The following is a 134,454-nucleotide window of genomic DNA, read 5'->3' as shown; positions in this document are numbered from 1 at the left end:
TTCTAAGAAACCATTCTTGATTGTTTCTCTTTTATAAAGACACCCTTGAATATTTTATGTTTCACTTTCGATGTAGGACAAAATATGTTGAAGTATTTTTTTTATAACTATATATTTAGATCATCCATTAATCTTTTTCCAATGTAGAAGACAAAACTTTCTTTATTTTTTACATTTTTTTATTTACTATTTATATATATATTTTTATTATAATTCCTTTTCTAAGATAAATTTATAGTTAATAATAGCATCAACTAGAATAGTTTAGTTATAATAGTTTAATTAAATTTGAACGTGGCATGTTGCTCATAATTTGTATATTTATAGAATGTGGACATATTCAAATAATTGTATTTAAATGTAGGTATGTTATTCATTTTTCTCAATGTATTGATTAAAATGTGCAAAAAAGCAACAATTAATATAATTTGTATAAGAATGATAAAAATAGACGATTAAAAAAGCAACCAATATTTAAATTTATTGTTTAAGACTTCAGTCTTTAGTGATTTGTAATTGTTGTAACTTGTAGCCTCGTTTAAATTTATATCAATAAAGCAATTTTCTCCGTGGTTTTTTGAATTTTATTTACGCACATTCCATAGATAAATAAAGAAGAAAATGCAAAAAAAAAAATAACCGCCGAACCGGCCCGGAACCCGGCGGTTTTTTGAACCGGAACCTCCTAAACCCTTGGCGGGCCGGTTCAAGTTCATGATTTTTTTGAACCGTGAACCGCCGGTTCCGAGTCGGTTCGGAACCGGCAGTTTTTGAACCGTGTGCATGCCTAAATAAGTGTAAACAGAGTCGAATTCAATTGCAAATTGTTATTTCCCATATAAAATCTGACCAAATTAGTTGTCCAAAAATGTTAAATTTGCCTCTTTCACGTCACTATTTTTAGCCGCTGGTCAGATCGAGTTGGCGAGACGTCTATTGTAAGGTCATCCGCAATGCTGTCTCTTATCCGTCTCTTAACCGTCTCATCTCTTAACTATTCATGGGCCCACTGTACTTTTCACTTCATCTCTTAACTAATAGACATAACCTGCAACCCTTCATCTCTTATCTGTCTCTTAATCATCTCATCCCTTAACTATTCATTCAATTTCATTTTTTATTTTTATTTCCAAAAAATTCAATTAATAAAAATACTCTTCATTAAATAAAATAAAAATTACAACTTAAAATCCTAAAAAAATACATAATTAAATTCGTGACAAAATAAATAAAAAAAGACATAATTTAAAATACAATTTTATAGAAATGTAAAATACAAACGGTAATATTACCGTTTGATTTTTTATTTTTATTAAATTCGATTTTTTTTAAAAAATAATTTATTGCGTCAGCGTGACGAAACCCACTCGCGGGCCGGTGAGTAGGCCTCACGCGTGGCGCCAGCGCGCGTCACGTCGCGCGGGCGCGTGGCTAGACGGCTCGCCATCCGTCTCGGTGGGACGGGCGTATCGGCGGGTTGGTGACGAGACGGGACGCTGCAACGCGTCCCGCGTCCGTCTCGTCTCGGAGGGACGAGATAAGAGACACCCGCGAGATGCATTGCGGGTGCTCTAAGTAAACTAAGCATCATTATGATGCCATCATATATACATGTTCCAACAAATAAGAGTACACTATAAAGTAAACTAAGCATCATTATGATGCCATCATATATACATGTTCCAACAAATAACAGTACACTATAACAAACCGTTCCGGTAATTAAACTAATCAAAAGATGAATCGATACATATGTTAGGCAGAAAATTACTAATATCATAATTTTTGTTATTAATCTTATAATTTTTTAAAATAGCTAATTAAAATTACTATAAATTTTATACATTCCTAAAGTATTTTACGCTTTATTTGTTCCTTAAAAATAGATCATATCAACTATGCTAACAAATAGGAGTAATGTTCACATCAAATAAAGAGTATTTCATCCGTCCCACAATAGGAGTCACACTTGGTGTGGACACGAATTTTAAAAAACGTAAAGAATAGTAGGTTGAAAAAGCTAGTGTAATATGAGATCCATATTTTATATTAGTTTTGTAATGAAATGTGAGTGAATTGAGTTAGTGGAATATGACACACCTTTATAGTAAAAATGAAGTGTGATTCTTATTGTGGAACAGACTGAAATGACGAAGTGTGACTCTTATAATTGTGGGACGGAAGGAGTAACATTTACTTTCCGTCCACTAATAGTATCTTATTTTCACAAGCTCGAATTTTAAAAAATTACTAGTATTTAATTTTGTAAAAGAAAGTAGTAGAAAAAGTTAGTGGTTGAGTCTAATTTTTTTATATTAATTTTATAAAATAATATGAGTACAGTGAGTTAGTAAATGTGATAATATAGTAAAAACGAAACAAGATGACTATTTATTGACAGACACGATGAAAATTTAAAAATGATACATTTAATGATGAACGAAGTGTATATAGTAAAGTTATCAGCCCTTTAGGGAAACAAAATGCAAAACAACAATCCTAAATTTGCAGCCATATTCATAAAACAGAGACCCTAGAATCCCATAACTAAGCAAGCAAAAGGGAAAACTAAAAGACAGGGCAACTATCAACCACGACACCCTTAGCCGTGGGACAAGCAGCCAAGCCGCAATGCTCCCCTTCATTCCCCCACCACTCCACGTTCTTCCCTTCTATCCCCGTCGTGAAGTAGAGCACCACCGCCATGAACGCCACCCCAGCATCCAGCGCCGCCGACAGAATATAGTTATACCTCTGCCACCACTTCTTCCTATACCTATACACAAAGAAGTTGAACACCGTACCAACAAATATCCAAGCGTTGTAGTTCAGAGCTGACGCCGGCGGCAGATTCGCCGTCGCTCCCAGCAGCACGGGCAGGTTGATCAGCGGGATCCACGACTTCTCCGGGAACGCCCTGTGGAATCCCCACACCACCACCGGCCCGGCCAGCCCGAGTAGGAAGAAATAGTTGAGGGCAGGGTAGTTGCCCTGGGTGCCGAAGATGCGGATGGGGCTCACCAGCCCCCAAATCACCGACGCGTCGAAGAAGACATGGTCGTTGGGGCACGTCCACGGGCTGCTCGAGTCTGGGTCTTGGTGGCAGATGCCTTCGATCGAGTGGAGGAGCCACCACGCCACGCTCATGTTCACCGTGCCTGCCACCATTGTTCCGATAAACTGACCACATCCAAATCCACATTTTGTTAGATACAGAGAAAACGGGGATATTGGTCTTAAAAATCATAAACTACGACAATTTCCGATATTTTCAACTAACTTTGAAATTGGTCTTAAATATTACCCAAATAGATTTTTTTTGGCAGATTGATCTTGTGGCTAGCCGTGAAATCTATGTGGCCTAATCTGAATTATGCATGAAACCCATTATTTCACCACCCTAAATCTTGAATTTGATGTTAGATAACATGTGCCACATAGATCTTTCAGGTTTTAAGAATGACCATGAAAATTGGTACCGATCTTAAAGTTGGTGACTCAAAGATTATGGTTTTTAAGACCAATATCCCTGAAAAATGCTTGGTCCTTTCAATATTCATGATGTGTTTTTATTTTGAGGTGGTCTCATAAAAAGTGTAGTACCTGGACAAGAAACATTGATCTAGGAGGAATTTTCATGTAGTGTCCCAGCTTGAAATCACTGAGAAAGGCTATTGCTTGACTCATGCTCATGTAGCCATACACCTTAAAGCACACATTAGCTATTGGCCTTCCAGGATATACAATCCCCATTAGGTACTCTGTTATTATATTTAACCCCGGAGTCTGTTCATCAAATATAATCATCTAGTTAGTTTCCATAACTTAATTATGTATATTTTGTATGGATTTTCCAAGATATATATATATATATATATACCTGATTAGTAGTAGCTGTGATAATGCTGATAGGAAGAGTGAAAATGAAAGCAAGAAGCGCGGAAGCCAGAAGCGCCCAAACCGGCATCTGCACCTCGTCTTTCAGGAAGATGCAAAGCATCAGTGCCACAAAGAGTGTCATTGAAAGAAGAATGTAGAACCACCATGAAGGTATGTCTTGGTAGTTCTTCATCAGCTTAGTGTGAATGTCCATCTTCTCCCTTTTAGAAGCCTTGAAACGCTCATATATCTCCCTGCAAATTAATATCCAAAACATTACTCCATCTGTCCACGATCAATTGTCTTACTTTGACTCCGCACGAGTTTTAAGAATGTAAAAGAAAGGGAGTGCGAAAATTAGTTGTACTAAAAGTTAGTGGAACGCGGGCTCATTTACCAAAATTAGTAAAAAAAAACAAAGAGACAGTGTTATAGACCAAACAAGAGAACACATCCCAAAAGACTAGTCTGCTAGGAGAGAAAACACATTTAGTCTATAAATCCCACACCAGTTGCTTTTACGACGGATGTGGGATATTGAGTATGTAACAGACAGTTATTTGCAAATAGATGAAAAAGGAATGATTATATTCCCTAGCTATGGTTTAATAGTTTAATATCCATGCAATCAACTTTTAATCCAAAATTTGGAAAATAAATGTATAATAGCATGATAACTCAAATCCAAATCCATGGGAAGAAAATGATAAAAAAAAAACTAATAAAAAAGTTACCTTCCATAGAATAATGCAACATGGGAAAGAGTAGCTGCAATGGTAGCAAATCCAAATCCATAAGCAAGAGCAAACATGATGCTCAAGTTAATCCGTCCCTGCTTTGCATACTGCGCCTCGTCCAGCTTGAAATGACTGTTGACAATGGCTTTGATGTCGTAATTTGCCCCGTCGGCCTTGAATAGGTCGACGGAATAGAGAGGGAACGTCTTTGCGTTGTAGACGTTGAGCCCCCAGTAGGAGATGGGCACGACGACGTAGACGATGAAGAAGTATCCGATGAAGATGTTGGCGATGGCGAAGAAGGGGGACACGAGCGGGCTGAAGAGGAAGGAGGCCACCACGGACCAGTCGAGGGTGAAGGCTCCTAGGGCGAGGCCGTTGAAGCCGGACCCCAGCTGCTGGGCCGTGACGGAGTGCGGGAAGGCCCAGCACACCCATGAGATGCTCTGTAGGGTTTTGAATAGGTAGCCGGGGAAGATGTACCATAGGAAGCTGCAGGTTAGGGCGATCAAGAAGAACTTTGGCCGGGATGTTTGCTTCTTGCTGTCTGGATCCGCTGAGATTTCGTCCTTTTCGTGGAGTGTTCTGCAAACGAGAGATCATTGAATCAACAGGATTGGAAAAGAAAAGAAAAGAAAAAAAAGTGATGGAAGTACGTTTTATTGCTTCAACTTCAATTATCGAAATTATTTTAAATAGCTTGAATTTTGCTACGATGTTCAATTATCAAGATTTCTTTTTTCACATCACTACTATAAACAACTCCATTAAGTACTTTTTAATTAATTGATATATGAGATATTTTGTTATAAAAATCTACACTTGGAACCAATGTTTTAAAAATCGGACCGGCAAGCGAACCGGCGGCGTTACTGGTTCACGGTTCAACCGGTCGAACCACCGGTCTAACCATTTTACTGTTGCAAATATATATAAAAATATATTAAATTTAGTAAATGATTTACAATTAATAATATATCACAAAACATTAAACCTTATAGATAATTAGTGATGTATAAATATAAATAATATTAAAATTTAGTAAATATATTCAGATATATATATTTAATATTAGTTAGTCTAGATAAAAACTTTAATATTTCATGTATTAAAATAGATCATGTTTATATTAATTTAAGAAAATTTAATTCGTAAAATAATATATAATTAAATACGAATTAAGTACTTATTAATTAATTTAGATAAGATTATTCATTAATGTCAATAGCTAGGGTATATAAATTAAGTATGTAATATAAAAAATTTATTTATAGTAAATAATGAATCTTATATGGTACTAATAATAATATAGGTGGTAAGTAGAGCATCATTAAAATATAAAGGATGATAATTATATATATTATAATTAACAATTATATTAAAGAATAATAAAATTAAAATGAATTATTGGTTTTTGTAGATAAAATTAATGGTTAATGTATAAAAATATTTAATGTTCAAATTGTTCAATGAGTCCATGTGGTGGAGTGGTAGATGTTTTCTTAACTAGAAGAGAGGTCATGAGTTCAAGCTCTACCAACAACAAATTTTAAAAAAAATTTGAAAAAAAAATTGAAAACCGGTTTCCGGTTCACGGTTTAACCGGTCCGACCGGCCGGTTCCACCGGTTCAAGGCGGTTCAATGCAGTGGTGGTTTCAAGGGGTGAACCGAATCGGACTACCTACCGGTTCGCGGTCCGGCCGGTCCGGTCCGGTCCGGTCCGGTTTTTAAAACATTGCTTGGAACAAATCGAAAGCTATGTGACAGTCTCATTATTGAGATATAAATAAAATTAGTTGTGGTAGACTGGTAGGTGAAATAAGACATAAAAGGGTGGGGCAAAGAACACGAAATACAAAGGAGGTTGTGAAGAAAATTTCATTATTTGTGGCGATGCATGATATAGTAATTAATTAATATTAAAACATCAACATTTTATCATAGCACATCATTAATAAGCTTCCATTTTAAGGAAAGAAACAAGAAGGTCCAAATCAACCATGCATGAAGCAGAAAATTTACTTTAGCCGTGAGTCCGTCCGTGATTATAGTGACCGGGTATTTATTAGCTTCTTATTCATAAATTAGTGAAGTACTTATTATTTTCATTAAAATATACTGTAGATGAGAGAATTGGAGATAATATTAAGAAATAGTACTACTATAAGAGTTGTACCTGAATAGTGAAATTTGGACAAGAGTGCTGGGCCACCACATGTGTGCTGGATCCACTACGTATTTCCTTAACAGCCCAGCCCATCCATATCCAAGAACCTATCATCATAGCCATAGCACTTTGTTTTATTCACATTTGAATCAATTTTAAGACCTTGATTATGTCTCAATTATATATAGTGAAACTAGAGATTCATCAGTGTTATTTCAAATACATTTGTAAATACTGATGAAGACGTTTTGAAAGCGACAATTACAATACCACAATTTGTATCGAAATAAGTGCAGTCTATGAAGCACATATTTCAAGAGTTATGGGCAGTTCATGAAAATTGAAAAATCATTTTTTAGATATGTTGCTAAAATTAGATAGAATTGTGAACTGGATAACTCTTTTTGATGGTGAATGGATGAAGTATTGATTATGTATAGTACACTTTACTAGGAATTAGTTATTATTCAAAAATCGAAAAATAAATAAATTATTATTATTAGATCACATTAAATTAGTGATCCCCCCAATTAATTACACTCCTCTTAGAATTATTTTTGAATAAAAACTAGTACTACAATAAATTGAGACTAATTGAAACACGGAATAAGACACCAATGAGAATACATACATAAAACAGAATGAAGTTTGGATATATATTGATGAAATTCAAAATTTAAAAGGTTATATTTATATGAATAATTTATTTTAAAAAAAAATAAGTACCTGAGTGGTGATAATGAGGAGCCATCCAGCAAGAAAAGAAATTTTCCTGCCATAAAAGGCAATAATAATATCGACAATCATAACCGCATAGGCCGACCCATTTCCGAAAGCGCTACCCGCATTTGCGAATATGGATATGAGCACATGCTCCTTGATGTTAAACGGGCCCGGGTTGAGCGAGAATTCCCGGGCCTTCAACCCGGGAACCGACACCGTCCACTTCCTCGACGGCAGCACGGCCGCCATGAAGCGGCCGATGGGCAGCGTCGCCACCACCACCGTGATCTGTGTGATCACCAGCGGCGACCGCCGGTACGAGAAGAACTGGTTGAGGAAGGAGAGGAGGATGCACGACAGGAGCCCCAGGACCCACATCCGGAACGTCCATACGGGTAGGGTCGGGTCGTCCGTCACCGGCACGGTCAGGCGGACTTGCTCGATGGGCGAGACCTCGTCTTCGTCGTCGAGCTTTGGCGGTGGTGGTTGGGAGAGGGGAGGGGTGGCTTCTTCCAATTCTCCCATGGTTTGGAGAGTTGAGAGGCTATGGTGATAAAGGTAGTGTAGAATGATGACATATTATGGTAGTATAATATAGGAGTAATTAGGTTAATGACATAGTGGAAAGGTAAAATGGCTGGATTTTGGACCATTAGTTTGGTTGTTAATTATTAGGTTAATGCTGGAATGATAGGACTCTATTTTGATCAATTTTATCTTTTCTTTTGAAATTAGTCGATTTTATCTTAGCCTTTAGCCATTACTACTAGGAGGTGTTCGGTTTGCAAGATTATATCTCAGATTAAATTTGTAGTTTGTTTGGTTCATGAGATTCAATTACACAATTCAATCTTAGATGGATAATCATGAGATAATTAGTCATAGCTAATCCTCTATAACTAAAATAATCTAACAATTCAATCATAGATTATATCTTGGTATTATTTTATCTAGGAAACCGAACACCACCCTAGTATATTGTTTTATTCTAGCCTCTTTCTAATTTTATCGATCAACTTTTTGATAATTATTTTAAATGATTAAAAGTTAAAATCATTGGCTATATAATTTCTCTTAGCTCTACAATAAGAAATTAAGAATGTGTTCAGATTTCAGATATTCAAATTTAAAAAAAAAACCTTTTTACTGTAAAAATTATTTTCATTTCAGCTATATATTAGATATTGATGATTTGCCGTGGACGCAATTTTTTGCTGGATAAATGCAGATATCTATTCAAATTGAGGAGGCGGCAGATTCTTTATATAATTTTATTAGAGTGCATTGAATATATTTTGCTGTCACAAAAGTTATTAATTAATACTACTGTATATGCAAGATTAATTGTTTTATTAAGTAAGGGATGTGACTATGTAGTAGTAGTTGATATGATTGAGGAACTAAGCGTATTTTGTCGCCACTTCTTGTTAACTTCTACTGAATATTTATCGTCGTTTCTTATGAAAAAGTGTGAAAAAAATATATTACAGTAGTATATATTTAATTTTCAAAATTTTTTTCTTCTAATTATCATTTAATTGGTTTTCTTTCACATATCGCTACAAAATTGATCCATCCTAACTTATAGAAGGACGTTAAAAAGCTGTTTCCAGACAATCAGCCTTTAACTTCGATTGATCAAATTTCCAACATGTCATTGTTTTTTTCACCCTTTTCTAGTCATTCGATATTTATTGGTGAAGAAATTGAGGACAAGAAAATCTTCATAGGCATATAATGTTGAAATCAAAATTAATGATTCACATGCATTACATGATTAATCCGATTAATAAACATAAAGTGAAAGCGCACTTAGATTCTTGACGTTGTTTGATGTGTCAATGATGTTGAGAATTTTTGTTTTTCATTTGTGTGTCATTCATAGAAATGTGATTTTATCAATGTATTTATATGTTGCATTTAAGGACAATAATATAACTTCAATTTCCACCATAATTACAAGTTATAGAAAATAGTAGGGGTGGGAAACGGTTCTCGGTTAACTAAGAACTGAACCTTATTTTTTTAGTTATCGGTTAACCGAGAACCGAAAAATAAGGTTAAGGTTCGGTCCCGGTTAGTGGATTTAGGCGGTTCTCGGTTCTAACCGAGAACCGAAAGGTTAGAACCGAAGAACCGATTAGTGAGTATAATTTTAATTTTTTATAGATTAATTTTAATTTCATTAACCCTACACCTTTCAAGTTTCAAAAAACAATGCTTTGATAGAAACCAAACTCTATATCCCTATAATTTGTCTACATTTCAAACAAGTGAAAACACAAATCATTCAATAACCAATCTCATGAAGCTACTTTGTTTATTAAATTTGTAACTTCAACGTATTAGGTAAATATGGATCATTAGCAAATAACTTAAAATTCTCATACTGATATAGGTACATTGACTTATCTTCCATGAAAAAATTACCTAATGTTTGCAATGAAGTCAATTCAAATATCTCGTGAGCTCTCTCATCTAAATTCTCGTAGCACACCGACACCGTTGCTCTCTCCCACGCCACCGCCGACGAGGCTGCTGCTTTCTCCTCGCTGCGCTGCTCTCTTCGACAAGGCTGCTGTCCAACTCTCCACGCCGATGCTCTCTCCTTCGGTTCCTTCAGTGGAACCGAAGAACCGATCGGTTCGGTTACGGTTCTCGTATTTGGAAAAAAGGGACTCGGTTAATCGACTAATCAATTCGGTTAGAACCAAACCGGCCGTTTCCCCACCCCTAAAAAATAGTATGCATAATAGTCCTCGTAATTTTTTTTTTAATTGTTTAGCCATGAAAGTTATACTACCATTTGCTTAATAGATCACTTAATCAGATCGTTCGATTAATAGTTATATTATATTCGTACATATATAAAGAGGAGGAAGGAGCACATACAAAAACACATCCATCTGTACCAGTCATACACCAAAACTCATTTTTGGCGTAAAAAACTTTTTCAACAATACGCTAAATTCAAACTCATCTTTAGACTTTTCTATGCATTAGCACCAAATATGGTGCTGTTGTTGCAAAAATTTATAAGATGTTGCAAATCTGCCCATTATTATTTGATTAATACTATGAATTAAAACAAGAACTAATCAATAACAAAATGAAAATGAATTTAAAAATCGAGTAAATCATAACACGGTCCTTCAATATTGTCAAATTACTAAGAATATATTCTATTAGCATCGTCATTTGCTTGTTCTTGCTGTTGAGCTCTTTTTAAAGATGTGGTGGTCTCCAATCACGTTTCACAATTATAGCAGGATCAATGTGTTACTAGGATAAAGAATTATTAGAATTATTGTGTGACATAATGATTATATGTATAATTTTACATAACATGATAGTTGAAGATGAGCGTGACTTAGTTCTTCGACTGAAGTTGCTAGACAAGCGCCATAAGAGCATCTCCAGTGGGCGGATGTCCCACTCGGACATCCACTAGGACTTCCCAAAAACACCTTCTGCCACGTCACTAGGACTTCTCATCCCACTGCCACGTCACTAGGACATCCCATTCACAATCCGCCCTTTCCATCGCCCTTCCCACTAGGACTTCCCGCAATAAAAAAATCACAAATTCACAAATAAAGCAATTTACGTTTACGGAAATAAAATTTCAACACGAATACGAACGGGAAAAATTAACAACTTCATTTAAAAAAACATACATGATTTGAAAAAAAAAGTACTAACATCAACGTCAACCCTTCCGCGCCCAAACCTCTTCGATAATATCGTTCCGAAGTCGAACATGGGCATCTGTTTGCCGCATGTCGGCAAATGCACGCATCCGCTCGACCTCTCCATGAGGTACCCCCATATTCACATTCGCGGTGGCCACGCCGTGACTTGGACCTGCACCCGTATCATCTTCATCGGTCCACTGAGTCAGTTCCGCATCTTCATTTTCGACAATCATGTTGTGCATTATGATACATGCGTACATGACATCGCCGATGTTGGGAATATACCACTGCCGTGCAGGACCCTTGACTACCACCCATCGACTCTGGAGCACACCAAATGCCCGCTCCACATCCTTGCGCGCTGCTTCCTGGCAGCTCGCAAAGTATGACTTCTTTTGTCCGAGCGGATGCTTGATTGTCTTCACAAAGACGGGCCAGTTTGGGTATATCTCATCCGCCAAATAGTATCTCATATTGTGCTGGTTGCCGTTGGCGACGAAACTGATTGCGGGACCAACGCCATTGCACTGAGCATTGAACAGGGGCGACGACTGGAGAACGTTGATGTCGTTGTTCGACCCGGCGACTCCAAAATAAGCATGCCATATCCACAGCCGGTAGTCAGCTACAGCTTCAAGGATCATCGTGGGATGCTTGGCTTTGAAGCCAGTAGTGTACATCCCCTTCCAGGCGGCGGGGCAGTTCTTCCACTCCCAATGCATACAATCTATGCTGCCCAACATCCCAGGGAACCCGTGCACCGACCCATGCATATCTATCAGACTCTGGCAGTCTTCGGGGCTCGGACTCCGAAGATACCGCTCACCGAATATCGCTCTCACGCCCGCGCAAAAATTCTGCAGACACTCGACGGCTGTCGACTCGCCAATGTGGAGGTACTCGTCGAACATGTCGGCCGCGCCTCCGTACGCCAGTTGTCTGATTGCGACAGTGCACTTCTGTAAGGGCGTGAGTCCGGATTTGCCAGCTGCATCCTCCTTGATCATAAAATACAGGTATCTTCTCTCTAAAGCACCCACGATATGCATAAACAGCGGACGATGCAGCCTAAAACGTCGCCGGAATAAGACATCCCCAAAACGCGGCTGCGGAGCGAAGTAGTTGAAGATGAGCGTGACCTAGTTCTTCGACTGAAGTTGCTAGACAAGCGCCATAACCGAAAGTTGAGATGACGACAAATGAAGATAGGCGATTTCAAGAGTATTTGACCCGATATGATGCAATAAAAAATAAAAAATAAAAATGTCCAATCTAGAGCGTGCGCTAATTGATCATTTGTAATGACAATCACCATAAAAAATTACAAAGATCTCAATTGTATATATACTAAAGAAGAAAAATCTGAATATTAGATCTGTCCTACGTCCGATACCATATAAACACCAAACCAAATATCATGAAGATAAAATGTGGCAGCTTAATACCAAAAAAAAAACATATCCCGAGTGTATATACACGAGGAATAGATAACGGTCTGTCTATCTCACTTTTATACTACACCTTCATATCATATACGACCAAATCATAACTCTGGAACAATATATTCAGATATATATACTATACATTGTAACCTACCAAATTAGAATAGTTGCACACTTTGATCACAGTGTTACAAACAGCACAGGCGATCGCGAGCCTCTTACCTCTTGCAGCCCTCCCTTTGCTCGAATCCTTCAACAACCATTCCCGGTTATTTAATAACAAGACAATTATTATGAACAGGCCTTGTCAGCGAGTAGAATCTCATTTACAGATCTGCATTTATCGACAAGTACCCCCATAAAGAAAAAAAAATGGAGTTTCAACATTGAAGCTTAATCTAAGCATCTTCATATGGTAAAGGCACAGTCTTCCAAATATATTACTATGATCTTTGATATAAAAAGAGTACAAAGAATGTAGCTTTTACCCAGTTTGAGAAACCGCCTTTCAGAATAGCTGGTGAGCCTGTGGATGCCTAGCCAAGTAAGACGAACTGGAGCTAATGCTGTTATCTTCACCTCGGAACGGATCAGAGTATGTGGAATTCGAGGGGGACCAAACTGGGACAATCCCGCTGTCTCTCTCTCTTCTAGTGGTACTGGATGACTCTGCTGTTGAATCTTCAGAATTTCTACGACCTCTTGCGAAATTGGATTGTAGGAAACCATCATTCGTTCTACCTGTCTGGATAATAGCTTGGCCGCGTCGTTCTCTTCTCGGCTCCTCTGCAGGGTTTACATTTGAAGGGACCTCAGCTCTATTATCATCGCCTGTGCTTCTGAGATCAACTGACGTCTCTTCATCTGCAACACGGATGAAAGAAGAGGTCATGCTTGGTACCATTTGATCCCCATAGCGGCGAATGACTGCATTAGGAGGATTGTTTCTGATAGGTTCATTGTCCATCTCCATGTCTGTGTCCGGAGGGAATGCAATAGGAGTGGATTCAGATGAGTCTCCAAGGCCCTCTTCCATTCCATTCTCGATTGCAGTTTGTGAAGCCCCTTCCTGCTGCCACATTTGTGCAAGTGCTTCTTCCAACCTAGCTTTTGCAGCATCTATTTTGACTATAGGAAGAGGGTAATTCGAACCAAGTTCGATTCCAGCAGCTTGTAGCATACTTTCTGGCGCATTCCATGGATGATGTATCCACTCTGTCGGCAATCTAGAAAGTTCAGGGAGCCATCTTCGAACATATTCTCCATTTGGATCAAACTTGTAACCCTCAATCTATCAAAACATAATAGAAACCTAGTTCTCAACTTTGTTGAAATCATCAAATTGGAAATTCTCCAAGTAATTGGAGGAAAGCAAAGAACCAACAAAAATGTGCGAGACACTGAGACCCTTAAAGCAACTTAACCCGGTAGAAGCATGGAGCTAAATAATACAAGTTCAGGGACGCACTGCATGTCCCTTATCATGGCATCTTTAAGAAAATTCAATATATTTGGAAATTCAAGTACAAAGTAAAAGCATAGATAGTCAAGGTACCAGTAAAACACCCGTCATGGGTATGTCAAATTCTTCGAACATTTATCACACAGTGACAAGGTTTTTAACCAGATGTCAAAAATTCAAAGAAATGCAATCGATATACACATTCATATACATATAAGGAAAATCACTTGCCCAAAATAGAAAGGTTTTTTCCATGCGAACAATTATTTATCTATTTTTGCAATGATATGGGTATTAAAAAAAGAGAGGTTTTTTATAATTTTTACTATAATATGAGAGACAGAAACAGCAATCCATTGATTAATGTCAACTGTCAATGCATCCAAAAGCATCAAGAAAAGTTGCGAGTACGGACCTGTAGGTTATCAAGGCGGTCAAATGCTCGACCATCTGGAATTGTTCCAGTAATATATTGCCAACCAAGGGCATCGCTCTCAAGATCTGCATCCAGCAGGGTATCCCAGAAGTACTTCATTCCCCATCTCCAAGGCAGCTGCAGAACCTTGACAAAGAAACTCGAGACTACAACACGTATCCGATCATGTAGCCATCCAGTGGCCCATAGCTCCCTCATACCAGCATCCACCAGAGGATATCCAGTCCGGCCTTGTCTCCATGCCTTGAAGTAGCCTTCGTCCACAACCCAAGGGAAATACTTGAAGTAGCCAAGTAACGGCCTTTCATGGCTGTAAGGATGATTGAAACTCATGTATCTGGAATACTCCCTCAGCCCTATACTTTTCAGGAACAAATTAACACTCTCTTCACCTGCTTTGTTACCTTCATTGGCCCAAAGAACTTGCTTAATGCGAACAAGATGGAAAACCTTACGAACACTGACTTCCCCAAAATGCAAATGGGGGGATAGAAAAGAGGTCGTGGCACTATCAGCCTTTCGACGATTCTTGGAGTACTCTATGAGAGGTCCATTTAAGAAGGTTGTTAGGGCTTTATCGGCATTGCTCCAGCCAGGGGACCATGCCCGAGCAAGAAGGGCATTGCTTCCTTTCTCTGACTCATCTTCAAATACTAAAGTGTCAGGATTGCATCTCGACACATCACCTGGATGAGAGCAAGCAGCAGTTAGAATGATATCATATTAGACTGAAACTTGTAAAAGACAATTGCTTTAATGAAGAATAACATTTAGTTTGTTAGTCCACTATGAATTAGCAATAATATATTACTTAGACTTTAGCCAAAGGCAATTGGAAAGGATATGTTAACATTGATATTGATAGAAACACATTAATGAGGACGTGCAATTCTCTGCATGGACGTTGATCGAGAAGAGATGCGATGGTGACTGGAAACAGATAGGAACAGGAAATACGGATCAGATAACAATTCAAGGAAAAAATCATCTGGGGTGCTGCTCCTATGAAAAGGGACACAGCAGCGACGTGCTGAAAAAGATATGATATTTTCTTGACAAATAAAACATAGGAACATAAGCCGTATTTACAAACAAATATGTAACTAATAAACATAATAAGTATTAACTAAGGAAAGATAATGGAAGGTATTGCAAGGGGGAACATGGGGAACGTCCTCTATCAACACTCCACTTGTTGAAACAGCCTTCCCTCAAGGCTGAGGTACTGTGCTGAACCGCATTGGACAGAAAACGGTGCAAAGCAGCCATGTGTGCCGGCAATCTGCAGCGCATTCAAGGTCATCCAACGGAAGCAATGGCACACCAACAAAGACATGGTGTACAGCAGAGGCGAGAAAGAACACATGCTCACAGGAGCAGACGACACATACAGTGGAGGTGGGAAGCAAGAAACGTTGACAGCGGCTGGTGTTGAAAGTGACACAACAATCAGGAACAATGAGGTTTTAAGGGCAGGGCAAGGAACTGGCAGCGTTCCGGTAATAGTAGAAAGGGGCGGCGGCAGCAGAATCGTTGCCATAACAGGAGATGGGAGAATTTTCCCGATGTTGTTGGAGACGGAGGGCATGTTTGATGTTTCTAGCCGAAAATCCACTTGGCCCGGCAAATTGGTAATGGAAAGGTGACTGGAAGGAAGCGGGGTAGGAAATGAAGGTTTCTGGGGCTGCCACACTTGGACGCATTACGGCTGCGGAACTGGCAAAGGCATAGCCAGCAGCCCAGGTTGTTTCAGGAAATTTTCGAGCATCATCTTCAGGAAGGGGTGTTGGCTGCCGGTGCATCGAAGCCATCGCTTAGTGCATCGATATTCGACTCGATCACTGATGTGCGAGGTTCTTGATCCTCTGTCGCCTTCTCTAAAGCCTCTAAACGTGAGTCTGCTTTTGTGTGTGCACAATCATTCGTTGCACCAATTGATAGAGAAGATATATGATGGTGACTGGGGACGGGAACAGGATAGGAATATGAAACAGGGAACATAGAACAATTAAAAGATAAAACTGTGATACGAAGTGGAGATTGTACAAGCACACAAATAGAGAAGTGGTTTGGCCAAGTATGAGTCAGCAGAATATTCCCTCAAATGATGGCTGACTTGGTCACCTATGTAAGCTAACCGATGGAGAGATATGGGGGAGACAAATCAGTAGATTGTTAGGTTGTTATTTCAGCTTCTTTATTCCTATTTTGTTGTATTAGTTTTCTTATAAATAGAGAGGACCCCAGACGTTGAAAAGCATCTTATAAATAGGGACGGCAGTAGCCGTAGGCCTCTGCGGAGGATTATCGTGGCCTCCTACGTGAGGATTGTTCTTCTATTTTGCTTCTTTCTTTCTGTCCTTTTATCAATAAATTGAGTTCTTATTTCATTAATCATAGTGTTCTATTGGTTGAGTTGGAATCCGGCCTTTACTCCTATCAAACTGTCTCGGGAGGCTGCTCCACTGAAAATGGCCACAGCAGCAACACGCTGAAAAAATACTATATTTCTTGACAATTAAAACAGGAATAACAAAGTACTAAAGACTCATAACTTGGCTTTAACTATAAAATATAAAAACTCTCTCTAATAAACTATACTAATTAGACTCCATAAATTGCACAGGGAACATGGGGAACAACTTCTATCAGAGGTGGACAGAGTTGAGCAGATTAACACAAGAGATCGATGTTATCATGCAACTGAAAGAAATGACTAGGTATTACTACAAACACAAAACTCACACAGCAGGACATGTGGAAATGGGGTTTCACTTTTTATGGAATCAAGCACAAAAGAAGCACCACTTTCCTTCTTTTGTGATCAATCATTCCAGAGCAATTATATTCTTAAAATAAAGATTGGTCAGTGTGGATTTGAAACCACTGGCCATAGGAAGCCTTACATCTGACAGTTAATTGATTTTATAAGATTTATCACCCAAATATCAGTTTTATGCTTCGGGTTGTAATAGTTAGGATTGCGAAAATTTCCCCTCAGTCACCACCAATGAGTTTTAAATGCAGGTCTTGATGCTATAAACCCATCACTACTTTTTAATATTTCAAAAAATTGCTTCAATTACACAGGCTTTTTTTGACCAAGTATCTGGTCTATCAATTTCAATCAACATTTCATGTATATTGGCAGTTCTCACTCGAGGTTATTTTTTAACTATTCCAAACTTGAATTCACTGTATCCCCCAACCCACTAAGATGAAAAATATAGACGAAACACTCAGCACAAACTATTGTCACTCGAGGGGAACGAGTAATCTTCATGTTCACTTCAACGGTATCTATCACCTTGTGAAGGTCAACCAGCACCAGAAAGGATAAAAATTTGTTATGTATGTACCTATCAAAACTGATACTTTCAAACCCCTGCGAAAGAAGTATAACAATGGAAAAATTGGAAGAGCACATTGACAAATCAACATGTTCAATACCAGCGCCTCAACCATTGTCAATGTCTTGTCTGCAAACCTCAGAAAGATTTATAACTAGAAATAGATAAGGATGCTACTACAAACTAGAGATAGATGCAGTGCTTCCACTAATGAACCTATAGAAGTTCACTACAAAGGAAAAAAGTATGCAAGCCTCAAATCAGCTCTGACCGACTAAGAAGATGATATTGAAGAATATAATGATAGGGTAATAAGTAGTACCAGGAAAAATCCTTTTAGGCGGGAGGAGAGGAGCTTCAGGATCATACGGCATACTGAGGCATCTGTCCCAGAATCCTGAGAAAGTATTGAATGGTCGACCGTCCTGGTCAAGAACTTCCCATGGTTCATAGAGCAAGTCTGCATTGAAGGAACTGACAGTAACGCCTTCAGCAGTCAAGACTTCCTTTACCCGGTGATCCCTTACAAGTGATATAGGATCTAACAGTACAACACAAACAACAAAGGTGTCATAATTCTGCCCATAAACATGCTGAAAACAATGTTTGCCCTCACAAGAGGGATAAACTAAGCATTGATAAATCCAAAATCCGGATTCATTCATATAAGTAGCATGTTGATTAGGACACACTAGCAGCAAAAATAAAGAAACACGGTCACTTTTAAAGTGATATAGCATCCACCAGTACCAGTAGAAGTGTAGAACACACAACAACAAAGGTCTCATAACTCTCCCCATAAACATGCTCAAAACAATGGTTTCCTCTCACAAGAGGGGATCTAAAAGTATGAAGTAAACATCACTAAACCAAGATCAAAGAAAGATTTATTAACACAATCACTTTTCTAGGTTAGATAATGATTAGCAACAATCCGAACATAAATATGATTCCTTGAAACAGATAGACTAACCATATAAATGGTTGAAAAACAGCTGACCAGCACCAGTTAATTTGACAACTTCAAGAAGAGAAGAAACACTATCAGTGGATCTCTTAGTGAGGAGGGGAGTGCCAAGGCTCCTCAAAGAGCTATCAAGGTGTGACAAACTATTCTTCAACCACCATCTAGAGACTCTACCAGGGAAGTAGTGCCCCTCCTCCTCCGGCGCCCAAACAAACACAGGCACCACCGCCCCGGCCCTCATCCCCGCTGCCAGCGCCGGATTATCTTCCACCCGGAGATCTCTCCTGAACCAAACTATACCACATCCACCTCCGGGAATTCCCATCTTTCTCAACAAAATCCAATCAATAAAATCCCCCAAATTCACTCACACACAAGGAACCATAATTCAATTGGCGCGTGATTGCAGAATTCTCAACAAGCAACTACAGCTTAAAAATCTTCCCTTTTCACATCGGAATCCGACAAACGCCTAATTACAAACGTGTGCTGAAGAATTAAATACCGAATGAATGTTGATTCGCCTGGAGTTAATAATGGGAGTATCAAAGCAGGGGAAGACGCAGTAGTAAAAGGCAAAAGGCAGACCATTTGGTTGAGAGAGAGAAAGAGGGGAGTGAATGCGATTGGTGAAGAGAGTGGGGCTACGAAGGATTTGCAGCCACAACTTTTTAGGAGGATTTTATCAATATTTCTAACAAGTATCTTCATCTCTTATCTATGATCCTGTTTGATCTGCTACAAAACAAAACTCCGCTCTCTGATCTAGTGCCTTCCTTAATCCCTCCACAATTGACAGGGTGGAAATGAAACCTCCAGTTTTTCCTTTTTTGTGAATTATTGCCTAGTTGAACGAAAGAAGCAATTAATAGTTTAAGAGCATAAGAGCATCTCCACTGGACGGACATCCCACTAGGACATCCCAAAAACACCTCCTGCCACGTCACTAGGACTTCCCATCCCACTGCCACGTCACTAGGACATCCCGCAATAAAAAAAAATCACAATAATTTAATTACGTAAAAACGGAAATATAATTTTGACACGGAATACGGGAAAACAAAATACGGGCAAAAATACATATTCATAAAACATAAAAAAAAACATAGTTAGAAAAAAGCAAAATACATAGTCATTCGAAAAAAGAAAAATACATAATCTGTTGGATATTTTAGTGTAATTGGATTAACTTGATTGATCAATATAATTATAACGAGACATCAAATAAGTTGGAAGTGCGGAGTGCACACTTATTTGAATTCGTTATGATTAGACGGGGGTTCGGGGGCAGCGCCCCCGAGAGCGGGGTCCAAGGGGCGGCAGCCCCTGGCTGGGGTCGAACTGTGCAGAAATCTTCATCCGGAAATGAAATTTTCGATAATTGAAGGACCAAATTGCAATTTTATAACCCGCCAACAATCAGTTATTTTCGGTTGTGAAATGAAGGGATGCAACGTTTCATCCTAAACCTCTACATAATCCAACATCCCCGGCTCACTCCGCGTTGAAATGAAGTTCAAAGAGCCGTATATATAGAGTTTTTAAAAAAAAAAAAAATTCCGGACGTCCGACCCTTGCCACAGTGGCGGACGTCCGCCCGCCCGTCGCCGGGACGTCCGAGGACACCCGACGTCCTCACGGGACGTCCGTATCCGACCTAAACGCCACAATGGCGGACGTCCCGGTCGCCCGTCGCGATGTCCGACCGGATGTCCGACCGGACGTCCGCCATTGGAGATGCTCTAAGAGCATCCACAATCGTGCTCTTGCCAGCGGCACGGTTGTGGGCCCGATCCCACTTGCTCTTGCCAGCGGCACGGTTGTGGGCCCGACCCCACTTTTTCTGTCTGCTCTCTGACAAGAGCACAACACCCACAGTTGTGCTCTTCCGCAAGGACGAGCATAATTAATTTAAAATTTAATTACACAAAAACATTTCCATAATACTAAAATTCATTAAAAAACCACAATAAATATTACAAATTACAAATAAAATAAAAAAGACATAATTAAAATCCTAAAAATTAAAAATTACATAATTAAAATACTAAAAATTAAAAATTACATAATTAAAATCCTAAAAATTAAAAATTACACAATTATTGGCTACTATTACCCGAGGAAGACTACGCATCCGGCGGCACCAACCCCAATTGTTTTTGGAGACCCAATATCATGGTCTCGTGCGTTTGAAGTTGCGTGGGGGTCATAGATGACCTATCGGCCATATTGAGTTGCGCCGCAGTGATGATGTCGACCTCGCTCCGGCTGCTCCCGGCATTCCGCGACTCCTGGAGGAAATAGCCATTGAACTTGCCAATTTCATCGTTGGCTCGGCCGATGCAGTTGCGCACCATACTCTCGTTGCGCTCGATCGTTCCCGGCGGCCGGTTTGCATTGTACTGCCGAGAGACGCGCCACCAAAAGTGATCGCCGGATTTGTTCGTGCCAACCACCGCTTCTTCGGATATTTCCAAGTACGCCTTGAACAATCTATCCATCTCCGCCGGTGAGTACGGTGTGCGGACACCGGCGCAAGATGGAGGAGTCGGAGTTTGGGAAGGGACGGGAGGCCTAGGCTCCGGTGTCCACCCGTATCGCCCATCGGAGCCACCTTAGTCGTCAACCGGGTATGGCCGGTAGCCACCCGGAACGCCCGAATCTTGGGTGAGAGAAGGGGCCGAAAAGTCCGTTTCCGGACTAGGAAACGGTTGTGAACCGAACCATTCGGGGTTCCAACCGTGGGAGCCGCTTGGGTTATCGTCGTGACCGGACATAGTGGTGTTGTAGGGTGTGAGAGAATGAAGATGAAAATGGATATGATAGATTGAAGATGAGAATGGAGATGAGAGAATGATGATGAGAATTGTGTAGTTTGATGTGAATTTTTGGGAGTGAAATTGGGGGTATTTATAGATGAAAGTGTGTATTTTTGGGGTAAAAAAATTAAAAAGTGGGAAAAAAACGGTTATAAACGGATATAATTTTTTTGGGAAGTGAATTTTTTTTAATTTTTTATCGGTTTTTTAATTAAAAATCGATTTTTTTTTAAAAAAAAAATTTAAACACAACGGATATGCCGTTGACGAATGAGGGCGCGCCACGTCAGCTGCTCGCTGGCACGGCGCTGCTCGATGCATCGAGCAGATCCTTGCCAGCGGCGCGAGCGCAGCGGCGGCGGGTGGCGTCCGTGCCAGCGGCGCGGACCGCCATGGCGATGGACGCCACCGTTGTGGATGCTCTAAGCAATTGCGCCCAGTTTAAGAGCATAAGCAATTGCGCCCGTCCCGCCGGAATTCCGACCGGCATGCCGGAATTCCGCGGCTAACGTCCGTCATTGTGCATGGTATGCACGGATACGGAATTCCGCCGAGGACACCGCAGTTCCGCGTCGTTATGCGGAATTCCGTCGCGACGGGCGTGCGGACGTTCGCCATTGAGTTGGCTCCCACGGACGTCCGCGCGGAATTTCCGTTTATTACATTAAATTTTTTTAATTGTGGGAAGTCCTTCGGGATGTCCGCCACTGTGCAGTGGGAAATCTGTATGACGTGGGAGGAGGTGTTTTTGAGAATTCCACCCGGAATTACGCGCCACTGCTGATGCTCTGATACTCCATTTTTCTATCATAAAAATAGAAACTTTTCAAACTACAACAATTTTAATACCAATTAATAAAGTCAAGACAGATAAAAAAAATATATTAGTAAAAATAGATCTTATTAGAAAAAAAGAAATTTCTTGAATTAAAAAAAAGTTACTAATATTTTTTAAAAATGAAGGACATATAATACTGTAAGATAGAAATACAAGTTTAGTCCATGCTCACCTTTCTTGTAGTCTCCTTTACAATTTCTTTAAACTTTAAAAAATATAATAATCCTTACATTGTAAGATTAAGCATTTTTATTGAATATAAAATTTAAGAAATTGCTTACTCCGTCTATAATAAGAGTTACTATATTTTATCATTTCTATTCGTTCCACAATAAGAGTTTTATCACACTTTTATCACAAATAATAAATAGGTCATACATTCCACCAACTTATTCCATTCACATTTTATTATAAGTGAGACTCTTATTTTATTAACTTATTCAATCCATTTTGACTTACTTTTCTTAAAACAATTGCTCATGTCAAATAGGACTCCTATTGTGGGACGAGAGAGTAATATTTAAAAATTAAGTAACAAAAAGTAAAGGAGGAATTATAATAAAGAAAATTGACATATAAAGAATAAAATAAAAGAGTCAATAACATTTTTTAGTGAAAGAAAAGACTGAATTATTTTGGAACGATAAAAAAAACGACTCAACTATTGTGAGACGAATGAAACATATATTAATACTCTCTTCGTCTTATAGAAATATGTCATATTTTTTTAGTTTATCTCATATAAATAGTCCATATCTATTTAAAGAAAGTTTTCTTATCCTCTCTTACTTTGCTCCACCATCCACTAATACTATCAACTACATTTTATATTTTTTTTTCTTACTTTTATCATTTATATGTCTCATCATCTACTAACATTATTTCAGCTATATTTTACTTCTCTCACTTTACCATTTATGCATTAAAACTCGTATCATTTCCAAACATCATATTTCTATGGGATGGCGAGAATAGCTATTTTACCATTTTAGGTCGTTCACCAAAAATCAATTTTTAAATATGAAAGTTTTAAATAATTAAATTTTATTAATAATGCCAACTGCACATTCCACCAACACTACTTCCACCATCTTTTTTCCTTTTTCTTATTTTACTAATTGTACATTAAAACTCGTGTTATTTATAATTTAATCTATTATTTTAGACGAATGAAATATAATCACGAAAACACTAAGAGCATCCGCAGTAGTGTTGACTAACCAAATATACCTTATGTCACGTCACTAGGTGTCACGACCGCCCTTCTAGGGTATAATAAATGCGGCGATCGCGACTTAACAGGACTTAAATGTAATCAAAGAAAAGGGCTAGGGTTTTATAAAAAAGGGTTTGACCAAGGAAATAAATGAACAAAAATCAAAGAGAAAAGGTCAGAGTGACGCTTTGACAGAAAGACCAAAGAGAAAACAATTATCATCATTGATATTCAAGATAACAAGGGTTCAGCGTACTCCAAAACATAATATGTCTTTAGATTCTAAACGGAACTCAAAATAGTGTCAAGATCAAACAATAAGTAAAACAGGTTTCAGCGGAAGCATCCAAGAGAAGAGTGAAGTTATGTATGAAGACACAACGACACTCACATATCAAAGATAAACAATTCATTCTTCAATTAACTTGCTCAACACCACCATATACTCTCGTCGCCGCTCAACCTGCACGTATGGAAAACATATGTAGGGCTGAGTACTATAAAATACTCAATGGACTCATGCCGAAAACAGTTTATCAAAATATTATTTATCATGCCTTTTTTCAAGTATCCATCGGGGTTTTTATTTTTAGAAAGGCCCGAGGTACCAAAATATTTCATCGTTCAAAAGTCAACTGATCAGTCATTTTCCCATAGACGTTTACCATATCTGCCAATACATGACTTGGAATGTGGCCACAAACCAAGTCACTAGACCGGCCAGCTCGTACGCTAGCACACGATCTACTATAGGTGTACACTAGTCCAAGTAGGGTTTGCTGCCCTACGAGGACCCGAATTCGATTTAAATAATAATGGCATAAAGCCATATCAGATAGGCACGTTAAAATCAAACAAGGCATGATAAACACAGTTTCATTCCCATCGATAAAACATTTAGGACATCGTCCTTATTTAAAAGAAAGCCCACCTCGCTTGTTTAGATAACACAATACACAACTCAAAGCAACCCTCGTTCTTTGTACTCACGTACGCACGACAACCCTTGTCAACACCACAATACAATCAGCCTTTCATCACAAAAAATTATCATGCATGCCCTAACATTCCTTCCATCGTCTCTTTAATTTACCCATCCCAAACGTTCATCAACACAAGGAAACACACCATAGCTTACATCAACGAACAACACATCACTTCACCATAGAATGGGTTCCTTAACACATATGCATCATGTATATCATTCAAAACTTAACAACATAGATTATTTTTGTATGATAGAAATCTGGCAGAATAGCGCAGTCATTTTGTAAAAATCATTAAAAATTCATCCGACCTCCGTTGGGGCTGAAATTTTACCACAATACAGTAGACACATCAAAGATCATCCAGTAAAATTTCACATCAAAATCACATCTTTAGGTCGGTCAAATCAAAAACGAAACTCACTAGACGAGAATACAAATTCTGGCAGAACTGCGCAGTCGACTTCAAAAATTCATTAAATAATCATCTTTCGTCCAAAAAGGCTGAAATTTACACACAACATAGAAGACACCTTGAAGTTTATTCAGTTAAAATTCCGCACCAAAATAAGATCGTTTGGTCAGTCAAACACACGTCGGAATCTACTGACCGAACACCACAGTTGTCATGCTTCCAAATTTTGAATTAGGGTTTATCAAATATGTCACAACCGCCCTTTAGGGTTAGTGAAAGCGGGCGATCGTGATTAAGGGACTTAATGAACAGACATAGAAAACTAGGGTTTCAGTAACGGTTTGACCAAGAATTTAAGTTAAATAAATAAACGACCAAGGGTATTTATGTTTAATAAAGGAAAAGACTTAAAGGTTTGACATTATTCAAAAGATAACGAGTTTTCAACATCCAATTAAACAGTTTTAAAGTTTAACGCAAGTAAGTAAAGAAAACATCACAGCGGAAGCATCCAAGAGAAGAGTGAAGTCATGTGTGAGGACACGACACTCGGAGTTTCAAAACAACCATAGTAATTCATTTATTTCTGCACAACACCACCAACCCCTCGTCGCCGCTCAACATGCACATAGGGAAAACACATGCAGGGCTGAGTACTATGAAAATACTCAGTGGCTCATGCCGGAAACATTTTTAAATAAGAGGATATGTTATCATGCCATATGTAAGTAACCATCGGGGTTTTAACTTTTAGAAAGGCCCGAGGCACCAAAATATTTTCCATTGTTCAAAATCTCGACTGCGCAGTCATTTTCCCATAGACGTCAACCATATCTGCTCATACATGACAAGGAATGCGGCCGCAAACCAGGTCACTAGACCGGCCAGCCCGTATGCTAGCACACGGTCTACCATAGGTGTACACTAATCCAAGTAGAGTTTACGGCTCTACAAGGATCCGAATTCGATTTATATAAAAATGGCAAAAGCCATTTTAGATAGGCACGTAAAAATCAAAGCACGCATGATAAACATAATGTTATTTCCATTAATAAAATATTTAGGACGATGTCCTTATTTAAAAGAGAGCCCACCTCGACTGTTTAGATTTCAAGTACTGCTTTCCCTTTGTTATCACGCTTCGCGCACGAGTTATCACCTTTAGATAGTATGTATTACCAATCAGTCACAAACATTGACTCATAATTATGCATGTCCCCACGTTTTTCCCTTTTCCCCCATCGATAAAAGGAAACACACCATAGCATACATCCTTGAATAACACATCACTTCATCATAGAGTGGCTCTTTAACACATATATAAATCATGTATATCATTTCACATAACAACATAGTTGTTTTTTCGTAAAGACAGAAATCTGGCAGCACTGCGATATCATTTTGTAAAAATCATTAAAAATTCGCCCGACTTCCGTTGGGGCTAATATTTTACCACAATGCAGCAGACTCATCAAATAACTTTCAGTTAAAAATTCACGTCAAAATAACCTTTTTAGGTCGGTCCAATCGAAAACGTAACCTACTGGTCGAGAAAACATTTTCGGGCAGAACTGCGCAGTTAACTTCAAAAATTTACCAAAAATTCATCCTTTGTCCAAATGGGTTGAAATTCACTCAAAACACATAAGACACCATGAGGTTTACTCAGAAAAAGGAATCGAACAAAAAGGAGTTCATTTGATCGGTCAAATACGCATCAGAGTCTACTGTCCGAACTCACCGTTTTTTTTCATGTTTCAAAATTCGAATTAGGGTTTTATCCTCATTCATTCAAACACAACCTTTTCATGCTTTTTTTAATAAAACCACCCTTTGTGGGCGGGGGGTTTAGGCAGACCCACAACCTTTTCATGCTTCTAACACACAAACATGCTTAAAAGAGTCCTCCCACTCATGTTTCCATATAATCACACATCATTCACCAATGATTTATTTAGACTTCACGCAATTGTATTCAAAACGCATACACACATACAAACACAAATGCCCCACCGATTAGATTCTTAGATTTGAAATCCCTACACTCACTATATGCATGAGGGAGTCAAAAGAATGCTTGAATGGAGAGGATGAAGAATGTAGGTTTGATTGTACCTTTCTTGATTAAAACGATCGGTAGAACAAATATAAATCTCGATTCTTCAACAACTCTTGGCAATGGAAGAGTGGAGTAGAAGAACAAGTGGAGAGGATTGGAGAGGGGAGGGGCGTATGTGAGGGAGAGAGAGGCGTGAGATTTGGGGTTAGGGTTCTTCTTCACCTCTTATTTATAGGATTAGAATAGGCTCTCAATTAATTAGGAAGATTTGGAGAATTAATTGCATGAATATTTGAAGGAGATTTGGGGAGATTTGAGGGAGGGAAATCAACGTGAATTTGGGGAGAAATAAGGAGAGATTTTTGAAAATCATAGCTAATTAATTAGCCTATCATTTTATTTGGTACTTCATGGAATAGAATAAAATAATACGGAGCAGAAAAATAATAAAATCCTCCCAAATTAATAGGAAGTAGGCGTGTGATTTTTGGTTCCTCCCACAAGGAAAATTTCCAAATCTTTAATAGAATAAAGTAAGGCAAGACTTGCTAGGATATTCCAATTCATTCATGGAAAGAAATAAATAAGGAATCAATCATAGAATAATTAATTTCTCCTCTCCCAAAATGAGGAGATTTCGAAAATCTCCATGAACAAGTCATAGGGGTCGAAATTTCCATGGAGGAAATAAAGAATAATTGGCTTAGGATTTAATTTGGATAATTATCCCAAGCAAATAATTAACTCCAAGAAAATAGAATTCCTCTCCATCAATTAACAGTGGTCGAAAATTTCTCAACAAAAGGGCAAGGTAATTATTGATGATCCTATTTAAATCTCACTCCCCCAAAAAATATAATTTACTGCAATATATATATCATTTCGCATCAATTAATTAAAGCCACGTCACAAATCGACGAATTTGACTCTGTCAAATCAGAATTAGGTCACCAAAGCAAATACATAACAATTCATCATTTAATTGCGGCAATCAAAGAAATAAGAGCAATCGTCTTAGGGTTCGAAAATTATGGTTCGAAAAGTGGGGCGTTACAAAATATTCATCAAAACACAGATATTCATGCTTCCAACACATAATCATGCTTCAAAAAGATCTCACCATCATGTTCTCATATATTCACATAACATTCACCACAAATCATCCATAAGTTCATTCATAAACAACCATAAACAACCATAAACGCATATACATATCTTTTTCTCATGCAACTATCAATCCCACCCGATTAAATCTTAGATCTACGATCTCTACACTCATTATATGCATGAAGGAATCAAAATCAAGGTTTCAATGGAGAGGATGAGGAAAAGAAATTCAATTATACCTTTCTTGATCGAAACGATCGGTAGAAACAAAGTAAAATCTTGATTCTTCAACAATTCTTGAGGCTTCAACTTAAATTCTTCTAAAAAAGGTGAAGAATTCTAGGAGAAAGATAGAAGAAAAATTGAGAGAGAGTGGGAGAGTGGAGAGTGGCGTGTAGTTAGTGGCTAGGGTTAGGGTTTTCCTCCCTAGAGATAATTTTCAAAATTTGATTCTCCATAATTAATTAAATGAATAATGTGGAGTTAGAGAAAGAGAGGAAGAATGGCGTGAATTATGGGAGAAGAATAAGGAGGAATTCAAAATCAAGGCTATTTAATTAGCCTATGATTTAATTTGGTACTTCACGGAGTAGAATAAAATAATACGGAGCAGAATAAAATAATAATTTCCACCATTAAAATAGGGAAGTAGGTGATTTTTATTCCTCTCCCACAAGGAATTAAATTCAAATCCTAATTTAAATAGGATATGACAAGATCTCCTTAGATATGTTAAGATTGCTATGATATTTGTATTTATTCATGGAATGGAATAAATAAGGGATCAAATAATATAATAAAATAATTTCCTTCTCCCATAAATAGGAGATTTTTTAAATCTCCCTTGGAACAAGCATAGGGGTCGAATTCTCATGGAGAAAAATAAGGAATAATCGGGTTTTGGATTTAATTTGGATAAATATCCCAAGCAATTAATTAAATCCAAGGAAAAATAGGATTTCTTCTCCAATAATAACAGGGGTCGAAAATGCCAAATGAATACTGATGCTCCTATTTAATCTCACTCATCCCTTAAGAAATAATTCGCCACAATATATTTCACCGCGCATAGATTATTCACACAGCCACGTCACAATTTCAACCATTTTCACTTCCACCACATATTCTCAACACTTTGACCTTTCAATGGCCACGTCATATGTTCCACATCTTTGACTATTCAACAGCCACGTCATATGCTCAACGGATTTGACTAATCAAATCAAATCTAAATTCCAAAACGCAATTAGGTAACACAGAAAACATGCAATTAATTCACTCATCATTTAATTCACATACTTCACGGCATTAAAAGCATTAAGTGCAAAAAATTTTATGCTTCGCAAATTAGGGGTTCCGAAAGTGGAGCGTTACATCCTACCACTCTTAAAAGAAATTTCGTCCCGAAATTTGGTACCTTCATGAGAAGTGTTCCGGGTACAATTCCATCATCTTGTCCCCAAGTTCCCACGTGGCTTCTTCGTACCCGTGGTTTCTCCACAACACTTTTACGCTAGCTATCGATTTATTTCTCAAATTCTGAACCTTTCTGTCCAGGACCATTTAGGGTCTCTCCTCGTAGCTCAAGTCGGAATTCAACGCAACTTCTTCGTAGCGGATCACATGCTTTGGGTCGAACACGTATTTCCGTAACTGCGACACATGAAATCTGTTGTGCACATTTCTGAGGCTTGGGGGTAGCGCCAAACGGTATGCAACAGGATCCACTCCTTCAAGGATTTCATAAGGCCCAATAAATCGCGATTTTAATTTTTCCTTGACAACAAAATGCGTTATCCCTTTCGACGGGGATACTTTGAGGAAAACTTTGTCGCCGGTTTGAAATTGTAAGTCGGTTCGCCGGGCATCCGCGTATGACTTCTGTCTGTCTTGAGCTTCTTTGATTTTTTTTTCACGAATCTGTCGAACAAATTGTAATCATTTCTTTAACTGCATCAGGTCCAAGTACTCTTCGTTCGCCAACTTCGTCCCAATAGAGCGGCGATATACACTTTCTTTCATACAAGGCTTCGTACGGCGCCATGTTTATCATTGCTTGGAGACTGTTGTTGTAAGCGAATTCGATCAGCGGTAGCACTGATTCCCAACTTCCTCCGCGGTCGAGCACCACGGTTCTTAACATGTCCTCAAGAGTTTGGATCGCCCTCTCGGATTGTCCATCGGTCTGTGGGTGAAGCGCCGTGCTAAAATTTAATCGAGTTCCAAGCTCGCGTTGCAGACTCATCCAAAATCTTGAAGTGAATTTCGGGTCACGGTCTGACGTGATTGTCACTGGGACTCCATGCAGTCGTACTATTTCCTTTATGTAGATCTGAGCTAGCTTGCTCGATCCATGCGTTACGGGAATCGGTATGAAATGCACACACTTGGTGAGTCGGTCTATAATTACCCATATGGCAGTATTCCCTTTTTACGTCTTTGGCAATGCCGTCACAAAATCCATGGCGATGTGCTCCCATTTCCACTCGGGAATTTCTAGTGGTTGCAACTTTCCGTACGGTCGTTGATGTAGAGACTTCACTTGCTTGCAGGCTTAGCAGCGCTCTACAAATGTCGCTATGTCTCTCTTCATGCCATTCCACCAAAAGGACCTTTTCAAGTCTTGATACATCTTCGTGCTTCCCGGGTGAGCGGTGTATGGAGTCTCATGAGCTTCACTCATGATCTCGTTCTTGAGTTCCACGTCGTTTGGTACGCTCAGTCTCCCTTCAAAAGTGAGGGCGTTGTTGGACTCCTCACTAAAACTTCCAGATTTGCCAATTCTCACTTTAATTCGAACTTCTTCAAGTCGTATCCATCCGTTGTGCTGCAACGATTCTCGTTCTTAGATTAGGTTTAACCACTAAGGTGGCAATTCGGCCTTCCACTGTTACATGTGTCCTTACCACTTCCAATTGCATTTTACTAAACTCTCGTATTAGACTTTCCTCTTCCCTCAGAAAAGCAGCTAGTTGCGAATGGTTCCTTCGGCTCAAAGCATCTGTCACTACATTTGCTTTGCCAGGGTGGTAGTTGATGCCACAATCGTAGTCCTTTACTAATTCGAGTCATCTTCGTTGTCGCATGTTCAAATCTTTCTGCTCGAAGAAATATTTCAGGCTCTTGTGGTCCGTAAAGATTTCACATCGAACTCCGTAGAGATGGTGCCTCCAAATCTTTAGGGCATGCACTACTGCTGCTAGCTCCAAGTCGTGGGTTGGGTAGTTCAACTAGTGCGGTCTCAATTGTCGTGACGCTTAGGCGATCACTTTGTTGTTCTGCATCAACACGCTTCCTGGTCCCACCTTCGAATCGTCGGTGCAGACTACGTAGTTCACTCCAGGCTCCGGCACAGCTAACACTGGCGCGGTGGTCAATTTCTCCTTCAAGAGTTGAGAACGTGCCTCAACTTTGGCGGGATCCACTTGAGTTCCTTCTACCGATACAATGTGTCCAATACAGTTTACTTCTTTCAGCCAAAATTCACACTTGCTAAATTTGGCGTATAGCTTCTCGGTCCTCAACGTCTCCAAAGCGATTCGTAGATGCTCCTCGTGCTCCTTCCCGTTCTTCGACTAGACCAGAACGTCATCTATGGAGACCAAAACGAATTTATCCAAGTACGGATGGAATACCCGGTTCATCAAGTCCATGAATACCGCAGGTGCATTCGTTAGACCGAACGGCATCACAACGAACTCATAGTGACCCTATCTTGTACGAAATGCGGTCTTCGGTATGTCCTCCCTTCGAACTCTTAGTTGGTGATATCCGGACCTTAAGTCCATCTTTGAAAACAAGCCGGTTCCTCGGAGTTGGTCAAACAGGTCATCTATCCTCAGCAGTGGATACTCGTTCTTGAGAGTCAATTTGTTCAACTCTCTATAGTCGATACACATTCTCATCGACCTGTCTTTTTTCTTGATGAAAAGCACCGGTGTGGCCCACGGTGAGACACTAGGCCTAACGAATCCTAGGTCCATGAGCTCTTGAAGTTGTATCTTGAGTTTCTCCAACTCTTTAGGCGCCATTCGATACGGTTCCTTAGACACAGGTGCGGCTCCTGGTTCGAGGTCGATTATAAACTCCACTTGTCGATCTGGCGGCGGTCCATGTAACGCTTCAGGAAAAACGTCTGAAAATTCTCACACAACAGCGACGTCTTCCACGTTCCTTTCCTCCATCTCCTCTCCGCGGAGATAAACGAGATATGCAGGACGCCCTTTCTTCATCATTGTGGTAGCTTAAAGTGCAGAGATTATAGCGGTTCGCCGGTTCATCGAGATTCCATGGTACACGATGGGTTCCTTTCCCCGGAGATTGTAGAGATATTTGTCTCTCCTTACAATGAATCGTCGCAAAATTCGCGGTCAACCAATTCATCCCTAAAATTACGTCGATATCTCCCATCGCCATAACTTGCGGATCGTGAGCGACTAACTTAAGGTTTCCCATAACGATTTCTATGTTCGAGCAGGTTCGAGAGATTTCTATTGTCCCACCCACTGGTGAAGACACTACCATCTTATGTTCATATTTGCTACAGGCAAGCTCAATGTATTCACACACAAATCAGATACGAATGAATGCGATGCGCCCGTATCAAACAACACAACGAGAGGAGTGTCGAGAATTTTGCCCATACCTGTCAGGTTTCCTTTTTCGCGATCACCTCGCTCCATCTTCGGCTGTTTTTGTTGCATCGCGTACGCTCTAGCTTGAGTTGGAAGTATTGGGCGGTGGGGTTGTTGTTGTCGTGACGGCTGGTCGCGATTTCCCCTTGATTCACTCTGCGGTGCCCTTGATTGCTAACGGGATCCTTGATCGTTCTGCCTCAATCCCGATTCTCCATTCTTGCTCGGACACTCCCTAGAGAAGTGACCATTCCCTCTGCATTTGTAACACTTGGTAACGTTTTGATGCCGACATTCTCCGAAGTGATACTTAGAGCACACGTTGCACTGTGGTGCCCTGGATCGGTAGTCTCCTCTCTGACTAGAAGTATGTTGTCCTCCTCCGTGTTGAGATCGATGCTGACTCGACTGGTACCTTTTTCCATCGTATGGAGTCCGAGAATCATCCCACCTCCTTTTATCAAATATTCATCCAAACACATATATTCATGCTTCCAACACATAATCATGCTTCAAAAAGATCTCACCATCATGTTCTCATATATTCACATAGCATTCACCACAAATCATCCATAAGTTCATTCATAAACAACCATAAACACATATACATATCTTTTTCTCATGCAACCATCAATCCCACCCGATTAAATCTTAGATCTACGATCTCTACACTCATTATATGCATGAAGGAATCAAAATCAAGGTTTCAATGGAGAGGATGAGGAAAATAAATTCAATTATACCTTTCTTGATCGAAACGATCGGTAGAAACAAAGTAAAATCTTGATTCTTCAACAATTCTTGAGGCTTCAACTTAAATTCTTCTCAAAAAGGTGAAGAATTCTTGGAGAAAGATAGAAGAAAAATTGAGAGAGAGTGGAGAGTGGCGTGTAGTTAGTGGCTAGGGTTAGGGTTTTCCTCCCTTATTTATAGAGATAATTTCCAAGATTTGATTCTCCATAATTAATTAAATGATTAATGTGGAGTTAGAGAAAGAGATGGAGAATGTCGTGAATTATGGGAGAAGAATAAGGAGGAATTCAAAATCAAGGCTATTTAATTAGCATATGATTTAATTTGGTATTTCACGGAGTAGAATAAAATAATACGGAGCAGAATAAAATAATAATTTCCACCATTAAAATAGGGAAGTATGCGATTTTTATTCCTCTCCCACAAGGAATTAAATTCAAACCCTAATTTAAATAGGATATGACAAGATCTCCTTAGATATGGTAAGATTGCTAGGATATTTGTATTTATTCATGGAAGGGAATAAATAAGGGATCAAATAATATAATAAAATAATTTCCTTCTCCCATAAATAGGAGATTTTTTAAATATCCCTTGGAACAAGCATAGGGGTCGAATTCTCACGGAGAAAAATAAGGAACAATCGGGTTTTGGATTTAATTTGGATAAATATCCCAAGCAATTAATTAAATCCAAGGAAAAATAGGATTTCTTCTCCAATAATAACAGGGGTCAAAAATGCCAAATGAATACTGATGCTCCTATTTAATCTCACTCATCCCTTAAGAAATAATTCACACAGCCACGTCACAATTTCAACCATTTTCACTTCCACCACATATTCTCAACACTTTGACCTTTCAATGGCCACGTCATATGTTCCACATCTTTGACTATTCAACAGCCACGTCATATGTTCCACATCTTTGACTATTCAACAGCCACGTCATATGCTCAACGGATTTGACTAATCAAATCAAATCTAAATTCCAAAACGCAATTAGGTCACACAGAAAACATACAATTACTTCACTCATCATTTAATTCACATACTTCACGGCATTAAAAGCATTAAGTGCAAAAAATTTTATGCTTCGCAAATTAGGGTTCCGAAAGTGGGGCGTTACACTAGGACTAACCACTACACTGTCACATCACTAGGACTAACCACTGCACAGTAAGAGGTGGGTTGGCCTAAGCTGGTCGCTCGACCGTCCGTTCGTCCGCTATTGTGGTGATGCGACGGACGCGGACGGACGAACGCATTTTTCAAAAAAATTCAAAACTCTATATATACGGCTCGTTGTACTTCATTTCATTTGCACCACTTGTATTAACGAGTTTCCCTCTCTCTACTCTCATTTCTTATTGAAGATAAATAGAGCACGACAGTGATTCTCCCGCCACGAGCGAGTCACAAATGCCGACGTTCCCCGTTGAAGGTGGGGGAAAGCCGGTGGAACTGCAGGGATGGCCTGGATGATGCCCGCGTATTATAATATGTACCCTTGGATGGCAGGGATGGGTGGGATGATGCCCTAAATGCCCGAGATGAGTGCCGCGATGACGGGGATGGCGGCCGAGATGATGGGCGGGGATGATGCCGGGATGGGAAGAATGATGCCGGGGATGGCAGGGATGAACGGGATGATGATGCCCGTGATGGGGAGTGGGATGATGCAGGGCATGCCTGCCATTACGAGGGGTAGCAGAGTGGGGGTCCCCCAATCGCCTGGGGATAATGTCTATCGGCCCTCTATTGATTTTTTGACCGTCGGTTCCCAGGCATTTACTCCACTGGAGACTCAGTTCAGCGGCGTTGAGACTTTCTCACTGGAGAAGTTGGGTCTATCTCCGAAAAATAAAGTCCACCGGCAATATGCGTCGGGGTCCTTCGGCAGGGAAGTCGAAGAAGAAGAAGATCAAGGGCAAGGGCAAGGGGGTGGTTGGTCAGCCCACGCGTGCGGGGGAAGAGGGGGAGGAGGCCGGTGAGGGACGGAGGACCGTCTGGTTCACGGAGGAGTGCGTCGCTCTAGCCAAGGGCTGGATCAATGCCTGTGATTATCCTATTCTGTCTAGATCAGACTATCGACTCGCATTAGCGAGGCCTATGAAATATTTAAGCCGTGGAATGAGAGGTATCACACCGGTGAGGAGTGCCGGAAACAGTGGTATCGAGTGAGATCTGCCATCACCCGATTTGTCGGCATCTATGAAAACAACACCCGCACGATAACCAGCGGCCAGACTATGGATGATCTGAAGAGGTTGTCGTTCCATCAGTTCCCCTTGGCTAAGAAGTTCGGTCAGTTTAAATATTGGGAAGCCTATGTGGTGCTAATGGAATCAGCCAAGTTTCGTGCAAGTGTTGACGCTGGTTGGCCGAAGCGGACGAAGCTCAACATCGCCGGCTAGTACAGCAGCAGTGCCGGTTCCCACGACCTCCCCGACGATGCTGAAGAGACCCCTCCACCAGTTCCCCATCGCTGTCGCCCGGTTGGGCAAAAGACGGCAATGCAGATGTCTAGGAGAGCCTCCAGTGGGTCCCCGGAGGTCCAATCAGCAACTCCCAGTGTCGAGCCCAGTCCCGCTCTCGCCAACCTCGCGCGCATGCAACAGGAGAGGAACTTGTTCGAGGTCATACATGAGTGGAAAGTGGCAAGGGACACCTTACACAAGGAGATGCTGGAGAGCCTCATCTACGATATGAGGCGCGCTTTGAGGATCCCACCCCCGTCGGGGGTGCCTCTGGGGATTCCGATGCCGCCGGGACTGGCCAAGGGGACTCCGAGGAGTGAGACAGGGGTCGCGTGTGTCAAAGCTTTAGGATTTTTTTGTTGTTGTTGAACTATGTATTTTTTTAAATTTAAATATGTATGTTTTTTTTTTAATAAAATGGTTGTACTTTTTCCGTATCCGCGTCGAATTTTTAATTCCGTATTGGTGAATTTGTTTTATTGGCTAGGTCGTTGGTTAGTCCTAGTGTTAGGCTATTATTATGCAGTGGTTAATCCTAGTTACGTGACAGGAGATGTTTTTGGTTAGTTCTAATACTAGGCTGTTGGTTAGTCCGTCTTATCGTGGATGCTCTTATAGCCTTAAACAGAGCAACACGTAAATTATGGAACATAAAATGCGCACTTTTGATTATAACGGATAAATTTAGGGTTGATACTTAATGATGGAAGCATAGGGTTGATACTTAATGATGGAAGCATTTGGCAAAATCTAGGTGTTTTTTGGTCGTCTAAACCCATATTTTCCACTAATAATTAACCCTCTTTATCGTTGGCGTGTAATCCGTTAAATTCAATTGGAGTGACCTAGAAATATTATTTTGTCATACAAAGACTTCTTTCTATTTTGAAAATAAGTTAATGATAGTTTTGTTTCCAACCATAAAATTTGTCAAATATCTTTTATATTTAATGATTCTATTAATTATATATTAATTATACTAATAAAATTTGTACCGTTGTACATATATAAGAAAGAGGAAGGAGCACATACAAAATCACATTCATTAGACTATACCAGTCATACACCAAAACTCATTTTTGGTGTAAAAAACTTTTTTAACCATACATCAAATCCAAATTTGGTTTAAAAAAATTTTCAACCATACACTAAATTCAAATTCATTTTTAGACTTTTCTATGCATTATCACCAAATATAGTGCTACTGCTGCAAAAATTTATGAGATGTTACAAATATGTCCATTATTATTTAATTAATAGGAGTATGAATTAAAACACGAAGAACTAATCAATAACAAAATGAAAACGAAATTTAAAAATCGAGTAAATCATAACCTGGTCCTCCAATATTGTCGAATTGCAAAGAATATATTCTATTAGCATCGTCATTTGGTTGTCCTACTCTTGAGCTCTTTTTGTAAAAAGATGTGGTGTTCTCCAATCACGTTTCGCAATTATAGCAGGATCAGTGTGTTACAACTTAACAGGGATAAAGAATTACTGTCTGACATAATGATTACATGTACTCCCTCCATCCGCAATTAGGAGTCTCATTTATAGACGACACGGGTTTTAAGAAATGTAAAGAAAAGTGGGTGAAAAAAAGTTAGTGGAATAGGGGTCTCACTTGTATATATTAGTTTTAAATGAAATGTGAGTTGAATGAATTAGTGGAAGGTATGACCCTATTACCATTTATGATAAAAGTGAATCGAGACTCATATTCGCGGACGGACTAAAATGAAAAAACATGACTCCTATTCGCAGACATAAGGAGTATAATTTCACATAACATGATAGTTGAAGATGAGCGTGACCTAGTTCTTCGATTGAAGTTGCTAGACAAGCGCCATAACCGGAAGTTGAGATGACGACAAATGAAGATAGGCGATTTCAATAGTATTTGACCCGATATGACGTAATAAAAAATAAAAAATGTCCAATCTAGAGCTTCAAAGTGCGCTAATTGATCATTTGTAATGACAATCATCATAAAAAATTGTCAATGCGTACAATTGTTATTAACATTAATATTTCAGCTTTTGAGACAAAGATCTCAATTGTATATATACTAAAGAAGAAAAATCTGAATATTAGATCTGTCCTACGTCCGATACCATATAAACACCAAACCAAATATCATGAAGATAAAATGTGGCAGCTTAATACCAAAAAAAAAACATATCCCGAGTGTATATACACGAGGAATAGATAACGGTCTGTCTATCTCACTTTTATACTACACCTTCATATCATATACGACCAAATCATAACTCTGGAACAATATATTCAGATATATATATACTATACATTGTAACCTACCAAATTAGAATAGTTGCACACTTTGATCACAGTGTTACAAACAGCACAGGCGATCGCGAGCCTCTTACCTCTTGCAGCCCTCCCTTTGCTCGAATCCTTCAACAACCATTCCCGGTTATTTAATAACAAGACAATTATTATGAACAGGCCTTGTCAGCGAGTAGAATCTCATTTACAGATCTGCATTTATCGACAAGTACCCCCATAAAGAAAAAAAAATGGAGTTTCAACATTGAAGCTTAATCTAAGCATCTTCATATGGTAAAGGCACAGTCTTCCAAATATATTACTATGATCTTTGATATAAAAAGAGTACAAAGAATGTAGCTTTTACCCAGTTTGAGAAACCGCCTTTCAGAATAGCTGGTGAGCCTGTGGATGCCTAGCCAAGTAAGACGAACTGGAGCTAATGCTGTTATCTTCACCTCGGAACGGATCAGAGTATGTGGAATTCGAGGGGGACCAAACTGGGACAATCCCGCTGTCTCTCTCTCTTCTAGTGGTACTGGATGACTCTGCTGTTGAATCTTCAGAATTTCTACGACCTCTTGCGAAATTGGATTGTAGGAAACCATCATTCGTTCTACCTGTCTGGATAATAGCTTGGCCGCGTCGTTCTCTTCTCGGCTCCTCTGCAGGGTTTACATTTGAAGGGACCTCAGCTCTATTATCATCGCCTGTGCTTCTGAGATCAACTGACGTCTCTTCATCTGCAACACGGATGAAAGAAGAGGTCATGCTTGGTACCATTTGATCCCCATAGCGGCGAATGACTGCATTAGGAGGATTGTTTCTGATAGGTTCATTGTCCATCTCCATGTCTGTGTCCGGAGGGAATGCAATAGGAGTGGATTCAGATGAGTCTCCAAGGCCCTCTTCCATTCCATTCTCGATTGCAGTTTGTGAAGCCCCTTCCTGCTGCCACATTTGTGCAAGTGCTTCTTCCAACCTAGCTTTTGCAGCATCTATTTTGACTATAGGAAGAGGGTAATTCGAACCAAGTTCGATTCCAGCAGCTTGTAGCATACTTTCTGGCGCATTCCATGGATGATGTATCCACTCTGTCGGCAATCTAGAAAGTTCAGGGAGCCATCTTCGAACATATTCTCCATTTGGATCAAACTTGTAACCCTCAATCTATCAAAACATAATAGAAACCTAGTTCTCAACTTTGTTGAAATCATCAAATTGGAAATTCTCCAAGTAATTGGAGGAAAGCAAAGAACCAACAAAAATGTGCGAGACACTGAGACCCTTAAAGCAACTTAACCCGGTAGAAGCATGGAGCTAAATAATACAAGTTCAGGGACGCACTGCATGTCCCTTATCATGGCATCTTTAAGAAAATTCAATATATTTGGAAATTCAAGTACAAAGTAAAAGCATAGATAGTCAAGGTACCAGTAAAACACCCGTCATGGGTATGTCAAATTCTTCGAACATTTATCACACAGTGACAAGGTTTTTAACCAGATGTCAAAAATTCAAAGAAATGCAATCGATATACACATTCATATACATATAAGGAAAATCACTTGCCCAAAATAGAAAGGTTTTTTCCATGCGAACAATTATTTATCTATTTTTGCAATGATATGGGTATTAAAAAAAGAGAGGTTTTTTATAATTTTTACTATAATATGAGAGACAGAAACAGCAATCCATTGATTAATGTCAACTGTCAATGCATCCAAAAGCATCAAGAAAAGTTGCGAGTACGGACCTGTAGGTTATCAAGGCGGTCAAATGCTCGACCATCTGGAATTGTTCCAGTAATATATTGCCAACCAAGGGCATCGCTCTCAAGATCTGCATCCAGCAGGGTATCCCAGAAGTACTTCATTCCCCATCTCCAAGGCAGCTGCAGAACCTTGACAAAGAAACTCGAGACTACAACACGTATCCGATCATGTAGCCATCCAGTGGCCCATAGCTCCCTCATACCAGCATCCACCAGAGGATATCCAGTCCGGCCTTGTCTCCATGCCTTGAAGTAGCCTTCGTCCACAACCCAAGGGAAATACTTGAAGTAGCCAAGTAACGGCCTTTCATGGCTGTAAGGATGATTGAAACTCATGTATCTGGAATACTCCCTCAGCCCTATACTTTTCAGGAACAAATTAACACTCTCTTCACCTGCTTTGTTACCTTCATTGGCCCAAAGAACTTGCTTAATGCGAACAAGATGGAAAACCTTACGAACACTGACTTCCCCAAAATGCAAATGGGGGGATAGAAAAGAGGTCGTGGCACTATCAGCCTTTCGACGATTCTTAGAGTACTCTATGAGAGGTCCATTTAAGAAGGTTGTTAGGGCTTTATCGGCATTGCTCCAGCCAGGGGACCATGCCCGAGCAAGAAGGGCATTGCTTCCTTTCTCTGACTCATCTTCAAATACTAAAATGTCAGGATTGCATCTCGACACATCACCTGGATGAGAGCAAGCAGCAGTTTGAATAATATCATATTAGACTAAAACTTGTAAAAGACAATTGCTTTAGCAAAGAATAACATTTAGTTTGTTAGTTCACTAAGAATTAGCAATAATATATTACTTAGGTTTTAGCCAAAGGCAATTGGAAAGGATATATTAACATTGACATTTATAGAAATACATTAATGAGGACGTGCAGTTCTCTGCATGGACGCTGATCGAGAAGAGATGTGATGGTGACTGGAAATGGATAGGAACAGGAAAAACGGATCAGATAACAATTTAAAGATAAAATCATCTTGGGAGGCTGCTCCTATGAAAAGGGCCACAGCAGCGACATGCTGAAAAAGATACTATGATACTTTAAAACCCCTGTGAAAAAAGTATAACAATGGAAACAATTGGAAGAGCACATTGACAAATCAACATGTTCAATACCAGCGCCTCAACCATTGTCAACGTCTTGTCTGCAAACCTCAGAAAGATTTATAACTAGATATAGATAAGGACGCTACTATAAACTAGAGGACAGATGCAGTGCTTCCACAAATGCAAACCTCAAATCAGCTCTGACCAACTAATAAGATGATATTGACGAACATATGATAGGGTAATAAGTTTGCAAATGAGTAGTACCAGGAAAAATCCTTTTAGGCGGGAGGAGAGGAGCTTCAGGATCATGCGGCATACTGAGGCATCTGTCCCAGAATCCTGAGAAAGTATTGAATGGTAGACCGTCCTGGTCAAGAACTTCCCATGGTTCATAGAGCAAGTCTGCATTGAAGGAACGGACAGTAACACCTTCAGCAGTCAAGACTTCCTTTACCCGGTGATCCCTTACAAGTGATATAGGATCTAACAGTACAACACAAACAACAAAGGTGTCATAATTCTGCCCATAAACATGCTGAAAACAATGTTTGCCCTCACAAGAGGGATAAACTAAGCATTGATAAATCCAAAATCCGGATTCATTCATATAAGTAGCATGTTGATTAGGACACACTAGCAGCAAAAATAAAGAAACACGGTCACTTTTAAAGTGATATAGCATCCACCAGTACCAGTAGAAGTGTAGAACACACAACAACAAAGGTCTCATAACTCTCCCCATAAACATGCTCAAAACAATGGTTTCCTCTCACAAGAGGGGATCTAAAAGTATGAAGTAAACATCACTAAACCAAGATCAAAAAAAGATTTATTAACACAATCACTTTTCTAGGTTAGATAATGATTAGCAACAATCCGAACATAAATCTGATTCCTTGAAACAGATAGACTAACCATATAAATGGTTGAAAAACAGCTGACCAGCACCAGTTAATTTGACAACTTCAAGAAGAGAAGAAACACTATCAGTGGATCTCTTAGTGAGGAGGGGAGTGCCAAGGCTCCTCAAAGAGCTATCAAGGTGTGACAAACTATTCTTCAACCACCATCTAGAGACTCTACCAGGGAAGTAGTGCCCCTCCTCCTCCGGCGCCCAAACAAACACAGGCACCACCGCCCCGGCCCTCATCCCCGCTGCCAGCGCCGGATTATCTTCCACCCGGAGATCTCTCCTGAACCAAACTATACCACATCCACCTCCGGGAATTCCCATCTTTCTCAACAAAATCCAATCAATAAAATCCCCCAAATTCACTCACACACAAGGAACCATAATTCAATTGGCGCGTGATTGCAGAATTCTCAACAAGCAACTACAGCTTAAAAATCTTCCCTTTTCACATCGGAATCCGACAAACGCCTAATTACAAACGTGTGCTGAAGAATTAAATACCGAATGAATGTTGATTCGCCTGGAGTTAATAATGGGAGTATCAAAGCAGGGGAAGACGCAGTAGTAAAAGGTAAAAGGCAGACCATTTGGTTGAGAGAGAGAAAGAGGGGAGTGAATGCGATTGGTGAAGAGAGTGGGGCTACGAAGGATTTGCAGCCACAACTTTTTAGGAGGATTTTATCAATATTTCTAACAAGTATCTTCATCTCTTATCTATGATCCTGTTTGATCTGCTACAAAACAAAACTCCGCTCTCTGATCTAGTGCCTTCCTTAATCCTTCCACAATTGATAGGGTGGAAATCAAATCTCCAGTTTTTCCTTTTTTTGTTAATTTTTTGCATAGTTGAACGAAAGAAGCAATTAATAGTTTAAGAGCATAAGCAATTATGCTCAGTTTAAGAGCATAAGCAATTGCGCCCGTCCCAGCGGAATTCCGACCGGCTTGCTGGAATTCCGCGGCTGACGTCCGTCATTGTGCATGGTATGCACGGATACGGAATTCCGCCGAGGACACCGTAGTTCCGCGGCGTTATGCGGAATTCCAACGCGACGGGCGTGCGGACGTTCGCCATTGCGTTGACTCCCATAGACGTCCGCGCGGAATTCCCGTTTATTGCATTAAATTTTTTTAATTGTAGGAAGTCCTTCGGGATGTCCCCCACTGTGCAGTGGGAAATCTGTATGACGTGGCAGAAGGTGTTTTTGGGAATTCGGTCGGGAATTACGCGCCACTGCTGATGCTCTGATACTCCATTTTTCTATCGTAAAAATAGAAACTTTTCAAACTACAACAATTTTATTACCAATTAATAAAGTAAAGACAGATAAAAAAATATATTAGTAAAAATAGATCTTATTAGAAAAAAAAAAGAAATTTCTTGAATTAAAAAAAAGTTGCTAATATTTTTAAAAAATGAAGGACATATAATACTGTAAGATAGAAATACAAGTTTAGTCCATGCTCACCTTTCTTGTAGTCTCCTTTACAATTTCTTTAAACTTTAAAAAATATAATAATCCTTACATTGTAAGATTAAGGCATTTTTATTGAATATAAAATTTAAGAAATTGCTTACTCTGTCTATAATAAGAGTTACTATATTTTATTATTTCTATTCGTTCCACAATAAGAGTTTTATCACACTTTTATCATAAATAATAAGCATGCCATACATTCCACCAACTTATTCCATTCACATTTTATTATAAGTGAGACTCTTATTTTATTAACTTATTCAATCCATTATGACTTACTTTTCTTAAAACAATTGCTCATGTCAAATAGGACTCCTATTGTGGGACGATAGAGTAATATTTAAAAATTAAGTAATAAAAAATAAAGGAGGAATTATAATAAAGTAAAATAGACATATAAAGAATAAAATAAAAGAGTCAATAACATTTTTTAGTGAAAGAAAAGACTGAATTATTTTGGCACGATAAAAAAACGACTCAACTATTGTGAGACGAATGAAACATATATTAATACTCTCTTCGTCTTATAGAAATATGTCATATTTTTTTAGTTTATCTCGTATAAATAGTCCATATCTATTTAAAGAAAGTTTTCTTATCCTCTCTTACTTTGCTCCACCATCCACTAATACTATCAACTACATTTTATATTTTTTTTTCTTACTTTTATCATTTATAGGTTTCATCATCTACTAACATTATTTATGCTATATTTTACTTCTCTTACTTTACCATTTATGCTTTAAAACTCGTATCATTTCCAAACATCATATTTCTATGGGATGGGGAGAATAACTATTTTACCATTTTAGGTCGTTCACCAAAAATCAATTTTTAAATATGAAAGTTTTAAATAATTAAATTTTATTAATAATGCCAATCGCACATTCCACCAACACTACTTCCACCATCTTTTTTCCTTTTTCTTATTTTACTAATTGTACATTAAAACTCGTGTTATTTATAATTTAATCTATTATTTTAGACGAATGAAATATAATCACGAAAACACTAAGAGCATCCGTAGTAGTGTGGACTAACAAAAAATACCTTATGTCACGTCACTAGGTGTCACGACCGCCCTTCTAGGGTATAATAAATGCGGCGATCGCGACTTAGCAGGACTTAAATGTAATCAAAGAAAAGGGCTAGGGTTTTATAAAAAGGGGTTTGACCAAGGAAATAAATGAACAAAAATCAAAGAGAGAAGGTCAGAGTGACGCTTTGACAGACAGACCAAAGAGAAAACAATTATCATCATTGATATTCAAGATAACAAGGGTTCAGCGTACTCCAAAACATAACATGTCTTTAGATTATAAACGGAACTCAAAATAGTGTCAAGATCAAACAATAAGTAAAACAGGTTTCAGCGGAAGCATCCAAGAGAAGAGTGAAGTTATGTATGAAGACACAACGACACTCACAGATCAAAGATAAACAATTCATTCTTCAATTAACTTGCTCAACACCACCATACTCTCGTCGCCGCTCAACCTGCACGTAGGGAAAACATATGCAGGGCTGAGTACTATAAAATACTCAGTGGACTCATGCCGAAAACAGTTTATCAAAATATTATTTATCATGCCTTTTTTCAAGTATCCATCGGGGTTTTTATTTTTAGAAAGGCCCGAGGTACCAAAATATTTCATCGTTCAAAAGTCGACTGATCAGTCATTTTCCCATAGACGTTTACCATATCTGCCAATACATGACTTGGAATTTGGCCACAAACCAAGTCACTAGACCGGCCAGCCCGTACGCTAGCACACGATCTACCATAGGTGTACTCTAGTCCAAGTAGGGTTTGCGGCCCTACGAGGACCCGAATTTGATTTAAATAATAATGGCATAAAGCCATATCAGATAGGCACGTTAAAATCAAACAAGACATGATAAACACAGTTTCATTCCCATTGATAAAACATTTAGGACATCGTCCTTATTTAAAAGAAAGCTCACCTCACTTATTTAGATAACACAATACACAACTCAAAGCAACCCTCGTTCCTTGTGCTCACGTACGCACGACAACCCTTGTCAACACCACAATACAATCAGCCTTTCATCACAAAAAATTATCATGCATGCCCTAACGTTCCTTCCATCGTCTCTTTAATTTACCCATCCCAAACGTTCATCAACACAAGGAAACACACCATAGCTTACATCAACGAACAACACATCACTTCATCATAGAATGGGTTCCTTAACACATATGCATCATGTATATCATTCAAAACTTAACAACATAGATTATTTTTGTATGATAGAAATCTGGCATAATAGCGCAGTCATTTTGTAAAAATCATTAAAAATTCATCCGACCTCCGTTGGGGCTGAAATTTTACCACAATATAGTAGACACATCAAAGATCATCCAGTAAAATTTCACATCAAAATCACATCTTTAGGTCGGTCAAATCAAAAACGAAACTCACTAGAGGGGAATATAAATTCAGGCAGAACTGCGCAGTCGACTTCAAAAATTCATTAAATAATCATCTTTCGTCCAAAAAGGCTGAAATTTACACACAACACAGAAGACACCTTGAAGTTTACTCAGTTAAAATCCGCACCAAAATAAGATCGTTTGATCAGTCAAACACACGTCGGAATCTACTGTCCGAACACCACAGTTGTCATGCTTCCAAATTTCGAGTTAGGGTTTATCAAATATTCATCCAAACACATATATCCATGCTTCCAACACATAATCATGCTTCAAAAAGATCTCACCATCATGTTCTCATATATTCACATAGCATTCACCACAAATCATCCATAAGTTCATTCATAAACAACCATAAACGCATATACATATCTTTTTCTCATGCAACCATCAATCTCACCCGATTAAATCTTAGATCTAAGATCTCTACACTCATTATATGCATGAAGGAATCAAAATCAAGGTTTCAATGGAGAGGATGGGGAAAAGAAATTCAATTATACCTTTCTTGATCGAAACGATCGGTAGAAACAAAGTAAAATCTTGATTCTTCAACAATTTTTGATGCTTCAACTTAAATTCTTCTCAAAAAGGTGAAGAATTCTTGGAGAAAGATAGAAGAAAAATTGAGAGAGAGTGGGAGAGTGGAGAGTGACGTGTAGTTAGTGGCTAGGGTTAGGGTTTTCCTCCCTTATTTATAGAGATAATTTCCAAGATTTGATTCTCCATAATTAATTAAATGAATAATGTGGAGTTAGAGAAGAGAGGGAGAATGGCGTGAATTATGGGAGAAGAATACGGAGGAATTCAAAATCAAGGCTATTTAATTAGCCTATGATTTAATTTGGTATTTCACGGAGTAGAATAAAATAATACGGAGCAGAATAAAATAATAATATCCACCATTAAAATAGGGAAGTATGCGATTTTTATTCCTCTCCCACAAAGAATTAAATTCAAATCCTAATTTAAATAGGATATGGCAAGATCTCCTTATATATGGTAAGATTGCTAGGATATTTATATTTATTCAGGGAAGGGAATAAATAAGGGTTCAAATAATATAATAAAATAATTTCCTTCTCCCATAAATAGGAGATTTTTGATCTCCCTTGGAACAAGCATAGGGGTCGAATTCTCATGGAGAAAAATAAGAAATAATCGGGTTTTGGATTTAATTTGGATAAATATCCCAAGCAATTAATTAAATCTAAGGAAAAATAGGATTTCTTCTCCAATAATAGCAGGGGTCGAAAATGCCAAATGAATACTGATGCTAATATTTAATCTCACTAATCCCTTAAGAAATAATTCGCCACAATATATTTCACCGCGCATAGATTATTCACGCAACCACGTCACAATTTCAACCATTTTCACTTCCACCACATATTCTCAACACTTTGACCTTTCAATGGCCACGTCATATGTTCCACATCTTTGACTATTCAACAGCCACGTCATATGCTCAACGGATTTGACTAATCAAATCAAATCAAATCTAAATTCCAAACCGCAATTAGGTCACACAGAAAACATGCAATTACTTCACTCATCATTTAATTCACATACTTCACGACATTAAAAGCATTAAGTGCAAAAAATTTTATGCTTCGCAAATTAGGGTTCCGAAAGTGGGGCGTTACACTAGGACTAACCACTGCACTGTCACATCACTAAGACTAACCACTGCACAGTAAGGTGGGTTGGCCTAAGCCGGTAGCTCGACCGTCCGTTCGTCCGCTATTGTGGTGATGCGACGGACGTAAACGGACGAACGCATTTTTAAAAAAAAAATTCAAAACTCTATATATACGGCTTGTTGCACTTCATTTCGTTTGCACCACTTGTATTAACTAGTTTCCCTCTCTCTACTCTCAATTCTTATTGAAGATAAATGGAGCACGACAGTGATTCTCCCGCCACGAGCGAGTCACAAACGCCGACGTTCCCCGTTGAAGGTGGGGGAAAGCCGGTGGAACTGCTGGGATGGCCGGGATGATGCCCGCGTACTATAATATTTACCCTTGGATGGCAGGGATGGGTGGGATGGTGCCCTAAATGCCCGAGATGAGTGCCGCGATGACGGGGATGGCGGCCGAGACGATGGGCGGGGATGATGCCGGGATGGGAAGAATGATGTCGGGGATGGCAGGGATGAACGGGATGATGATGCCCGTGATGGGGAGTGGGATGATGCAGGGCATGCCTGCCATTAAGAGGGGTAGTAGAGTGGGGGTCCCCCAATCGCCTGGGGACAATGTCTATCAGCCCTCTATTGATTTTTTGACCGTCGGTTCCCAGGCATTTACTCCACTGGAGACTAAGTTCAGCGGCGTTGAGACTTTATCACTGGAGAAGTTGGGTCTATCTCCGAAAAATAGAGTCCACCGACAATATTCGTCGGGGTCCTTCGGCAGGGAAGTCGAAGAAGAGCAAGGGCAAGGGCAAGGGGGTGGTTGGCCAGCCCACGCGTGCGGAGGACGAGGGGGAGGAGGCCGGTGAGGGACGGAGGACCGTTTGGTTCACGGAGGAGTGCTCGCTCTAGCCAAGGCCTGGATCAATGCCTGTGATTATCCTATTCTGTCTAGATCAGACTATCGACAGGATGTGGGCTCGCATTAGCGAGGCCTACGAAATATTTAAGCCGCAGAATGGGATGTATCACACCGGTGAGGAGTGTCGGAAACAGTGGTATTGAGTGAGGTCTGCCATCACCCGATTTGCCGACATCTACGAAAACAACACCCGCACGATAACCAGCGGCCAGAATATGGATGATCTGAAGAGGTTGTCGTTCCATCAGTTCCCCTTGGCCAGGAAGTTCGGCCAGTTTAAATATTGGGAAGCCTATGTGGTGCTAATGGATTCCGCCAAGTTTCGTGCAGGTGTTGACGTTGGTTGGCCGATGCGGACGAAGCTCAACATCGCCGGCTAGTACAGCAGCAGTGCCAGTTCCCAGGACCTCCCCGACGATGCTGAAGAGACCCATCCACCGGTTTCCCATCAGCAGCACTAAATTCCTCCAGCCACATCAGATGGACAAGCAACTGGACAAGCAATAGCCCAACCACAGCCATGCCACATCATCAGCACTAAAAACAAATAATTAACAATAGCCCAGCCACAGCCATGCCACATCATCAGCACTAAATCCTTTTGGAGTCGAATATGAGCATCCACTTGGCACATGTCGGCATGTGCCTGGAGGCGGCCGGCTTCATCGTGAGGTACCCCTCTTCGTACGTTGGGGGCGACCGCGCCGTGGCTTGGACCAGCTTCATTATCGTCATTGGCCCAACTAGTCAGTTGTACACCTTCATCTTCGACAATCATGTTGTGCATGATAATACAGACGTACATTATATCAGCAACGCAGTCGACATGCCACAAACGCGTTGGACCCCTAACTACCGCCCATCGAGACTGGAGCACACCAAATGCGCGCTCCACGTCCTTGCGCGCCGACTCCTGTCGTGCCGCAAAGTAGGCCTTCCTCTCATATGATGCGCATCGAAAATTTAAAAAAATAAAATAAATTTGGCTCGCCGGTTCCTCGCCGATCGGGAGGCTGCAATCTCGGCGTTCCCTCGCCGAGATTCTCGCCGATTTGGCGCTCGCCGGCTGCAATAGTTCGGCAAGCCACTCGCTAGCCGACCACTGGAGATGCTCTAAGAGCATCTCCAATGGCGGCGTCGTCACCGGCACGCCGATTTTTTGCGGACGCCGAACCATTGCGAGCGGCGTCGGCGAAATCGGCGTCAAAATCGGCGTGCCCACGCCGATTCGTGTGGTGACGTCGGTTCTAATGCCGATCCTCACGGCGCAATTGTAGGCCCCGGATCGGCGTCAGAATTTAAATTTTTTTTTTCGAAAACACTATATATACGCTATTTGGACGTCATTTTCATGGGGAGCAGCATGGGTTCCCGGGAATGTTAGGCAGCATAGATTGTATGCATTGGTAGTGGAAGAACTGTCCCGCTGCCTGGAAGGGGTTCTACACGACCGGCTACAAGGGAAAGAATCCCACGATGATCCTCGAGGCCGTAGCTGATTACAGGCTGTGGATTTGGCATGCGTATTTTGGGATAGCCGGTTCGAACAACGACCTAAACGTCCTCAACTCGTCGCCCCTTTTCAACGAGCAGTGCCAGGGCGTCGGTCCGGCCATCAGTTTTGTCGCCGACGGCAACCAGCATGATATGGACTACTACTTGGCGGATGGGATATACCCTAGGTGGCCCGTCTTTGTGAAGACGATCCGGTGCGCATCAGATGCGAAGAAGGCCTACTTTGCGACGCGGCAGGAGTCGGCACGAAAGGACGTTGCGCGCATTTGGTGTGCTTCAGGCGCGATGGGCTGCAGTTAAGGGACCAACGCGTTTGTGGCATGTCAACTGCATTGCTGATATAATGTACGCATGTATTATCATGCACATTATGATTGTCGAAGATGAAGGTGTACAACTGACTGATTGGGCCAATGACGATGATGAAGCCGGTCCAAGCCACGGCGTCGCCGCCGCCAACGTACGAGGTGGGGTACCTCACGATGAAGAAGCCCTCCTCCAAGCACATGCCGATATGCGTCAGACGAAGGCTCATATTCGACTCCAAAATGATTTAATTGAAGAGTTGTGGGCGCGGAGGATTGGAAGGCATTAGTTTTTATTTAAATTTATGTAATTTTTTTAAATGTATTTTTTTAAAATTATTGTATTTTTTGAAATTTTAATAGTATTATTCAATTTTCCTGTATTTATCTCGTAAATTAAATTTTTTATGTTGCTACAATTGTAAATTAAATTTATATAATTGTTATTAGTGATGTTGATAGGCTATGTGAGGGCTATTTGATGGCCAGTTGCATGTCCAGATGATGTGGCAGGAGGATTTTAGTGCTAGATAATGTGGCAGTGAGAAGACTATGTGAGGGCTATGAGAGGTCCTAGACCATTGTGGATGCTCTTAATCCCTCCACAATTGACAGGGTGGAAATGAAACCTCCAGTTTTTTCTTTTTTTGTTAATTATTGCCTAGTTGAAACCATGGAACATCATCCAAGCCCCTTGGCCTAGCGGTAAAGGGTGCTGGATACCGCGTCTATCCTGGAGGTCTCGAGTTCGAACCCTGGGTGGCGTAATTTGTCTTTCCTCCTTGTTATAGGAGTTGATTTGTAATTTCCTCCTTCATATATATGATATAAATATATGAAGTTAATTTAAAAAAAAAAAAAAAAAAAAAAGAAACCATATAACATCTTTACGATCGCACTGTCCTTATTCAAGAATATTGCGTGCAGCCTTTGGTGAAATGATAATATATCGGCTAATAAAGTCACTATAGTGAACGAAAGATGCAATTAATATTCCGATCTTTCATTCGTAAAAAAATAGAAACTTTTGAAATTAGCCAATTAATAAAGTAAAGAGAGTTTAAAAAAATATGTTAGTGAAAATAGACCTTATTTAAAAAAAGAAATTTCTTAAATTTTAAAAAAAAGTTAATAAGTACTTTTAAAAAAGACTAAAGTCCGAAAATGGTCCTTAACATATTGCGTTTTTTTATTTTGGTCCAAAACATTATCTTTTGAATTATTCGGTCCCTCACATTTGAAATCGGATCACATTTGGTCCATTTTGGACGGTTCCGTCAAATTTTTGATGATTTTAATTATCGGGTCACAAATTCGTCACAAATTCGTCACTAATTGGGAGAAACTGATCCGTCACAAATCCGTCACTAATACATCACAAATCCGTCACAAAATCCGACACTACGCCACCCTCAACGCCTCCTCCACCGACCGTATGTCCGCCGACGAGCTGAACACCGTCGCTGCCATGCTCCGCCGCTGCGCCGCCTCCTGCAACCTCCTCGTCTTCGGGCTTAGCCACGAAACCCTACTGTGGAATTCCCTCAACCACAACGGCCGCACCGTGTTCTCGCGTGTATTAGTGACGGATTAGTGACAGCTTTTGTGACGAATTATTGATGGATCAGTGACGGATCAGTTTCTCCCAACTAGTGACGGATTAGTGACCCGATAGTTAAAACCGTCAAAAATTTGACGGAACCGTCCAAAATGGACCAAATGTGATCCAATTTCAAATGTGAGGAACCGAATAATTCAAAAGATAATGTTTTTGACCAAAATCAATAAAACGCAATATGTTAAGAACCATTTTGGGACTTTAGTCTTTAAAAAATGAAGGACATATAAGATAGAGGTACAAGTTTATTCCATGCTCACCTTTCTTGTAGTCTCATTTACATTGTCTTTAAACTTTAAAAAATACAATAATCTTTGCATTCTAAGATTAAGGCATTTCTATGGAATATAAAATCAAGAAATTACTTTCTCTGTCTCACGCTAAAAGTCATATTTTGTCATTTACATCCGCCCCACAATACGTATTTATATAGATATATACCATATAAGTGAGAATCACATTTAATTAACTTATTCACCTCACTTTTCTTTACATTTTTTTTAAAACATGTGCTCATATCAAATAAGACTTCTATTATGGGACGGAGAGAATAATATTTAAAGATTAAGTAATAAAAAATAAAGTAGGAATTATAATAAAGTAAAAATGACGTGTAAAGAATAAAATAAAAGAGTCAATAACATTTTTAGTAAAAAGAAATGACTCAATTATTTCGGAACGATAAAAAAAATGACTCAACTATTGTGGGACGAATGAAACATATATTAATATTTTCTTCGTTCCATAGAAATATGTTATATTTTCTTTTTAGTCTATCTCATACTATAAATAGTCCATATCTATTTAAAGAAAATGTTCATTTTCTCTCTTACTTTGCCCATCATCCACTAATGTACATTTTCTACTTTCTTCAAACTGTTATCATTTATAGGTCTCATCATCTAATAACATTATTTTAGCTATATTTTATACTTCTCTCTTAATTTACCATTTATACATTAAAACTCGTATTATTTTTATGGGGCGGCGAGAATAGCTATTTTACTATTTTAGGTCGGCCACAAAAAATATACTAGTAGTTTTACCATTTAGACCGTCCAACAAAATTAGATCAATTTTAAAATATGAAAGTTTTAAATAATTAAATTTTAATGTGGACCGCACAATCTACCAACGCTACTTCCATCATCTTTTTTTCTTTTTTCTTAGTCTACTAATTGTCCATTAAAACTCGTGTTATTTATAACTTAATTTTTTTAGACGAACGGAATATAAAAATAATTTTATCACGAAAACACTAATAATGGAGTATTAAATATACAATTGTTTATTCATAGAGTACAAACGGCTATATTTTGAGATACGAATCCCTCCCATTTCAAATTTTCTGCAATCCTGTTACGTCTCCTTATCGTAGTCGAAGATCCAATTTCGAAATCCCTTTCACATGGAAATCCCCCAAGAAACTGATGATTACATAAGAGAATCAATCGATCACAGCGTCGGTCTGACGGTCTCTACCGACGCACTTCTTTTTAAACTTCGAGCGGTCGAAGTGTCGCGGACTCACCTCCGTCGCCAGTATCTCTCTCTGCAATCCAAGCTAAAAGAGAAAGATGAAACCATTGAACGATCTAGGGTTTGTATTTGCTGCTTCTCCTCGAATTTCACTTTCGGAATTTTCGATTTTTGAAGAAGGAATTGTTTCCTGCTTCTGTTCTTCAGGCTGAGGCGAGCATGAATGCTGTGGCTTTGAAGAAATTTGTGGAGGAAAACCAGAAATTGGCGACGGAATGCTCTAATCTGTTGGCTCCCTGCAATAAGTGGGAGAGAGAGTGCTCGCTCTATGACCACGATCGTGAAGCTTTGATGGATTTTGCGAACGAGGCGGACGAGAGAGCCAAGGAAGCTGAGGTATGGAATCGTGATTTAATTAGAGGAGGAGAAAAAGATATTGGAGGAAGAGTTGCATTTCTACAAGTGTCAATCCCCGCAGTTGGTAATTTTAATTTCTTGATTTTCGTTGATTTAATTCTTCTTTTTCATTTTTTTTATTTGTGGATTCGTTCTAGGTTTATTTATTTTTTATTTGCTAAACAATACTCCATGGTAGCGAATCACTTGATACATTTATGCCCTCTTCAAATTCTCATTTTTTTGGTTCCCAGTTCTTCTAGGCTTGAAAAATGTTCAGCTGAATTCCTTCAAAAGCTTGTTGAGACTCAGAGTTACTAAAGATACATGAACAATGCGTAGTTTCATATCTACATTACTCTGTGTTTTATGTTAGATTTTCCATATCATTATCCTTGTTCACAATCTTATTGAGTTACTGGTCGATTGAGGTGAACTATAAGTATTGTCCCTTTTTGTTAGTACTTTTCAAGTCTAATCTCTCCTCTTTGTTAGTCTGGGCAGGTCTCGCATGTATTACCTGCCACCTCCTATACACCTTTTCCTTGTTATACCCACCCCCTATGTTTTCTCATTTTAGGTATTGGCTTCTTGCCTACTTCACTTAGTGGATCCTTACCAGAAATTGCTTGAGCCTTTAATGGTTTTAGTGAACAACCAAGAAGAAGCCTGTTTTTGTTAATTGCGTACCTCTTTATATTAGTTGAAATGGTGCACATGGAGGTGCATTTTATAATGTAATGATGTTTCGCTGGACTTTTCATTGCTTTATCTGCTCATATATACTAAACACATATTGACAAATTCTTAAAACATAACTTTGACATATCATGACCAGAACCTATTAGTTGTTATCGAAATGAGATAAAAGTCTTGCCGGACGAAAATTACAATGAAAATAAACAAAGGAAAATTACACGGAAAAAACTGAAACAATTACACGGGAAAAAATCTGTGGAAAGCGTTAAGCCGAGTCGAGGAGTCCTCTTTCTGCAAGACGAGATACTCCCCGGTAGTGCTCTCGGTTTGGCGTGTCGTCCCCAAAGATAAAACGGCTTCGTCTCTGAAGTAGCAGCACCGCTAGCAACAGAGCTCCGGCGAACGGGAGTAAGGCGGGGGCAGAGCTTCGACGGGAAGATATGCAGAGAGGGAGAGAGCGTGTATGCAGGAATGCTTGTGTATTCTATGTGTAGAATGCAATGGATGCATGCTTATTTATAGGCCAAGTCCACCTGCAGGGCATTGATGGAGTCAACAGCCATTATGTGTGCCATGATGGCTTGACCGTAACCGCCGGGGGTTATTGACTGGTGCACTAGCCAGTGGGAGCTGAAGAGACACGACGCACCTGGACATGCTACACGACGGGATACACCATGGACCGTCGGGGTCCATCGGGGACCTTTTGTCTCCCGTTATGCATCGGGGTCCAGCGGGGACATTTTGACTCCCGTTGTGAGTCGGGGTCCAGCGGGGACCTTTTGTCTCCCGTCATGCGTCGGGGTCCAGCGGGAACCTTTTGTCTCCCGTCATGTATAGGGGTCCAGCGTGACCATGACGTGGACCAGACCCGTCGGGGATAGCGTGGAGTTTGGGGTGGTCTAAAAAGAACAAGCGGGGCTCGAACCACGCTCAACGACCATGACCATGACCATGACGTGGACCAGACCCGTCGGGGATAGCGTGGAGTTTGGTGTGGTCTAAAAATAACAAGCGGGGCTCGAACCACGCTCAACGACCAGCTCCAAAGAACAGCCCAAAGACCACCCAAAGACCAATTGCCAAGATCCAAGGCACCCGACACCTGGTGCACGGGTCACGGTGCGCGGTGCGCGGCTCGGGTGGCGGGCGGCGGCGCGCGCGTGTGAGCGCGTGTGGGCTCTGTCACCCGTCTTATTCCACGATAATTATTACACATAATAATTCATCTGATTAAATACTTCATCAAAGAAGTCTATCATCCCCGATGTGGGATAATTAACACTTAGTTAATTAATCCCTTAGTCTTTTCACATAGCTCATTTCTAGCTTTATTGTGACCAACTTTAATATATTATTTCTCACTCACCGGGAATCGGATTTGAGAAAATGAATATACTACGGTCATCTACTCGGAACGTAGATCGACGTTATTGCATTTAATTTCACAAAATTAAATGTCTTGTAATATTTATTATTAGTCAAAAATCATTTGACCAAGCACGATTCCAACATTAGTAAATTACTTGGAGTCCCTTAAAAGTCCTTTAGTTGTTCTCTCCAATTCGACTTCAGACAATGGTATATGTTTCCTTTCTTTCTTAGGCACAGTTCAATTGCATTGAAGATTTTCCAAACTCTATGACTCCCTCAAAATTGAGATTTCAAGTATTTAGGAAGCAGCCATGTTAATACAGAATTACTAAGTAGTACTTTTTGTTCTGAAAGCGTGTCCATAGTTGCATCAAGCTTCTAGTCCAGATAAGGTTTGTTAGAGAGCCTCCTTTTTTACTTAAAAGATCTTTAATATTTTGTTGCCGGCAAGGGACTTGTTTTGGTTTGGATTTCTTTGCAAAATGCACTGTATATGAGAGAAACTAATGCTGTACAATTTAGCTGGATATGGAACTCATGACTTTCAAGATTCTGGATACCCTTTTAATAACTGAAAAACCTTTTGAGTGACCAACAGAGTTTTTAATTCTTTTACTGGGCATTTTGAGCTGCATAATTGCTTCCTTTCTTTGATAGTGTATTGCTTTAAGTGCCTTCTATTAATAAGTACTATTCCTTTTCAGCTGGTTTATGGGCTGCTTCCCAATCTATTAGTTATGGAATACCATTAACTCTTGTGTTACAAATATCTTATATCTCTATATGTGATTGGGTGACATAAAATTATGCTATGCAGCTCTTTGAGGGAGTTTCCTACTATTTCGCTATTATCTTGGAAATTTCCTTCTGGAACTGACACACACTGTCTAATTTGATGGCTAAAGGATGGTAAGTCCACCAATACAGAAGAGGAACATCGTTTAGTCAATTCACTGTTCACTGCTATGTTTGGCAAGGACGAAATTGTGTCAACTGCACATAGCTTCCTAGAGGCACATACGGGAATTGAAGTTTGCAACAAGTTAGTGACATTGTGGTCAAGGTGGGATATATTCTGCAAATCAACATTGTTAAGTATATGTGATTTCAGCTATAATATTATTGTTGTTCCAAACTCTGACTGAACTTCTAATTTCATCCAGCTTGAGTCCTTTAACCCAGAAAGCTGTAGCATTAGCAGCAAAGGTGAAAAGTCTAGAGGAAGACAAGGACCATTTAACGATTAACCTTCATAGAGCTGAAGAGGAGGTACGTAAATCAGTGCAACTTACATGCCCGCATGTAGTCGTATAAGTAAGTTCACCTGCAAGAATCAGACATATGTGTACTTTCAGGTGAATGTCCTGTTTGAAGAAAACAATGTCCTGAACGAGGAGAATAAACGGTTGATGAGGCAATGCTATAGGGAAAAGCACAATAATGGTTCGAGTGGAGGGACTGCTTCTGGAAAGGTATAGGTATATGTTATGTTTAGGGGGGATTTAATTGATTGAATACACATTTATGTTCATATATTAATAATGTCGTTTGAATTTCTTGTGGTTTGAAGGGGAAAAGAAAATGCAGCCCCAAGATGAGTAGCCCAGTGGAGAAGAAGATTGATTCAAGTGATGTGAATATGCTGAGACAGCCACTCTCACCACTCCAATTTAACTCCCCTGAATCGAGAATGCACAAGCAGTAAATCAAGAGATTTGGTCTTTAATTTTTTTCACCCCCCTTGTTATTTGTCTAATTCCTAAATTTTTGGGGAGGAAATAATGATGATTGATCATTGTGTTGGAGGTGATAAGTTGATAGCTACTTGTGAAAAGTAGAATCCAAATTGATCACTAAAAGATCAACTTGGATAGCAACTTGGAGGAGAAGAACTCCAAGATGACTACTACATGTTGGAAGAAAAAATAAAAATGATCTCCTTGTAGAGATATGCCACTTGGTGGAAGCTTCCTATCACACATGATGGTAGAGAAATCTAAAATGATCTCTAGAAGATCAAGTTAGAAGCTTCTTATAGATCAAGTTGGGACAACTTGCTAAGAAGCCAAAATCGAGATGATCTTCTCTTGTTGGAAGAAAAATTCAACATGATCACTACTTTATCCCCCAAGTCTATAAACATGTGAGGAGGTTGAAAGGAGAATTATTCATAAACACATCAACATTACAAGCTCTCCTTTCACTCTCTAAACCAATTCTCTTATTCGCATATAGCCACTTTAGGAGCATCGTCTCCTCATTTTCTCGAAACTCTGAAAGTTCGTCGGTGCCTAGTGAGTTTGAGGTGCTTCTACTCACTAGGACGAAGTCGTTTTATCTTTGGGGGACACTACGCCAATCCGTGAGCACTAGCCGGAGCGTAATTTGTCTTGCGGAAAGAGGGCTTTCCTCGACTCGACTTATAGTTAGTACGGTTATTTTCTATTTTTGTTGTAATATCCATTTCACTTGTATCTGTATTGCTCTTCGGTTGTAATAGTTAGAGTACTGTCTGTAAACGGCTCGGGAATTTTCCCAATTTTATCCAACACATTGTAGTTGTGATAATAGATGCAACGAAAAGAGACGCTTTGATACTTGTGATTGCATTCGCCCAAGAAATGGCCTGAGTTTTGCACGGGCACTTGGCAGAGTTTAAGACTGAATGGCCGCACCTCTGGCTCGAGTCTCAGGTTTGTTATCCTGCACAGGCAGCATGCCACGAATTATGGCGGGTGACTCGTTGCTGCTCTTAAAAAATATGAAATTATTATTATTATTATTATTATTATTATTATTATTATTATTATTATTATTATTACTATTAACGAGTTATCATAGCTCCACTTTTGCACATCCTTCTAAACCTGCCCCAGTGCTTCCGAAGCATTTTGTACTCACGCTCGGTCATGCCATTTGGCTGTTGAGCGTTGTACTTTCTGGTGACTCGATCCTAAAACACTCAACACTTTTGGGAGTTGCCGATGATATGGTCCTTGAAGAAACAGATGAAGACCTTCGCCAAGAACAATGTCTCATTGGGCCTACTATACTTCTGAGGCCTGGTGGTATCTTCTTGCCCTTACCCTTTTTACGTGTGATCTTGGTCTCCATATCATGATATCATAATCATTAGTATTCACCAACAACAAATCGGTTGTCTAACTGGCAATTGCCGGTAGTGGAGCCCGTAGCCGGACTAGGCGCAATTGCATAGGCCGATGCTTGCCAATTTTGGCTTCTAATGAACTCATCCATCTCCTCCCGTTGATCATAGTCGATGAAATCCATTAAGAAGGAATTTATATAGATTTTGGAATTCAAAAGAAGGTTGGTATTTATACAAATTTTGGAATAACAAACAAAAAAAATTGCTTTAGTTGCGTCGCCATGAGCCTCCCACCCATAACTCACTGCGGCTTGCGTCGTGACTCCCTCGCGGGACCACAACCCCCCTTTGGGGTTGTGGATGCTCTTAGAGCATTCACAGTGGGCCACCCTAAGGCCCGCCTTATGCACCGCCACGCCAGCATTTTATCCTCATGCCCTTCCACCTGCGCCCTAAACATTTTCTTCTATTTGAATACTTAAATAACTACAAAAATTGGGGAAAACCTTCATTTCATTTATAAAATTAATACATTACAATGCGAATTAAAAAAAATGCAAACTCATCGACGTTGATTACGGGCCCACACTTCTTCAACCATGTCGTTCATGAGCTGCGCATGGTCGTGTTGGTTGCTCATTGAGGCCTGTCTAGATAGAACCTCATTGAAGCCCATCGGTAATCCTCGAGCGGGGGGCTCGGTCGCCATGCTGGAGGAGCTAGATGGACTTTCGTCATCGGTCCAATCGGTGATGCTCCCACCTTCATGTTCGACTATCATGTTGTGCAAGATTATGCACGCATACATGACATCGGCGAGAACTTCCTTGAACTAGAGACGGCCCGGCTCTTTCACTATTGCCCATCGTGCTTGGAGCACACCAAATGCCCGCTCCACATCCTTCCGCGCCGCCTCCTGCTTTTGCGCAAATAAAACTCTCTTCTTACCAATTGGGTAGCTGACCGTCTTCAGAAAAACAGGCCACCTTGGGTAGATGCCATCGGCCAAGGAGTACCCCATGTGGTATTGGAACCTGTTGGCAGTGAACTCGATGGCCGGGCTGTTGTCGTTGCATTGCTCGGTGAAGAGGGTGGATGAGTTGAGGACGTTGATGTCTTTGTTCGACCCGGCTACACCGAAGTAAGCATGCCAGATCCAGAGCCGATGGCCAGCGACGACTTCGAGGAACATCGTCGGGTGGCTGCCCTCGTATCCACTAGTGAATTGGCCTCTCCACGCCGTCGGACAATTTTTCCACGCCCAGTGCATACAGTCGATGCTCCCTAGCATCCCAGGAAAGCCGTGCGTCGTCTCGTGCATTCTCATTAGGCCCTGGCAATCTACAGCTGTCGGCTTTCGCAAATATGTGTTGCTGTAGGCCTCCGCAACTCCCCTACAAAATCTCTTCAGGCACTCGCGGCCTGTTGTATCCCCGACATGGAGGTACTCGTCGAACATGTCAGCGCTGGTGCCGTAGGCCAACTGACGGAGTGCAACTGTGCACTTCTGCAATGGCGTAAGTCCGAGTCTGCCGATGCCATCTTCCCGATACTGGAAGTATTCATCACGTGACTCCAACGTCTGGACTATGCTGAGAAAAAAGTAACGAGGCATTCTAAACCGGCGGGGAAAAACCGTCGGGCCCCACCGTGGTTGCTTGGGAAAATAGTCTGCATATAGACGTTCGTGAGCTACGTCGTGTTCGCGTGGGACAAACGTCCGAAGTCGAATAGGCCTGCGGATCTGCTCCGCCTCCGCCTCCGCCTCCTCGCGTTGCATTATGGCTAAGCATTCCGCAATTTCATCGTGCACGGCTGCATTTAAGGCTCGAGTGAAGGTCGGACTACCGTCCTCCGAGGAACTCCGGTCGTCGTCATGGTTCATTTTGGTTTGTGAGAGATGGAGAAACGTGAGAGATGAGAGAAATGAGAGATGCGAGAAATGTTCGTATGAAAAATAGAATGACACTCGAGGTTTAAATAGACAAATTTCAAATTAAAAAAAAAAAACAAAAGCGTGTTGCATCGTCTGCGGCACCCACAGTGTGCGGACGATGGCGCGGACGATGTCCTATCGTCCGCGCTTCGTCTGCGGACTAAGCGTAGGGCGCGGACGACGCATAGTCCGTCGTCTGCGGAGTGCGCTATCGTCCGCCCCAGTGTGGATGCTCTTAATTCTTATGGTATATGAAGATATCACATTCTATTTAAAAGTAATCAATAATGGTTCATCACTTTTCCTTTTGTTATCAATTAAACTGCAATCTTAGACTTATTAATTGAAGTAAAAATTTCTTATCAATTAAACTGCATTTCATCATTTAGAGCATCCACAATGGAGGCTAGCGGATAGGCTAGCCGATCGCCGGCGCTAGCTGACCCGCTAGCCTCCATTGCGACAATTTAGGCTAGCCAATCAGCGAGCTCTAGCCGATTCGCGGGCGCTAGGCGATCCGCTAGCCGCTCGGAATCGGCTAGCCATTTTTTTTAATTATGTATTTTTTTTATAATTTACTTTTTTTTAATTTAAATAAAATTATTGCATTTTCCCGTATCTGTGTCGTAAATTTAATTCAGTATTTGTGTGATTGTAATTTTTAATTATGTAATTCCGTAATTCGTGTGTGGAAGAGGAGTTTTTTTTTAAATTAATGTAATTTTTTTAATTAATGTACTTTTTTAATTTTAATATTATTATTGAATTTTCCCGTATTTGTGTCGTAAATTTAATTCCGTATTTTGCGTGATTGTAATTTTTAATTATGTAATTCCGTAATTCGTGTGTGGAAGAGGAGTTTTTTTTAAATTAATGTAATTTTTTTAATTAATGTACTTTTTAAAATTTTAATATTATTATTGAATTTTTCCGTATCTGTGTCGTAAATTTAATTCCGTATTTTGTGTGATTGTCAATTATTTGTTTTATATAATTAGGAGTGATGTGGCTGGGCTATTGCTGGGCTATTTGCTTGTCCTGATGATGTGGCAGGAGGATTTTTAGTGCTGATAATGTAGCAGGAGGAGTTTGTGGCTGAGCTATGGCTGGGTTATTGCTAGGCGAAAGCCATCGTGGATGCTCTTATGCGTCCTTATCTCTTTCACTCTATGCAATTTTGTTGAGTAACCACTAACCAGCAACGAACTAAATTCCAAGAGAAGGCTCGTTAGCCCCACGAGCCCAATTTATAGAGCCCAATTTATAGAGCCCATCACATAATGATCATAATTTGTTAGAAAATTAAAAAGAAAAAGAAAGTGTATTTTTTTATGTTCGGAAAAAGGCCAACGTAATCTCTATTCGGAAATCAAAATCAACCACATAAAGCAGAAACCAACCAATCCATGAATACATGCTCCAATATAAACAGAAAACTGCTGTCTTTGAATTGATACAACCATTTTCTTCGCCACCTGAATATCGTTCCAATCTCAATTCCACTGTAAGTTTTCTCCAATGCTTGCTTGTTTTCATCTCCATTAAATTTTTGAAGAAATATCAAATTGCTAATTTTGGATGTATGCAACGATATGTTAGGTTTGATTGGGGTTATTTCAGAAAAGACAATATTTGTTTAACGCATAAATTTTAACGATAAAATAAATTGCAAAATTATTTAATGCAATAAATCGGTTTTCAACCAAGTCTAGTTAAGCAACTGTAATGTTGGTTGAGATTTTGGTTTCCATGATTTTTGCTAAGAACTATTGTGCAATGAATCTAGTCCAATCCAATTCAATTTCTCATATGTTTTTGCTGTGGAAATGTATGTTGAGCTAATGAGCTCAGAAAGGTAAACGTGAACTGTCCGTGTTTAAATGTTTTACTTCAACATGAATATGGTGAATGAATGTTATAGATACACCTATTGATTCAACTATAAGGTTACAACTATGAATGATTATATAGTTACGCTATTAAAATGTTCTATGAAATGAATGAACTATGATGAGTTTTCGAACTATTTAACAAATGCATTGCTTAATGAGGAGTAAGTACTTAATATCTAGGCCATTTTTTCACATGTTTAACAGGTTGAGCAGTTGGTGGTGTTGTGAGATTGAGGAGAGGTTGTTGCTATAGTTCCAAAGAATGTCATGTTTTACTTCCGCTGCCATATTTTCACCTGGTAAAGATACTCTCACAACTACGTTTATGTTTCTTAAATTGGATAACATAAATTCGTTTTCCCTGTCATTTGCATATACCATATGCTTAATTTGAAATGCTGTTTTGGGTTGCAGACTTCAAAACTTCATCCCTCCATGGATGATGTTTATGCCAATTGTTCGTATTGTTTTCTTTTCATCCATGATGTATCTCATTTATTGGGAGATGCTGCCCAACTCTATTTTTATTCAAATTTATATGCCAAATAACCCCTCTCTTCCCCATATCTGTATCTCTTGGGTATTTGTAGTGCTGAATACTTTTGTATATTAAGTGCATACAATACTTATTGCATATATATATGATGGTGTGTGCACTGACAGGCAACAGCTGCAGCATCTCTACATCAGCATGTCTACTATTCAATAAATCCCAGCCAAAAAAGAGGCAGAATTTGCAATATGGTTTAAGAATCAGGGCTTCTTCTGCAGATGATGCCGATGACTGCAATGAAGAAGAATGTGCCCCTGATAAAGAGGTTATATCCTTAAATCTCCTACATTCCATAAATGAATAGAAATTGTTGCATTTCAATCCTGAGTTGGGTGAATTGTATTGGTTTTCAGAAATATTGTTAGTTTTGACATTGGTTTTTTCAGAGTTGTCTGAGTACAAATGCTGTTACTATGGGAAATCTTTTAAGGTCTTACGCAAGTGTGTGACGTTTGTGATAGATTCAATGATTAGATTATTATTATAATTGCCTATTGGCGGTAAAATCAGCTGAGTTAATTTGAATTATGTGGATGCATTGTGACCTGAAATTCAAGAGTTTGCTGCTTTCATGGTCAAAGGGATCTGATATATTAGTGACAATGAAACAGGTTGGGAAAGTGAGCATGGAATGGGTAGCTCGTGAGGAAACTAGAGTGATTGGTACCTTTCCACCGCGAAAAAAGGGATGGACTGGATATGTAGAGAAGGACACAGCTGGCCAGACCAACATATATTCTGTTGAGGTAAGAAAATCCGACATCTCTATCATAAAAAATTTGGAAAATCACTTTCCAAGTATGCAAAAACTCTAGAATAGATTACTTGGTGTTGTCTTAATCCTCTTTTCTAATTACATCCACTACATACCCCAGATGCAAATGCAGGTGTTCCATTTGCCTGAACCTTTTATCGATAGTGTCTTTGTTTTTATTGAGCTGCAATTTTCATTGTCATTCTTGCATTCTGCTATTCTAGTGTCCTAGCTGTTCTCGGTGTGTCCTCGAGGGAACTTTTGTAGTGTCTGCTTCTAAGGAGCCTTAGATGCGTAGATAATTATAGCCTGAATTTGCTTCCATGGTTAACGTTTAGCCCGAACTTAAGAATACTACTAGCATAAAAACAACTTATCACCATTGTTGAGCTGAAAGAAATTACCTGACCTGCACAGCCTGCAGTTTACATAGCAGAAAGTGCAATCAGTTCCGGAACTGCAGGTTCATCGTCGGAGGGAGCGGAGAATACGGTAGCCATTGTTGCAGGCATTGGCCTAATCTCAGTCGCTGCTGCTTCAGTAGTTCTTCTCCAAGTAGGCAAGAAGCCAGCAGTGGTGCAGACTGTTGAATACTCAGGCCCGTCTCTCAGCTACTACATCAACAAGTTTACTCCTCCTGTGGTGCAGCAGACCGTTGAAGTCTCTGCGCCCCCTGTGGCTGAAGAAGCCTCAACACCTGCGCAAACGGAAACCTCCATTGCAGAGGTCTCTCAGTCTCAACCTGAGGTTCAGGCCGACGACTCACTGCCGCCTCCACCAGGTCCGGACGCGTCTTAGCCCGTTGATCGTGCTACTTTTGTCCGACCTCTAGTCCCACTGTTCGCGTATACGGCTTTGCTGAGACGCATTGTATATTGTAACACTAGACATCATACTCATTGCTGTATATGTAACTATATTCGTCTGCGGAGTTGCAAAATGACAGTGGTTCAGATGAGTTCAAATATTTATGGTTTAAAATAGAAATCACTCGATTATAAAAATTTAAGGTGGATTCATCATTTTGAGAATGAATTCATGGTTCAAAACTCTAATTGTATAGTGTTAGGCGTTTTTGAGTCGATAAAACACTTAAACTATTCATGAAGTGATCATGGTAGCGGTTGGCGGTTGACGGCGGTTACAACCGATTGATGAAGAGTAGTTATCAAGAAGCGGTTATTGAAACTGATCGAGAAGCATTGAGTTCGATCTTACTCTTCTTATAAGTAGTGCTACAAGCATCAGAGATAAGCAAGAGAGAGCATCTCCAGATCAGAGAGAATACGGAGTGAACCTAGGGTGTGTTTCAAGTTAGATTGAGGGAGAAAATGAGTGTTCATAATTCCTGTTTGTATTCGATCTGAGAGTGTTCTTCGTTGTAATTATTAGCTGATCATCAATATATCCTTCTCATTCTGTCAGTGGACGTAGGCTTATGCCGAACCACTTATATCTCTGTGTTGTTGAATGATCTTGCCCCAATCGGATTTCACATATAGATCTCAAAATATACTAGTAGTATTTTTTTTGGATTAAAAAAATGTTCATAGTGAATTCGTAATGTTTATTCGGAACGTAATTTGCACGATAAATCATATTCATGCAATAACTCCAAACCTTTATTAATCTTTTAAGGAAAAAAAATTAATCAAGGAAATAACGAAGACGAATGGAAATAACGAAGACAAGCTTAAACAGATCAACACGTAAATTATGGGACATAAAATGTGCAATCTTTCGATTGTAACGGGAAAATTTAGGGTAAATTAGTAATATAGAATAGAAATGATACAAATTTTCAATTAATGAAGGAAGCAATTAGCAAAATCTAGATGTTTACGATTTCGCTAAGCCCTTTTTTTCCACTCATAATTGACGCTCTTTATCTTTTGCGTGTAATCCGTTTTCAAATGAAGTGAACTCGTATCTTGTTTTGTCATACAAAGACTTCTTTCTAATGCAAACTAAGTTAATGATATAGCCTTAATAGTTTTGTACACGTTTTATTCCAACCATAAAATTTATGAAATACGAGTATATCTTTAATATTTAATGTTTTTATTAATATATATCAATTTTTGCATCTCAATATTCAAGGTATATCAATTTCTATTATCAAAAGTTGTCTCTAACGAAAAATGGCATGTCAGGAAAGGCTTACTTATTTTTCTTCATATATTGATAATAATTGAAAAAGATTGTAATAAAATGGATAAATAATGATTAAATGTTAGAAGGACATTATTACAAAGTTTATACATTCGAATAAAATTTAGAGTAAAATCCACGCGGCATGATTTGATTGATTACATTCATTGACTTATTGTAATCAAATTACAATTCTCCCTAAAAATGGGGTTGCTTGACCAGAGTAGACTTGAAGAATATTTAGTCTTAAAAATCATCTTCACCGTTTAAACTTTAATCCCTTTCCTTTCCATCTCTATCTCTCTCCATGTGATCTGATACTGCACCAATTACTGCAGTCGTTGCCCACGTTTCCCACTCTCTGTAATCGTAAATGCCATCCAATTTTCTAATTCAGAGACGCGCATTCATCACACCTCCACAACAAGGGTTTCTCAGTGATGCCGCTGCTCTCTAAACGGAGGTGGCGCACTCTTCTCTTCCTCAGGCGCCTGCTAACATGCGCCATAGGCGCTATCACCGTTATGGCGCTCCTTTCTTCCGTAAACGTCAATGAAGTTGCCAACTTACCTTCCGATGCATCCTACAAGCTTCCTGCGGTCTCCTCTCATTTGACTTTATTTTTTTTTCTATTTATTTGTCTTAGTTATACTGTAGCTTGAATTGTTTTGCCCTAATTATTAGCTAGATCCTGTGCTTCCTTATTGCGATTTAGTCTGTAACTGTTGTAACTGTTCCTTGGCATTCTAGTGTATTTATGGATTTGTTTGAACTAGCTGATGATTATTGAGAGTTTAATCTATAAGTTGTTGTTTCTAGTTCTTAAATGAAATCTAGATCTTGATTCGGATGGTGAAAATTGAAAATTCGTTTGAATTGATGTAGCAACACGAAACCGGGCACCAAAAGCTGAGCCGAGAGCGAAGCTGGATGAAGGAATTTGCTCGGCCGCAGTTGTTGAAGTCTCCTGTCACTGCTCACAAGGTTGATTTCTCCAGTCCAGTATTGTGGATTAGCTCCCTCTCTCGCTATGTGCTTGCTGTTGTCAAGTGTTGGTGGGGTAGATAGTGGCAGTTATTGATGACATGTAGTCATGCCTCTTTCATGTTTTCACTCGTTTAGATTTGACAGTTGGGTGGCGGCGCGAATACAAGTTTGAATTTGGACAAGTTGTGGAAGCAACCACCTAATAGAGACTATGTACCTTGCATTAAACCAAGTTCATCTTATAAAAGTAATGTAATACTACATTAGTTTCTTGCTGTTTGTGCTTTCTCTCATTGCACCTTGTCTTGTTTATTTATTTAGTATCTTTTGCCGTTTCAGCTCCTCCAGAATCTCGTGGTTACCTACTTGTACATGCAAATGGTGGTCTTAATCAAATGAGAGCAGGGGTTTGTCTCTCTCTCCCTCCCTCTCTCTCTCTCTCATATATGTATACTGATTAAGTTGTATATGATGTACTTGGTGAGTAGTTTGATAAGGAATATCCTCACATAGCATGTTCCTGCTTGCAGATATGTGATATGGTTGCTATTGCACGCCTGATAAATGCTACACTTGTGATTCCTGAGCTAGACAAACGCTCATTTTGGCAAGATTCTAGGTACATTATTCACTTTTCTTGTTCAGAGTAAAATGTGAATGTTTGTAATAAGTAGTTTTGTTTAATCTTGTTTGTTAAAATTGCAGCAACTTCTCTGATGTCTTTGATGAATCCCATTTTATCAATTCTTTAGCTGGTGATGTAAAAATTATAAAAAAGCTTCCCAAGGAATTGGCAAATGCCACTAGGGCAGTAAAGCATTTCAGAAGTTGGTCTGGTGTAGATTATTACGAGCAAGAGATAGCAAGCATGTGGGAAGATTATAAGGTACTTTTGTGATAGAAATCTGATCCACTTGTGTGTATGTCTTTCTTATTGTAAATTTATATGGAAAATTCTAGGTGATCCGGGCAGCAAAATCTGATTCTCGGTTGGCAAACAATAACCTGCCTCCTGACATTCAGAAACTACGATGCCGTGCATGCTACGAAGCCCTTCGCTTTGCTCCTCAAATTGAAAGTATGGGGAAGGTAATTGCAGAGATATTCTTGATGATCATCTTAACATGTTTCTTTATTTTCTTAAATGCATGTCCTGTAATTCATTATTGTATTAAATTCTTCTGTTTGTAGTTGTTGGTAGAGCGAATGAGGTCATATGGTCATTACATTGCTTTGCATTTACGGTTTGAAAAGGACATGCTTGCTTTCAGTGGCTGTACCCATGATCTATCCCCAGAAGAGGCTGAGGAGCTAAAGACTATTAGGTGAACTACATTATTGATTTTTATGTGGTGCTCAATATCTGACAGTGACAGGGAATAATCTGTAGCTCTTATTTTGATCTTCAGAGAGAATATGACCTGGTGGAAAATAAAAGATATTGATCCGGTGGAACAGAGAACCAAAGGGTATTGTCCTCTAACTCCAAAAGAGGTCGGATTATTTCTTAGTACTCTTGGTTTCCCATCAAGTACCCCGTTATATGTTGCGGCGGGAGAAATATATGGAGGTGAATCCAGTATGGCTGATCTGAAGATTCGATATCCTATAATAATGAACAAGGTAAGCACAAAAATTGCACCCATATCAATTTGCTTTTTGTTCTCACAAGCAATTTATATCAGTTATTAGGGGACTAGAAAAGTAATGTTCATTATCTAATGTGACACCAATTTCTACATGAAAATGAAACCTTATATGTGAACCAACCATGGCCAACTTCTATAGTCGAATAGATGCTTTGGCTCTCCGGGATAAGGGAAAGGGCATGGGGAAAATGTCATTGGTTAATGGTGTTCTTTTTCTCAAGTTTCGTTGGTATTTTGATATTTTCACCTGTATCAGACATTTAGAATTGTATTACGTTATGTGGGCAAAGTCAAATACTACTAGATTGTTTTGCCTTTTAACTTTGATAGTTGTCCATTTATAACTAGTTTTGAAGTCATTACAGTTTGTGGACCCTCTTATAAAATACTCCCTCCGTCCCAAGGTAGTTGAACTATATTCCTTTTTGGGTTTTCCCAGATTTCCTTTTTTGGCAAAAACTTAATTCTCTCTCTTACTTTACTCTCTCTTCATTTCTCTTACTTTACTCTCTCTTCATTTCTCTTACTTTACTTTCTCCACTTTAACCTTTAACACATCAATTTCTTAAATCTCGTGCCCAAAAGAAATGCTCCAATTACCATGGGACAGAGGGAGTATAACCATGTTGACAATATGTTTGAGGTATCAACGTTTTACAAATATATACTCCCTCTGTCTCATTAGAAATGAAACGTTTTCCTTTTTGGATTGTCCCAATAAAAATGAAACGTTTCCTAAAATGAAGCATCTCTATCTCTACTTTTTCATCTCTCTTACTTTACTCTCACTTCATTAACTCACAAAACAACTCTACATAAAAACCCGTGCCGATTCTCAAATGTTGCATATTTAATGGGACGGAGGGAGTATACAATATACAATAATAATAAAATAATAGTTGTACGTACCGTATTATGATAAAAAAAGCATACATGAATAAGAACGCAAAACTATCATTTGTTTTATCATTGTTAGATAACACAAAGGTCATATTTAGCTCGTGTTTAGGTCATTTATAATAACCGAATTTGGAAATTAGAGGTCATTTTAGGCCATTATTTCTAAAATGACCTAAAAACTCACTATATGTAAAAATGTTTTGGTTGTGTTTTGGTTCTGTGTTATGCTATAAGATTGAGTTTTGTATATATTACAACCCTAAACTTACATATGCATGAATGATATGTAGTAGTACATCATAATTGGTAATTTAGTTTTAAGTATTTAATTTTAAACGGCATATCAAAGTCCATCAGAAATCTATAAATAACATAAAGAAAAATAAAATAAATTCTACAATGTTATAATACTGATAATTAATACGTAGTAGTAATACTTTAAATATATATTATATCTGAAATTTTATATAAAAAAATATTTATATGCGTATGCACAATATTTGATAAGGTGTTAAAATATAGTGTAATTAATTTCCTAATACTATAATATATTTTTCTTTGATATCTTTTAGTTTTAGTGAAAAAGATGCCAAAAATAGTTTAAATTTTTTTTCAATATTTTAATTTTAAATTAGGAATGAATGTAACAGGTACGTGTAAAGTTATTCTCTCAATTTATACATTTTATATTTAAATGTTTATGTGTTTTAAAAGTTACAAGTACAACAAATTATGATAATTTATCAGTTCTTTAAATGAGGAATAACTGAGCAACTGTTCATCTTTTGTATGGTTGAAATTTGATAATAATAGGTGAATCTTGTATTTACTTCTCATTTTATATCAGACATGGTGATATAAAGTTGACTAACTAGACAGGGCTGTTGACCTTGTGGTCTCTGTTGTGATAGGGATTTAGTTTCTTGTTGATGGTTCAAGTCTACATGTTTTGATGTTCATTTTTAGTTCTCACCCAGTGTGATTTGCCAGGAAAAGTTAGCATCAGTGGAGGAATTAGAGCCGTTCAACAACCATGCATCACAGATGGCTGCACTTGACTATATCGTCTCAGTTGAAAGTGATATTTTCATCCCGACGTATTCTGGCAATATGGCAAAGGCAGTTGAGGGCCATCGTCGATTTCTAGGTCACAGAAAAACAATTTCTCCAGACAGGCATGTTTCTATAACGTTTTTTTCCCTATAACTCTCCATTTCAGTTCAATTGATTTAACTTTTTGAAGCATGGTTGTTATTCAGGAAAGCACTTGTTCGACTGTTCGACAAAATTAATGGGGGAACGATGAAAGAAGGCAAAAATTTGTCAAATAGAGTTGTTGATATTCACAGGGGGAGGTATGCAATCTGGGAAGCTCGTCCTTTTCCTCACAGAATGTCATATTGCTAAGCTGCTTCATTTTTATGCCACCATGTACACAATTGGTTGCATATTTCATTTCTTCCCCTGTCATTCAATATTTATTTTCTTTCTGTTTTTCATTTTTTTCTGTAACCAACCCGTCTCTGGAGGTGTGGTTTTGAGTGATGCTTTGTGTCGATTACATATGCGCAACTAATAATCTAGTTTCTTTTAGTTTGTGGTGACCCATTTTCTTGTCTGCTTTCTTGATTCCCAGGCAAGGATCTCCAAGGAAGAGAAAGGGCCCACTAACCGGAACAAAGGGAACGGATAGGTTTCGTTCTGAGGAGGCATTCTATGTGAACCCTCTACCAGATTGTTTATGTCAGATGGAACCTGCTGCACATGAGAATACTACTTTTATTATCAAATAGATGGTTGCTTGAAATATTTCTAAATTTTATAATCTATACAAAATGGGTTCACAGGTTTCTCTCCTCATTTAACCAAAGCACGCTGTTCGTGCATATTCCGGTATGTGGCTGGGAAAAGGTGTCGATGGTGCTTCTTTACAGTTGAGAAATCAAGTTTTTTGTAGATATTGAGGTAGATTAGTAGTTATTCGTATTGATGCTAGGGATATTTTGTTTGAACTTTAGAATTTTATTTTTCAAAGTTCAGAATGAGTATTTAAACTTTTGCCTCAACACTTTGTTTAAGAAATCAAAAGGGGGAGAATAAAACGATAAAAAAAAGTTCACTGTTATCTGAGTCATGTTTTACGGTGTAGGAACAAATTTCTTACTCTTCGATACTCAAATTTTGAAAAAATATTCCTATAGTTCAATCACTATCTTTTATAATAAAATTAATACATTTAATCTCTCTTATTTATTGAGAGCTTCTTTCTTATACTGCTTGGATCAACTGCCTCGAACGCCAGCCCAATATATGCGGAGAAATATGGGTAAGATGAAGTTTAGGGTGATAGTTTTCCCAACATATGTTAGTAAAAGTGATTTATGAAAAGGCAACATTTAGTACCGGACCAATAATTTGGATAATACGCCCAATGTTTTTATTTCAAGCCTGGGAAACCCATAATTGCGATTATTATGAATTTGTGGTTATTACTATGCAAGTGAATATATAAAATAAGTGAATAAGGAAGTCCAAGAAATACTAAACATGAGATCACCCAAAAACCAATTTAGCTTATTAATGCAGAGATTATGGCTTACATCTTCACATTCAACTAACAATGCTTGAAGTTATTGATTGACAAAAGAATGACAGTATCTATCAAAGTTGGGAGTGTGTATTGTAATATTTGCCTCAAAAGGTTAATTTGCTCGAGCGGATTAACCTTCCAAATAGATAACACAAACCAAGCAACTCATTCAAGTATACCGAAAACACAAAAGCTAGGGTTAAATGAAACACCATTATTGATGCTCTAAAAAAAGCAGTAGAAAGCCAAAAATGGCCACACCAGAGCTAGGTATCCCAACACCTGACCAATGCAAACATCAGATCCAACAAGACCCAATACCTTAAATACAAGGTAAAAACATTTGAACCAACCTCTTTTCACCAGTACAGGCTCACCCCCATTGGGCTCTCCTGTCCACCTAGCACCAGTGATGAATGCAAAAAAACTTGAAGGGGGGCTATACCGCTATAGTTTGAAATTTCATATATGGAATTGATGTATAAAAAATGCTACCCAAATTCGTTGGTTTCATAGTGATTACGGCAATTTCTTAATTAACCTCTCTGGTAACTAAACGTGTAATGAGATGCTGCAGCTATTCAACAAAGGAGTACGGAAATTGGGTATACTTATAGTTTTAATCAGATGAAAGATACATTAGACAAAAATTCGAAGAGGTCACACCTCATTACGAGTTGGAACTTCATGTGCTCACAAGAACAAGCCAAATTCTCTTATTACTCAGACCTTTCAAGAATAAGAAACTCTCCTTGCATCAAACAGATTTGAGAATGTTTGACAGTTTTGTGGGGCTTCAATTACAGAGGGCCTGGAAAAGTGCCATTTTCCCTTTGCTCATTCCATCTATCCACCTGCAGCCATGAATCAAGGACCAATAATGAATACAAACTAGTTAGATAAATACATAATATTACACTGAACATTGATAAATTTGGTATACTCCCTCCATCAACAAAAAATAGTTTCATCTTTCCATTTTAGTCCATCCACCAAAATTAGTCCAATACTAAAAATGAGAAGTTACGCACAATTTATTATTCACTTTCCTCTCTCTCTCTCTCCACATTTTCTCTTTCACTCACATACCTTACCCACATTTTATCTTTCTCTCGCATACTTCATCAATTTCCCATTAAAACCCGTGCCGTGCCATACACTAATGAGACTATTTTGGTGGACTGAGAGAGTAAAAAAACTAGATTATGTTACTCTTCGGCATTTGAGGAAGGAATATATTTTTCAAATGAGATTGGTATTTCACCTGGTATTCTAAATCCCTAATGCAGGATAATATATTTAGTAAGATGGTGAAGGCATGTACTGATATGTATACATATAGCATTTGAACAACAGTACAGAGGCATACCCATTCACCGGGGCAAAGAGAGCGATAATACTTAGCAAATTTGTCACACTCAGGTGCTTCTTCACCTTTTGCTGCAATGCACCTGCAAACATACACCAATTTGAGAAGATATTGGGATAATATGGTGCAATGAAGTTTCACAAACTATCAAGAACATATTTAGCTGGAAACGAGTTTTAGTTCACCCACCGATGATACTCAATATATCTGGTGAAGCAGTGTCTGGTTTGGTTGGTAGTAGGGAAACGAAAGTCTGCTGGTGCAGACTCAAGCTGCAAAGCGTGCATTCGGAAAGGATAAATTGGTAAAGTAAATAAAGTAAACAAAACCAAGAAGATTACAAAAGAGATTCCGATTAGTCAGAGCTAAACCTTTATCTCAGGAGTTTCTTCAGCTTCTTGTTCAGCTGTGTCTCCAGATTCAGCATTGTCACTGCTTTCCTCACTGGGAGCTGAGTCAGCACTGTCCTCAACAGAATTAGAGTCCTTACTTTCTTCACTAGAAACATTTGTGGCTTCAATACCCTTTCCAGCAATCGGAGCAGCTTCTTTTGCAACAGCACTAGGCTTTTCCTTTTGAACAGTTTCCTCAGCCACGAGTGTGTTTTGTTTTTTCTCAACCAGTAAATAATCCTGTGCACCAAGAATAAAAAAGAACGTCATCATAAATTAAAGTTGTGAGATTATTTTAGTTGGATGTGGGTGGCTATGACTACTTATCACATGATTATCCATCTAGGATTAAGTTGTGAGATTCAATATCATGAAGCAAACATAATACATATTTAATCATGAGATATAATCTTGCAAACTGAACGACCCCTTTATAGATAAGCTTTCGATCTTAATAAAATAGGCACTCAAAGGAATATAGATAGCTCGATTCTAACAGCTAGCTGAGAATCCTGAGATTTGCAGGATAGGAGTACCTATAAGCACTTTATGGATTATCCCTTATCAGTCTGTTAAAATGATATTTTCCTAAATCATAATTTTACGAAATAAAAGGGCCAATTTAAACTAACCAAAAACATGAAAAAAATAAAATTATCCAATTTATAAAGCAACAGTAGAGAGATCACACTCACATGCATACTGGATTCAAAATAAAACATTAAAAACAATACAAACTTCTACAATAAATCCTAAGAGGGATAGGAAACAATGCTCATCTCTATCAATTGGGAGGCAAAAGCAATCATGGTTTAGCCATCACAACGACGCAGAAGACGCAAAGGATTAAGCTTGATCACAGCAATCAAATTTCATAAACAAACATTAATTTTTATTCTAACATTTTTCGCTAGAAAATGAAATTTTTTCCGTTCATCTACTTGTTTTCCAATTTTTCACAATAATCCACTAAAATTTCATACGAATAAAGGTATTTTTCCATAAAACAAATACATTTTGCGGTAGGTTCAATGCCAAATTTGAAAACCACGAAAACGAACAATCAAAACAACTATTAATAAAAAAGAGAGGAAAATCAAATTCCAATCAAATATGAGAGGAAGTGAGCCAACCAAACCAAATCTATGATACTGGTAAATTGATCAGAAAAGGGGGAAAGATAGGCATAGCAAGGTTCAACCGAAAGACAAACCTGGCATAAGAACTCAGTTGAGGAAAAAATTTACCTCAGCTAATGATGGGGGCTTTGAAGCGTCAACGTCGGCCATTGTAAGAAGAACAGAGGTGATGACGGCTGTGAGATTTCAGTGAAGAGAGAGAGAGAAGTAGCAAAGCAAGCAGATACAGTAAGAAAAGGCCCAACCCCAATAGATATTGGGCCTTAAATTAAATAACTCGAAAAATGCAGGCCCATATTTCATGTTAATCAGCTTGACTGTTAGTCTGTTACTAGTATTTGAAAAGAACTCGTTTAACTTGAAGTGAATATATTCACAATGTTAAAAATTTGAATGATATCGACCAGCCAGTCTAGCTCACCACAGCTGCCTACACATCGTCATTAGTAATGACTTTTTTTTTTTGCTATGTGTTATCAATAACCCAATTCCTACCATAATAACTACTCACTCATCCCATAAAAAATGTCACACTTGATCACACCGAATTTCAAAGGTTTTATTTTATGTATTAAATAAAAAGAAAAATATAATTTGTATATTAATATGAGATAAAACTTTTTCCGAAAGAGAAAATGTGACATCTTTAAAGAGACAAACTAAAAAAGGAAAGTAAGACATTTTTATAGGACTGAGTGAATACTAGTACTATTTATAGAGTTCAAACAAGTTTTTTTTTTTAATACAGATACCCAAATGTCGAATAGAACCCTCCACAATCCATCTAAGAAGGCATATACAGTGAGCTTTTGAAACCTTTCACAATTTCTTATTTTGCACTATACATTATCTTACAAAATTTCTTTAAATTTTTTTTATCATTTATATAAAGGGAGTTAGGGACACCTGGTTCAAACCAGGCTGACAGATTTCGATTTTTAAACCAAAAACCACCTCACGGACTGACCTGGAACCAACATATCAATTTCCGACTCAAATTTTTGAAACCATATGCGACATTTTAACCCCCAAATAACGGAAGACCACGTAATAAAAACCTTTTAAAATCCGTGTAAAACTTATAGAAAACTGGAAACATAGTTAAAATCACCAGAACTAGTGACTGGTTCAATAGGTCTCGGAACCAGAACCGGAACCGGAACGGAACCAAAACCAGTGGCATCACTAAAGGGAATGACTTATCCCAATACTCATAAAGGGCACTCCTTCAAGAACAATTATTCTTAAAAGACTTACATAATTGAAAATGATTTTAAACTAAAGAACAAAACATGGAAAACCCAAATCAAGCGTCCCACAATGCTTCACTGCCCCTAAATCCTAATCGTAACGCACCTTAAAAACAAGCACACCATAAAGTTATGCAAAATATTTATACACATATTAGTTGCGTCACATTGTATAAAATGTATATTAATAATTATCTGGTGCAGTCTGTTTTACCCAAGAAGAAAAAAAGGCCTCATCTATCTACAGTAGTTTGGATTCGTAACAATTACCAAACCAGAAACAATCCCATATGATACACAAAACATCTCTCTCTTTCAGCCACTCCAATTTCAGATCAAACTTCAGCAAGTCCATGTGTCCTTGAATCATCAATTTGCTACTTCGCCTGAACCAACAGAAGTATACATCATCGAATAGCAAAATGTTGAGAGATACTTGAGAGGACATCAGAACACACAATATTCTCATTGATTCAATCACTTTAGCAGCAAGTGTTATGTACCACAAAGATCACAACACCAACATGCCTAAGGATTTAAACATATCCAAAATGAAAATATAAGTCTAGTTTCCATGCCCAAAATTTCTTGAATACAAGACTATACGTTCAGGATGGAACTTTAAGACAGCAAACGTGTCCAAACAATAAGTGACATTATCCCTAATACTGTGCCCAAACAACGAGTGACATTGTCCCTACTAAATTGAGCAATTATGATACCTACTAGCTAGTATTATAGTTGTGATACAGTTAAATCTTCTCCAAAACTGTTTCTCAATGAAGATAAAACTTGCCACTTTTAACAGTTAATTAAATTGTTCTTTCATGCCAGGTACTAGTCAATACCTTAATAAATGAAAAATCCTGATGATACTTCCTACTTCATACTGGATGTTAAATTGTATCATGAGATGAATCAATCTTAATCTGATTTATAGGGAGTTACTAGTGAATTAGTCCCTCAATCAGGCCATTAATTGTCATTTTGCCATTTCGGGATGTCTGTCATTACATGTCTCATTTGAATTTTACTTTATTTGGTAAGTAGGTCCAAATTTCACTGAATCTTTCCACTCATATTAGCTTACAAAATACTACTACCTCCGTCCCTTAAAAATAGAAACTTCTTCCATTTGGTCCGTCCCTTAAAAATAGTATCTCTAAATGTTCTATTTTAGGAAGTGGGCCCCACAATCCACTAGTACTACTTTCACTCTTTTTTCTCTTCCACTCTCTTACTATATCAATTTTTCTATCCCTCTCTTACTTTACTAATTCTTCTCTCTTACTTTACTAATTGTGCATTAAAACCTGTGTCGTTTCAAAAGTTTTTATTTTTCAGACGGAGGTAGTAGTATATAAAAATGACATCCACAATCCACTAACTTTTCCACATACTTTCAGAAAGTGACTTCCTTCATACTCCCTCCATTCCAAAAATTAATACTCCCTCTGTCCCAAGAAAGATGACCTCTTCCTTGGGATGCATGGAATTTTATGCAGTTTTATTTCGTGTGCTAAACGAAGAGAGAACAAATAGAGATAAATTTGTTTCTATTTTTAGTAATGAGTCATCTTGGTTGGGACGAACCAAAAAGGAAAATGAGTCATCTTCTGTGGGACAGAGAGAGTACTATATAAAAGTGACTTTCCTTCATGTTTCTTAAAACTTATGTAGATCCCAAATAAGACAGTTAATGGCATACGTAGGGAGTATTAGTTATAGAACAGTTCTTACTTGGAACAAGAAATATCAGTGTAGATTATCAATTTCCTGATGTTCTATTTCTTTTTTTGTTTCTTTTGGTTGCTTATTAGATATGTTTTCCTCGTCATAATTCAGCCAGAATAACGACTACAAATACATATCTATGTATGTTCCGTTAACCAGCTATATGTTATACAACTTCGTTATTGCTGCTGCCTCTAAGAACCACAAACAACATGGCCAGTAGGAAGTTATCTTTGCCGGATGCTCAACAAAAGGCTTTATATATATATGTATATATATATAGAGGGGGCGTTATATTACTAACTAACCCTTAAATTATTAACTACAAGTAAATGATAGGCATTAGATCTTCAAATCAAGACTCAAGATCATTCAAAACCGAGTATCAATACAGTGAGCAAAAAATTTCAATTGGGGTATTAAAGTCATTTAACAACAAATTAGTTGTAACTTAAATTCATATAACTATCTCAATTTAAATTATTTTTTCACACAACATATATCAAATTAAATATAATTTTATAAGGATTATAACGAGATATCAATTGTATATGTTCCGATGTCAAAATTTGAAAAAAAAAATGTGAGTTTTGGAATTTTTCGACAAACAAATTAATATCAATGCAACTGTCATAATATGTCAACATAATGTGTGTATAATGTCAATATTAAATTGTTTTGACATACTCAAGACATTGTGTTGATATTTTTAATATACTATATTGACACCCGATCCAAAACCCTAAATTTGGTAATTATTCCTATATTTTTAATATTAAAAAATAAAAAACGAAATTACACATGACAATTTATAGACCATTAGATCTCTAACATCCTATGGTTTTAAATTAGTTGTAGTTAGCACATAAGGGATGAGTTAGCAATTGATCACATTCACACCCATATATATATATATATATATATATATATATATATATATATATATATATGATTGTATTCAAATCCTTTTTCCATATTTTCTCCTATTTCCTTCTTGATCTCAGCCCCACGATTTTGTCATCCGACGGTTAGATTGATGCCACGTGTCATTTAATAATGCAGATTTTCAGTTAAATAATGCACACCGACTAATAATGCACTGTTATAGTGTAATAATGCAGATTTTCAGTTGAATAATGCACACCGACTAATAATGCACCATTATAGTGTAATAATGCAGATCATCTGGACCGTTGATGAATGAGATCTAACGGTCCAGATTAAGAAGGAACTTAAATCTAAGGGGAGAAAAGGAGTTTAACACTACCCTATATATATATATATATATATATATATATATAAAACGAAATTACACATGACAATTTATAGACCATTAGATCTCTAACATCCTATGGTTTTAAATTAGTTGTAGTTAGCACATAAGGGATGAGTTAGCAATTGATCACATTCACACCCATATATATATATATATATATATATATATATATATATATATATATATATATATATATATATATTTTAAATTAGTTGTAGTTAGCACATAAGGGATGAGTTAGCAATTGATCACATTCACACCCCTATATATATATATATATGGGAGTGAATATGATCAATTGCTAACTCATATATATATATATATATATATATATATATATATATAGATAGGAGTGATCAATTGCTAACTTATCATTTAATTGCTAACTTATCATTTAATTTAAGACCATAGGATTTTAGAAAACTTATGGTCTACAATTTGCCACATGTAATTTTCATTTTCATTAATAAAATCGAAAAAGATAAAAAAAACTACCAAATTAGGTTTTTTGATGAAATTGTCAATATAGTGTTACGAAAGTATCAACACAATGATTTGAGAATGTTAACACATTGCTTATATTGACATTCTACATGTATTATATTGGCAAATTTTATATATCATGTTGATATTTGTTGCTGTACGAAAAAATTGAAAAAAAATTCAAATTTTTTTAAATTTTGACATCGGAACATATGCAAGTGAGATCTCGTTAGAATTCTTACGAAATTATCTTTAATTTGATATATGTTGTGCGAAAAAATAATTTAAATCGAGAAAGTTATATGCGTTTTAAAATTATGGGATATTATTCAAAAGTTAGTTACAACTAATTTGTTGTAAATTGACCTTAATACCCTTATTGACGTTTTTTGTTGATCGTATTGACATTCCGGAGCTAATGATCTAGGCCCTTAATGGAGCTAATGATCTAGGTCCTTAATTTGAATATCTAATGACTATTATTTAGTTGTAGCTAGCAATTAAGTATTGAGTTAGCAATATAACCTCCCCATATATATATAGGATAGTGATCAAGATATAACTAATCTTAAATGTATAACTAGAGAACAAATCTCAGCCACACATCTTAATGGAACAAATATTATTTATTTTCATAATATAAAATAGGCCAAGGGTATTTTTGGAAATCTCTTTATCAAATTCATAAGAGGCGATTCTGCTGAACTCCATCAACATGATGACCCTCCAGCCACCGCCATGGCCGGCCTCTCCGCCGCCGCCGCATATGCGCCGGTTCTTCCCCAGAAGGCATCCTCCGTTGGGCTGTTCGCGGCTCAGTTAATCCTCCGTATCAGTGTCTCTTCCCCAAATTCGCGAGGATTGAAGCTCAACTTGCCGTCGATAAACCATGAACGCCGTCAACTTGAAAGACGTCACCGTATTGAGCAATCCAGCTCCATTCGTCGATCCTTTCCAATTCGAGATTTCATACGAAAATTGGTACACCAATTTTCCAATTTTATCACTTTTCTCTCTGTGAAAATTTTTTTCTCTGAAATTCTTTATTCACAAAATTAGGTCGATCCTTCTGGTTTGTTGATGAATTCGGTTGGAAATCTGGATAGAGTGAAGAAAAGCCAAATATTTTAGCTGAATCTAGAAGCATTTAGATTTCCTTTGATAATTATTAATTATTATAAAATCTATTCAGTGGTATTTACATCAATAATCCTTGTTTATGACTGAATTGCTCCAATCGTTTCATATGATGATTAATACCATTGATAAAGAGTGGAAGATTGCTATGGATCAATTTGTTTGCTTTATAATTAAGTCAATTTTCTTCTCAGACTTGTGATATTGTTACCATCTGTTTCAGATCTAGAGTGGAAGCTACAAATGGAACATCCCTGTAATTGCTGCTTGATTGGTTGAAATTTGGGATAAGCTTTATAATTACGGCAATTTTATTTCGGTATCGGTCGAGGACTAAATTTATCCGATAATCTATTCGACATTGAAAGTCTTATTTGTTTTGCAAATAAGAGTGAAGTGTTTTGTGAATAAGAGTGAAGTATTTTGTGAACAAGAGTGATGTGTATTGTGAACAAGAGTGAACTGAAATCAGAATAATAGTGATGTGTTTTCTGAACAAGAGTGAAGTGTTTTATGAACAAGAGTGAAGTGTTTTCTGAACAAGAGTGAAGTGTTTTTGTGAACAAGAGTGATGTGTTTTTGTGAACAAGAGTGAACTGAAATCAGAATAATAGTGATGTGTTTTCTGAACAAGAGTGAAGTGTTTTTGTGAACAAGAGTGATGTGTTTTTGTGAACAAGAGTGAACTGAAATCAGAATAATAGTGATGTGTTATCTGAACAAGAGTGAAGTGTTTTCTGAACAAGAGTGAAGTGTTTTTGTGAACAAGAGTGATGTGTTTTTGTGAACAAGAGTGATGTGTTTTCTGAAGAATAGTGAAGTCTTTCCTCAACAAGAGTGTAGTCTTTTCTGAACAAGAGTGGTGCCTTTTGTAAACAAGAATGATGCGTTTTCTGAACAAGAGTGAAGTGTTTTGAGAACAAGAGTGAAGTGTTTTGTGAACAAGAGTGAAGTGTTTTCTGAACAAGAGTGAAGTTTTTTCTGAACAAGTGTGATGTGTCTGATTTCCTTTGATGATTATTAATTATTATAAAATCTATTCAGTGGTATTTACAACAATAATCCCTGTTTATGACTGAATTGCTCCAATCGTTTCATGTGATGATTAATACGATAGTAAAGTCGTGCTTCTCAGTGAGATCCACCTCATCATCCGCAACCAAGTACTCCAAATGCAACAACGCCACTGAAAATCCCGGGAAAACTCTCCGGTCACGTCAAACCCTTCCCCCGTGCACGCCTCCACGAACCTCTCCGGCCTGAACTCCAATTCATGTCCGCCACCATGAAATTCACGTACGCGTCCTTAGGGATTCGGTAACTGTCCAGATCCACCTCCTCCTTCACCTTGTGCGCCAACACAAAGTGCCCCGTTGGATGCCGCCGCAGCGCCTCCAGCACCACTGCCTTCAGATACGGCAGCTTCTGCAGATCCTCCTCCTCCACCACGTCGCCCTCCGCCACGCCGACGATCTCCTGGTACAACTTCTCCTGAATTTCGCTGTGCTTCACTAAATTCGACATGATCCATTGCAACGCCGTCGATGTAGTGTCAGTGCCGGCAGAGAGGATTTCGCTGCATAAGCTCACGATTTCCTCTTCGCGAAGCTTCCTCTTCTCCTCCGGTAGAATCAGAGAGGATTTTGGTTGCGGTTGTTTTTCAAATGAAATCAATTTGGCGACCTAACCTGATTTTGGTATCAAGCTTTTACAAAATTACTATAATACCCCGCCTTGTTATTGTGGAGTAAATTTGTGATTGAGAGAACTAATTTCTCCTTAAATTAGAAAATTACATGTATTAATACTAGCCCTTGATTTTCTTGATCTTGTGGCTATTATTTGTTCTCTAGTTATATGGTTAAGAGGTGTTTGCCATAGATCATGACCCTATATATATATATATAGAGGATTGTATTCAATGTCGAACTAATTTTAAAGACCGAACTAGAGAACAAATCTCATCCACCCTTAATCCTAATCTAACGGTTAATTCATTGTCAATTATATCTCATTTGTTTATTCAATTAATATTACAAAAGGGTTGTAATGGAAATTCATAATTCACACGGTTATTGCTTTTCCATAATTCATGCTCAGTTAATTAAGGAAATTGGATCAACATTATTGTGATTCACGATTATTTGGAACAGAAGCAATCTCTTCAGCTATCATCAATATATCAATCGCAATCTTCAACAAATTCTATATCGTCGTGAATCTGTTCCATAAAGAAAATATTAACGACAATCATGGGACTATCGCGATCTTCAATCTCTTCTATATCATCGCGAATTTGCATTCCATACAATCACAATCTTCAGCTATCGTCAATATTCAATCGCAATCTTCAATCTTTTGTTATACTTTGATGTAATCTGCAATTACATCTCCATCGACTGCAATTCAATATATGCAATTCAGCACCTGCAATTACATTCACCATCTCCAATTTAATCTCCATTGATTTCACGCCTGCAATTACATCTCCGACCGACCTCGAGTCGGATACCGCCCATAACTTGGCTCCCAACACCGCGCCTCGGCCTCCCTACTCGCGGTTCAGCGTTGTTGTTCGGGCACCGTCTCGAGGTCAGTTCGGGCACCGTCTCGAGGTTAGTCCCGGGTTGAAATTCACCAACTCGGCCCCAATGTATTGTGCCACCGTCGCCGCTGCTACAATGTCGCCGTTCAATCACTTCATCTTATAATTACTGTACTTCATCTTATAATAAAATAACTTCATCCGAGAAATGAAAACATGTCAGTTAAATGAACCAAATTTTAACAGTCCAAAACAAATAACTTCATCTTATGATATAATTTCTTCTTCTTTTTACGAAATGACTTCATCTTATAATGTACTTAATTCACGGTATATAGTTAAAATGAACCTTCAAACAAATCGAAACTCAAATCTTGAAAATCAACTCACCACAAAATACACTAAAAATGAATCAAAATTAGAAATTAAGGTATGCAATCACTTCATCTTATAATCACATTATTTCATCTTATAATGAAATAACTTCACTTGAGAAATAGAAACATTTAGTTAAAATGAAACAAATTTCAACAATCCAAAATAAATAACTTCATCTTATTAGAAAATCATTTAATCTTATATTATAATCAATTCACCTTATACAGTTAAAATGAATCAGATTTGAACCATCGAAACAATTCAAAATCATATATTGAAGATCATTAAGAAATCCCGAAATGAGAATTAGTTCCACAATACTAGCAATTTGATTCACCATAATACATAAACAATTCAAACCAATTGAAGTTTAGTAGAACCAAATTGATAATCAGTGTGAACCGAATAAGATTTCAAATACATATAAAAAATCTTATTCGACTGAGTTAATATACAATGAAAATGGATAGTGTGTGCTTGAATTAATCTTCTTGTTTTGATATTCGCCAACAATGAATCCGTTTTTTCCCTTCATATGCGGCTGTGCGCTTGGCCTTGACATTCCTCTTCGCAACAGGCTTCTTGGCATCACACTTCTGATTTAAAACAATTGAAAATACACATATTAATCAAATATTCAAAATTTGAACCTCCCCAAAAAATAATATAATAACTTCATATTCTAATTTAAACCTTCCAAAAAATAACTTCATAACGTAACAATAATTTCATCTTATACTTTTTATTACTTCATCTTATTATTTAATAACTTCATATTCTAATTTTAAATTTCCAAAAATGTAAAAATTCGAACCAAATTTCCAGACCTGTTAAATTTTTTGGAGAAATCCTATTGACAACACTAATCAAACGGATAAATTAATCCATATTGTCCAGAAATCCCTTCATGTTATACAACAATCAATTCACATTACGAACTCATCAAACAGAAAAAATAATTCATACTATCTCGGAATCCCTTCATGTTATGCAGGAATCAATTCACATTACAAACTTAGGATGAAACATATTTACCAACTCATAGTTTCTACGCGAAAAAACATATCTACACTTCACCAGAGACCGAATTCTAACTACATAAACATATCTACACTCACACGATAATCAGAATCTGAACAAAATTACCAAATACAATGAACCAATTAGAAGTTCTTGAACGCGATTTGCAAAACAAAGAATCTGAACTAAATTAAGGAAAAAACTAAACTCACCCGGACTGGATGAAGTTTTGGAACGCAATGACCGCTCATCTACAACCAAAATCAACGAGATTAGTTCGAATGGATTTCGCAAACTGTAACTATTTTTGAGGGCAATGAATACCGTTTAGTTTGCTCCGCCTCGTGTCTACCATGGTGAGAATCAGTAGAAGAATAGGGTTGAGGGAAGGCAGAGGGCTAGGGTTGAGAAATGGTGTAGTGAAACGGCGGAGAAGAGAGTGGGGCTAAAGCTCATACGTCGAGCGGAAAGTTTAGTGGGAGAGAATTTTACCCTAATTCATAATACCATGATTAACGCCTCCTTCATTTTTACCATGTTTGACCACATTAAGAAATGACTAAGATGCCCTTTGGCTAAACAACTTAATTCACAGGATGAATTACGAATTTAAGTTGTAGGATCTCTAATCTCAGCCACTAAATTAAAATCTATTGGCTAATATTTAGTCTCTAGTTCTACACTAAGAAGGTGTTGTGGGAATAAGGGGACCCTATATATATATATATATATATATATATATATATAGTGAATGTACAAACCAAGATACGTTACCTGTGGCCACACATAGTGGTTAGGACTTATCAACTCTGTGTGCACTCAAAAGGATGAAAACTTCCTTCTGCAAACTCATGCATTCGGAAACGCTCCAGAATTTCAAAGGGCCTGAAATGATTTTGAATGGCACAATAAAAACTCAAGATCCAGTCAAACAAGATCTAGCAATTCTTAAAATAAATGTAAAAAATAGTGTAAGCTTAGCTTGCCACAAAACAGAACTAATAGACAAAGAAGAATTTGAATGTGGCGTGGACAATACAAATACACGTAGAACTTTATGTCCCAAATATTTTGAGCAATAGCATAATGATCGGAATAAAAAAAGAGAGAGAGTGGAAGTCTGGAACATGGGAACCAAAAGCAGAAGCAGCCACCGACCCATCGATATCGCAATATCTACAGTCTGACACTATAAGCACAATAAGCAACACTTGTGAGGTCAAAGATTCAGAATACATACAAAATAGCTTCACGGGTGCAATATAATCTGCGCTGATTCTCTTCCATAGCTTCTAACACATTTGAAGGCTCTGGTCCTTCATCCCCAGCAACACTGGAGGGGACAGGAGATGTTGGAGTCCAGATCTGCATCCACCAGAGTTTCAAACAGTACTTTTATCTTAGCAAATCCAACAAAATATATATAAGAAACCCTTCGTACCTTTATCGTGCTATCGATTCCACTAGTTGCAATAACACAATCATATGGATGGCATTGTATACAGTTGACAACTGCACAAAGTGAAAAGATTTAGATACTTCAAGCAGTGAAACAGGATGACAATGAACACCATGTATCAGGTAGCAAACATGTAATCGGTGATAGAAATCCAACATATTCGAGCTACAGCAACAACAGGAACCGAACAGTAAGAATAGATAATACAAATCCAATATAGTTGTAGTTTGGACATCTGATGAAGTTCCGACCACAGTAAGAATTTAAAGCACAACTCCCAACAAACCCAGTTAAACAGCCACCAGTTTGAGCTCAGATGGTTTGTCAGGCTCCAAAATAACCATGACTAAAACAATTTCTAGAGTATAAATATCTTTTGATAATCTTTTCCAATTTTTGCTTGTGAGGTGGTTCTTACTGGCATTATCTCCATGCAGCATCTTCAATAATCGCCCAGTTTTCTTTTCCCAAATAAACCATCTACCATCATCACTTCCACTAGCAATATATTCACCTGGATACAAGGAAAACATGATGATATATTATTATTGAGATCAAAACATAATAAATTATGATGTTCATAAAACTTCAACCAAAAATATGCAATTGTGCTAATTGAAATAAGCTGAAGAGGGCCTCATTTAATAACTTATGGTTCATACAGATTTTGACCTCGTTTCAGCATTGAATCTTTAGATTGCAATAAGCTGAGAGAAGTATCCCTTCCTTTGCATATTTCTTATATATGTCTCTTTCATAACATGCAATGTTTTAAAATATGTTTTGAGGCATCTTCGCATAGCCTCTCGAGGTGTAAAACTGAGGCATAAATGATAAATCATAAACACACATGAAAATTATACTATAAAACAAAGCAAAAATATAAAAACACATCAAATATAAGTTAATAAATCATAACAATCAGAGATGTCTTTTAACTAGGAGAGGGAGACTGGGATAACTACATCGAATAGAAGTGTGTTCGTGTGGTTCTCTAATTTCATGATAGTTTCTTCTTAGTTTATCGAGCATCAAATTTTAAAAAATATATAGTTCCTGCTCCTTTTGATCCTTATTACCCTTGCTTAAGCATGATCCAGAAAGTCGCATGTCAGGTTTTGAACATACCTCTTTGGCCAATAAAACTGGCTTGCTTTATGTCAGTGCCTGTATTACAATGGCCAACATATCTCTGCCTCATATCTATCGCCATCTCAGACTGGAACATGAACAATACAATTTAGCTCAAAGATGGTGTACAAAATAACATGTTATGTAGGTATTATGGTAGTGAAAAACGGAAAAATGTAAGGACTGTTGACAACACTCTTTCATCCAGCAGTTAACTTTAAGATATTCTTGATTGAGAGATTCAAGGATAAATAATAGTACAGCTTATGTGATCATCAAATCAGGAAATTTCCAGAGGGAAAAACAGAAGCAAACCCGTTTTGGCACTTTCTCGTTTTCACATGAAGATACAGGTGATCCAAAAGACCCAGTCACCCTCTCTGCGTTCAAATTCAAATCGCCTCTCCTGTGAATTCTCAAATTTAAGTTTCCTGGGAGAACATCGGACTCAACATCATGCCCTCCTTCGGCAGCTATTAATGTTTCGAAATCCAGTTCAAGCACATCATCGTAATCAGAGTCTTCTCTTTCAGGTCCACTTGGAGTATCATTTTCTCCTTCTGTATGGTAGATTATGTCACTTAGAGAAAGTACTCTTTTAGCTCGATAATTTGCCCTTGATCTTTTGTCACTTTCCATGCTTGTTTTGTCAGCTTCAGCTATAAGTCAGATGCATGATAGTAATTATTTAAGAGTAGTGATATATATTACTACTAGAAGATACACAAAATATGGCATACATACTTCACTTTCCATTGACTGGAAAATGGTAACTTGTAATGTAAAAACCGAAACATTATTATAGCATGCCAATCAAACAATGAGAATAGTAAAAGAAACTAAACATTGACATTATATAACTGGAACACCTAATCACTCTGAGTAGGAAAATAACTATGACTCCAAGGCTTCTTGGAAGAGTGCAGGCATCATCTTATGTCCCAAGGTAGCTGTTCATGAAAGGAGTCCAGCTGTTTCCAGTATATAAAGAACATAAATTATACTCCCTCCGTCCCCTAAAAATAGACTAGTTTTTCCATTTTGGGTCGTCCCCCAAAATTAGACAAAGTTTAAATAAGGAAAGTTTTGAACTACTAATAACGTGGACCCCACAATCTACTAACACTACTTCCACTACCTTTTTCCCCTCTCTCTCTTACTTTTTCCTATCTCTCTCTTACTTTACCAATTGATCATTAAAACCTGTGCCATATACAACTTTGTCAATTTTTGGGGAACGGAGGGAGTATTTTGCAGTCAGGAACAGAAAAGGCTGGCTAATACACAGGAAGGGGTGACAAGGAGAAGATTGATTTTTATATCCACTTGATTACTGCTGACAAACAGCTCCAACAGCCCAATAGGTTAAGTTAGACATGCTACGAGCTGTTTGAACTGACTCAAGAGGAATATTCCAGAATCCGACATACATTTTACCCAGTGTAGCACACTGACATTTGAGTACAGCAGTTTAATAGTATCTAATTTCTTTAGAATCCATATCAGTAACAATAGAAGATAAAGCATACTAACAATGCAAAAAGCTCACTGAGACAACTCTAAGATAAATAGTGAAGACTTTGACAAGGCACTACAAGCATTATGAACCTGCAGCCGAACTCTTCTTTATATGCTCCACCCTCTCCATAATTTCAAAATCAGATGGAGCTAAAGATTGAGCTGCAAAAGCAAACTCCAATGCTTCCTTATGTTTTTCCAGCTGCAGTAAGAACCCAAGCCAGCAACAATTGACTTAGAATTGAGAAATGCAAACTGTGCTCAAATAGAAGTAACCATACTACATCAGTACATCTTCAACTATAATTGACACATCAGCAGATTTATTTTCATGGACAGAATTAAATCTGGTTATCACCATTTATCTTGTTATGCCAAAGGAAGCAAGATTATATATGGTCGGATCTTATTCAATATTAGAGAGAAAAACTGCTTGTTAAATACCCTTCTAGAATTATTGGATTTACCACAAAATGGTAAATTTATAGAATACATATATCATTAAGTTACCATGGACAGTGCTTCAGCCATGCAAATGAGTGCCCCAGTTGAAGAAGGATTTAGTTTGAGAGCTCTGTGACAGTCTCTGATAGCCATGTGAGAATCATTTTTCCACCGCCTCTGTAAGATACTGAATAGAATCAATTAACAGAAGAAAGAACATTGAGAAATGAAGATGGGTCATGTCCCAGGGACTCATAGTTGTTATAAGACCTTGAGTAACAAGGAGGCACGTATGCACAAACACTCATGCACCAATGTTGGGTCAATCTCATAACCACGACCATCCAACACTTCATTACAAGCCTCAATTCCATAATAACGATCTGTTTCTCCTTTCAATGATTTTTCAGCAAAACGAATTAGTTTCCTGCACTTATCAAGCTTGAAGGAAAAGTAATATTCAATCAGTTATAAGAAAATGAAACTCTGAGCTCGTATACAGACATTCAGAGAGAAGGATGCATACTCCTGCAGCTTTGTTTCTCACAGGGAAACCATTTAGGGATACACCTGAAAACGATGATTTCACTTCTGCTTTGTCAAGTTTGGGACTCAGGCTGGTTAGCTTTGAGACATCTCTTGAGGTATATCTCACTGTATTCCCCAAAACTGCACAAGAGAACATTATTATCCAACATGAAATAATTTTGGTGATGCAAGCATCTAGTTTTGGATGAAGTTGAGAACGCTAGAGCTTGTGGAGATGACCCCCTCCCCAACCCCAGATTTTTTTAACAATCGCACGTTAAGAAATTATGAACAAATAATTAATATAGACTAATTGTGGAGCTTATCAGGGCTGGTCTCATGTGTACCGCCCCTCGAGAAAACCAATGAGGAATTGATGAGTCCAAGGAGTTATGATCTCTAATAGTTGGTCTACACTATACTAGTAAATCTGTTCACCAAGTAAAGTCCCACGGATGCAATGGATAAGAAAATGAAAAATTATCAAGCTCTTGCCTTGTATTACAAGATCTCATAGATCTTCCTGAAGTCATTTCTTTCTTATGAGTTGAAAATATAGTTGATATTCTAATTAATGGTCTCGAAAAGTGTGGCCTGGTGATTTTCCATTTAAGTGTATGAACCTGGTTAATCCCTTTGAAATCACAGAGTCCTGAATCTGCAAAATTGCTATCTTGATACACCTTTGCTAGTTCACTAAAAAATCATTACTACATTTGACTGCATTTCGTGCCATAATCACCTAAGTGTTAAATCACCAAAAATGAACTTATACCAAATGGAGTTGGGCAGCACCAAGGAACCTTGCTCTTGGGGAAGCTATCATGGGTGAAGTACACCACAAGTGAAGGTATACTTCCAAGAAATGATACACCCATAATACAATGCACTATGCATGAGAAAGAGAGCACAGTTAGACCGTGTTTTTCCTTAGACCTAAGTTTTTTCTTCTTTGTATAGACCACTCTCGCGTAAGTATTACCCCTTGGAAATTTTCAGGTCTTCCTTAATCTATAGTACCCATCAGCTGGTTTTTCAATGGAATTATCAAAAACCCCCAAACCGAAGACCACACATAGAATATACAAGAGGAATCATAACCTCTCAATAATTATTTACCATGATCTGCATCATCATTTACAAGGATTTAACTCCATATACTGGACAGGATTATATTCATTTGCGGAATGTCTTCTTGAATGAGTATGAAGTACATGCTTTTCGTAATTGCATAACATCCTTAGAATGAATAATTCATATTCTTCTCACAAATTGGTCCTCTTTCATTCAGTTAACACCTAAAATTTTCCATGGACTTATTTATGGTGTGTTAGTATGTAGATAATTATGATGCTCATTTACCATTGTGGGAAAGGCATGCTCATTGTATATCAAAACAGATCTTTGACAGGCTTGAGTGACTGATCTGCATATTTTTGTAGAGTTATAGGTCCAACTGACTCTCCCAAATGTTTTTAGAAAGTAGAAAGTTGAACACTAAACATCAACACTTCATAGACAGCCATATATGTTGTTAAAGCACAAAGAAGCATTACTTCTTTGTGATGTAAATGACTTTTCACAAGGAAACATCAACTCTTCATAGACAGCCATATATGGGATTTTTTCTTTTTTTATTCTAGACTACAAATAACATTCATCGAGTGTACTGGACTTTTTTTATTCCGGCTTTGGGAGAGACGCATGACCCTCATGCGTCTCCTTTTAATGAAAGGCATGATGGAGATGCGTCTTTTATAGAGACGCATGAGGGACATGCGTCTCTCAATTTTTCAAATTTTTTTAAAGACGCATGACACACATGCGTCTCTCCAAAAAACATAACGTCACTCTGTAGTTCAGTGGTAAGAATTATGTGTTGTAGCCGTGGATACCTGGGTTCGAATCCCAGAGGCCACACTATAATTTTTTTATTAATGCACACTCTTGTACAAACTAGAGCAGCATATGATTCAATTTTTTATATAATTCTCCAACTTTTATAATGTTAGAACACAATGTTTTATCATGTGATTTTACTGTCTTGAGTAGATAGCTTTACTTTCTTGGCTTCTTTTCATAACTTATACCACAATTTCAGTATATGGCTAGTGTCTAGGCCATAACATATTCGGAGAATGAAAACTGTGAAATTTGGACAATTGGGATGAGAAAACTGATTTTATGCATTTGTTTTAAAATTAGAAAAAAATTATTTCACATGAATATGGAAATTTTACAGTCCATCAAACATCTACGAGAAGTAAGGTAGTTCATCCAACTTAATGACAAGAAAATTAACTAAACACTTTTACATTGCATATTTACCTATCCAAATAAACAATATACTACTCTACTATACAACACAAAAATATCCTTTTCCACCCCTAAATTAACAGGAGTATCTCCTTTTCCTGGAAATAGGCAAAAAAATGGCGTCTGAAATAATTTTAAGTTGATCGTTTACGAGACTACACAGCCATTCGTTTTTGTGGATAAGATATTTCTAATCACTAAAATCAACACACCACGCACCAAAAATCCTTACAGCAAACACACATTTTACAGTAAAGATATGAAAACTCTTACCATTCTCCAACAGATAGCCCGTATAAAAAATTATAGTGTGGCCGCTGGGATTCGAACCCAGGTATCCACGGCTACAACACATAATTCTTACCACTGAACTACGGAGTGACTTTATGTTTTTTGGAGAGACGCATGTGTGTCATGCGTCTTTAAAAAAATTTGAAAAATTGAGAGACGCGTGTCCCTCATGCATCTCCGTCATGCGTCTCTATAAAAGACGCATCTCCGTCATGCGTTTCATTAAAAGGAGACGCATGAGGGTCATGCGTCTCTCCCAAAGCCGGAATAAAAAAAAAGTCAAGTACACTCGAGGAATGTTATTTGTAGTCTAGAAAAAAAAAAGAAAAAAACCCGCCATATATGTTGTTCTTGGAACATAAGTAACTTGGTCCCAAACAAACAAATCAATAAAAACATGCATTGGACTAATTTATGCAAACCAGTTTCCTGCTCCATGCATAAGAAGCATAAAGCTTCGTGGGTGAGGATACAAAGAAAAGTATAGTCACAGAAGCACTAGAAAATTAAAAAAATCAAGATCTACCACATACCATTATTAACGTCCATGAGGTATACATGCTCCCCACCATAATTAACAAGAAGCTCCTCCCCGTTAGGACTGAAAGCAACATGAGTAGGATGCAAGCTGGAATGTCCCTGGAAATAAAATTACCAATAAAAATAAAAAATTACATCAGTAAATCATAATTCTTGTTTGGAACCCAATAGAAAATACAATTACAAGTTAGCCAAGTGAGTCTGGCCAAATATATGCAATATGCTTATAGTTGATAGAAATGGGCTAAAGTCACAGATTGCTTCCGCTCCAAACCAATCCAATATTTTAAAATACTAGTACTATACAATGGAAGTGAACAAGTTAAAGCAGTTAATGAGCATGCCAGCATATATAGCCGTTGAGAAATTTATGGACTTATAAATTGTAACATGAGAAAGAGGCATAAATAAATGCATAATCCAAAAACACTCTGGTAAGACAATATCGCATTACAAAAATCTATAACTGAACTTCATCATCCTCTATTTAGTGAAACATTCTGGAGAAGTTGTCAACAGACAAATAAGGATATTGGTTGGAAAAATCATAAACTTTGGGCACAGTCTAGTATTTCCCACAACCTTTAAACTTGTTCGTAAAAATCACTAACTTTACAATGTGTGAATTTCCAACAACGAATATTCCGGCCATGTTTAAAATTGATGTGGCTTATTTAATCCCATGTGGATCTATTTGGCATCAGACGTGTCATATAAAGCTCAAGTAAGAATCATACATGGTTTAATTTAAAGGCAAATATTAATTACCACTATTTAAATAAATCAAAATTATATTTTAGAAAATAAAAAATTCAAAATAAACATAATTTCATCTTATTCATGAAGGAGAGTCAGGCTGGTTTTCTTGTGAATGGGAAAGAGCAATGGGGGCTTGGTCATTGACGAAGTAGCACAAGGAGAACGAAGAGTATCTACCATAATTTTCGATTCGACGGCGGAGGACTGGTTCAACTGGAACTCAACGACGGAAAACACCCAGCACCAATGGTAACCTTGCGGCGACGGGAAGCCGGTTGGAGGAGGTGTCAGTGGCTGTTGATTTGAGGGATTTGATTTGGGTGAGACGAAGAAGAAATGATTACGCCATTGATTTGGGAGAGAAGATAGTTTGGAAAGGTTGGCAGTGGATAAGATTTGGGGAGAGAAATGTAAGTGTCCTTAGATGATTAGATCTGATTCAAGCTAGAACTTGCCAGTGGAAACTTACATTGAATCTGGTTCGACTGGAATCTGGTTCGAGATGGTGGTCGCCATTGATTTTTGGAGATGGGGAAGAAGAAGCTTCATCAAGATTGGGTTAAAGATGATGATGTGATTTGGGAAAGATGAATCTTCGTGACTACATGATCTGCAGGCTGGTGGTGGTGGTGGATGACGCAGGTTGTTAGTCAGCAACAGAAGCCGATGCAAGCTGGTGGCCAACTGTGTGTGGTTGAGAAGAGTTGCAGAGATGGAGAGATGTGTTGAAGGGTTGGAGAAATAAAAAATTTCAAAATAAAAGCAATACCATTTGGTCTGCTGCTGGATGTCCAGTGTATCCACATAGATAATCCGATGTGCCACATCAGATTCAATTTTGTCGGAAACAGTTGAGTCAAGTTGGGTTGGGAAATTCGCACAACCATTAAGTTAGTTATTTTTAAGACCGACTTTAAAGATTATGGAAAATACCAAATTTCACCGAAAATACCAGATTATGGGAAAACCGGTCTTCTGGATGTCTAGCATAGATAATCCGACGTGCCACATCAGATTCAATTTCGCCGGAATCAGATGAGTCATGTCGGTTGGGAAATTCCCATAACCCATTAAGTTAGTGAATTTTTAAGACCAACTTTAGATTATGGGAAATACCAAATTTGCCCAAGGTTCATGGGCTTTTTCCACCAATATCCCGACAAATAATTGCAAGATGGTTATTGTAGAAATGGGTAATTCACCCCCTTAAAAGGCCTTATAAGGGGGAGGGTTATCCAAGTATATATAGATGAGACATGATCATCATCTAGTCGATGTGGGACAAGAACGAGTGTTTTCAACACACCCCTATACGTGTGGGAATGCACATCAAACTTCCACACGAGCAGACAAAAGAAAATCCACAATAACTTGGATTTGCTCTGATACCACGTACAAATGGGTCACTCACCCCCTTAAAAGGCCTTAAAAAGGGAAGATTATCCAAGTTTGTATAGATGAGACAGGATCATGAAGTGAATGTGGGACAAGAATGAGAGTTTTCAAAAGTTATGATAGCACCTTTGTTTCCATGGCTCAACATTTAACATCCAAAGGAATCATGAGACCTGTTAGAAATTCATTTGTGAACGTCCAGCCTAGAAACCATGGATTTGGAAAGAAGAAAACACTTCCATCCTACTAATTTGAAGGAAAATTGTGAAAAGTATTTGTGCAAAAAAAGACCATAAGATGAGCTGATTATTCCGAAGTTACTTATGTTGTCCAACAAGAAAAAAAACTCGGTCTAGATTTCAGTCTTTTCCTAAAATATCCAGCTTTCTCAAACACATGACATCAAAAAGTACTTCACATAGCAATTTACAAGAAGCTAATAAAATATCAATAGCTAATAAAAAGCAACATAATTGGAACAAAAGGAGTAGAAAAAACAAGTCTGTTAAAGGAAGTCTGAGCAGAGTGTTGACTTAGGGTTAAGTCATGGACTAACCAGGTCGGATAGATGCATTGGGCAAAAGTAGTCCACGCATGGAGGTGGTGGCAACTTATTCTGACTAGATGATAGTGGCGGCAGCATTCTTCTATCATATACACGTGCAAATGCATCACTACAGTGATTAAAAACAGTGGTTAGAAGATAAACCACATGTACAGATACAGCTGAATTAACTATTGAATACCTGCCGCCGACAAGGACTAAATGGGGCCTAGTAGAACTGATATCACAAGACTTCAAAGAAAGAGGCTGCTTTGGAGGATCTGCTAGTGACCTCTTAGCTCCACAACGCAAATCGAGCTGCAATTGAGTAGCACATAGGCAATAATCTTTAGTACAGAAGAACAGCAATTCAAATATATCCCAAACCCACTGCAATTACAGTTGGCACTCCAAGAAAAAAGGAGCATGCAAAGCAGTGTAGGAAACAGAAGAGACATGGGAGGGAAGAGCAATATGGAGGAGATAGAACTAACAAGAACATTACGACATTCTTGATGAGAGGACCCAGCTGGAGGACAAGAAGAACCCTCACGAAAATCGTGCTGCCGAAATGTTCCATCTTCACTGGCACTCCACACCAGATTAGGATTTCCAGGTTCCACCTGTAATAGACACATAGATTAGCATCAACAGCTACACAATAGCTAAATAATTACTTTAAGATAGAGAATGAGAAGATTACAGCTAATTTTTTAACCCTCCTAGTGTGACACCGGAAAACTGCTGATGGACAGATACTACTCCCCTCCAGTCCGTTTCTTCTTAAACGGGACAAATTAAATAGGCGAAACATCACTCTGACTACGTGAAACGGGATCACTCAATTCAGGTGCAATGTCATACATAAATATGCAGTCTGCCATGATAAAATTACCTCAGCGTCTGCTGCCCCAGAAACCACAAGTTCATCTGAAGTTTCAGGGACAAATTTTGTACAGAAAATATTGGCAGAATGGCCAGTCTCAATTGAGTCCATAAGTTTTCGACTTGAATAGGACCAGATGTTAACCTGCAGAAAATAAGACATCCGTCATATTCGATAGCTGGCATACCATGTGAATGTTGAGTAAATTCACAAAAGGGACAAACTTCACAGGGACGAAAGAAGAAAGAAGAATTAGAATGAAAAGGTGTCTTGCAACAAATTGATGTAGTTAGACTCAGGTTTGATGGTGCTTCCCAAAGGAAGCGCCCTCTCTTAAATTAAGTCCAAGTGTAGCTTGCCTCGTCTACATGGTTTCACATAAGCATAGTTGACAAAAGTGCACCTTGGGTGGCAGCTACAGGTTTTTCCTGACAGGCAAAAAGTGTTGACAACGAGTCCAAATCCACAGAGACTAAAAAGTTAATTATGTTACATGATTACATTACTAGTTTTCAATTGCTAATCATTGTCGACCACAATCAGGATGATGTTGATCATTGGAGGAGCCTTACTAAACTGTTGTTAGTGTTGACTAGTTTAAACTAGTTGACAAAAGAGGCAGGCTCACTTTAAACTCTTGACACGGTGCACTACATTCAAGCAATCTAGGTGTGGAAGCATTAAATTTGAAGTAATTTTGTCAAAGTTCTCATAAGGATCACAGAAAGATACCTGACATATATATATATGGTTACATAGATACAATAGACCAAAAAAACTCATCAGTGGTCCAACTGAAAGCCTTCACATGATACTACATTTTAGCCTTTCTAGCAGACTTCCAATGAATGGAAGCAGTACTGGGAAACAAGGTGCTGCAGTGAGATACATTAAGGCTAAAAGCACCTGCCATGCTCATACATAAATGGTTCTTTAGGTGCACTAGACAACAATTTCAAAGGCGGCCAAGTTATATCATAGGAAGGGATACCATGGATCCCTGCCGTAGTCAGATCTATGATTTGCGTGCACATAAAATGGTGAAAAATTAAGAGACTGCTCATCCTATGCTAGAAATTCCTGAATCTCGAACTCTCTTTTATTTTTTTCCAGAAGGACCAAAAAAAATGATGTTTGATATAGACAAATATCAGCTAGAGCAACCATCTAGTTAATTTTAATTCTTTTTTTCTGTACTGTCCATTAAGAATCAGAAACTTCAATTCCATCAATTAAAGTCTTTCTGTGACATTAAGCTGATGAAGAAGACCTAGATTGCCATCACCATTAAATAAACTCAAGCTTAAGGCACCAATCAAACTGATTAATCTAGACTATTGTGCATGCCACCAATAGCTCTTAGTCTTAGAATAAGACTGTCTAAAGCCATTGAAAATTGGAAGACCAACTGTTTATCTTGTCATTATCACAAGGATAGTTGACTATTCGACCTACTGGACTTTTCATTTAACTGAGTTTTCTACAGTTCCATTATAGTACCTCTTTTTTCTATTTCATAATTACTTCAGGTCAATCAGTGATTCAGTTCCTCTTTCACCAACTTCAGATTCTAGACACTACATTTATCAACCATTGTAAGAACCTTGCATGCATGAAAGGGTGCAGGTATTAGGTTAAAATCGGTGTGCAATAAGCTTAATCATACTTGAGTATCATCAGATCCTGAAATTAGCATAGAGCCTTCTGAATTCCAAGCTATAGTATTCACACAGCCACGGTGCCCCTGCCAAATAATAAAAATGGAATGAGAAGACTTACAAACTGAGAATTGCTGTGTGTTTTGTTTGACACTTCACTTAACCATATCGATACTAAGGTACTGGAAATATGGCCATATAAACTTCAAATATGTTAGCAAACTAAGTATATATATTTTGATAGCCACAACAAGATCACCATCACTCCATTGGCTACTTGGAGGATCAAGTCATTCAACATGCAGTACGTCAGAAAGTTTGACTGTGTAAAAAGAAAAGATTTTTAAAGGTGTTGAATATTATGGGAAAAGTTAAGGAGCAATGTTGTCATCACGACACAAGAACTTGAGTTTTTGTCAACAACAAAATTAGAGATTGGGGTTTTACATTTCAATTGCTAATCTCAATTATGTAGCATCTGTTAATTTCCTTATTCAAGTTTCCACCTCTATTGTAAACTTAGAAAGTCCTTTTGATAATTTATAGGACATCATCAGGTCCTTTTTTTTCTTACGTTCATTCAATAGATATTTTTTCTCTCAAGAGTCAAGATAATTTAGAACCCCGTACATCAATAAATTTGAAAAACACGCCTTACCAAAAAGATTCAATTACTTCTCCTGTTTATTGGTGTCAGCAAAGTTGACTGAAAATAATGCTATTCATAGAAGGCAATCTCACATTCACCTTTCTCCTAACTTGTATGGGATTAGTAAGTGAGCCTCTAAAGGTCATAACACATTTTCTTGGAATTCTCTATTATGTATCAACTCTGAGGAAGAGTGCTGAAAAAATCTTGGAATTCACATCATGTTCAGGACTGATGCTCCATGACAACTAGATAAACTGTTTTAGACCCACTCACTAAAGGCATGCATCATGGGAAGCCGGTAATGATAATATTGGACTTAAATAGCTTAATCTGTTCAATTGCTGCAGCCCTTTCAAAACAACTGACACATCCCAAAATGTAAGGTGCACCCTCATTCATTTCAAGATTAGCTTAGATAGTAAGCCATCATCACTTGATGACACGAGGACCAAGAAAAAACTATTCAAACTAGAAACTTTAGCAATGTACTTGAGGTTTACAAAACCAGTGTTTTTTCCTTTTTCCAGTTCAGTTGTTAGAACCACAAACATTAACAACATGGTAAAATAATCTTAAGAAAAAATAAGTTAACAAGAGGAGTGAAATCTCCCAAATAGATAGTGTTACCTCTAGTTCTCTTTCCAGTGAGAGCCTCCGCACGAGTGAGGAGTGCATCTGCACAGCATGGTTAAAATCCTGGAGATTGAAAGCTGAGAAAGTAAGAAGACGTATGTAGAAAGTTCATTGCGGTAGTCATATATTTCCCCCGTACAACCCAATCACAATTACACCCTTGAGAAGATTAAAAACAAACACGATATGTAACAGTTAAAATCCCCTAGAATTGCTGATATCCAGCTACCCTAAAATTGCGGACATCTCCAATAGAAAGTTTTAGAAAGTTCAATTTTCCAGCAGTCTGATAGGGTAAAACCTCTTCATGTATTAAGAGGCGGTTGATGTTACAGTACAGAGACTAGGCCAAGCAAAATACAAACATCACTTAAAACTGTAGAATGAAATCAATTGTTTCGAAAATCGTAGCAGAAACATGATCAACAACAAAATCAAAGCACATTGATAGGAATCGGTGAATCTCACATAATTCGAGTGTCGAGGGAGAATAGTCGGCGAAATCAAATAATAAAAGGAAGGATTGAAAGAGAGACAAACATTATGAGTGTGGAGAGTGCGACTGTTAATCAAGTCGGTGATGCTGCCATCGTGAAAGCAGATGGAGCAGTCCATTTCAGAGCACCGCTGCGAAGATCGTCCCGCCCAACTTCGACTTTGCCGGCTTCACGAACCACCTTCGGAATTCCTGTAACGGAGTACTGTTTTTTTTTGGGAATCGATTTACATAAAAATAAAGTTGGTGGAATAAAGACACGTGTAAGCCCCTAGAATTTTCTCTGGCTCAGACTCAGCCCACACCAAATTCACATTTTAAAAATGGTTACATGGATAGCTAACAATTAAATACTTTAATCAAATATTTTTATACTATTATTTTAAAATAAACTTCAATGAAATCCAATTGATACTCGGTAAATGGTTTCATTAACAAAAAAAAAGTAATTTGCGCCTATAATCCAAATTCAGATATTGTGGGAGACCCTCAAAAACGAAGAAATGAGGATAAGTCTTGTTTATGTTAAGTGTTAACTATTCACAAATCAATGTGAGAATACCTCTGCTATAAGTTTTGTATAAACTCCGGACCCATAAAGTTTAGTCAAATTCTGGTTTATTCCACAAGTTTCAAAAGTTGCGGGATAGATCAAAATATGATCAAACTTCGTGATTTTTTTTTGCCGTTTGCCATTTTATTAACAATTAAACTAAAAATATTTATGTAAATTCTCAAATATAAGTATTGAATCAAATATATTTAACATTATATTTCTACCCTTAATATTTCATTCAAATTATAGAAATTTTTATTTATATGCTATCAAATACAATTAGTTTTGCATCAAATATATCTCCGGATTATTTTCCACCCCTAAAATTCTACTTAAGCTCATCTGGTGTAATTTTATAATTTTGTTTAGGTAATAATGTTTGTTTTTATATTTCAAAAAACTGTCCATAACTTTCATATCTCAACATGTTTTCAACCTTCAAAATATTTCATAAAATGTCCTGTCATACAAAATTTGCATTTTTTCTTTAAATCTGGGACACTTTTCGAAATATGTTAATGCTTAAATACTTTTTATGAATTATACTAAAAGGTGGTATACAAAATATTATTCATGGAAAAAACTCTACTTCGATGTACGACGAGGTGGATCATTTTTCATCGATGATATTTGGTAGAAACGAAAGTTAAACACACTAAAATTGAGGCATAAAACACTAGTACTGTATTAAATTTTTTAACACAGCACAAACATTAGTAGTAGCATTTTGTGACTTTATGCTTAACTAACTATACAACGTCGATTTTGTTTTTCCCGCAATAAATAAGCAAATGTTCCTAGCAGTATACATCGAGGAAACAAAAAAGGGAGAGGTATCAAAATTACAATCGTACTTCAGAATTTTGCAGGATAGTACAAGTGAACAAGATATGTGTTGTACCTCATTCAACATAATGAGCTTACATAAACTTTCTTACAAAAGTTGAGTCTGCAAGTCACAATGATCATGCTAAAATCGTTAAGAGGCTAAAAATTAGGAAAAAATCGATAAAAAATGGCGCTAAAGCCTTCCCAAGAACCATCAAAATTGTTCAATGCTTGTCTGGCCCGGCTCAACAGTAACACAACAACGTACTAGCTCGTTAGCCACGCGCACTGAGCATTCTCGTATATATGGTAGGTAGGAAATCAAAGCCCGCGTTAAAAAACACGGTTCAACTTGTTGCCACCTTCCTTTTGACAATTCTCTTCCTTCTAGCCTTGGGCGCAGGTGCATCACCCTCCACTTTAGAGTCGGTTTGTCCTTGTCTGATCCCAAGAAGCCCGAGCCCAGAGACAATAGCATTTTTGGATATGAACCATTTTGAAGAAGACTGGTTTACGCCTTCTGAAGGTCTGTTGTAAGCTTTCAGTAGATCCTCCGATTGAACCAATGGATCAGCTTCAACACCAAGCCAAGCCAACCTAGACGTTTCTCCCACTTGAACATTCAGGACCCTGCATGGATTTGCATTCACATTTTATTTCCTCTTTCAAAATCCAAATTTACAAAATGCAAGAGAACTTTTCACAGAAGTGTAACTTGTAAATTGTTAGCCTTAACCCTTTTATGCTAGTTCTAGAGACTCCACATTTACATCAAGATTCAAGACATGATCAGGAAAGAGCTAAATAAGGGATAAAATTTATTTTCTTTCAATGAGCTCAATGCCCATATGCAGTCCAACAGGCCGAGAGAGAGAGACCTTCAAATACTACTACAGTTCTGCTCAAGTCAAACCATGCTTTCAACCAATTAAGCTCATAAGAACAAATATACTATCAGTTTATAATATTATAGAGTGAGATTATTCAAAAATCAAAAGACAAACCTCAAAGCAGTGCTGAAGAACAGAGCTACTCCAATAACATCGAAGTAACTGGTCGTAGCTCTCTCAAAACCACATAAGAGTTGATACCGCAGATTGGCATAGAGACCAAGGAAAGCTCCGTAACCAAGTGCATTGGTGCTAACAGATGGAACGCTCACTGATAACCTAATAAAAGTCATCCCAGAAAAAATGCTGAGTGTCAAGAAGCTAGGAAAATTACCAGAATAAGTATAGGTTAACGAGGACATTATCATTGTGACTATTTATACCTTCCCTCCTTTTTCCTGGCTGCAAAATTTGATAGAGCCCCCTGTGCAGCTCCGGCCGTAAATCCTACCATACTTAACTCTGCAGCTTTGTAAAGGAATGATAGAAGTCTCTTTTGGATGTCAAAGTCTCTATATTTATAGCTAGCTTCAAAAATATTATTTGGGAGCTTTTGCAGAGTATTCTGCAAATCAGTTTGGAAGGTGGTTCCATACGAACGACTGGGGGCAAGAGACCAAACAACAATTGCATTGCAAGCTGTCACAGTGAGCACATTGATGAGGGCAAGATCCCATTCCTGCTTTATCCTGACACGTGGAAATTTTAAGAGTACACTAAGTCCTGTTCACTAAGTCCAGACGCACATAATAATACAGTGAGTTTCCTTCTCTGTTATTGCTACTTCTAAGTGTACCTCTCTTTTCGATTCTGGATCTCCCACAAAACAGAACAGCCAATTGTACTTGCCTGGTCAAGAAGTAGCCTGAGCATAAATGCTGGATCGGCAATCATCCTGTCAGATGAAGGTCAAATAAATATATAAAAAAATACTAGTTCCAAATCCAATTTATGATACGAGGAAAGTTATTCACGAACTGCTGCTATGTAGTAAAAACCCCAAGTGTCCAGCATAAAAATGTATTGTTACTATATAGAATATAATGCCCAATTAATGAGATAGCTGACATCCTCATGTAAACATTTAGAGATCTCTAAGAGACCAGCCAACAGAGAAGAATTCATAAAAAGTCCTTGAAACCACATTTTCCCTTGATACTTCACAAGTTCCACATACCAATAATTGAGCTCCTAACAAACCAAAAGCAACAATGCAAACAAAGATCAAGAAATAGCTCCAGCCAAATACAAGCCCGAATCATTCAAGCAGACATAAGAACATAACATTAAGCTGCTACTAAGAGATACAAACTTACGATCCTATTGTTACAATAGAAGGCCTAAATTCCCCACTCTACTACTCTTGAAATCATACAAGACGAAAAAGGAATGAAAACAGCAAATCAAGGAGTATAAGAAAGCTACGCCTTGCTCTGAATTTCCAGTGTCTAAGATAGAGAAACTATTTCCAGACTGTAGCTACATAGCAGTCAAGACTCATAAGTTCGGGGTACAAGGGAAAAGCCGATGCCCGACATAAATCACATATTTCATATTTCATGATGCTATCAAGAGTGCAATTTTAAGAACAGAGCTGTCGAGATATTTTTATCTTCAATTTATTTCGCAAAAACAAACGCCTACAACCAACCTGCCAATAAATGCTCTAGACAGTCCTTGGGGAATAGACCGTGAGATGAACCTTGCTGTGGTTGGCCTGGCATTAATTGCAAGAAACTTTACTAATTGAGCAGAACTAACCATACCCTGTATACAAGCAGACATCAGATACTAGTTCTCAAAAAAGAGGGTGATAAAAGGGGCCTAGCATTACCATTTCATAGGCTTGACGGAACCCAGCTGGCAAATCCATAATTGTCTTTTGCCACTCATTTAATACAGCATCAACAAATTTCCTATCAAACAACTGCAGATAAGTGTTAGCAAAAAAGGTGGTAGACAAAAATTAAATAGATTAGTCTTTAGACAAAATTGCATCCACTTTTGTTTCTGTGGACAGATTTGTTCATTACCTCCTCCAGAATGATCCTTCTCCTAAACGGTCCACCCTCGTCTCCCTCATCACCCTCATCAAAATCGTCAAAGTAATCATCATCATCGCCACCATCATCACCTCCATCACCACCGCCATGACTAAGACCCTTCCCCTGATTGCCACCTCCACCCCCAGTTTCAATCTGCCATTATAAAGAAAAGAAGCTTATGATCAAGAGTACATTTGAATCCATGAAAGCAGGTTTAAGGGGACAATGTAATGAAGACTGAGATGGCATGCAATTTTGTTCAGCAACGAAGAAGTTCCTTCAATCGTTAACCAAGTAGGCTCAAATTAATATCAGCAGCACTAAACCAGAAACCTGATACATTAGAGCTATGAAGCACAAATCCATGAATCCAACTGCGCCATGGTCAAGATAGACCAAAGATTGCAGTACAGAATGGAGAAATTGAATTCAGTCAACAAAGATGAAGCAGCAGAAGATGAGCATAGCCTCACCACGAGAACCCCAAATATTATTCTCAAATGCTCATCGCTCAAGTTCCACGATAAAAAAAAAGCAGAAACACTGAAAGCTGATGGATTACTCAGTTGCTCCAGAAAAAAAAAGGACACTATAGAACAAAACACACATAATTGGCCACAGGTACTCTTCGCTATCCAGTAAAAGAGCTCCGAGAAGAACTCAAATACTCCCTTAAAAATATTCCCGCATAAATCCATAACCTCTTAACTAATTTCTTGCTATATATAATTGTGCATAACTTGTGAAATTCGAAATCACCTGAGCACTAGACTTAGTTTCCTTCTTCGTCATATCCAGCTTCGATTTCTCCAAGGTAACTGCTCCAAACGCCCCGTACTGTCCCCCCTTCATAGTGGGGCCAAACTCCACGGAGCTGGAAGGAGTCGAAGAGGGAGCATCCGGCGACGCCTGAAAGCATCGCTCAAGGTGCGCATTAGCGTCACCGTCAACCAACGCAGAAGATGAAGCCCTAACTGTAAAATAATGCCTCCGCCGCCTGCCGGGAAACGGCAGCGATGCTGGACGCAGGGAAATGGTTGCAATTGGCTGCAAGGTGGACGTCAAGGATTTGGTCGTTGGCGCGAGAGGCATAATCTGCGCTGTTTGGAACACTGAATGAGACATCTTTCGCTTTGTTTTGTGATCCGAACTGGTTTGAGCGGGATACTGGATTTGAAGATTAGGGCTCAACTTTGTCGTGGAGAAATGGATGATAATTCTTGATTCCCCTTGAACTAATTCCTCCCTCAGAGAGAGAAGTAGATTAGGGGTGAGGGTGAAGTTAAGGTTTTTATCAAAAACGTGCCGACTCTGCGACAAACTCACTCAAACTCGGAGATGAATCGACTCGACCTTGAATCCGGATTAATTTATCATTTATTTAATTCCACGTGAATGTTGATTAAAAAATTAAATAAGGGTCATTAAACATTTTATTAGATGTAAGTAAATGATGAAGCAAGGGTCATTCTCAACTAAAGTAGTTGTTCAAAATATATAGTTGTGAAATGGTGAAAAAATTAAGGGTCATTCAAAATTTAAAAGAAATTTTAGTTGTGAATTAAAAGAATTCTAATAATAACCTAAACATTTTAACTCGTAATTAAAAATCATTTCTGGCTGTGAATTAATATCTCAAAATCTATTTTAATTTTGAATTAAATAATAGCCTAAAAACACATACATAATCAAGAACAATTTCGACTCATGGGCGGATGCATATCCAAATGACTAGGGGCTTAGAGCATCCACAACGGTGGACGGCGGCCCCGCGTCCGTCCGTGCCAGCGGCGAGGACGCATACCGCCGCCGTTGCGCTCGCGCCGTGCCAGCGAGCAGGCGACGTGGCGGCTTACGATTGGGCAACGGCATAGCCGTTGCCTTTGAATTATTTTTTTTATTTTAAAATTCAATTTTTAATTATATAAAATGATAAACAATAAAAAAAAATTCCAAATCCCAAAAATATGGCCTTTTTCCCGTTTTTTCTGAATTTTTTTGAATTTTTTTTATTTTTTTCCCCCAAAATCATCTATAAATACACACATTCATCATCCATTTATCACATCAAATCATCTCTCATTCATCTCTCATTCATAATTCTCATACAAACTATCAACACATTCATCCCTCACTCAAAACCTCAAATGGATTTCACCCATATTATGGCGGAAGCGGAGCGCGAAGAACAAGAATACTACGAACAACATCGTGCTGCTTACGAAGCATACGTCGCGGCGAATACCCCCGCTCCTCCTCCTCAACGAACCAGATCAAATCGCCGCTACATCCATCGTGACCGGGAGGGAGCCCACGAAAGGCTCGTTGCCGACTACTTTGCCGACCAGCCGCGGTTTCCGGCAGATTACTTCAGGCGCCGTTTTCGCATGTCAAAGCGCTTGTTCATGCGAATTGTCAACACATTGTCCGCACGTGTTGAATTCTTCCAAACAGGTTCAGATGCATCCGGCCGGCAAAGTATCACGCCGTTGCATAAGTGTACGTGTGCCATCCGACAACTCGTTACTGGGCAAAAGGCCGACATCTTCGACGAGTATTTGCATATCGGTGAGTCCACTGGAATCCTTTGTCTAAAGAATTTTTGCGAGGGCGTTCGTTCAGCTTTCGGGGATGAATTCCTTCGGGCACCCACCACCGATGATTGCCAACGGTTGCTTCGTCTTCACGAATCAGTCCATGGCTTTCCCGGAATGCTTGGCAGCATTGACTGCATGCATTGGAGGTGGAAGAATTGCCCGACTGCTTGGAGGGGGCAACACTTGAGCGGTCACAAAGGCGGCGGCCCAACGCTTATCCTTGAGGCGGTCGCCGACTACCGCCTATGAATGTGCTATATTCTTCACCACTCTTCAATGATGTGATGAATGGTGTAGCACCGGCGATCGACTTCACCATCAACGGAAATAGATACCACATGGGTTACTATCTCGCCGATGGTATCTACCCACGGTGGTCGACTTTCGTGAAGACGTTCAACAACCCGCACGACCCGAGACGGGTTCTTTTTGCGCAGCGTCAAGAGTTCGCACGGAAAGACGTCGAAAGAGCTTTCGGGGTCCTTCAAGCCCGATTCAACATTGTTAAGTCCCCGGCTCGGCTATGGTACGTGAATAATATCGCCGACATCATGTTCACGTGTATTATCTTACACAACATGATTATAGCCGACGAAGGGCCGAGGGCGGCTAGCTTCTACGACGAGGACGAAGCCGGAAGCTCAACAGCGAGGTCTCCCCCACGCCGAGGCGAGCATACGACGGTTGGCCAGAGAATCGAGACAAGGCACACAATGCGCGATACCCGAATCCACAATCAACTACAAGAAGACCTAATCAAACACATGTGGGCGAAATTCGGCAACGCTTAGTGGTTTTTTAAATTTTTAGTATTTTAATTATATAATTTTTAATTTTTAGGATTTTAATTATGTCGTTTTTATTTTATTTGTCATTTGTAATATTATTTAGTTTTTTTAATGAATTTTAGTATTATTGAAATGTTTTTGTTTAATTGAATTTTAAATTAATTGTGCTCGTCCTTGCGGAAGAGCACAGCTGTGGGTGTTGTGCTCTTGCCAGAGAGCAGGCAGAAAAAGTGGGGCCGGGCCCACAACCGTGCCACTGGCAAGAGCAAGGTTGTGGATGCTCTTAAGCCATTAATAAACATAATTTTTTTTATATTTTTCCTTTGTAATTTTTTTAATTTATACCAATTTTATGTAAATATTTATATAAAAGCCCTTATCCATGAGCTAAATTATACATGAATATAGTTTAAATAAATTTTTATAATAAAATAGCTCTTACAAGTGATGATTTATGCGTCCGCCCCTTATCTCGAATGTGAATGATAACCCTCTTTCATAACCAAGATACTTAATATAAAAATACTCACCCACAATGTAATTAAGAGTATTACGAGTCGTGAATAGTAACCGAGCTAAAAACTCTAATTCAATAAAAGGATAGCTTAAAAACTTTTACTCATAAATACTACTGGAGTACTAAAAAATATATGCAGTTGTGAAATTTTATTTTTAATAAATCCACCGTTGTTCCTGAAAAAAACATGAAAATTCTCATTCACGCTTAAAATTTAAAACTTTCATCTTTGAATAACACTTAGCAATATCTTATTCACAAATCACAATCACATCCTAATCAGTTTATAGTTATGATAAATGAACGATGTCTACAAATTTTCATTAACAATTAGTAAAAGATATTTTTAGATTACGATTGATGACTTCATATTCAACTTCACTGATGAGTCTATTATTTTGTTAACGGTTATTCGCAATCGAAATAAATTTGAAGTTGTGAAAATGCGGAGGAAAAAAAATAGCTGAAAATATCACTATTACTAATGCACAAGGGATCGAGATAATTTATACAAGTAAAAAAATTTTAAAAAGTGTGTTTAGCGCTTATTGAATGAATCGGTATATAAAAACAATGAATCCTCTCTCAATATACTCCATCTTGTATGTCTACCACTAAAAAAGTTTCTTACTCCATATAAATAAAACTTTTTAAAGTTTACACATTTTTAAGTCGACTCATATAAAATACTCTTATGTCCCATTAAAAATGAAACGTTTTCTTTTTTTTGGTTGTCCCATTAAAAATGAAATATTTTCTAAAATAGAAACAACTCTATTTCTACTTTTTTATCTCTCTTACTTTACTCTCTTTTTATTAACTCATAAAACAATACAATATAAGATCTCGTGCCAATTCTCAAATGATCAATATTAAGTGGGACGGAGGGAGTAATCACATGCATGCAATAGCTTAAACTTGCGGTGACGATACATAGAGCTATCTTGACTCTCAATCATCCTTTTCTTTTATTAGAGGTGATTGAGAAGATTAGGCAAACAAAACTAGGTAACCAAAAACCCTGAAACCGAAGAAATCTTTCATGCAAAGCCATTCCTTCATCTCCACAAACATCACATTTCACAACACACATATATATTGAGAGAGAGAACGAGGTTCAACCATACCAATCATGTCCACGGCTCGTCGACCCAGCGCGGTAGTGAACGGCGTTCAAAGAGCAAGAACCCACCACTACTATTGGTGCCGGCGCTGCCAACGCTCCATCAGAACCACCACCACCAACCCTGCCGAGGTCATGTACCCGCGCTGCTTCGGCCAAATCCACCACGAGCTCGACGTCTCGAGGCCGGGCCCCCTCCTGGAGTCCGGCCTCGAGCCCTCTCCAGCCGCGCGCGTGCTGGACACCCTCGCCGGGATGCTCGACCCGCCTCGCCGCCGCCACCACCAAATCGAAGACGGCGAAAGCAGCAGGCGCCGCTCCTTGATACTGCTTCAGTTCATAAGGCCCGATCACCATCCCACTGAGCCCGCTCCGCCCGTGATTGCCGGGAGTGACCGGGCGGCGGCGGTGAAGGCGCTGCCGGTGGTGGAGGTGAGCGAGTGGTGCTGCCCGGTTTGCAAGGAGGACTTTGAGGTTGGGGTGAGAGTTAGGGAGCTTCCGTGCAAGCATTTCTATCATGATGATTGCATTATTCCTTGGCTACAAATGCACAACACGTGCCCCGTGTGTCGCTACGAGGTGCAAGGGCTGCCATCTAACAACAACGACAACGACAACAACAATAACAACGATATGAATAGTAATTTCTTCTTCCCTGGTGATGACTACGATCTTGGGTATAGAGGCGGAGAAGAGGAAGGTGATGATTCCGGAAACTGGAGGTGGCTGGAGTTCTTCTCGTCGAGGCCATTCAGTTTCCTTATGAAATGGGCAAATCTATGCCTTGACTTTCTTGACGACAACATCACTCGAGGAGGTATAAAATCTTTGTTTTAGCACTGATTTTATTTATACTTGGAAAAAAATCATCCTCGTGATATCCAAACTAGTAGTAATAAATATGAATTGACTACAAAGACGATGAAGATATGGAAATTGTGACAGGTAACTCTGTTGGAATCGTGCTTGGTCAAACGACTTTGACTAATAATAAATGTTACAAGACATTTAATTTTGTGAAATTAAATGCAATAACGTCGATCTAAGTTCCGAGTAGATGACCGTAGCATATTCATTTTCTCAAATCCGATTCCCGGTGAGTGAGAAATAATATATTAAAGTTAGTCACAATAAAGCTAGAAATGAGCTATGAGAAAAAAAAAACTAAGAGATTAATTAACTAAGTGTTAATTATCCCACATCGGGGATGATAAACTTCTTTGATGAAGTATTTAATAAGATGAATTATTATGTGTAATAATTATCGTGGAACAAGATGGGTGACAAAGCTCACACGTGCGCACACGCGTGCGCCGCCGCCGCCCGCCCGCGAGCCGCGCACCGTGCCCCATGCACCGGGCGCCGTGTGTCGTGTGCCTCTCTCCCTCTCTGCATAATCTTTCCGTCGAAACTCTGCCCCCATCTTACTCCCGTTCGCCGGAGCTCTACTGCTAGCGGTGCTGCTACTTCAGAGACGAAGCCGTTTTATCTTTGGGGACGACACGCCAAACCGAGAGCACTACCAGGGCATATCTCGTCCTGCGGAAAAAGGACTCTGAAGGGGCTGGCAGCGGAAGCGTGCGTTCATAACGGATCACATGAATTTGATATATTTAGCAGATTATTTAGACAAAATCTATTCACGTAATTATCACATGTATCATGCTCATAACTTGAATTAAAACATGCTTTAGCACATAAAATCCCTAAAACATGCTTACTGCGGAATTAGCCAATTTACCTCGTTGATTCAATCAAGAATCGTTGATGGCTTGCTCCGTCTCCACGTGAAGATCTTCAATACAAGACCTCGGATCTTCTGACTGGTGTCCCGGACTATACGCTGATATTTGTGTGGGCAAATCTCACCAACGTACTAGGACTCGAATAATGGAAGACAAAAACTACTACCTTTCGCGATAGGTAGTCTAGGCCTATCTAGGTTGTGAAATTCTTATTTTTCTTTGTTTAGAACTGACCGTGTTACCTTAAATTGGACGACGCCCACAACCGGTCTACTAAAACAAAGACTTAGACTTTGTTACGTTTGCTCATACATTTAAATATGCAAAACAACCATTAAATGTAAGACATAACAACATTATGACAAAAATAATCTGTTGCATTTATTGGAAAATAACCATTAGAGTTTTACAGTATCCAATCACTCGAAAGGTGATTTCTAGTATACAAAACCCTAACAGACTCCTCGACTCGGCTTAACCGCTTTCTACAAGTTTTTCCGTGTAATTTTTTTCAGTTGTTTCCATGTAATTTTCTCTTTGTTTTTACCGGGTAATTTTCGCCCGGCAAGTTTGTATCTCAAAACTTTTCAACATTCGCAAGACGAGATATTCTTGCCACTAAAGGAGTTTACACACACCAGCTGAACTTAATCAACACCTTTGCTTGGATATGTCGACTGACCCGTCTACCGCCGCTGCCACCGTTCCATCCACTGCGTCCCCCATTGCACTCGTTAACACGTCGTCGAACATGACGATGATTCCGACTCCTGGTTTTTTAACTTCTTCCTCAACAACCCATTGGGTGTTTGACAATCCCTCTGGGATGGTTTCCGGATTCACCTCGAGGGGATCGGTCGGTTCCACTTTCAGTGGTTCCATTAGATCCATCGGGGTCGGCACGGGTGCTGGATCCATCGGGGTCAACACGAATGCCGGGGCCTCCATGCTCCACGCAACTATGGGGGGTACTGTGCCCCAACCAATTGTTAGCTCCTACGGAGGCAACGGACTTGGTCTCTTTCATGGGATAAACTTGGCACCAATGGCATCAAGGATGATGCCACCCGCCGAGAAGCCATCGAAGTTCACAGGAACGGATTTCAAGAGATGCCAACAGAAAATGTTGTTCTACTAACAACGTTGGGCGTCGTGAACATTGGCACCCGTCCCGGCGGATGTCCGACCGGCGCGCGGGACGTCCGCCATTGTGCAAAGGTGACGTGGATACGGACGTCCGCTGCGGACACCGGAGTTCCGCGGCGTTCCCCGGACGTCCGTGGCGACGTCCTTGCGGACGTCCGCCATTGCGTTGACCCCACGGAAGTCCGTGCGGACGTCCCGATTATTTTATTTTATTTTTCAAAAATTCTATAAATACGGCTCGTTGAATTTCATTTCATTCGCCCCACTTGTATTAACGAGTATCTCTCTCTCTCTAAATACTTTTCTTTAGAAGATAAATGGAACACCAAGATAGTTATTCCCCCGCCACGAGTGAGTCACAGAGACCGATCTTTCCTGTTGTCGGAAGTACCCCAATGTCCGCCACGATGTCCGGAATGGCGGGGATGATGCCCCGACCCCAAATGACGGCGGGGATGATGCCCGGGTACTACAATATATACCCGCCTTGGTATGGGATGATGCCCCAAATGCCCGGGGTGAGTGCCGGAATGACCCCAATGCCGGGGATGATGCCGCCCCAGATACCCGGGATGATGATGACGGGGATGATGCAGGGCTCGCCTGTCGCTGCGGGGGGGAGTATGCAGGGGGTCCCCCAATCACTGGTGGACAATGTCTGTCGCCCCTATATGGATTACTTTCGACGGACAACCCCCCAAGTACTCCTCTCGAGACTCAGTTAACTGGCATCGAGACATTCTCGATAGAGGAGTTGGGGCTATCTCTGATCCGGGATTCTCCCACAGACGCACCAACGGCGACAGGGAGGAGGGGGAGGACAGGGAGAGGGAGGGGCAGGGGACGGGGCACTACCTCGCCTGCGGCGGGTACGATGGTGAGGCGAGGGCCGCTGAGGAGGGGGGAGGGATCCAGCGGGAAAAAGAGGACCGTCTGGAGCACAGAGGAGTGCATCGCCCTTGCCAAGGCGTGGATCAGTATAGTGGAGGATCCATATATCGGGGCTAACCAGCATATCGACAGGATGTGGTGGCGCATTAGCGAAAGCTACCTCCAATTCAAACCGCCAGGGGGGGGAAGCCTCACAACGGAGAGCAATGTCGGAAACAGTGGGAGCGGCTGAAGAGGCAGCTCAGCTGATTCGCCGGCATTTACACAAACAACCTTCGCTCGGCAACCAACGGCATGTCTGCCAAGGATGTGAAGCTTCTGTCTCACCATCAGTTCAAAGACGCTGCAGCGGGCTTCGGGGAATTCAAATATTGGGATGTGTATCTTGTGGTGCAGACTTCGGCCAAGTTTACTGCGGGTGTTGAATCTGGCTGGCCGAAGCGGACGAAGATCAGCGCATCCGGGGAGTACAATAGCAGTGTTGGTTCCCACGAACTCCCCCCGCTGAGGCAGAGTTCCCGACACCTTCATCGTCGGCCCCGCCGCCGTCGCCCGGTGGGGCAAAAGTCCGCGGCGCGGATGGCGAGTGGAAGCGCCAGCGGGTCCGCCGAGGCCGAATCGGCAGCTCCTACCCAAAACGATCCCGAGCTCCCCTCACTCGCCCGTGTCGCGCAACATGAAACCCTGTTACGTGCAATGGTTGAATGGCAGACATCGACCGATCGCCATTACAGGTCGTCGCTGAAGGATATCATCAACAATATGCGGCGCGATTTGGGGTTGGGAGACATGGCGGAGAGTGGTGACGAGGGGACTACCGGCGGGAACGACGAGGGTACTGGCGGCGGGGAATCCGAGGAGTGAGACGACAGTTTTTTTTAACTATGTAATTTTTTAATAATTATGTATGTGTTTTTAAAATAAAGTGGTTGCAATTTCTCCATATTTGTGTCGAAATTTTAATTCCGTAAATTGTTTAATTTGGTGAATTTGTGAATTTTTATTATTGTGGGAAGTCCGTCAGGATGTCCTTGGGGATGTCCGCCACTGTGCAGTGGGATGTCCTTATGACGTGGCAGTGCAGTGGGAAGTCCTTATGACGTGGCAGGAGGTGTTTTTAGAAAGTCCGTGGGATGTCCGCCGGGACATCCGCACCACTGCGAATGCCCTAAATAGATTGGAGAAAAGACAACGTGTAAAAAAAATGTGGTCAAATAAGACACAAAAAATGTGGTCAAATAAGACTACGTTAATTGAAGGTAACTGCTTAATATAGAGGTCTGAGGTAGAGGATATGGGATTGGCAGTAAAGCCGTAAAGGTAGTGAAAATTGAAAATGAGAAGGTCAACCTAAAACCCGATTAGACTTCAACACAACGAAATTGAGTAACCCTTAATCACTAAAGTGGTTACAATGAACATCTCTAATTACCGAAGATGCCTCCTAATGGATAAAGCAAGATTAACGCCTAAGTGAAAAATCTCATATTCGAGTCCGCCACAATATTTTACTCTAGGGGGTGTTCGGTTGTTAAGATTAAATCTCATAATTAAATATGTATCATGTTTGGTTCATAAGATTGAACCCTTCAACTTAATCCTAGATGGATAGTCTCATGATAATTAGTCATAGCCTCCCCCTCCAACTAAAATAATCTCACAACTTAATCCTAGATGGATAGTCTCATGATATTAGTTATGACAACCGAACGCCACCTAGTAGTATTTGAAACTTATGTTGATACTAAAAAAGGCAAAACATATTTAGATTCTTCTACAAAAAACTCATTAGATTCTTATACTAATACACTTTTTATTAGGTCCTTTTCAATTATTTTGTTTCATTAGATCTTATACTAATACATTTTAATTTTAATTTAAATTTTTATACTTATATTTTAAATCTGGTTGAATCTTTATTTAACAGACTTTAGAATTTAATTAATTTTCTTGTGTTAATTACACATATTTATTTATTTTTTTGTTTTTCTTATCTACTTAAGAATTAATTCAACTACAATATCTACTAAAGGATCATTGAAAAAATAAAATTTTATTGATATTTCTCATTATCAACTTATAAATTTATCATAAGTTATATTGCAATTAAATTAATTTCAAAATAAATAAGTGGAAAAGAGAAAAATAAATAAATATAGTAATGTAATACAAGAAAGTTTTAATTAAAGTATCTCCATCAAATAAAGATTCAACTAAATTAAAAATATAAGTATACAAATCTCTTAAATTAAAATATATTAATATAAGGATCTAAATAAACAAAAAAAAAATGTTAAAATTTTTAATGAAATAAAATAAATTAAAATTAAAAAAAATATAGAGTATTAATATAAGGACGTGTATTTTTTCAATACAGATCTCCTACTCCAATACTCCCAATAAAATAAAATAATGTTAAAAATATATAAGTGAAGGTGGAATTTTATAATATTATTTTCGTGTTTTGATTGTTGGAGTAGGAATGGAGCAGGAGTATTTAAGTAGGAGATCATTATAGTATTTTGTCGCACTGCAGAGTAAAATAGTCAAAGCATAATTAAGTCTTATCCTAGCAGTTAGAAGTTCATCGAAGCGGTTGTTTTCTTGAGTTTGGCTATTTCCTCCTCAATTTTCAATCATCACAGTTGTGAGGAATAAAGTGGTGATTCATTGATGACATCCAATCCCCAGTCCTCCATCAACGTGTTTAGGGCGCTCCCCACAACTACCGCCGCCGTCACTCTCCGCCTCGGCGACGCCCTACGTCGCAGCTTTCTCCTCCGCTTCTCTCTTAAGGTAACAAGTCAACTGCGATTAAATTCAAAACCCCTAATTGCATTGAATCTGCAACATTTCTATCTCCATCTGACTGTTTCCTGGATCTCTCTCTCCAGTGTGGCTTGTTAAAATGAATCAATTTGTGCGAATCACATTTTTGACAAAATTTGATCTTGTTTGAAAGTCTTTGGCTTAGACTTCTAGTTGTACGGCCAAATGCTCCTGTTTTTATTTTTATTTTTACTTCTGTTTTCTCTGATGATTTTAGGAGCGAAATTGATGAAGCCTTCTTCTTGTTCCTAAAGTTTAGTTACTTAGTAGATGAGGTAAATTGCAGAACGTGCCTTGAACATTATGTCAACCACAAAGAATCTAACCACCCAAGTTGCTGCTAGCGGGAATCGAACTCTAAACACAGCCCTAGCAAGACAGACACTTAGTTATATGCATAGCTTATTTGAGTCCCAAATGCTTGTCATAGATACACAATTTTTTGTGATTTAGCAACGTTTTTGTGCTCCAATTAAAATGAGCATGATGATTTCAAAGCCTTGCAATATGTAACGAACCGAGCTTAATCAACCATGTTACAGGTTCTAAAATGGATATTCAGTCTGATGTAGACATGTCAATATAGTATGGGAATTGTCCATTCCAAACTAGGAAGAGCTTACCATGGCATTTTATAATTGTGCAGACTTGCATCATGAGAATCTCTGATCCCTACTAGGCATGTTCACCATATGTTAATAATACTAGTGAGTCTTCACTACAATTATTGTTTATGTGCAGAGACTTTCTCTTCTTAGTGGTGTGCCTCGTTTGGAGGATGTCTGTCACGAAAGGGTCCTTCAGCTTGCAGGTTTTTATTGTAACCAATGGTCATTCAATGCCTTATCCGGGACACTTTCGAGTTTAAGTTTCTTCAATGGAGATAAAAGTGAAAGTAATTCCAAAAAACTGGGGAAGCCACAATCAAGGACACCAAGAGGAGACTTCTTTGATGGAAGGCAATGGACTAATATCCTTCTTGCTGCAAACGTGTTGTAAGTATTAGTATTTTATACATCTGCTAATGTTCAATTCTATTATGTTGATATTCTACTGATAAATCCCCCTAAGAATATACTCCTGTATATATATTCTACTAGGAGTATTAAATAAATAAGGAAGAACAATGGAGTCAGTGAAACACTAAAAGGACATGTCGAATTGTTAAAAAGTTCTTCTCCTTATAAATATGCTGTTTCATGAGTTCCGTAGGGCAGTGAATATCTTTCCTATATTTATCTGCAGAGTTTATATTGCACAATATGCATCAGATGGCAACCTCATGTTTCTGGGTGCCAAGGTTTGACTTTATCGCCTTATCAAAGTACTGGATATTACATACATAAATCAGAATTTCTGTAATCGGACATGTTTCCTCTTATATATTTGCAGATTAATAGTCTCATTAGTAAAGGGCAGCTGTGGAGGCTAGTCACGTCTTCCTTTCTGCATGCAAATATTGGGCATCTGCTGGTTTGATTTGAATGTTACTAATAAAAGCCCTGATTCTGGTTGACTCGGCATGTTAAATTGAGAATAGTTGTGTCCTTTTCAGGTCAATTGTTATTCTTTGAACTCAATTGGGCCTACTGTTGAGAATATATGTGGTCCTAAAAGATATCTAACAATATACATCAGCTCAGCAATAGCAAGTAATAACTGGAAGCCCACTACAGTCAGTAATTTGCTTGTAATCTAAAAGAAGTCCATTTTTGTTCTCATCAAGGCCTTTGGCATACCTCAGGTGCATCCATGAGCTATTGGTTCTCTAAAGCACCAGCAGTGGGTGCTTCATGAGCTATATTTGGATTGGTAATCTCTTTTCTTCTACAAATGCTGCATCTTTTGGGTCCTATTTAATTTAACTTTATTGTCTTTCAAGGTACTCTATACTGTAGAAGAAATCTTATTCAGAGCATCATCATTACCATATGAACTGTTGCAGAGTTGCTAGTCAATCGACAATTTTTTTCTTTGTCATTCTATCTCTGTCTCTGGTTTCACTATATCTAAAATTGGTTAATTGCTAGCATACTCAGGTTGGATCCTTTGCTATGTTTGTCCTGAGGCACAGGGGCATGGTCAAAGGCACTGAAAATGATCTGAAACATATTGCACAAGTGATTGCTATAAACATGGTACGTAAACTTCTTGAGGGCTTAATGTTGAAAATGACAAATCTTAATGTCTTCTATCAGTTGGATTAAATTTTCAATTACTTCAACTTCATCAGTATCTCAGTTTGTCCCCATCATTCAGAATCATGTGACTGTACAGGTTTGCTATAACCACATTAGAGTCTTAGACAACATTCCTAATTACGATGTGACTTCCCGATCAAATCCTCAATGTATTTTACTTTCAGCACTTCAAAGTTAACAACTATAATCATTCAATACACTTTGTTTTCCAACTTACTTTACAAGATATCAGGTCACAGTATGATGTGCGATGATTGCTGGTAATTGTGTGACTATAAGCTTCAAATTTCTTCTCCGTACTTGATTAAGGGGATCACCTATATTATTACTGCATTTTATTAGATATTGTAATGATACGAGTCATGCTCTGTTGCATACTTCGATGATCTACCTAATGAAATGAACATCTCTTGTGCAGACAATTGGGTTGCTGTCTCAGGGCATTGATAACTGGGGACATGTAAGTTGGTTTCTAATTCATAAGACAACTGTGCATGCATGTATCAACTTCTTGCAAAATGAGCCTCTTACTAATTAAGATATTGTTGGATGTGATCTCACTGTTAACTGTGATTCTCAGACCATTGCTGCTTCAGTCCTGAGCAATCTTAGAACAATATTAAATATGCACCCCGTTTGTTCCTAATATACAGTAATACTCCATGTCAAATATTTCAGGCTGGAGGGTTGCTAGGCGGGGCTGCGGTGTCTTGGCTTCTTGGTCCTTCCTGGGAGCTTCAGTCCGTTGCCCGTGATGGCAGGAGAAATTTCGAGGATAAGGCGCCAATTTTTTACTTAATGAGGAGGCGTCCTAAGTAAGCTGAGCAATTCTCAACCATATTGGAATTTGGAATGGTGAGGATTTCTGTAAACTTGCAGTAAATCTTACACCTGAACCTAAATCTAGTACTTGTCTGACTATACCAACTGATGCATCTCACTTTGTTGTTTAGAAAATTGGCATATTATAGCACTAGACGCCGAAATTCTGCATTGACGTCTAAAGTGGGTATCGATGTGAACTACTTGTATCGTTATACTATTAGTTACTCACCTAGTCCCAAGTCCCATTTTTCCATTTTAGTAGTATCATGTAATAAAAGTCTCATCTCATTTTTTTAAGTGAAACTCATATTGCACTAACTCATTTTACATTATAATCATTAAAGTGCAATCCACATTTCACTCATTTGAATATACTCATAACATATTAATCAATTCATTAAAATTTGTGTTAAATGTAAATATTGTCACAAAACTTCGAACGAGAAGGATAGAGGATAGAGGATAGAGGGCGTATTTAGTAACCACTCGGTATGAAAAATGTTTTTCTACTACCAATAATCTAAGATTATTGAACACTGCAAGTATATAAAATTGGTAAATTAAGAAAAAGATATAGATATATAGTGATAATTGGATAATAGAATGCAGAGTTTTATTATAAACAAACTCGGCTATAGACAAACAATCTTTCCAAAAAGTCTTATTCTCAAATGTGTTCCGGGTTCGGCTCATATAATCGTATCGTACGTAAAAACCAACCACCACAAACAAGTACACCTATTAAGTAGATTGTTTAATTTGAGAACGTAAGAGGAAAAAACCGGTGCAATAACATCTTAACGAGTGCAACATGATCATCGCGCAAGTGAACTTGGTTGATATTAAACTCTCTGACAAGATTTGTGCCCTAGTTTTGCTAACGCCCTGCCAAAAAGTTAAGCCGACATGGTTACAATAGTTAGTGCCGCAAAGGCAAAACTAATGTTTAATAGAGTAAGAGAACTGATGATTGCAAGAAATTCGCTGAAAAGAATCAAGATTTTTGCTTCTACAGTACAAAACAAAGAGGCAGGTTAAAAGAAAATCATAATCAAGAAAGATCAAAATCTAAAGGAAGGAACCAATCCAAGAAAGATGAGGATCAAGTTAAGTGTTGGAATTTCATGCATTTTAAGAGTCAGTGTGAGACACCAAAAAAAATACTCCATCTATCCCCTAAAAATAGAAACATTTGAAATAGAACGAGTTTTAATGCAAAATTGGTGAAGTAAGAGAGATAGAAAGAAAAGTGTGTTAGACTATTAGTGAAAAATAGATTCCACCTCATTAGAGGGAAGAAATTTCCTAAAAATGAAACCTTCTATTTTTAAGGGACTGATCAAAAAGGAAAGAATTTCTATTTTTAGGAGACGGATAGAGTATAAGAATAAGGATTAAAAAAACAAGAAGACATCAAAAGCCACCATATCTAAAGGCGATGGCAAGACGTTTGTCCTGAGTGTGAATAGTTTAATGAAATTGTGGGTACTAGATTCTAGAATATGGTTTTCATTCATGAAGCAATGTTGGCATCATGGAAAAGTATGTTTCTCGCAATTTTGGGAAGCTACATTTTGTTGATAACATGCTCTTGGATATCTTGGAAAAGGAAAACATGAGGGTAATATCATCTGATAAATCCAAGATAAAACTAAATGAAGTTAGATTTTAAGATTATATAATGCAAATGTTTTGCATTTTGTATATACTCCCTTCCCTTCGTTCCATAGAAATAGGTCATATTTTATTTTTCGTCCGTCCCATAGAAATAGTCCATATCTATTTATGACAACCTTTTTCTCATTCTCTTTTACTTTATCATTTATGGACCCCACCATCCACTATACAATTTTAACTAGTAATTTTTTTTCATTTTCTCCTACTTTAGAGTGTTCACTATAGGGGCGGCGCGCCGGCCGCCCCCAATCCGCCGCCTCCTCGCCGGCCTATAGTGCGAGAATCGTCCGCCCCGAGGCGGACGAATTTTTTGGGACGGACGGCCCTTCGGCGAGAAGAGTGCGAGGACGCACCAGGGGGAACCGCTGCACCGATAGGCGCGCCGGCCTATAGCGAGGCGCCCTGGATACGGGGCGGATGATTTTTTTTCCTTTTTTAAAAATTCAATTTAATTTATCTATAAATACACCTCAGTCCCTTCATTATTTTCACACCATTCCAACTCTTCACTCATACTTTCTCTCACTAAAATTTGTGGATTCAATTGGTATTAAAAATGGACGATTTGTGGAATGACGGGTGGAATTCGCTGATTCAAGAGGTGCAGAACCAAGCCGACAGGGAGGATGCGGCGCGCGAGGCGGAAGTTGCGGAGGCCGCAATCCCTCGTGCGATAACTCGTCGTCGGACCATCCAACGAGACCATAGTGGAGCGCACCGGCGTCTAATGGTGGACTACTTTGTGGATAACCTCTGTTATCTACCCGAGATTTTCCGTCGGCGATTCAGAATGTCGGAACGGCTCTTCAACCATATAGCGACGAATTTGGCGGAGTGGTACCGGTGCTTCACCCTCCGGAGTGATTGCACTGGCCGGATCAGGCTGTCTACTTTTCAGAAATGCACCGCTGCAATTAGGCAGCTTGCCTATGCCGGACGGCTGATATGTTCTACGAATACCTACAGATGGGTGAGACGACTAGCCTAACGGTGCTCAGACAGTTTTGTAAGGGGATCCGGAAAATATTTTGTCCGGAGTTCCTACGAAAGCCCACCCCTGATGAGTGCCAGAGACTGCTAGATATGCACGGTTCGGTTCACGGTTTCCCAGGGATGTTAGGAAGCATCGATTGCATGCATTGGGAGTGGAGAAACTGCCCGGTGGCGTGGAAAGGCCAGTTCACTACTGGTTTCAAAAGCAAAGGTCCATCGATGATTTTGGAAGCCGTTGCTGACTACCGTTTGCGGATCTGACATGCGTATTTCGGTGTTGCAGGTTCGAACAACGACATCAATGTTCTTCAGTCATCGCCTCTCTTCAATGATGAGTGTCGGGGGGAGGGTCCAGAAATCAGCTTCGTAGCCAACGGAACGCAGTACAACATGGGATACTATTTGGCAGATGGGATATACCCTCGGTGACCCGTATTCGTCAAGACAATTTGCCAACCGGTTGGACCGAAGGAACAATATTTTGCGCGAAAACAAGAGGCTGCTAGAAAGGATGTTGAGCGAGCTTTTGGTAACGCGATGGGCCATTATACCGTGCCCGACACGAGTTTGGCACGAAGATGGTGTCGCGAATATTATGTTAACATGTATCATATTGCACAATATGATAATAGAAGATGAAGGATTTGCTGCTGAGCGCTGGGCACCGGAAGATGGCGCAAGTACAAGTAACGGTGTTGCCTCCGTGCTGATACAGATGGGCGTACCACGAAGCAATGAATATTTGCTCCAACGTTTCACTGATATGCACAGGAGCACAGCACATACCACACTCCAGGCCGATTTGATTGAAGAAGTTTGGGCACGTAGGGGAGGTGGCGCAACGTGAAGACCATTGTGGTTTTCAATAGATTAAATTTTCATTGTATAATTTGTCCATTACTTTAATATGACGAAAATTTAGTGTTTAATTTTAATTTCTTCACTTATAGCCGTTTTTTCTAATTACGTATATTCCTATAATTTTAATTATAATTGAATTAAAATAAACGAAAATTTTTTTGGGGCTATTGAAAGTGTTCACCTTATAGCCGCGGACAAATAAACTGTGGTTGTGGACAAAAAAGGGGCGGGGCTATTCTGGTTGTCCGCCTATAGTGGATACCCTTAGCAATTACGCATTAAAATCCGTACCGACTCTAAATAATCTATTTCTGTGAGACGGAAGTAGTATAAAACTCCATGTTCTTTTATCGATTTGTGAGTAGTTTTGCTTATTCATCTATGTTATGTTTTATAAGCATTTACGTCTATAAACAAACAAGCCTAAACTTTCTGTACTTGAATAGTTAAAGAGTCTATAAGCAACCAACTCTAAATTTTTGTACCTGAATAATGAAATACAAGTTTCAGTAGGTGACTTAGTTCTTTGCAAAAGCTCAATTATCCCTAATAAAATATTCATGACCTTTTCAGGAAAAATTATTTTTCAATTCAACCTTACTTTTTTTTGTAAGAAATTCATGTGGCTTTGTCAATGGTACAAGAATTCTAAAACAAATAAGAGCTCTATAACCGCAAAAATAATCATATTCAAGAAACATTACTTTCTTAATAAAATTATTTATAGGTTCTAATTAAATTTGAGGCCTACCCATTTAAAAAATTCTCTCAGAGCGATGATACTGCCACACGTTTCAAGAGAGCAACCTATTAGATGCCTATAGTGTGTGTGAGTAGTATAACCCAACCAATCTTATGTAGGTGGAAGCATTTTAGAAGACCATTCTCATTTCTTAACTAAAACCCAACAAATCTTATGTAAGGTGGAAGCATATTAGAAGATAATTCTCATTTCTTTACTAAAAATATGTAAATAGCTATAGTCCTTTTTTTTGTTAACATTACATTCCGCACTTCCCATAATTGCAAATCCCAGAAAGAACCCGTGCATTTTACAGTTTGTTCTTTCGGAAACCTGCAACTAGGCGACCTACCGGTTTCCTTTGATGGTTAGGTCATATACGGCCATCCTGTAAGGTTAAGCATCAACTCCAACTCACTTGTTTGTTGCTCTCTCAACCACCAAAACTGTTCGTTGACACGGGGGCCTCATCTAGGATATCCAGAGCAGGAGCAAGAATGTCAGCAGTCCATTTAAGCATTGGATACTCAGACTGTAAGCTGCAAATATGCATATTATTCTTCAGCAATTCTCAACCCAAGAAAATTGCAGATCAAAAGGTGGCAATCAGATACAGAGAAACACATTTCGGAGAATTTAAGCTGAAATCCATCATGCACAAAACTACATGGCACTGAATAAACTTTATGCATAGTATGTACCATATTAATATACAAGAATTTGAATTTCTGACAATTGCTAGAAAGTTCTAGTGAGCAAACAGATTTTAGTACAAGGATCATAATTGTTGTGACAAAACATAGCTTAAATTATCATTAGAAAAGGATGTTTATTAGTTTTTCAATTAATGTCGACCCGGTTAGAAGTGAATCGCGTCAGTAACATTTTTGTTGCAGCAGATATCCCCCAGCATCCTATTAGGTTTTTACCCATTCATAGCATTTGTTTCAATTGCAAATAGCAATATACATGAGACAAGCCATTATCTTGAACCATGCTCATCTCTTTTTCAAGAAAACTAAATGGCAATCTTCCATAAAAATAAAAGCTTTCTTCTAATAGAATGAGAGTGAACAACTATGTGTTTCAAAGAATAAAAACATTAGATCTAGGCAAGACTACAAGATAGCTTATGTGTTGATCAGATGAAGTCATGAAACTATCATAGTACCCCTAGCATGGTTTTCTCGGAATAGTTTACGGCCACTTATTGGGATGAAATTCCATAGACAAAGCACTTAAACTAGTACTCCATATGTGATGTGATAGGATTATTCAAATACCTATTTTTTCCTCTTAAAGACGCATTTTTTGTAAAAACCATAGTTGCTCTGGCGGCCTAATTTTTGTTCATTAAAATGCGGAACGCAAAGTGCTGGAGGTGCACCTGTCAGTCTGAGACAATTCTATATCATGCTTTTCTTATACTTTTGAAATTAACTTTCAGCAGCTGAATCATAGTTATTAAAGGAGCAAATGCAAACAACAATAGAGGCACGCAATGCAAGGCACGCCTTTTGAACTTTAGGCACAAACTTAAGACAAATATTGATGATGATAAATTACATGTAAAACCATTGTAGACTTAGAAGTAATGGTAGTAAACTTTACTGTCATTTTGATACTTACATGAATGAATATAGGATGGACTGGTTGGTGCAGTTTGGGGTGCTGACACTGCTCCGGGTGATTTTCTGGGGGAATGGGGAGACAAGTTTCGAGAAGTTGGAGAAGGACTTGGTGAATCATCAGAACCACAATGTTGACAGCCTTGAGCTGCTATGGGTGTGGGAGAAGGAGAATCAGAATTTGGAGATAAAGAATGCTGGGGAGCATTATGTGGACTGGGTAAAGATTCACTGGCATAACATGTAGGACATGGCGCTGCGGCATGGTGTGAGTTGGGTGAAAGGCCAGGAGAGTAAGACGGCGCAATAGATGGTCCACCGTGATAATCTATTGATGGAGATGGAGATGGCGATGGAGAAGGTGTGGGTGCGGGTGTAGGTGTGGGTGTAGGTGCTGGTGCGTAAAGAGAATGATTCAGAAATGAGGACAAACTAATTTCCTTAACTTTTCCAAAAACAGAATGATCAAGCCCAAGGTTTTCCATAGAGGGTGATCCAGTAATTATTTGAGCTAGCTGTCTTAATCTCTCTGGCTGTATAGGAATGTCAGATGCAACTAAAGCTTCAACCATCACCGGCGGATCTTTTGTTGAGCCATGTTTGTTTGTTACTTGTACGTACACCATCTGCATCGAGAAAGATTCTATCAGGCCAGGAGGAAATGGGTAAACCAAATTCATATTCAATTAGATGAGACCAAACACCAAAGACTTTTAATTCTAAAGGTATAACTATAAATGGAAATGAAAAATATATCCATGGAAGTCTCAGTTAGAAGAAATTTTAAATCTTTAAATATAAGCAGCAAAGGAATAGAATAAAACTTAAATTGAAAGCATAGCAGCCGCAGCAACAACAGTTGTGGGACCAGATTAAGAAAGGTTGAATGTATCATCATTCATCCCCTTATGCAGATTAAAACAACAAAGTTACATACTAACAAGTACCAGGATTCAAGCTAGGGGAATGAAATTCAACTGCTGACCCAGAATTGCAATGGTATTCTAAAGTAGAAATTAGTTTTACCTCATTCGGCGTCAGGTGCAATCCCAGTTTTAGTTGTTCTTTCAACACTGGAAGATTTTCTTTGATATCATAAATTGAGCTATTGAGGGTGAAATTGACTAGAGGCAAAGACAGCAAAGGAGTACTCTCTGGAATTATAGTAACCCCGCCAGGAAATTTTAGAATCTCAAACGAAGAAGGTTCTCCAAAAATTGTGGAGGTTAATGTCAAATTGTACTGTTGAAGAAACAGATCAATCAATGACAATTTCAACACACTCAATGCCACAGGATTTGTTGTACTATTAATCGGATCAGGAATGAAGCCAAACACCACATCAGTCCAGTTAGATAAGCTATTCCAGTTGGAGGGATCTGCCGGGTGCATGGACAGAACAGCAACCTGTGAAAAAATAAGTGATCATCAACAGATCTATTCTTTTCTCTGAACTTGATGGTTGGAAAAACAAGTACTGTATGAAGTAGAAGATTGAGGCCAACCTTAAAGGAAAGGACACCTATTTCCTCATTGATATCATATTCTAGTCTTGAAATATATGGTATAAGTTCAGAAATTGGCTTTTGAAGCTGGAAATATGATTGAACAGTTGCTGAAAATAAGAACCATAACCATTAGTCAGACAAGGAATGGAGATTTTAAACAGAGCCATCAATAATAACTACCATTTTCTTCCATGTAAACTCTTGCCCTCTAGAAATATGATAATAAATTCATGTAAGATTCAAGGAAAGAAAAACACAAATAATGTGACACAACATTATAATAACAGTTAAAACTAACTAATCCAACTAGATGTTATAGTAACTACCTTTTCTAAAAGTTATTGCAGTCTTCACAGCTTAATAGATGGTGTAAAAGATGATGCTGCAATCACATTATTACTAACCTGGTCTAGAGCCTAGGCTACACAAAAATAACAACTAATAGAAAACCTAAATGGTCCAATTCTACATTTCCAACTGAAATAAATTATTGTTAGCTTCATTCACAAAGTATGCATGGACATTTGAATAAATTATACTCCCTCCGTCCCTTAAAAATAGACAACATTTGAAATGACACGGGTTTTAATGAACAATTGGTAAAGTCAAAGAGAGATAGAAAGAAAAGTGATTGGAGTATTGTTAGTGGAGAATGGGACCCTCCTCATTAGAGAGAAAAAAAGTTTCCTTAAATAGAATTAGTCTATTTTTAAGGGACATCCCAAGATAGCAAATGTGATCTATTTTTAAGGGTCGGAGGGAGTATATACAAGAGAGTAGACTTCAATCATTAGAATAAATAAAATTCTTAAGAAGGCTGCAGTACTGGCAACAGTGTGCCAATCAGGGCATTAAAACCATCAAGTTAGGTATTCAAAGATTTCAGCAATAGATTTTATTGTCATTATTCCACAGCCTGGAAAAGAAACATTTTGGTTAGCTTGAGAATCTAAAACTAGACATTCCTAATTTAAGAAACATTTCTCCTGCCTCGAGAAGAGCAAACAGCCATTACATTGTCTACAAAGACCAGGAGGAACAGATCTTGCATAAAGAAACGATCATACAAATGCATAAAGAACACAGTTGCTGCAAGTAACTACGTTCATATAAAGACCTCGATCAAAGTTATCTGTACTGAGTTAGTTGGAGTAAAGCCACATACGTCATATAACTCAATAATTACCAATTTGTTCTACAGTCCAAACAACATGTAAGAGCTGTTATACAGCGAGTTTTCACAGCAACGTATTACACATCAGAGGCCAGTTTCTACCCTTTGGACTTCACAAGAAATCTGTACACAAACTTATTCCAGTATAAAATATAAGCATATTCAAGTAAAATAAGCTTCAGAACGCTCCAATCACACGTCAAAAACATCTCTTTTAACAAACACCATGTAAAAGAAGCGCCATAACCTCAAAATAATTGGCACAAGAGTCCAATTCTAAGTCCAAGCACTACGCGTAAGTACAATTAGAAGCACTATAGGCAGAAGTACCAAATCAATTACAGGTTTCTAGCAATTACGAGAAATTCAATTCACCTAATAAAAGAAACCTAATTCTAAAGCAATCACAACATAACTTCCTAAAAACCCCCAATTAAACATGTAGGGATAAGCAATTCACCACTGAGCTTGATTGAGGTCTTAGCATCAAACCCGGGATGCTGGTATCGAAAAGGAAGAACCCAGAACAGGGCAGAAAAGAAAGCGGCGAGACTGAGCATTAAAACTAGGGCGCATTTGAAGCTGAAGAATCTGGAAACTCCCACCGCACATCTCTGGCAGAGGAAGGTTCTAGAACTGTGACGGGGCTGCTGCTGCTGTACAATTGGCAGTTGCTGATTAACGGCCTTCCCCATTCCCACCACAGCATCGGTTCGGAGCGACTCTCTCTCTGTCTATCTTTGTCTCTAAGAAATCAAAATTTAGAGATTAGAGAAGGTGTATGTATCGGCGCAGCGTACACGTAGAGGCACAGGAAGGGGAGCGGGATGGGTTTGTCGTGATTCGGTTGGTCTCACTATCAGAGTGAGTTTGTGTGTGAAGAAGGTGTGGAGAGAAGAAGTTGGGGTGGGAAGAGAAAGGGACGGGTGTGCAATGCGAACAAATGCTCTACCAATCTCCCTACCATTAAACGCACTCAATCTAAATGCTTTTTTTATCACTTATTGCTTCATCTATAATTCTACTTTAATCATATTACTATTCACATATTATATGACTGTGTAACGACTTCAGAAAAGGACTAAATGAGTGACTAAAATAGAAATGTTTTTTATTTCTAATAAATAGAGGAAGTATATTCATTTTTTTATTAGACCAAAGAGTATTCACGGGTGAACTTAGTGATTATTCATTGAATTGATTTATAGGCACCTCAAGATATAAGGGTAGCTGATCTTGACCAAATTAGTTACGAATGTACAGTCCCACGCCACTCGATCACATCCTATGATTAGGAAGTAAATATATTCTTTATTGTATCATTATTCTCTTTTTACTTTTACTTTTATGTTATGATCCGAATTATTTGATTAAGAATGTACAGTCACAAATAACATAATTAGTCCAGGGCGTATCTAGGATTTTATTGTAGCAGGGGGCAAAATTATGTATAGGAAATTTTTATATACTATATTTGAGCAGGGACATTTAGTGCAATTTTTTACATATATTTGAAAATTTATAATCTATACATATATAAAATGAGAGTTTTGGGACATTTTTTAAAAATTTGTGAATTCTGGGTATAGATTTAAATATTTATAAATATATGGTGTAAAAATGCAAATGTTGATGGGAATTTAGTTTTCTAATAATGATGATAATTTATTTATTGTGAGAATGCATGAGCGTTACATATGAGTGTCCTTCATGTTCATAGGCAGTTACGGTGAAAAATCCTTCCGATTTTGACCAAATAATATACTAATACCACTACTAAAATGAATTTAGACAGTAACTACAATCAAATCACAAATTAATGAGCCAGCTATTTTATATGTGACGTAGTTGCATGAGCCGTTACATGTACAGTGTCCATTTGAATTCGAATTAAATTTCTTATCATAAATGGAGAAAATTGAAAGGTTTTAGAATAGCCCCTCAATTCATTTGTTTGGACTATAAATATATGATAGTTGGATAGTTTACAATTCATCCACTAGTTGCTTTATTTTCTGCATAAATTTTGCTTGGTTTAGGTATTCTTCCAAATTTTCAATGATATTATTTTTACTTTTAATATATATTTATACATTGCTAATTATGGCATAAGTTCATGTTCCCATCAAACAATTTTCTAATTTAGCATCAAATTTAAATATATGTATTTATACTATTGTTATTTTTTGTTTAAAGTTCTTATATAGATGGAGGCAATCTGACCGGAGAAGATGACACCGACAAGGGGCGATGAAGTGTTGTAGTGCTTTTAGATTTCGTATGATGCATTTTTGTTACATATTTTTATGTTTTTAGATTTCGTATGATGATATTGTTTATCATTTCATAAAATTATTTCACTATGTAAAATAAGTTGAGGAAAATAGAATGGAATATGAAAATTGGGTATGTATATAATATTTTTATTAGCATTAAATTAGCCATTCAAATTTGGTCGACTAATATGGGAAATGGTCATATTATACTGCAATCAATTTGGTAGCTGAAGAATCAAATCATGTAATTTTGATTTAATTAATCATCATAAACGATTGATGAATTATATCTTCCTATAAATCTGATCAAATTAGTGTACGATTGTAATTTCTAATTTAACCGTTAGAATTTAAGTGAATCAATTCCTATATAGAATTCTAATTAAATCGGTCAGCTACTTTTAATAAAAAGAAACGCTCCTATTAAATATTTTAAATAACCATTTAATGAAAATAGCTTAGAATTTATCCTCTTGTCTATAAATATTAAACTCCATCAAATCATACACCTTACAGAAAACATGGAAATGAAAGAAAGAGAGAAACAATTCCTTTGAAATTGGCGTAGCACCACTAGAGTTCAAGGAAGCTTTCTTCTCCTTCCATAATCGCTTTCGGTATTAAAGTTTTCGATCCTATTATGTTTTATGATTTATTACGTGAAATATATGTGGTTCAAAGATCCTACATTATCAATATTCAATTATATTTTTCTTGAATACATTTATAATCAATAATTTCTTACATCTATAAGCGTGACTGAATAATTTTGATTAACCCTCATTGTTTACATAATTGCAGGAATTATATACACTATGTGAATTATGGCATTAGAGGCAATTGTTTACGCATAAAACTAAAGTCATTTCATGTAAGTATGAGATTTGTAGTTTATTTCGAGAACTGATATTTAGTTGTCAACATTTCCTTCTTTTAAATTATATCTAAAAGCTAAAAATATTACGCCTTCTGAGATAATGAAATTTAATGTCTGACCACCAGTTGATCGAGAATATAGAAGAACATGGGTTGATGCGTAGACTGCAACAAAAGTAGATTGCAGGAGAAATGAACAGATCAATGAAGAAGAAGATGTGACATTGCGTTTTTGTTTGGTTAAGATTTCTTTTAAGTTTGTGCTTAGAGTTTTGAGTGTTCGACTTAGTTTGGAAATAAATTTTATGCATAATTGTGCAAGCAATATATCTTTTTTTCTAAATGCGAGAGACATTGTGTGAATATTTTGAAATTTGTAATTTGTATCAACTTGCTTAATTAATTCCAACCGTTCTCTTTCATAATTTCCAAAATAAATAATTACACAAGTTATGTAACTGAAGAAATCTTTTAAATAAATTTACTATCACTTCTAATATTTAACGTTTGATATTTCAATAGCCATTTATGTTATTTGATTTAAAAACCTTTTCATTTTAATGCTTGGATGAATGCAAACAATATTTTTTTTTTGTTTCTTGATATGAGCATATAAACAGATTTCCAGACATGAATCAGGTAAAAAATCTCCACTATCAGTAACGATTATCAACTAGGCCGACCCAGTGTAAGATATCGAATACAGATCTAAAACCTTCAAAATAGAATAAGTGATCAACAAAGTAAAATTCAACTGGGACGGAGGGAGAATTTTATTGATATTTGGCTCATTTGTTGGTCATGATGAGTATATTTTGAATAAGTGATCAACAAAGTAAAATTGAACTGGGGCGGCAGAGGGAGAAATTTATTGATATTTGACTAATTTGTTGGTCATGATGAGTATATTTTAGAGTTAAGGGTTTATGATTTAGGTTTCAAGGTTTGGGTTTTTAGTGTATAGGGTCATTATATTGCAATGAAATAAAGCTCGACTAGGAAGTGTCTCACCAGTGCAATCTTAAATTATTGCAACGTAAACTTGCTCCTGTAGTTATAACTCAACAGTTAATTCATATTTTCACAGAATTAAAATGTTTTTAAATTTTAAGTATGATATTTAAATGTCAAGACAGTTTATTAAAATGTCAACACAAATATGTGTTGAAATTTTAATGTGATCGTATTGACATTTTTAAGAAAAGTTAGCATTTAAACGCACTCTTGTGGCCATGTGGGGTTAATGTGATTGAAAAAATATAATCCAAAGTAAAAGGATGTCGAATATTCTTTTATTTATCATTTCACAAATTTTATTTCGCATAAAGAAATAAATATGAAGAAATTAAAATGACCCGTGCATCGCATGGGCGTGATACTAGTAAACCTATAAAGGCAAAGAAGAATTGAGGAGGGGCCTCTTAAAATAGGCTGGATCCGCCCATGAATTAGTCTGATGAAAAATATAAATTTTCTAAAAACTACACTAATTATATTTTAAAGAAAATTAAAATTCCTAAATTACTTATTCAAGAGCATCCATTCACCTCTCCTTGCACCTATCGACATATATTGGGCGATCATCGTGCATAACTTGTTGAACTTGAGAGTGCAGCTTAGGCATGCACAAATCGAACCGGCGGTTAATCGCCGATTCATAACCCAGAACCGGAACCGGCGGCGGCAGTTCGGTTCAGGTTAATGGTTTTCAGAAACCGGAACTGCCGGTTCAACGGTTCGAACCACCGGTTCAAATAAAAATTAAAAAAATATTTATTATTTATAAAAATAATTTTCACAAAAAAATAAATATAAAAGTTTCATAATATCCCATATTTATTTGTTGGGCCTCTGAATTCTAAGAAATCATTCTTGGTTGTTTCTCTTTTATAAAGACATCCTTGACTATTTTATGTTTCACTTTCGATGTAGGACAAAATATGTTGAAGTATTTTCTTTTATAACTATATGTTTAGATCATTCATTAATCTTTTTCCAATGTAGAAGACAAAACTTTCTTTATTTTTGTCATAATTCTTTTGCTAAGACAAATTTATAGTTAATAATAGCATCAACTAGAATAGTTTAGTTATAATAGTTTATTTAAATTTGAATGTGGCATGTTGCTCATAATTTGTATATTTATATAATGTAGACATGTTCAAATAATTAGATTTAAATGTAGGTATGTTACTCATTTTTCTCAATGTATTGATTAAAATGTGCAAAAAAGCAACAATTAATATAATTTCTATAAGAATGATAAAAATATACGATTAAAAAAGCAACCAATATTTAAATTTATTATTTAAGACTTCAGGTCTTTAGTGATTTGTAATTGTTGTAACTTGTAGCCTCGTTTAAATTTATATCAATAAAGCAATTTTCTTCGTGATTTTTTGAATTTTATTTACGCACATTCCATAGATAAATAAAGAAGAAAATGCAAAAAAAAAAACTGAACCACTGAATCGGCCCGGAACCAGCGGTTTTGGTCGGAAACCAGCGGTTTTTTGAACCGGAACCACCTAAACTGTTGGCGAGCCGATTCAGGTTGATGATTTTTTTGAACCGTGTGCATGCCTAGTGCAGCTGAGGTTGACCACAATGAAAGAGTAGTTATCTAGAACAGCGTCGAAGGGGATTTAAGTGCTCGTCCTTGTACCCTTCCCCTTGGTTTTTCTCTTCACCACTTGAGTCCCCATGGGACGACTTTCGACGAGACAGAGTGGTGATTCTTCTTGATTGCCATATTCAGATTTTTAAGAATGTCGATAAAATTATGGCCGCTTTGCCACATCTTCTGGGTGTTGACCATGATGCCACCAAATTTGCTCATGAGACAGAGTCGTCCCAAAATGCCTATGCCTTGATGTTAAGATGTTTTAAGTTCACTTGAAAAGCAAGATAAGATGTTTTCTCTTTTCTCTCAAAGAGATGAGACGTCCGTTCCAATGACATCAATGCTTGATGTGTAAAAATAGATTTTATGGCTGCTGAAGGCGCAGGTGCATTTACAATAGGGAGTATATTTGTATGTGTGGGAATTCTCTATCCTATGCTCATGGGGGACTGTCTTCAACTATATAGTAATTCATGCACCAAGCGAGGATGGCAAGCTTAGTGCCCTCCATACCCATGAGACTAATCCTTACTAGGAAA

At 38.3% G+C, this 134,454-nt stretch overlaps 11 protein-coding genes and 1 pseudogene across 20 annotated transcripts; 5 read left to right on the top strand and 7 right to left on the bottom strand.

The window, feature by feature from the left end:
- Nucleotides 1–2,407: 2,407 nt before the first annotated feature.
- LOC121805107 (oligopeptide transporter 4-like) lies at nucleotides 2,408–8,077 on the bottom strand. The gene is made up of 6 exons (XM_042204894.1): nucleotides 7,511–8,077; nucleotides 6,794–6,891; nucleotides 4,614–5,201; nucleotides 3,881–4,133; nucleotides 3,604–3,786; nucleotides 2,408–3,180 (listed from the first exon to the last, which is right to left on the bottom strand). Exons 1-6 carry the CDS (start codon nucleotides 8,030–8,032, stop codon nucleotides 2,569–2,571), a joined length of 2,256 nt encoding a protein of 751 aa, XP_042060828.1. The 5' UTR covers nucleotides 8,033–8,077; the 3' UTR covers nucleotides 2,408–2,568.
- Nucleotides 8,078–12,620: 4,543 nt separating this feature from the next.
- LOC121805739 (cryptochrome-1-like) lies at nucleotides 12,621–19,609 on the bottom strand. Its single transcript, XM_042205717.1, has 5 exons — nucleotides 18,866–19,609; nucleotides 18,215–18,433; nucleotides 14,522–15,228; nucleotides 13,133–13,935; nucleotides 12,621–12,978 (listed from the first exon to the last, which is right to left on the bottom strand). The coding sequence occupies exons 1-4, from the start codon at nucleotides 19,182–19,184 to the stop codon at nucleotides 13,153–13,155; spliced, it is 2,028 nt and encodes a 675-aa protein (XP_042061651.1). The 5' UTR covers nucleotides 19,185–19,609; the 3' UTR covers nucleotides 12,621–12,978; nucleotides 13,133–13,152.
- Nucleotides 19,610–38,306: 18,697 nt separating this feature from the next.
- LOC121805737 (cryptochrome-1-like) lies at nucleotides 38,307–42,955 on the bottom strand. The gene is made up of 5 exons (XM_042205714.1): nucleotides 42,208–42,955; nucleotides 41,557–41,775; nucleotides 40,210–40,916; nucleotides 38,821–39,623; nucleotides 38,307–38,666 (listed from the first exon to the last, which is right to left on the bottom strand). Exons 1-4 carry the CDS (start codon nucleotides 42,524–42,526, stop codon nucleotides 38,841–38,843), a joined length of 2,028 nt encoding a protein of 675 aa, XP_042061648.1. The 5' UTR covers nucleotides 42,527–42,955; the 3' UTR covers nucleotides 38,307–38,666; nucleotides 38,821–38,840.
- Nucleotides 42,956–53,507: 10,552 nt separating this feature from the next.
- LOC121802907 (centlein-like) lies at nucleotides 53,508–59,348 on the top strand. The gene is made up of 6 exons (XM_042202599.1): nucleotides 53,508–53,734; nucleotides 53,821–54,009; nucleotides 56,988–57,145; nucleotides 57,246–57,351; nucleotides 57,438–57,554; nucleotides 57,653–59,348. Exons 1-6 carry the CDS (start codon nucleotides 53,543–53,545, stop codon nucleotides 57,785–57,787), a joined length of 897 nt encoding a protein of 298 aa, XP_042058533.1. The 5' UTR covers nucleotides 53,508–53,542; the 3' UTR covers nucleotides 57,788–59,348.
- Nucleotides 59,349–62,479: 3,131 nt separating this feature from the next.
- Nucleotides 62,480–65,330, top strand: LOC121805593 (protein MAINTENANCE OF PSII UNDER HIGH LIGHT 1-like). Of its 2 annotated transcripts, XM_042205508.1 has the most exons (5): nucleotides 62,480–62,631; nucleotides 63,224–63,318; nucleotides 63,683–63,837; nucleotides 64,184–64,318; nucleotides 64,744–65,330. In XM_042205508.1, the coding sequence occupies exons 2-5, from the start codon at nucleotides 63,282–63,284 to the stop codon at nucleotides 65,122–65,124; spliced, it is 708 nt and encodes a 235-aa protein (XP_042061442.1). In that variant the 5' UTR covers nucleotides 62,480–62,631; nucleotides 63,224–63,281; the 3' UTR covers nucleotides 65,125–65,330. The 2 variants fall into 2 exon arrangements, with proteins under 2 accessions (XP_042061442.1, XP_042061443.1); XM_042205509.1 differs by lacking the exons at nucleotides 62,480–62,631; nucleotides 63,224–63,318 and having other exon boundaries at nucleotides 63,649–63,837.
- A 1,388-nt stretch (nucleotides 65,331–66,718) lies between these two features.
- Nucleotides 66,719–72,138, top strand: LOC121802681 (O-fucosyltransferase 7-like). Of its 3 annotated transcripts, XM_042202358.1 has the most exons (12): nucleotides 66,719–67,076; nucleotides 67,363–67,461; nucleotides 67,609–67,711; nucleotides 67,804–67,871; nucleotides 67,995–68,083; nucleotides 68,170–68,350; nucleotides 68,425–68,553; nucleotides 68,656–68,789; nucleotides 68,874–69,087; nucleotides 71,004–71,188; nucleotides 71,273–71,368; nucleotides 71,650–72,138. In XM_042202358.1, the coding sequence occupies exons 1-12, from the start codon at nucleotides 66,918–66,920 to the stop codon at nucleotides 71,804–71,806; spliced, it is 1,614 nt and encodes a 537-aa protein (XP_042058292.1). In that variant the 5' UTR covers nucleotides 66,719–66,917; the 3' UTR covers nucleotides 71,807–72,138. The 3 variants fall into 3 exon arrangements, with proteins under 3 accessions (XP_042058292.1, XP_042058294.1, XP_042058293.1); XM_042202360.1 differs by having other exon boundaries at nucleotides 66,939–67,461; nucleotides 67,600–67,716; XM_042202359.1 differs by having other exon boundaries at nucleotides 66,940–67,461; nucleotides 67,600–67,711.
- Nucleotides 72,139–73,196: 1,058 nt separating this feature from the next.
- On the bottom strand, nucleotides 73,197–75,749 carry LOC121802151 (cytochrome c oxidase subunit 6b-1-like). The gene is made up of 5 exons (XM_042201735.1): nucleotides 75,612–75,749; nucleotides 74,344–74,604; nucleotides 74,162–74,244; nucleotides 73,973–74,054; nucleotides 73,197–73,457 (listed from the first exon to the last, which is right to left on the bottom strand). Exons 1-5 carry the CDS (start codon nucleotides 75,651–75,653, stop codon nucleotides 73,404–73,406), a joined length of 522 nt encoding a protein of 173 aa, XP_042057669.1. The 5' UTR covers nucleotides 75,654–75,749; the 3' UTR covers nucleotides 73,197–73,403.
- An 8,863-nt stretch (nucleotides 75,750–84,612) lies between these two features.
- Nucleotides 84,613–100,794, bottom strand: LOC121805729 (protein ALTERED SEED GERMINATION 2-like). 6 transcript variants are annotated; one of them, XM_042205697.1, is made up of 20 exons: nucleotides 100,621–100,794; nucleotides 100,075–100,143; nucleotides 98,804–98,881; nucleotides 97,147–97,281; nucleotides 96,746–96,874; nucleotides 96,454–96,569; nucleotides 96,264–96,381; nucleotides 93,547–93,652; nucleotides 90,405–90,547; nucleotides 90,149–90,319; nucleotides 89,945–90,055; nucleotides 89,525–89,636; nucleotides 88,232–88,575; nucleotides 87,914–88,004; nucleotides 87,204–87,299; nucleotides 86,768–86,838; nucleotides 86,567–86,691; nucleotides 86,101–86,211; nucleotides 85,539–85,577; nucleotides 84,613–84,902 (listed from the first exon to the last, which is right to left on the bottom strand). In XM_042205697.1, the coding sequence occupies exons 1-18, from the start codon at nucleotides 100,693–100,695 to the stop codon at nucleotides 86,130–86,132; spliced, it is 2,172 nt and encodes a 723-aa protein (XP_042061631.1). In that variant the 5' UTR covers nucleotides 100,696–100,794; the 3' UTR covers nucleotides 84,613–84,902; nucleotides 85,539–85,577; nucleotides 86,101–86,129. The 6 variants fall into 6 exon arrangements, with proteins under 6 accessions (XP_042061631.1, XP_042061632.1, XP_042061633.1 ...); XM_042205698.1 differs by having other exon boundaries at nucleotides 84,613–84,899; XM_042205699.1 differs by lacking the exon at nucleotides 100,621–100,794 and adding an exon at nucleotides 96,955–97,069 and having other exon boundaries at nucleotides 100,075–100,142.
- A 1,172-nt stretch (nucleotides 100,795–101,966) lies between these two features.
- On the bottom strand, nucleotides 101,967–106,237 carry LOC121802354 (protein RETICULATA-RELATED 1, chloroplastic-like). The gene is made up of 8 exons (XM_042202019.1): nucleotides 105,655–106,237; nucleotides 104,884–105,048; nucleotides 104,685–104,777; nucleotides 104,502–104,617; nucleotides 103,647–103,745; nucleotides 103,234–103,539; nucleotides 102,965–103,129; nucleotides 101,967–102,590 (listed from the first exon to the last, which is right to left on the bottom strand). Exons 1-8 carry the CDS (start codon nucleotides 106,018–106,020, stop codon nucleotides 102,308–102,310), a joined length of 1,593 nt encoding a protein of 530 aa, XP_042057953.1. The 5' UTR covers nucleotides 106,021–106,237; the 3' UTR covers nucleotides 101,967–102,307.
- A 3,692-nt stretch (nucleotides 106,238–109,929) lies between these two features.
- LOC121803456 (E3 ubiquitin-protein ligase ATL42-like) lies at nucleotides 109,930–110,856 on the top strand. The gene has a single exon (XM_042203119.1). The coding sequence runs from the start codon at nucleotides 109,930–109,932 to the stop codon at nucleotides 110,755–110,757; it is 828 nt and encodes a 275-aa protein (XP_042059053.1). The 3' UTR covers nucleotides 110,758–110,856.
- A 5,374-nt stretch (nucleotides 110,857–116,230) lies between these two features.
- On the top strand, nucleotides 116,231–119,789 carry LOC121802581 (annotated as a pseudogene).
- Nucleotides 119,790–124,005: 4,216 nt separating this feature from the next.
- Nucleotides 124,006–129,099, bottom strand: LOC121802926 (endochitinase A1-like). Of its 2 annotated transcripts, none has more exons than XM_042202622.1 (5): nucleotides 128,601–129,099; nucleotides 126,964–127,073; nucleotides 126,485–126,865; nucleotides 125,460–126,084; nucleotides 124,006–124,369 (listed from the first exon to the last, which is right to left on the bottom strand). In XM_042202622.1, the coding sequence occupies exons 1-5, from the start codon at nucleotides 128,833–128,835 to the stop codon at nucleotides 124,302–124,304; spliced, it is 1,419 nt and encodes a 472-aa protein (XP_042058556.1). In that variant the 5' UTR covers nucleotides 128,836–129,099; the 3' UTR covers nucleotides 124,006–124,301. The 2 variants fall into 2 exon arrangements, with proteins under 2 accessions (XP_042058556.1, XP_042058557.1); XM_042202623.1 differs by having other exon boundaries at nucleotides 124,006–124,301.
- Nucleotides 129,100–134,454: the final 5,355 nt, after the last annotated feature.

The sequence above is a fragment of the Salvia splendens genome, chromosome 5, assembly GCF_004379255.2.
Source record: "Salvia splendens isolate huo1 chromosome 5, SspV2, whole genome shotgun sequence".
Taxonomy (NCBI): domain Eukaryota; kingdom Viridiplantae; phylum Streptophyta; class Magnoliopsida; order Lamiales; family Lamiaceae; genus Salvia; species Salvia splendens.
The sequence above is the reverse complement of the archived record's forward strand: the minus strand, read 5'-3'. Positions and strand labels throughout refer to the sequence as shown.

What these genes read in the sequence shown, in the direction of transcription:
- LOC121805107 (XM_042204894.1), bottom strand. Translation starts at nt 8,032, where the DNA reads ATGGGAGAATTGGAAGAAGCCACCCCTCCCCTCTCCCAACCACCACCG. An exon ending in TCCTCATTATCACCACTCAG is followed by an intron (nt 6,892 to 7,510) that starts GTACTTATTTTT and finishes CTATGATGATAG; the next exon opens with GTTCTTGGATATGGATGGGC. An exon ending in GTTGCATTATTCTATGGAAG is followed by an intron (nt 4,134 to 4,613) that starts GTAACTTTTTTA and finishes ATTAATTTGCAG; the next exon opens with GGAGATATATGAGCGTTTCA.
- LOC121805739 (XM_042205717.1), bottom strand. Translation starts at nt 19,184, where the DNA reads ATGGGAATTCCCGGAGGTGGATGTGGTATAGTTTGGTTCAGGAGAGAT. An exon ending in GTTTTTCAACCATTTATATG is followed by an intron (nt 18,434 to 18,865) that starts GTTAGTCTATCT and finishes TTGTACTGTTAG; the next exon opens with ATCCTATATCACTTGTAAGG. An exon ending in ACCGCCTTGATAACCTACAG is followed by an intron (nt 13,936 to 14,521) that starts GTCCGTACTCGC and finishes ATGTTTTGATAG; the next exon opens with ATTGAGGGTTACAAGTTTGA.
- LOC121805737 (XM_042205714.1), bottom strand. Translation starts at nt 42,526, where the DNA reads ATGGGAATTCCCGGAGGTGGATGTGGTATAGTTTGGTTCAGGAGAGAT. An exon ending in GTTTTTCAACCATTTATATG is followed by an intron (nt 41,776 to 42,207) that starts GTTAGTCTATCT and finishes TTGTACTGTTAG; the next exon opens with ATCCTATATCACTTGTAAGG. An exon ending in GCCTAAAAGGATTTTTCCTG is followed by an intron (nt 40,917 to 41,556) that starts GTACTACTCATT and finishes GCTCTCATCCAG; the next exon opens with GTGATGTGTCGAGATGCAAT.
- LOC121802907 (XM_042202599.1), top strand. Translation starts at nt 53,543, where the DNA reads ATGGAAATCCCCCAAGAAACTGATGATTACATAAGAGAATCAATCGAT. An exon ending in AAACCATTGAACGATCTAGG is followed by an intron (nt 53,735 to 53,820) that starts GTTTGTATTTGC and finishes TCTGTTCTTCAG; the next exon opens with GCTGAGGCGAGCATGAATGC. An exon ending in TTAGTGACATTGTGGTCAAG is followed by an intron (nt 57,146 to 57,245) that starts GTGGGATATATT and finishes AATTTCATCCAG; the next exon opens with CTTGAGTCCTTTAACCCAGA.
- LOC121805593 (XM_042205508.1), top strand. Translation starts at nt 63,282, where the DNA reads ATGTCATGTTTTACTTCCGCTGCCATATTTTCACCTG. An exon ending in AATGTGCCCCTGATAAAGAG is followed by an intron (nt 63,838 to 64,183) that starts GTTATATCCTTA and finishes ACAATGAAACAG; the next exon opens with GTTGGGAAAGTGAGCATGGA. An exon ending in CCAACATATATTCTGTTGAG is followed by an intron (nt 64,319 to 64,743) that starts GTAAGAAAATCC and finishes TGACCTGCACAG; the next exon opens with CCTGCAGTTTACATAGCAGA.
- LOC121802681 (XM_042202358.1), top strand. Translation starts at nt 66,918, where the DNA reads ATGCCGCTGCTCTCTAAACGGAGGTGGCGCACTCTTCTCTTCCTCAGG. An exon ending in ATCCTATAATAATGAACAAG is followed by an intron (nt 69,088 to 71,003) that starts GTAAGCACAAAA and finishes GTGATTTGCCAG; the next exon opens with GAAAAGTTAGCATCAGTGGA. An exon ending in GTTGATATTCACAGGGGGAG is followed by an intron (nt 71,369 to 71,649) that starts GTATGCAATCTG and finishes CTTGATTCCCAG; the next exon opens with GCAAGGATCTCCAAGGAAGA.
- LOC121802151 (XM_042201735.1), bottom strand. Translation starts at nt 75,653, where the DNA reads ATGGCCGACGTTGACGCTTCAAAGCCCCCATCATTAGCTGAG. An exon ending in AGCCCCCATCATTAGCTGAG is followed by an intron (nt 74,605 to 75,611) that starts GTAAATTTTTTC and finishes CTTGGTGCACAG; the next exon opens with GATTATTTACTGGTTGAGAA. An exon ending in AGATATATTGAGTATCATCG is followed by an intron (nt 74,055 to 74,161) that starts GTGGGTGAACTA and finishes GTATGTTTGCAG; the next exon opens with GTGCATTGCAGCAAAAGGTG.
- LOC121805729 (XM_042205697.1), bottom strand. Translation starts at nt 100,695, where the DNA reads ATGGACTGCTCCATCTGCTTTCACGATGGCAGCATCACCGACTTGATT. An exon ending in CAATGCATCTATCCGACCTG is followed by an intron (nt 93,653 to 96,263) that starts GTTAGTCCATGA and finishes TTTTATTTCCAG; the next exon opens with GGACATTCCAGCTTGCATCC. An exon ending in GAATCGATAGCACGATAAAG is followed by an intron (nt 86,692 to 86,767) that starts GTACGAAGGGTT and finishes TGGTGGATGCAG; the next exon opens with ATCTGGACTCCAACATCTCC.
- LOC121802354 (XM_042202019.1), bottom strand. Translation starts at nt 106,020, where the DNA reads ATGTCTCATTCAGTGTTCCAAACAGCGCAGATTATGCCTCTCGCGCCA. An exon ending in TCTAGAGCATTTATTGGCAG is followed by an intron (nt 103,746 to 104,501) that starts GTTGGTTGTAGG and finishes TTCATCTGACAG; the next exon opens with GATGATTGCCGATCCAGCAT. An exon ending in ATCCAGAATCGAAAAGAGAG is followed by an intron (nt 103,540 to 103,646) that starts GTACACTTAGAA and finishes TCCACGTGTCAG; the next exon opens with GATAAAGCAGGAATGGGATC.
- LOC121803456 (XM_042203119.1), top strand. Translation starts at nt 109,930, where the DNA reads ATGTCCACGGCTCGTCGACCCAGCGCGGTAGTGAACGGCGTTCAAAGA.
- LOC121802926 (XM_042202622.1), bottom strand. Translation starts at nt 128,835, where the DNA reads ATGGGGAAGGCCGTTAATCAGCAACTGCCAATTGTACAGCAGCAGCAG. An exon ending in TAGGTGTCCTTTCCTTTAAG is followed by an intron (nt 126,866 to 126,963) that starts GTTGGCCTCAAT and finishes ATTTTTTCACAG; the next exon opens with GTTGCTGTTCTGTCCATGCA. An exon ending in TCCATCCTATATTCATTCAT is followed by an intron (nt 124,370 to 125,459) that starts GTAAGTATCAAA and finishes GCATATTTGCAG; the next exon opens with CTTACAGTCTGAGTATCCAA.